The following is a 144,179-nucleotide window of genomic DNA, read 5'->3' on the forward strand; positions in this document are numbered from 1 at the left end:
TGAAGCGTACGTGTTCTCCCCCGTTTGACTGATGACGTAGGTAAATGAAGCGGACACTTTATCGTGCTCTCATCATACAATCACAATCACTTTGACAAGTTTGACATTAGCAACAATGAGTTATACTATCCTTACCATAACAATACTGCATAACAATATGCACGCTATTGTTCTCTTTCGGGAACAAAGCCCACGCAGTAATAATTGTTACAATGCGTTTGCTTTGTAATATTTCATCAAACTGAAACTATAGCATTTCAGGGAAATCAGAAACATGAGTTTGTGGACTAACACGGTTTATATGCTATTCGCAGATGAAATTTTAAGCTCAAATTATGTATTCATTTCTTAGTCCTAATATGTCTCATGATATTGATAAACATATGAATTGTAATATCACAATAATGTCTAATATATAAAAAAGAAGGGACTGATTTTATCCATATGTTTAAAAACCATGAAATTTGTAATACTTAATTTGGAATGTTTTTTTTCTGTGAACAGCAACAGTATACGTTCTGTCCATTGAGAGCGTTTATAGTCCCTTTTCTCACAGCGGGCACATCTCATTTCATGACGCGTCCTCATCGGTTTTTTTAGCCAAATCTGTCTCGTTCGAAGGAACTCACCGCTTAAGTTGGTTTTTGCGGAATATCAATTTTAAACGTCTTATTTTCTCAAAAAAGGAGTCATTTTCATTGTCCTCATAATATTAGCTTGCCAATGATATGATGTGGTTTTTGCTATAGACCTGCTCTTTAAAAGAAAGCAGGGATCAACTATGTAAGAAAGTAAGAAACATAATAAAACAAAAAGGCATAAATAACCAAGAAAAAATAAGTAATTGGAAGTATAGCAAAAGAAGTTCAATCCCACACTCACAAATTAATGACACGTAATAAAACCCACAGCCCATAAAATGCACCTGTAAAGCCCATTATCAGTTATCATTGAGGAATGTTTGATATTCATGCATGGTGCGTGTACTCCTTTTCAATCTCTGAAGCAGCCAAACTCCTCCTCGTGGATATTTCTTAAAAAGAGCATATCTTCAAAAGTTGTGAGGCGATTGAAATATTTGTTTCGGTATTAACCGTTAACGCTAACGATTAGTTAGGTCAAAAACCTCAATTCCGTGACCATTCTCTGGCTAGTAAGGTTTGACGATTGATTCGACTTTTATGGACCATTTAGAAAAAAATAGTCCCCATGTCCCTCGCGAAAATCCCGGCATTATTCGCTAGAGACCAAAATCCAAAATGGCCGCTGCCACCACTTTGAACTTTTTTGAACCAGAGCACCTATAATCATGTACAAATACACTTTTTCGGGTATGTCGAGCACAAGGATTCCAATTCTGGCATTAGTTTGACATTGCGGCATCATTTTCACCCAGAAATCCAAGATTTAGTTTTGAACCAGAGGACCTAAAATCGTGTATAAAGACACTTTTTTGGATAAGTCGACCACAAGGATTTCAAATCTGACATTACTTTGACATTACGACTTCATTTTTACCCATAAATCCAAGATGGCGGCCACCAACGCCATATTGAAAAAAAAAAGTTTTGAACCAGAGTACCTAAAATTGTATACAAAGACACTTCGACCCCAAGAAATCCGAATCTGACAATAATTTGACGTTATAACACAATTTTTGCCCAGCGATCCAAGATGGCCCCCATTTGGTAGAGCGTAAATGTAGTCTTTGAATGGGAGCACCTATGATCATGAATGAACTCCCTTTTTTTTGGTTAAATATAAAATAGTAATGGATATGGGGTTTATATTGCTCTATCTGCGGTTTACTATCTATGGATTATGCACCTTATCTGGGGGTTAGATGCCATATCTGGGGTTTACACTCCTTAGTCACTTGTAATGTAAACTTGTTATAATACGCCCCCACTATTTTTAGTGGTTGAGCACTCTCGACTACTTTTGGAGTAGAGACTGTTCTGGTTGGCTTGGTTCGTCATGATTTTGACACCACAGAATGTATATACTCGTATAAACATTTCTGTAAATTTGAAATCATGACAAACTATCCGTCTGATGATCGGTTTACCCAATGATCGTAAGTGAGGGTATTCCGTGAAACTTTAAGTAACGGTTGCCTTGCCAGAGGTCTATACTTTGAATTTGTTTCTATTGCTCACCTGGAATGGGTTTGAGCACTCTAAAATTCCAAAGTTAGTCACTTGTAATGTAAACTTGTTATAATACGCCCCCACTATTTTTAGTGGTTGAGCACTCTCGACTACTTTTGGAGTAGAGACTGTTCTGGTTGGCTTGGTTCGTCATGATTTTGACACCACAGAATGTATATACTCGTATAAACATTTCTGTAAATTTGAAATCATGACAAACTATCCGTCTGATGATCGGTTTACCCAATGATCGTAAGTGAGGGTATTCCGTGAAACTTTAAGTAACGGTTGCCTTGCCAGAGGTCTATACTTTGAATTTGTTTCTATTGCTCACCTGTAATGGGTTTGAGCACTCTAAAATTCCAAAGTTAGTCACTTGTAATGTGCTATCGGTATAATACGCCCCCACTATTTTTAGTGGTTGAGCACTCTCGACTACTTTTGGAGTAGAGACTGTTCTGGTTGGCTTGGTTCGTCATGATTTTGACACCACAGAATGTATATACTCGTATAAACATTTCTGTAAATTTGAAATCATGACAAACTATCCGTCTGATGATCGGTTTACCCAATGATCGTAAGTGAGGGTATTCCGTGAAACTTTAAGTAACGGTTGCCTTGCCAGAGGTCTATACTTTGAATTTGTTTATATATTTATTTATGTATTTATTTATTTATTGTGCGAATGAGTCTGAGAAGGTATAGGCCCATTGTAAAACTACACATTTATTTTCAATTTGTTATTTCGTTTTATTTGTTGAATACAAACTATGAGGAGGACATTTGTAAACAAAAGAACTTTTGTACAAGAAAATATTATTTAAAACAATCAGGTCACAAAAAACAATTCTTGTAAAGTCACTGTTACTGAAAATGTCAAGCGAATGCTGATATTCTTGGGAAGGAATGATGGTATTAATTAAACAAAACTCAATTAACATTGTAAACCAGTTGAAATAAGAACGAAATCCATAATTTTAATGCCATTGTTTAGGAAAAAAATAATGATCAAAATAATGTTATGCATAAAACGTAATCGCGCCATATAATTTCGTGTAACAAAAACCGGTGGACCATCATCACCTATAGAACCTATCCAATAACCGGAACGGTATAACAATTGAAATGGCAGGATAGATTGGTGGATAGATTGTTTTGCTAAATTGGATAGGGTCTATGCCCTAAGTTGAGAATGGACCGTCCCACTCGATTTGTAAAAAGGTCGCGAACCCTTTTGGTGGACCCAAGTTACTGCCTAAAATGAGGCAAAATTGAAAATAGTTATCTAAACCTAAGTACCTCTGTGGATTAGCTTATTCTCATTTCCCCTCTTTTTTCATGCACCTTTATTCCGTTTTTTAACCAGTTGGTTCGATAACCATTTAGTTAATTCCTAATAAGTCTAAAACCATTTGGTCTAATAACCTTTTGGTCTCTAACCATTGTCTGCACTGTTGCATCAGCATTTTCTTCTTTCCATGGCTTCTAGTTTGGTGTTGCTTGGTAAGTATATATTATAGTGTCACACTACGTCATATCAAGAACCTAATCATCTGAGTTACAATACTGTAATTTTTGCTGAGGAAGACGCCTTATTGCTTGACCTAAGATGTTTGCACAATTGTAATAACTGTCGACGTATGGAAAATAACTCCTAGCTGATACTTCATTAGCCAGATATTCTAGGCCCACGTACCAATTTTTCGTGTTGGAGAAGCATCATCGCCCATATGTAGGCAGCGTCTTTAACACTAATGAGCCATATTTTGTAACACGGACTACGAAGGGGAATGTGATCCCCCTAAGTTTCACTTATTCCGTTATATTTGGCTCTAATGTATAGCTATTGGTCTCTTCTATCCAGTGATACCAAAATCAGTACATACATTGGCTACATAATGTCGATATGACGTCATAATGTGAGGGCGCCCAAGCAAATTTGGGAAAATCTGGAAATGTACAAAGGAAAGGGCAGAATTGGTTCTTGGCTAAAATTTCTACAAAAATGTATGCATACAATATCTTAGGGGCTACCCCCCCCCTCGTTGTTCTAGTGTCAAACGTGTGTGTGTATAAATTAGCGCCAATGGTACCCCCACTGACGCCACTCTTGCTGGAGAGACAGTGATGTCGTTTCAGTCTTTAAACGCGTACGTATGTACGCTAGCGATTTGAAGCTGTGACCAATGGGGTGCTTTGGAATTGTGATATGCGTTGGGGTTAGATTTATTATTTAGTTAAAACACGTGTTACTATAATAGCTTTCTGTTTTATTTAATACAGTGTTGCAAGCATGGCTGCTAATCCCACTAAACCAAAGATACTTTGGGTTTTCTACAAAGTGATGGCAAATCTTCATGAAACCAACCACAAGCCTCTCTGGGAATCAACTTCAAGCACTGTACAAATTGATGTTTTTTGTGAAATGTGTTGTGCTTTGCCGACAACTTTCACTTGTTTTTAATTTTTTAGTTTCAAGCTTCTTTAAATATAGGCAGAAGGAATATGTTGAGACAGGTTCGTCGGGATTGGTATTTATCGACTATTTTAACAACCTTTAAAAACGTGTAATTTGACAAAACCAAGCCAACCACAGTTGGAGACTGCAACGAATACTAACATCACTCCCGGAAATGACATCACTTCCCGCTAGTCACCTGTTGAATCAAAACAAATACCAGCTTTGAGACAGTCGGTTTTTCAATAACGATACTGTCAGCAAAAACAGTAAGTTTTTTGCTTGGTTTTGTCAAATTATATTTGTATTTCATATTCATAGCAGAAGGGATATATTCACAGACTGCTAATTACACAGTGAATGCCTTTGGAAAAAAAAGTGTAAAAATAAACGTAGCTAAAAAATTCAGAAGATTCCTGAAATTAAATGTGCCGTTTCGATAAAAATAGCTTTTAAAGTTGAACAATTGACGCTTTAATACAAATTAATAAATACAGTTGATATTATAAAATATAAAAGTCTTATTATTTACTCAAATTTGGCTGATGCGGGTGAACACTTTTGAAATAACAATCGTTTTAGGAAGTTTTACATGTAACAAAAATAAACATAAACTTAACATTCTGATGGTAAAACGATCTATCGTTTTTCTTAAATACACGTAAGTGTCAAGATAGATGCCTTGCTTAAAAAGTGCGGTGGTGACTTTTACTAAATCAGGGCTAAGGGGCAGAATTTCTGTTCAAATCTGATAATTAGTTTCTCAAAACATTCTCACAAACGATATGGGTGAATCAGATTTAATTTTCTTAAATTATCAAGTTAAATATTTCCGAGAATCAAATGTTATATACTACCTGTGATGGAGATTCAGGCCATGTCTTCCATGAGGGGTGTGAATTTAAATTGAATAGCAAATTAAAACCCTAGCATAATCAATTCCACTAGGGGTGGTGCAATTATTTATAATAATAATAACAATATTGTGCATCTCCGGGTGAATTATAGGTGGGGGGCAAGTATTAATGGCAAGTCAATGGGGGGGTAAAGATTAAGTAACAAGACAAAACGCGTTCCAACAATTTTTGACATACATTTTGTGCTAACCTTTTCGATGTTACTCCCTGAAAAAGTTTAAAAAACAATAGACAAAACGTTTAAATATGCAAAATATCATACTCGTTGCACTTATACCATATTGTAAGACCGGTTTTTCCAAGATCTTGCATATGTAACGAGGAGAAATATACTTTTGATACCTTCAAGGGGGCAAGCGATTTTTAGACAGGGCGTTTTGAGAACCTCCTATGAATAGCCCCTAAGATCAAGATCTTAGTTTAGTATATACATTACACACTTTTCCCCAATTATTTATTTCAAATGTTAGCATATTTTATAAAATGGGGTATATTTGTGATTTTTTTACATTACCTACTAAATTGGTTATTCATTTAATATCTTTAAATGTATGTTCACCCCTGTATTATCCTAAACAAAGACATCAGCCAATAACTGCATCTTTTAGCTCGAATTTAAAACCTTTTTTGAAATAAAGACACGACAATCAAAATACCCACGGATATGCAAATTAAAAAGCTGCAGTTTGCTCCATTGCATGCCCTATTGATTTTGTACTCGAACAAGAGAACTAGTGCTTCCATCATAATTAGCACGTTAAAACTAGCGTCGCGCTTTCATTGATTAGAACACAGAAATACAACTTTTGATTTAGTTTCTTTAATTCTCAAACTATTGTCTGCTTGTTTTAATTTTGACATATCTGTCTTTGATATACAGGGGTGAAAATAACTACTGTCTGTTCAATTAGCTTAGATTCTTGAATTTTTAAGTTACTTGAAAAAATAAAAAATTGTGGTCAAAGTCATCAAAGAAAAGTGTTAGCACAGCCTTAGACCTAACGTGATTTATACTTTTCAAATTCTAAAGTTCAATTTAAAACCCGATTTCTTTTCAATTTTGGTCTTTTCCGCGATATTTTTATAAAAAGCCGTAGAACGTCGGGTACCATAAACTTTTTTGAATCAATCCATTTAGAGCAATGGGGACGAATGTCACAATGCGCTGAGATAGTATTTATTCGATCAACAGCATCAGGAAGTATATTGTCCATAATAGCTGTATCTGCCAGTAGGCCTATGCCTAATTTGTGTTGAAACCCTACTATTCAAACATTACGTTATTATTTATGAACTAAGGTTTTCTAAAATAGGCCCAGCTTATATAAATACATTTCTTGCGTAGTATTTAATTAATTATTATAATTTATTTATTTATATATTTATTTATGTATTTATTTATTTATTGTGCGAATGAGTCTGAGAAGGTATAGGCCCATTGTAAAACTACACATTTATTTTCAATTTGTTATTTCGTTTTATTTGTTGAATACAAACTATGAGGAGGACATTTGTAAACAAAAGAACTTTAATACAAGAAAATATTATTTAAAACAATCAGGTCACAAAAAACAATTCTTGTAAAGTCACTGTTACTGAAAATGTCAAGCGAATGCTGATATTCTTGGGAAGGAATGATGGTATTAATTAAACAAAACTCAATTAACATTGTAAACCAGTTGAAATAAGAACGAAATCCATAATTTTAATGCCATTGTTTAGGAAAAAAATAATGATCAAAATAATGTTATGCATAAAACGTAATCGCGCCATATAATTTCGTGTAACAAAAACCGGTGGACCATCATCACCTATAGAACCTACCCAAGTAACTGCCTAAAATGAGGCAAAATTGAAAAGAAATGGGGGTTTAAATTGAACTTTGGAATTTGAAAAGTATAAATCACGTTAGGTCCAAGGCTGTGCTAACACTTTTCTTTGATGACTTTGGCCACAATTTATTATTTTTTCAAATATCTTAAAAATTCAAGAATCTAAGCTAATTGAACAGACAGTAGTACCTTAATTCTTTGGTTTACTGTTTTGTCTTATGCTTGATTGCACAATCATCACACCTTCATTCTTGGATTTAATATGCGTTGTCTCGTAAAGGTAAGAATAAAATGGACTATTAAATTTGAAATCCATACACTCCATATTTCAAGGAGTCACCCTTCAGATAACCTCATTTGAAATACCTTGATTAAGACCGTGTCTTCCTTAGGTGGTATAGGGATTTCAACTGGAATAGACCAATACTGCTTTCAAATACTTGTGTCATTATTAAAAAAAACGTGAATTTTTTTGCAAAACTGTGTTGTTGTTTTTTGTGGGTCACTGGGAAAAACTTTGAGAAGCCCTGTATCAAAGTATGATGATGATCATGATGATGATAACTTGTATCTTAAGCATACAAAATAAGTTGGCGCGTTCATCTTCACGTCTTTAAGTCATGTTCACCATCTGCATCTGGCTGTATAGCTCAGTGACGAGTCAATTGGAGGCATGTGTGTCGTATTTGTTTCGATTGCGCACCACATTATTTCGATTGCGCACCACATTATGATGTACCTAAGACGCCGGCGAAACCCGCTAGGGACTTTGTTTACAAAATCAACAAAACAATTGTTTAAAACGCGAGTATTTCTTGTTTTTGTTTTATTTATTTGGTTAACAACTGTCAAATGTGAAGAGCTGTCGGTGGATGAAATCCCGACGTCCACTGGAACGGGCCCCACCGCGCAAACCGAATTTGACATTGTAACTAGTTTGGTTCCTGTCACACTCAATACAGATACTGTACAAATAACAAACAGTAAATATCAATCTCATTATCCTGAAAAAGAAAATGATAAAACTGAACCAGGTAGCATATCTCCACCATATGCTAACGAAAACGGTGATTATAGTTCTGCAAGCCCAAGAAATAACCACGAAATCACAGATAAAACGGCCACCAAGAGCATGAAGAGTCACGGGGGAGTTGGTATACTCGAATCCACTACGCATGCCCAAAGTGTACCTAACGCTTGCGATATTAATCAAACTTTAATATTATCCACCAATCAGATTAGTCTCGAAGCATTTACTGGCCCAAGCAAATGTAGTGTACTGGTCACCTCCGTCCATGGTACTGCTCTATCTGTCAAACTGTTGCGTTTCGGTCTTAACACTGTTTACTCTTATTTCTACATAGAAGTGTTTGAAAATCAAACCCAAAATTGCGCAGGTCGATATGTGTTGGTATCAGGGCATTCTGTTCCTTATACGACAGTAATCAGTGGAACCCATTTCAGATTTCACTTTGAAAATACTGATATATTACTTGAGATACACAGTGAAGATTATGAGACGTCAAATTGTTTTGAAAGCGTTTCTGACTTATCGGAAAAGATTGCTAGCTGTGGTGTGAAATTTTATAGAAATCGTGTCAAGCAAATAGAACAAATCAAGTCATATAGAGCTAATAGTTGGAAGTATGATTTTGAAATATCTTCCCCATCTTATATTTCAAATGATGAAGGGGAGCATTCCGTATCAGCATTATATGGTGATGATGATGATGATGATGATGATGATGATGATGATGATGATGATGATGATGATGATTGTGATGGTGATGATGCTGATGATGAAGATGATGATGATGATGATGATGGTGGTGGTGGCGGTGATGATGATGATGATGATGATGATGATGATGATGATGGTGATGGTGATGATGATGATGATGATGGTGATGGTGATGATGATGATGGCCACATCTTGTTCAGAGTAAACGCATACCTAATAAAGTGCGCATGTAAGTGTCCCGTGCCTTGCTCATGTACATTGGGTTTTAGAGAATGGCGGTATTCGTGCAATAATGCAGACAGCTCAGATGACAACACTATAGATTTAATTGTGTATGAACAAAATGTTGAAGGTTTATCATTTGCTAATGCCGGTTTGCGTAACATTCAGCCGAACGCGTTTGCTAATCTTAGCAGATTGAAGTACTTAATCTTAGACCACAATAACATTCAGGTATTACCTATATCTGTATTTCAGAGCCTTACTCAACTAGAAGTGCTTAACTTAAGATACAACTCTTTGACTAATTTGACCTCTGACATGTTTTATTCATTTGATCATTTGCGTTATATTGACTTGAACCACAATACGATTTCAAGACTACCCGTGGACCTGTTCGAAATATTCATCACACAAGATCAAATGTAAATTAATTCGGTTGATCTGAGTAATAATGACATGGCAACCTTGCCAGATGGAATATTTACCTCGATAGAAGAAATATGGGGAACCCTTGGCCTGAGTCATAATAACATGACTACATGGCCAGATGGAATATTTACTTCTCTGGTAGAAATTTGTAAATAACATTCAATCCAACATTGTCAGGTGGTATAGTTTGGATGAATAGCAACAAACTTATGTTAAACACCGACAAGACTGAGATCTTAACCGTTGGTACGTCCTCTCGCATCAAACAAGTTGACAGAACAGAAGATGATACCATCCAGATTTTGAATTCTGATATATCTTTCCAACAATCTGTTAAATACCTCGGTGTTCGGCTGGACCAAACCCTGTCCATGTCTGACCATATAAGTGATATATGTCGCTCTCTATTTTTATCCTTGAGACAAATTGGCACAATCCGTCCATATTTGTCTGAGAGAGCGACGTCGTGTCTTGTTAATTCTCTTATCACGTCTCGCCTTGATTTCTGTAATTCCGCTTTGGCTGGTATCACTTCTGATCAAATTATTCGCCTCCAGATGATCCAAAACTCTGCCGCCCGGCTCATTGTTAAAAAACGTAAATATGATCATATCACCCCCATACTTTATGAGCTTCATAGGCTACCCATAAAATTTCGGATTCAGTTTTAATTATGTGTGTTTCCTTACCCGCACTTTGAGGGTACCCTTCCATCTTACCTCTCCTCGGTTCACTGTACTTATGTTCCTCAACGCTCACTCCGTTCATCATCTGAAAAACTTCTCAGGGCCCCGCGTGTTAATTTATCATCTGCCGGTACGTGTTCCTTTCGTTATGCTGCCCCTGTAGCTTGGAATTCCCTTCCCAACACCATCCGCAATATCACTTCTCTCGCTCAATTCAAAAGTAGTCTTAAAACTCATTTTTTCCAACATGCTTTCCCTGTTTAACTGTGTGTCGCGGTAGAAATACGCTCCATTATTATTATTATTATTATTATTATCTATGAGAGAAAATGATCCGAACACAAGAACTTAATTCTTACTTCTGGATGGTACGCCAAGATAGAGAATTCCAATGTTATTTCTTTTTTTCAAATACACATGTTTTTTTCAATTCCAAATGTCTACAAGCTTTGTATCAGTTAACATTGATATTATTTATTCAATCATTTACACATTAAGAACACGGTAAGATTAAATATGTAACATTTCAATCAAATTTTAATTATTATTATTATTATTATTATTATTATTATCTATGAGAGAAAATGATCCGAACACATGAACTTAATTCTTAACTTAAAAGTCTTTAAAGAGAACAGTCAATCTGATACAATCCTTAAGATTTTGCCATGGTTAAAGACCCAAAACGTTACACCTCGTTACCCGCTAAAAAAATACGGGTTAAAATGGTCACTTCATGCCATTACGTTACTTTCAAAGACACCCCAGTTTAATTTAGTGAATGTCGGAAGTATCCATCAAAGTCCAAGTCTATTGCAAGAGTTCACACACAATAAATATTTCAACATCGTATGTAATCCATTCAAAATCGTGGATCGAAAAATCGGAGTGACCCGGACATTACATTACAGGGCTGATCTTGACCTCGAAGCGGAGAAGTCCCATATTAATAGACATCCTCTCGCTAATAGTGGCTATCCCATGTGTGCTATAGAAAGGCAACACAGCCTAATACACTCAAGCGCCCGTCAAACGCCCCTCAAAAGGTTATGTAGTGCTCAAGTCCTTATGTCCAAGTAATCTATGACGTTCCAGAGGAGGAATTTTACCACATACGGAGTTGTATTTGAAGTCAACCCGCACACTGTAACAAATTCTTTTCAATCCAAACGGGCAAGACAGACAAAAAGGACATTGCTAAACCCACTGCCAAGACCAAACTAAGGGAGCTCCTTAAAAAGCGGTTTTTGTAACATAAAAGACCGAGTTATTAATCAAAAAGGTCCTAAAATAAATTTACATTGAGACATTTTATGAACTTGGACCAACTCAAGCTATTGGACAGGACCACATGTGGTTTAAACGAGGGCAGTGCAAATCAACGTTATCCAGCCATCTCAGGCATGCAGGGCCGTTCATAGGGAATTTGCCAGTGTTACCAGTGGCGGATCTAGACCCGATTGAAGCCATTTGGTGGACCATTTTGTCACTATTATTGTGTAAAAGTTTAGTTTGAAAAAGCCTAAAATTTGCGAAAAGACGGCCCAATTGAAGCCATACGTGTACAAGTTTGGACTTTCATTGTATAAACTATTGCTTTATTAATATGTACCAAGAATAATACAGTTGGGCACGCAGGGGGTGTCTGAGGGGGATCTTCCCTCCTCAGAAGCAGTGGCATAACTCGGGCTGGTAGCGCCTGGGGCAAGAAACAAAATTGGCGCCCCTACACCCCCACCCGAGAATATCTTAGACGCGGGCAGTGGCGTAGCTATGGACTGTGGCGCCGAGGGCTACATAATGCCCCCCCCCCCTTCTTGAAACAAGTGTGCGATTAATTTTGGTTCTTACAAATTGAATATCGATCTTAAAATGTTCTTTCAATTGATTTTGTGCTGAAATGCGCGAACATTTTGACTTTCATCGCTTGGAGGGGCGCAGAATCGATGCTGAATTGGTCAATGTGGTGCCCCTAATGGTGGCGTCCAGGGCATGTTGCCCCCCCCTAGTTAAGCCACTGCTCAGAAGTGAGAAACTTTTGAAAAATGAAGACCTAATTGAAGCCATTTGGTGGACTATTTTTAGTTTGAAAAAGCCGAAAATTTGCGAAATGTCGGCCCAATTGAAGCCATTCGTAGACAAATTTAGACCACAAGTTTATTGTATAAATTACCCGGTATTTATTTACATAGAAACATAAAGCTGCGCCAATTGACAGGACAATTGAAGCGACTTTATTTTTTCACTGTGTGATGTACCCTGTATAATTGTATTTCATGAAATAGGGGAAGTTACCTTTATACTCATGCAATAGTTTGTTTATTATGACATCACGGGGAAAACCACATCATTAATATTTATGTCAAGGGGAAAATCCCCTGATATCAGTATGTTGTAATAGTGAACAATGATGGTAATGTCTATTAATAGAACATTTGGAAAATCCCAGATGGGTGATAAAACACATTGTTCGATTTAATTCTAGGCAGACCTGTATCGATATGATTGTAATGTGAATGGATGTAGCTTTAGCTCTCAAAAAGAGAGAATTTAATGTTAACCAGTTATTCTGGATACTCAGAGAGTATTTCACAGTGTGGCCATGGAGGATTCCTACAGTGCTACAAGTTCAGCCTTTGAGCGATGAAGATTATGTAGATGGATCTCGTCAAGTGCGGATACCGTTGTTTGCCCACACGGCAATTGTTTTGTCCTCAACGACATGCTGAAATTATGGTTATTATTTCGGAGCTACGAAAAAGGACCAAAGTAAAACATATAGTCTCACTGCGAATTGTGTCGGACTTTATGGAAAAGGTTACAATTATTATTATCTGGATACAGATCTGACAGGCTGCAATAGCCTTTATTATTGTCACAGTTGATAGTGTTGATCTGGGCTAGCTAGCTAATATGCTTACAGTCCAATTTATTCAAAGAAAGGAAATTGCGAACCAGAATGAATTTAAGTAGTCAATGAACTACTACCCGCCAGTGTTGTCGGAGAATATCTAGAATACGTCAAAGAACGTACTTCATCCAAGAAAGGAATATAAATTCTTCTGTCGACTCGATGAAGTCTGGTGCATGCATAGATTATCCAAGTATGATGATCTATGGTTTTTGATACAACACAGCTGTCAAAATAAGTGGGGACAACTACAATCGCAGTCCTGCTTCCTGAAGATATTGTGTGAAAGGTGGAAATAGCACCATTCTCTGGGAGAAAGCAGCGCAAGGAGTTAAGTTTGGAGATAGCAGCGCAAGGAGTTAAATTTGGAGTAAGCAGCGCAAGGAGGTAAGTTTGGAGAAAGCAGCGCAAGGAGAAAGCAACGCCATTTTTGTGTGAGGATTTCATACGCAAGGATATTTATAAACTCAAGTGTACACTGGACTGGACTGGGCTGATTTTCGCAGGACAAGTGAATAAGGATATATTACATCAGTCGTCCAGAACATTGCAAGAACTTTATGATCACCAAGAAGAAGAATGCTGAAGTACTAAATAGATAAAGAGTGATTATATTTGATTATTGTGTATGTGCATTTGTTGTCATATAGTATACCAATCATAACGTGCTTTCAATTAAAGACTTAGATTTTGTTAGCTTAACCAAACAGTGTATGTTTGTTGTGCATTCGTGTGAGTTCGGGTAAAAGGTGATTTTGGCTTTGAGTCAAGTACGATTCGTAACAACTGTTATTGTATGAATAATTGGTTTAAAATCTTTCTTGGGTCATCGTTGAACGCAAATAAGTCTTAATCAGCTTTAGCTTAGAAAAGCTATGTTTACCACTGGCAACAGATACGTCAAGGATCAGAAAAATGACCCGGTTCTCTTCCCTTTCTCAGGTCCCCCTTTTCCCTTTCCGCCCTGTTTTCTGTTTCTCTTTTCGCCCCTTATTTTCCTCCAATATTTTCTTTTTATCCGGGCTCATTTTTTCTTCCCTCTTCTTTCTTCTTTTTCTTTTTTTTTCGCCTTGTTTTGCGCCCTCTGCGTTTGCCGCCCTAGGCGACCGCCTTAACAGGCCTAATGGTCGGAACGGCCCTGATCTCAGGCTCTACAACGGCAGTGGCGTGTTAAAACATCCAGGAATCTACGAGACTGTGGTCAAGTCTAAGCTCAACACAATCTCACTCGTACTGATGGAAGACGGAAAATCCTCTGACTTTAGAATTGTGTTTGGAATAATAGTTCTAAACTTTAATCATTCAATATACCAATACAGGCATATTCTAAAGATCAGCTATGTTTTTGTGTTATTGTTACTTACCGGCAGTCACGGCATCCATGAGAAATGCAACAGTGAGATAATGATGATACTTATATAATATTTGCAAGATACATGTTTACCGAAGCATTAATCTATTGATTGACATGTGTTTAGTTCAATGTCAGGGATTCAATGCTATAATAATGTCATTACATTGGCATGTTGCATTTGCTACTACTGGAAAAAATAACAAAATATAATATTTAAAAGTAAGTTTGAAAACATATCATTATTTTTTTCCATTTCTACTTTATAGATATATTATATTTTAAGACTAATTGTCTCCAACATATAAAGATTTTCAACGTGAAAAGTTCCCCTTTGTTTGTTTATCTTTGTTCTTTTTCCACTTAGTGTACTTCAAAGCATTTTTTGCAGGATTTGTTGTCGCCGACCAAGTAGTAGTCGCTACGTGCACCAATATTCATCTTCCACACACTTCGTTGTTAACCACGCTTCGTTGATATGCTCTCGTGATAGATTTCCAAAGTTTTGTACATGCAGGTGCCTGTGAGCTGCTTCCTGACTCTGGAACAAAAACAAAAACAAATATAATACTTGTAATGTATGCAACATTATTACAGGGTGTCCAAAAATAAATCCTGATTGTGCCTCCTTTTCTCCTATTTTAGAAAATGTCGCCGGCAATTACAACATTATCCCTTTTGCCATGATTTTATTTAAAACAAAGTCATATTGACCATATTGTAAGGCATAATGTTGTGATGAAATGATATTTTATTACACTAGTGAACTCGTTCCGAAGCCTTATGTTATTATTTTTCATGTCATTAACCGTGTGTTTCATTTTTGTCTGATTTTGTCTGGGACGCCCTGTATAGGTTTAGTGTGTACTCTCCGGCTAACGACTTAGTGAGTGTAAAATGAAACAAGTGTATCGCCTACCATAGGTTTAGGGTGTACTCTCCGGCTAACGACTTAGCGAGTGTAGTATGAAACAAGTTTGTCGCCTACCATAGGTTTAGGGTGTAATCTCCCGCTAACGACTTAGCGAGTGTAGTATGAAACAAGTTTGTCGCCTACCATAGGTTTAGGGTGTACTCTCCTGCTAACGACTTAGCGAGTGTAGTATGAAACAAGTTTGTCGCCTACCATAGGTTTAGGGTGTACTCTCCCGCTAACGACTTAGCGAGTGTAGTATGAAACAAGTTTGTCGCCTACCATAGGTTTAGAGTGTACTCTCCCGCTAACGACTTAGCGAGTGTAGTATGAAACAAGTTTGTCGCCTACCATAGGTTTAGGGTGTACTCTCCCGCTAACGACTTAGCGAGTGTAGTATGAAACAAGTTTGTCGCCTACCATAGGTTTAGGGTGTAATCTCCCGCTAACGACTTAGCGAGTGTAGTATGAAACAAGTTTGTCGCCTACCATAGGTTTAGGATGTACTCTCCCGCTAACGACTTAGCGAGTGTAGTATGAAACAAGTTTGTCGCCTACCATAGGTTTAGGGTGTACTTTCCGGCTAACGACTTAGCGAGTGTAGTATGAAACAAGTTTGTCGCCTACCATATGTTTAGGGTGTACTCTCCCGCTAACGACTTAGCGAGTGTAGAATGAAACAAGTGTATCGCCTACCATAGGTTTAGGGTGTACTCTCCGCATACCAAGTCTGTGTATATGCTCCATGTATGATGTTTGTAACATTTGTTGCATCCGATCTGGTAAACATTTTGTACATAAGTGGCATTCCTATCAGTGAAAAAAAGCATACACAATTACAAACACCTAAACAGTATTTCGTCAATTAGTTTAAATCATCAATTTCGACTCTTATTCGAACAGTTGTTAATGAGCGAGAGGGTGGTGCCCTATCCTTTAATTAAGAAATAAAGGGTAATGCATGATCCTGTACACGAAAATAATGTGTCCGAGGCAGTAAAAACGTAAATAATGGGTGAGGCGCAGCCGAAAATAGTGCGATTTAAAGAGAAAATATCAAATTTTTGCCCAAATATTTCAAGTTGTTTATCTCAAGGTGGAGCGCACACGCGTAGCCAAAGCGTATGCACATTCCAATAACACAACCTAACATTCCATTCTCCCCTATAAGCAGGTATGCACATACAATAACACACCCCTGACATTCCATTCTCCCCTACATAAGCAGGTGTCCTGTGCGCTCTGCTGTGCGCTGTGATGATAGAAGAACATAAAGTCCGTTGCCCTTGACACTTTATCGCTAATTAATGGTCTGTCACGTGACGCGTTTCAACAAATCACAGTGCGCGATTTTGAATAATGGGTCGTGGGGGTAATAGAATCCCAAATAATGTCCGGCAGATAAAGCATTTTCAACATGGGGAGGGGGGGGGGGGGCTGAAAATTGAAAACATATTTTGGTTGGCCAATCTGAGGGTGCCCGAGGGGCGGGTTCCCCCTCCGAGTCAGAACATTTGGCAAAATATAGGTCAAAAACACCTATTTTCCTTCTATCTTGTCATAATTTTTTAACTTCACCTGGGATTTTTGGGGGTTGAAAATGTATTCCAGTCCCCGCACCAACATCATTGAGGGGGCTGAGCCCCCGCAAGCCCCCGGTTCCTAAGCTTATGTAAAGTGCTTAATTGTCGCCTTTGATACGTTGTTTGGGTGTATATAATACAGTAAATTGAGAAAAATTAATTCCTAAATTGAGGGCGATAGTTTCAATTTTGAAAGTCTTAAAATTAATATGTAAATCGTAGCGTTTTGAAGATAGCTTAGTCATTTACAAGTTTTTTTACTACTTTGATATGGTAGGAGAACGTATACCGTAAAAGTTCGCCTAATGGCTCACCTGGGCTCCCTTGCCTTAATGTAAATTTTATAGAGAGCTCCCTCGAAACTCTCAAAATCCCCACAAGAAATAAGGGTATATGCTGGTCGGATTTTTTATGGGAGGGCACTTTTAGTTTGTGTCTAAAATTACACTTATGTCAAGGGAGCCCATAGCGCCATTAGGCGAACGCTTACGGTATTAGAGTAAGATGGTGCTACAACGGCTTAGCACAATTGTTATGGCAAAAGACTGTATTTCACAAACAATACGACAGTAAATGACTTTTGCCATAAAAATGCTTTTGAAACAGCTAGTTACAGTGTTGGCAACGCAATACGTGAGCAATGGTAATCGAATTAACTGATTAAAATCAGCTGGGTTTTTATAAATGCTATTATTTGTTTTAATGAAAATGCAATATCAACATGATGCACACTTTTAATTTTATCACAATGGTTCGAGCTTTAAGGAAGACTATAAGGTAAAATTATAAATACATTTTTCTCAGAATGATAAAATAAAGTTACAAATTTCTGCCATAAAAGGGCCGTTTTTTCAGTAGTCTAAATATAACTCATTGAGGCATGTGACAAAGACAATGTAAGTCGACAGTACAAATAGGCCATTATTTGCTTCATGTTAATAACAGCTTTGTGTTTCGTTAATATAATATTTAAGTAAAATTACTTTTAGCATGCAGGATTCACAACTGTCTGTAAAGCACACTTTCAGATCAATGTTGATGTCTTTATCTCGTATACTTTGTATAAAAGAAAGAAAATAGATGGAATCATCTTCAAATTTACACCAAAGGTTGTATCAAATGGGCTATTCCAGTTGAAATCCATACACCACATGGAAGACATGACCTTTAATCTCCCGCATAGGGAGTGTAGATTTCAAATGCAGTCACCCATTCAGGTAACCCTTTTCACAATCCCTGTGTGGAAGATTAAGGGCATGTATTCCACAGGGAGTGGGGGTACATGAATTTCAAATTGAATAGCCCAATTATGTTGAAATGTACTCTCACCGGGGCTGACAAGCGGCTCTTTACATTCATGATTTTGAGTTGCCGTCTCAGTTCTAGATTAATAGGTTAACAAATGGCGTATCACATGTTGGGGGTGAAATTGTACGAAAGAATGCACGCGTATTCACGGTTGTTTGATGGGATCATTTATTAGTTTTTCAAACAAAACATCATGTATAACCAAATTTTAGGCTTAAATAGCTAAAAGTGATATCGTGCTAATGTATACAGATGCTTTTGAGTCGTTCTCAACTTTAATTTCCCCTCTTTTACAAAATTATTCACTTTTATAGTATTTTTTAAAGCTTTTTTGGATATAAAATGTATCTACTGGAAATTATCCTTTCAAGCTTTTAATACAAATAATTCCTTTTATTGTTTGATAAAATATGTTTATAAAATTCCCTTGTTGCTTTTTTCATCTATTCCAGCTGTTTTAATGGCGGTATTAATCACATAACCCTTGCAAATAAAGAAATATGATTTAGGATAAATAGCGCCATCTATAGTTTGCATTTAGTTAATAATGAAGCCAATTCTATATACATCAAACAGCCGTGTATTGAGATGTTGATACGTCTAAAATGCACGAGAAAAAATCCCACGATTTTTGTTAATGATATAACAAGAGTTTCACTAAAATGTTGGAACATCAAGCAAATATAGGTATCAACCATTGTCAACCTGCAAAAAATGTACTGCATGTGGCACGCAGATTGCATGCCAGTGCACTATACACAATGCATGGTTCACATTTTTTCGAAGGTTTGCTCTGATTAAATCTAGCTTTTTTTTTATAAGAGTGTATAAAAAAAGTTTAGACACTGGAACACAAAGCATGCTGCGAACGATATCTATGATAAAACAGTGAGGTACTGGGACACACGATGCGGACGATATTGATCATACACCAAGTATGAGCCGTAAATTTCGCCCTGTCAATTTTGTTTTATTTCGTGTTTATCATAAGCTTTAAAATGGTATATCATTTGACTTCAAAACGATATCCATAAGCGTGGTTATGGTTAGTTGACCTTTGCTCCTTCAACAAAATGGTATACCTTTTTGGGTTCTACAATTTTCCCTTACTTTGGCTGTAAGGTCAAGATTTATGAATACCTTATTCATTTTGCTGATCGTGTACTGTATATTGGGATTATCATAATATTCGACATCACGGTGTTATAGTTAGCGTAAGTATGGTTAGAGACAGACAAAATGTATATGAACGTGGATATACAATTATAATACTATATAATACAAACCCATTGGTATTCAAGCTACCGTGTCGGTAACCCATTGTAGTAATAGTGTTCATCAAGATATTATAACTCTTAGCTAGAAGCAACTTATGTGAACTCATAACGTTTGGTGACATATTTGCCTAAAAGATCAAAATAAACCGAGGTGCAATAAGTTGATGCTAGTTTAGTCATGATAATAATCGTACAGTAGTTGAAGCGGACTATGTAAATGGGTGTCTACTTCTGATCACAAGGTTGTTGGTACGAATCCCGTTTTAGTAAATATTTGCATCAATGAACGGTATTTCTATTTTCTTTATTATTGTGCTCCCTCCTTGGTTGAGCACTTTACTGTGGATGATTTACCTTACTTGGATTTATTTATTGTCTTTATTATATATATCCAAGTAATATGACATTAATTGGCACTGGTATAAGACGAGCTGTGAATGCAAAGAAGACCTTTGCTGAGCCGATGTGAAACAAATCCATACAATAGATTATACTGATATTGCTGTTGCCAAAATACACCATTTAAAAAATGCAGGCATTTAATTCCAGCTGAGAAACACGTACCCTAATTTGACCGATAACTTAACGTTTGTACCGTACCTCAATCAAGTAGACTTTCATGTTCTCATCTATAATGAAGTCCCACCTCATCACTTCGAAAAAGCTTGAACTATATCGGTTGAAAAAAAGAAAAGAATAATGTAAATAATTTTATCATTTTGTTTGCCCCTTTGTCCCAGGTGCATGTCATTTGGTACTTATTCGCCGTAGAAGTGATGATGTAACATGATTAACTGCCATAGGAATAGGTCAAACATTTTTCGAATGTATTGCACTGCACTAGTGCGTTCACGGGCTACCATTATGTCAAAGAACAGGGATAAAGACATTGATCGTAATTTTGTAGAATATTCATATCATGTTGATCACTCGCACATGTAAGATTAATAATTTTGAAAAGAGCGGTATTGTATTCAATCTATGATTGCAGACATATACAGCTGATTAATGTAATGTTGGGCGATATATTCAAAAATCGTTTCAACCTGTAAATTCTTGAAGATATTCATCAGGACTGTTCATAGTAGATTGTTATTTGTAAATTCATACAACTAGTCCAATAAAGTTCCACTTACATGCAGACGTTTCGTAAACTACCAGTTTACTTTTTCGATGCTATTGTTGCAATGACGATCTGTGTACAGCTGATGTTTTCTGCTGCTTTGCAACGGAGTTGCCAGTTGATTTTCCATTGGAAATCAGATCGTCAAATACGTGACTTAAGTTGTATTGCCCCTCGTCTCTGTTCATGGTGTTGCCCTGCTTCCTAATGGTAATTGCCTCCTTGATCCACCTCTTATACCTGTTACTCTCTTTGCCCACGATCCTAGCATCTTTCCAGTCAATGACATGATTATTTTCTACCACATGATCTGTAATGGCAGATTTATGGACGACTGATTGGGGCGCCTTTTTTGTTAGTTCTAGTTTTTATGTTATCACCAATTTTCTCTGCCCCGTTTTGTGTTCATCCAATCGCTTTCCGAACTTCCTACCCGTCTCCCCGATATAAGACAAATCACAATTTCTGCATGGGATTGAATAGATGACGTCAGTTGAGTAATATGTGACTCCCGTTTGTCCTTGGGATGGACCAAAAGGTTACGCAAAGTACAATGTGGTTTCATGGCTGTGGCGATATTATACGATTTAAACACCCTGGAGACACGCCCTCCACGTAAGGGATGACAACCAACCCTTTTGACTTTGTGGCATCACTTTTCTTGGTCCTTTTTTTTTCACCGGCGTAGGCTTGGCCATCTGATTCTTAACTTTCTCAACACTCCATGCTGGATAGCCACATTTTTGGAGGGCATCTTTGATGTGTTTCTCCTCTTCTACTTTGTCTTGATCTTCTGTGACAAGTTTGTTCTTTCTGTCTAAAAGCGTGCGGACAACACCAAGTTTCCGGTGGAGATGGTGATGCGATTTGAAGTTCAAGTATTGGTCAGTGTGAGTTGCCTTACGATAAACCAATAATTTCACTGACCCATCCTCTCGCCGAACAATCAAAGTGTCAAGAAATGGTATCTTGCCGTCTTCTTCCTTTTCAAAAGTAAATTTGATGGAATCGGTGTCATCTGTTTGATTCAAATGGTCGGTAAGATTGTTGACTTCGTCTTGGCAACAATTTCTAAGATGTCGTCCACGTATCTTTTCCACAGCTTTGGTTTGCATTCCAGTGAGGCAGTCGCGATAGCAGTACTTTCTGGATGTTCCATACAACTATTCGCTGCCAACGGTGACACAGGACTGCCCATGGCTGCTCCAAATCGCTGTCTATAGATCTTTCCGCGAAATGTGAAATAAGTGGTTGATAAGATAAATTCCAACAACTCCACTACATCTTCTGTTGCTAAGTTGAAACCAGATGATTTGTTGTATTCCTTCAACCAACTCTCCTTCTGAAGCCTTTCCTTTACTATGTCCAACACTCTACTAATGGGTGTACAGGTGAACAAAGACACCACATCATGGGAGTTTAATATATCTCCTTCTTCTATAACCACCTCCACTAATTCCTCCGCTAACGCTTTCGAGTTCAACACATGATGAAAAGAATTTCCTACCATGGGGGCCAGAATATCAGCCAGCCATTTGGACGATTCATAGCCTATCGTAGAGGTGTAATCGACGATTGGTCGAAGCGGTGCATTGGGCTTGTGAATTTTAGGCGTGCAATAGAGTCGAGGGACATTTTCCGCGGTTGGATACAGTTGTTTGTATTTAGACTTAGTAATATTCTCTTCATCTGAAAATCTGGACAAAATAGCCAACAATGTTCTCTTATACTTTTGAGTAGGGTCCGATGTTAGCTCCTCATACGTTTTGGTATCACAAAGCATGGAGTCTACCTTTTCATTATACTCCTGCTTGTCCAACACTACCGTCGCCTTCCCCTTCTCAGCCGGCAAAATAGCGATTGAATCCTCTTTTTTGAGGACATTAATAGCCTTTCTTTCTTGATTACTCACGTTTGACTTCGGAGGTTTAGAAGATCTAAGCGTACTTGCGACTTTGGATCTAAGTTGAACAGCTTCTGAATGCGCTAGGTTTTCACATGCCAATTCAGTAGCGAGCACAAATTCATCGGTACACACATCGGTAGGGGACACGGTGTAATTCAGACCTTTAGCAAGCACCTTGGTCTGTGGTTCAGTAAGCTTAAATTTAGACAAGATAATTACCCACTTTTTCAACTGCGTTCCGGTAAGATCTGGTTCCGATGCAGTAGTAAGACTTCTGTTTACTGGCAACTCCGTTGCCAAAAAAAAAAAACTGGTAGTTTACGAAACGTCTGCATGTAAGTGGAATTTTATTGGACTAGTTGTATGAATTTACAAATAACAATCGTTTCAACCTATTACTATGGTAGTTAATCCTGTTACATCATCACTTCTACAGCGAATATAGCCCGGGGGGCCACTCAAGTATGATAGTGTACGCATGCGTGACCAAATTTTCTTTAAATACCCCCTAAACGAGTTTTACCCTACCAGGCCCTTAATAAGGTAATTTAATATAAAATTTACCCCCAAATGAGTTTTTTGGCTAGTAAAAATGAAAATATTTACCCTTTTTGGACTCGTAATTTACCACAAATTTGAAAAGGTACCCTAAACAAGTTGTTCAGCTTCAGAGAACTACCCTTATTCTTGAAAATCAGTGTTTTTTAGACCCTAAATGTGTCACTCGCGTAACTTGCCTTGCCTTAAAAAACACCCCTTTTCCTTGTTTTTTTGGTCACGCATGCGGACAGACCATTTATGTGAGTGATCCCCCCGGGGAATATAGTGAACACCTAGGTGGATCTGAACAGTCGTAGTTTACTGCATGCGATTATCTGTGTTGAGCTATAGTAAATAAAGGTAATTCAGACTACACTGACGTGATTTGAATTATAGGGAAAGTCAGTGATTTGCGAAACCGAAACACTCATTGGTAGCAACAGTTTCGTTGTTCAACCATGGTGATTGATATTAGGCAATGCATGAGCACTAAGTTTGGTAAATGTCTCAAGACAGAAACGAACTCTAACCCCTAACCCTAAATCTAACGCTAAATCTTACCCTAACACCAACCCTAACCCGAACCCATAACTTCTAACCCCTGATCCTAATTAGCATATCTTGACTTTATGTCTTAAGGGGCTACTACACCCCTGGCCAATTGTGTGCCTATTTTTGCATTTTGCTCAAAAATTATAGCACATTGGTGATAAGATATGTATATTATAGGGGCAAGGACTACAACTACTCACTGAAAATTCAGCAACTCAAGGCAAGTAGTTATTGATTTATTGATCAAATATTGGTTTTCCCTCATTTTTGACTGTAACTCCACAATTACTGTAGTCTGTGCTGAAATAACATTTCCAGTGCAGTAGTTGTAGTCCTTGCCCCTATAATATACATATCTTACTTGTCACCAATGCGCTATTATTTTTCAGAAAAATATAGGCAAAAAAATTGGCCAGGTGTATTTCCTTAAATGAGACATCTACCATAGGTTTGCTATGGGACACTAACTCTTTTCCAATCCGTCCTCTTGCAAAGCTTTGAAGTATATCACGTTTGTTAAACACAACATCCTGTACAGCGTCGAACACTTGTTCTCTGATTGATTGAACTTTAGATTGTTCCACTCCTGAAACCAATGTACAATACCGTAAAACTCCGTCTACAAGCATATAGAGCGCTTCTGATGAAAACTAAATAAATCCAGACGCCATTGTGGAGTTTGAGCAAATAAATTACAGATCCAAGCATATACAAACAAGTATTATAGTAAGACCAATCTATTGTATTGACATGTTTACGCATGTATTGTATCAATTATTGAGCTTTCATCCAAAACACTGTATATTATGCTTATAAACGAGGTTTTACGCAATTTTAAAATATCGAATGAGAATAGAGATTAATTTCACGATAATTTTGTACTTTTCTTGGGATTCTACAATACGAGGCACCGCCACAGGTTGCTCTTATCCGTCCATTTCAGACAGGTTAACGAAGGATTTAGGTTGGTCGATAGAGAACAGGTATTAGCATACTTGTGAATCACTGTAAAACACCATTATATTGACTAGCTAAACACGGTGTGATATGGACTTATGCAATATGTGTATTACGTCAAATTTGTCCCATAATGCACTACGTATTTTGCCTTCACCCAAGAATTTGAATTCAACATTTACGCAATATACTATACTGTAACTTATATTATAAACGTCCAATTTTAAAATCTTAAATTCCTAAGAAAAGTAAATATAATTATGTACCTAACCAGAAACCGAGAGTGCTATAGGACCAAACACGATGTTGTGCATTACAGTTCATTGACATTCCCTTCAAAGAAAGGAAATTGCGAACCAGAAATATTTTATATAGTCAGGGTACTACTCGGGGCTTAGACGGCGTTATTCCAATTACAATACACGTCCCTGATCAAAATTTAACTAGTATAACCTAATACTCACCAAGGTCTGAAACCATATGAGCAAACAAAGCTTGCATTCTTGAATATCCTGTGTTATTAAAGAATCTGCGCATGGGTTCAAACTGTCAACAAAAACAGACCCATTATAAACTTAAGCACATAATATGTGACACTTTTGGGCAGGTTATCAATTTTGAGATTTTTAAATATCATAAATATAGAGATATTTTGCTCCACAACACTGTTTTTTCCAATGAAATCGGACATACTTAAGCGAAGATATTGAGTTCGTAAGTTATGGTATAATAAAATTGGAAATTGAGATATCGGCCTTTAAAGATATTATTGACAATGTTGAGAGTAGGAATTACCTTGAAAAATGTTTCAAAAAAATACAAGATGCCAGTTATATTCAAGTCTGAAACTATCATACAATATTTTTAACATTAATAACATCACAAATTCGCAACAAACCCACATTCTGAAAAAATCACCCCGGACAGATTTTTGGCTATATCTCCATTTACGATCCTGCTCAAAAGTGTCTCCTTTTGACATGACACGTCACATTATATCGTTATGAATTCAGCAGCGTGACGAAATGAGAATTTGAGCAAATTGCGTTATTGTATGCTTATTATTGTGTTTCAGGAGATCTATCACTTCCACCAAAAATTAATGAGAAGGCTTACTCCGCGACGTAGATATTGAAATTGTGATTTGGACAAATCACGCCTAAGTGCGATTAATGAATTTGACAAAGAGACGAATCGTACAGGGTGTTCCTGACATAACTGTATCGTCGGTTTCCCGGTTTTAATACTCAATTTGTAACCGGCAACAGGTAAGGTGCATGTGCGTGCAATAATTGTGATTTAATTACTAAATGGCTTGCCAATCATTACTTGCCCTTCCCCTTCTGCTTCCACAAAAAATAACCCCATCGCCTCATAATTGGACAGCCCAAAGTTGGGTTACGAAAATATTAAGTCATCGCACTTTCTGTGGACAAGAGTGAATTGGGTCGACTCAAAAACTTACTTCATAAAAATTAGTTGACTCTGCATTGGTTATGAACGTCTCAAAATTACTATAATTCACGGGGTGATATGGTTTGCCTGCAACCCTAACCAACCAACCATCGTCTAATATATACACCCTCAACGGCGAAACGGAAGTGATGATCACACGGATACCTAGGCTTATCACGTGACCATAAAGAAGAAATTGGTTGTGGATAAAAGTTTGAACGATTGATTCACTGTCAAGATCAATCTCTGGAGAAAAAAACATAATAATAATCTGTGTTATTTAATTACATCCAAATATCACTAGCCAACACCCTCGGACACACTAAGGCTTCTAGAAGATAGACGTGGCACAGCTCTGATGGAAACCATATTAATCAGAGCGATTACATCTTGGTCAAAAAGCGCCTTCGCTCTGGTGTTAAGTTGAAAGAACCCACAGCTGTCCAGCTTTCTGACGATAACCGCCAGAGTGAGACTGAAAAACCCAAGAAACCCAAACAACTCAGGGTTAATTTTGACCTCGAGAAACTGATGGATCCAGACGTGGCAAGATAATTCGTGGCCAACTTCGGAGGGAGATTTGCTCCACTGATCTACTTGAATGATACAGACTGGATTTGGACTCCTTAACTGAAACCTTTAATATAGCTCTCACTGCGACTGCATCTGAACACAGATATGATCTGAACTTCTGGGCAAACACCGCTATGTAAAGAAGCTATGAGCCATTGAAGCAGTGGAAATAAGTGAACAAATGTTAGGCACAGTAACCAGCTACAAATATCCTGTTGAGATTATATCAGATGAAGTGTCAAAACCTGAAGTGCTTTCCAGGATTGCACAAACAACCAGTGCCATGGCAAAATTAACGCCAATATGGATGGACAAGAACATTTCGCTGTGTTCAAAAATTAAGCAGTAAAAGGTAGCGTATAATAACGAACACAGTCGAGTAACAGGAGAATAGATACAGAGGATCAAGTGTTTTCTTCTTTTTTTACATAGTTTTATACTTACCGTGCGCGACCTTCACAGTTATGTTCCTGTGCGATGTCTTTTTCTCGACCCATACGTGTTCAGTTTCACCATATTTGGTTTTACTTACCTATCACAGATACATACAAAACATACAAGATATATTTTTAGTTATTGTGCAAGGAAGTGTGAGAGTAAGGGAAACATATTATTAAACTTCTTTATGGTTTCTCAAATTGACGCAATCAGATAATAGTGCACAGTTGACAGTTGACTTGATACGCCCAATATTGAGTCTTTTATCCTTGCGGGTACGTTATTTGTAATAATATCACTCTTGTCAAGATAATTGTCATTTGATTAGCCACTTTCTATTGATCATTTGTTTGTGCTATATAGTGTTAAAAGCAAAAATAACTAATATTGTAATCCGCCCGAGTTATTTTTTTCTAATTCTTGTCGTACGTCACTGTGAGACGCTAAAAATGCGGGGATATCTCTCGTGTTGACCAACTCGCCAATTTAGTATGGTTGCTTGTAACTCATACAGAAGTTTCAATTTATTCTGTGGCAATTTTGAAATTAAGTGGTAGACAGTATCTACATTATTTTAGATTTTGATTATATCTATTCTAGTTTACTCTGTATTTGTTAATTTTGGTACGCTGATCTCGGATCTGTTGTCTGCCAAGCAATATTTTGAGACATTAGACCTCAAAAAGACATCCGAATGACCTAAATATAATTTGTATAGGGCGCAAAATAATTATTTCATTTCAATAGTAAACATTTTTAAATATGTCAAAGTATTTGTACGTTTGTGACCTAATAGGTCGATTTACCAGTTGTGTATGGGTCAGAAGTCAAAGGCAAATTGTTCGTCTAGCCCAATAGGTTTCAGAAAAATAATAGTTTACACCATCTGCGATGTTTAAATAACATGTAACACAGCAACAATTTAAAAGATATGTAGGATTCCATAGGATTCGATGACCTTTGTATTTATTTATCATCTATCGTAGATAGTAAAAAATGTTACTTTCGTGAATCCCTTGAACTTGATTTTTACAAACATCGGAGCAAATTTTTCACCCCTGTACAACATGCAACGTGACATTGGACCTGTTGAGCCTTAAAGAACAAATTTTGAACGTTTCAATATTCGTACAATTGTAAGAATATCTTCACTATAAGTCGGAAAAGCCTTGTTGAATAGTACAGTCCGTCTTTCATCCATAAAAATATTATTACCATAGTACTCATGATGCAGTCATGTCTACAGTAGAATTCATCTCGACCTTTGCAGGACTTAAACCCCATTAAAAGCTATTAAACCAAGATAACACTCATTGAAGCAGCTCAACTGATTAAATCAGATCTTCTCTGGTTGTGCACAAGTGTCTGTTTTACATGTGCGACATCGCAAAAAAGCTGGTATTATAGCTTCAGTTGGGTAACCGATTATAAAGGAAACGAAAGGAAACAATGGTATGTGTACCTTTGTTTACGAAATGAGACAATGGCCTGCTTTTTGTTAACCAGCATTCTTCAAAATGAGCAACATAATGATTGTTGACTTAACACGGTTTGGAAATAATTTCTTCATATTTTTGGTGTTATCTGTCGTTTACATATCCTTCCTAAAACACAAAAGTGCGACCCTCTCCAAACATCTAAATTAGCTAAAAATTTAGGACATGTTACAAAACTATATTTTCTAGAACCTATTTAGAATAGTTTAAATGTAGCTTGTACCGTTTTTTGTGGCATCCTTCAGAACGGAGCGGTCCGTTACCAATATAGCTCAATATTTTCGGTCAAATCTCCATTCAATTAAGACGGGGAGTTGGCTAGCTATGAGCTAGCTATGCTTTGCCCTCACTCATATTCTACGAAAGTGCGATCCCTTCTGAACATCTAACCTAGCTGTAATTTTATGTCATGTTAGAGAAATATATTTGCTAGAAGTTTGGAGAATAGTTAAAATATTGGCCGGTTATTTTTCACACAGTGATGTTAACTAGGCAATGCCCATATACCTATAACAGGCACTGTTTGTAGAGGTCACGCGTCAATGGTGAGAGCACTGTGTATTGTGTATAGGAAAACGGACAGTAACTGCAGTATGTCATAAACGTGTAAATATTAGTAGTTAAAATAGTACACATGGTGTAAATATACCTTAAGGGATCTACAATGAGCGTTTATTGCGTTTCGACAGTATTTTTTGTGGGACATTCTGAATACGAAGCATGTCTTTCTGATATCAAATAATTTTCATTTTTGAAAATCACAATATAATACAAATTTTATGACAAATTATAAAAATTTGATATTTTTCAAATTTTGATATATAACAGTCCTCGAAGTAAATTATATAAATCTAATGATATATTCTTAAAGTGTATGTAGCAGGAGGAAAAGCCGACGGTCAATTGAAAATTTTGACCTTTCATATTGAAGATATGGATTTTTTCCCAAAAGACCTAATTTTTTTTGGTGTTTTGGGGAAAAAAATCCATATCTTCAATACGAAAGGTCAAAATTTTCAATTGATCGTCGGCTTTTCATCCCACCTACATACACTTTAAGTATAAATCATCAGATTTATAAAGTTAACTTCAAATACTGTTAAATATCAAAATATCAATTTTTAATGATTTGCCATAAAATGTGTATTAAATTGCGAATTTCAAAAATCAAAATTATTTGATATCAGAATGACATTCTTCGTATTCAGAATGCAATTCGATATGTCTGATGTGCTCTGATGTCCCAAAAATAAATACTGTCCAAACGTTCATACCCCAGCCCTTAAAAGCTCTTTTTAAAGGTATACGATGTATTGTTGGTTGAAGCAGCAGAAAAAAGTAGTTCAAAGTATCTTCTTGCGAATGGTAGTGAGCTTTAATAGCAAAAGTTGCATTGCTCAATTCATATAGCGAGCATGTATATAGAAGAATTCAAATATCATAGATAAACTTCTGTAGGTCCTGTGGTTCTTGCTTTATGTTGTAAAGAGGGCTGAAACAACAACACTTTTGTAAAACGTACATAACTCATTAACTATTGCTTACATCAAACAAATATTTAAAATGTTTTAATTTGTTCAATGGAAATACTTTTTTCATTTGGTGAACTATTCAATTTAAACCGTCGTTGAATGGAACACGTAAAAAATATTTTGTTTGTTTGTGTGTATTGCGTACAAGCTTTCCAGTAAACTAACCTTTGCAGCTGCTACACGGTATATTAATTGACCGGTGCGTACATGTAGCCATACAGATGAGTGTACCTCAACAATGTTTATCAACAAAGGCAAGGGACTGGTATATCGATATGCTTGAGTGAACCCCTCTACACTGTTCAATAGCCTTATTGTGATGTGGCGGGAGTTTTAAAAACACGAGTCCTGAGCAAAATATAATGTGCGCGTATACTGCGAGACAATAAAACAATAGAAATTGTGATGATGCATGCGTATACTGCCAGGTATTGACGTCAGAATTCAACTCATCTATACGCCGCTCACCATATTATATAAATCTTGCCGATGTTTACCCCTTCATAACCTAATGCAATCCTGCTTAATACGTTACCTTTATATCGTGTCTCGGATTCGTGAAGAGCTGCACCATTTTCTTATGAATAAAAGGGAAAGTATGAGACCATATAATGTCACAACGAAATGGCTCGGTCTGATCGTATGATCTATGTACACTAAACCCAAGCATTGAAAACGCGTCCATTGTGACCTGAATACCTCGGAATCTTTTCTGTAAAAGGAAAGATATATAGTTGTCATTAGATGATTTTGAATGGTATGGATGCTGTGAATGTTTTTTTTTTCATTGCAATTTTAAATATGTTATGAAAGCTAAAAATTACTACTTTTACGTTGTCAGAACGGGATTTTTTTCCTTGTTTCAATTTTGGACCTAATTACCTGGACTGATTTAGCCGCTTTAGTATTTTTGTCAGTCGAATATTATTTTCTTAGTCCAGTAATTTGTTTTGCTAGTAAATTCTGTTTTGACAGACGTTAAGATTCGTCTAATGACGCACGTGGGTTCTTTTGCAATACGGTAAATTTCACGTACAAATAGAAAACTTACAATTCCAACACCATTACGCGGAGGTGCCCTATTTCACGTTAGTTTTGGACATTTAATTAAATATCCAAAGCTAACGTTCAATAGGGCGCCTCCACCTAAATAATGGTTTCTTGATCTTATTTGCTGGTGGGATTTGTACGGGAGGCACCTTTACTTGTATCGGTGTTGATTGTTTTGCATCCTGTGTTGGCGACACATACCTCTTCATTCTGTGACATTCCTATGATGACTATTGGTCGATTAGGCACAGTACACGGGAGCGTTGGGTGAGAAAAAACGCAGTGACTCTCTTCGGATTTCAGGCGATACAGCAAGTACACTTGAATGGCAATTACTATTGCAAGTGTACAAATGATACCTTGTCGAGCCTTCTTATACTTCATGTTGATAATCTGGAAAAGGTAAAAAATTTATAAATAGATAAATGAACATCATAATCGGCCAGCGAGTTCATTCGATTTATTTAAACGAATCACATGGAAGCGGGTGGGTGGCATAGTTGTTTATTGACATATTTAAATTGGCAAATGATCGAAATTCAAACGTACTCAAATTGTGTTAAAATTCATACCAAACATTAAGACCTATGTAGGATATACCGTTCTTGAGCTATTTCTGGAAAGCTCAAATGTCGAATTTTGGGCTTTACGAGGTCGACAATAATTATAAAAAATGCTCCAATTTTGACATAAGAGGTGTCAACATTTTCATTTTTATATGACAATCTCAAGTAAAGATATGATTGCATAATCTATGCTGTATCGCTACCTATGACCGTCAATAATATGACTGTTTGATATTTATTAGCAACAATGTGGATAAATAGTCAAATGTACAATAAGGTACCATTTGTTGAAGGAGCAAAGTTCAACAAAACCATAACGTATGGTATATATTTTCTAAACATGAAATAAAACATAATTGACCGGAGGCCAACTTTACGAGCGTTTCGTGGTGGGCGTTCACATTTGCCCTACATTTGGCCCGTTAACCCAGGTTTTTCGCTATTGGAGGTCACAGAAGATCCGAAGAAGTCAAGAAGAAGAAGCATTTTGACTTGGCACTCCGGGGATTCGAACCTTTGACACCCCGCATGCCAACCACATGATCGCGGACCGGGAGCTACACGGCTAATTGCTGCCCGGCCCGCATTATGCCATATGTGTGATAATTGAAAACAGGCCAGTGGATCGCTGTTTGCAACAATTAATTAGAGTCACGCGGTAGCTTGACCAGCAAGTTTTAAAAAAACGACTGATAAAGAAGAATAAACAGATGCACCGCGAGACTATATTTACACGGAACAAAACGCTATTGTTCTATGATATTTTTCGCTGGGTACAAAATATATCTAAAACCATGCTAAATCGTATTTACTGTCCAAAGTGTCATATTTTAATAACTCTTTATTTCAAAAAGTTACACGAATCTTACAGTCAATCCGATTGTTTGATAATAAACAAACATTCTTGCTTTATTTCACGCGGTATTTCATAGCCAAAATTAGTGGCAAATCATAGCTAATCATTCTGATATCCACAATCTTTCGACACTGCTACAGCCATACATGGCTGTCACTGTCGCACTAATTTTTCAGATTCACTTTCAAATATACCCAGGCATTTTCCTGGATACCCTACATACAAATTCTGGACCCCATTCGCCAAAAAAATCAAGTTTTTCACAATTCTTTTATTCTTTCCGGACCACAGCATATATTCATATTAATAAATACTCCACTTTCACACATCGTAATAACAGGACGTCCCCGTGGCGAAGTGGTTAAGGCCATGGACTTCTAATCCATTTATGAATTTTTGCTCAAGTTCGAAACTTCCCACCACTTTTTTTTTAAATGTTTTATTAATCAATTTATTGTCGTAAATCAAGAATAACACCATTTCGAACATCCATTGCTATTGTGATATTATTATTTTTTTCATCAAACAAACATGTTTGATTTTTTATTCACATTTAGGCCTAGGCCTTGGGCCTACTTTCACCATCCAGATGCTATCACCATGCCTGACTATCATGGCATCTTCGTCATTTAAAACACCAACATTTATTTATTATTTATTATTTATTTATCAGTGGCTCTGTTCACAGCTCAGACTGAAATTATATTTGATATAAATATTATAAATGTAAATCACAAACCGCGAAAGATCGCCAACAACTGCCGCTGAATATTGATATCCAACTAGATTTCCCCACAGGGCTAAAGGGCAGGACTTAATTAGGGGAATTAAAATCACAAACCGCGAAAGATCGCCGACAACCGCCGCTTAATAGGGGCATCCAACTAGATTGCCCCGCAGGGCCTACAAAGAACTACAAACCGCGAAATTTGGATATCAACCAGATTGCCCGCAGGCATATCGATTATATGGATATCCAACAAATTAAGACCACAAACCGCGAAAGATCGCCAACAACTGCCGCTCAATATTGATATCCAAGTATATTGCCCCGCAGGGCTATAAAGAACCACAAACCGCGAAATTTGGATATGGAACTATTGCCCCACAGGGCTTCAAAGAACCACAAACCACGAACTATGGATATCCAACAAGCTTAAACTACAAATTAGCTCCCGATAGAGAGCAGGAATTAAAACCACAAAACACGAAAGATTACAAAGAACCACAAACCGCGAAAGACTAGATTGCCCGCAGGCCTATCGATTATAAAGAATCACAAACCACGAAATACGGATATCCAACAAGCTTAGACTATAAACTAGCTCCCGATAGAGGGCAGGGCTTGATGAGGGAAATTAAAACCACAAACCACGATATTCAACTATATTGCCCCGCTGGGCTACAAAGAGCCACAAACCCCGAAATTGGAATATCCAATTAGATTGCCCGCAGGCCTATCGATTATTCGATTATAAAGAACCACAAACCGCGAACGATCAACAACAACTGCCGCTTAATATTGATACCAACTAGATTGCCCCGCAGGGCTATAAAGAACCACAAACCGCGAAATTTGGATATGCAACTAGATTGCCCCACAGGGCTACAAAGATCTACAAACCACGAAATATGGATATTCAACAAGCTTAAACTATAAATTAGCTCCCGATAGAGTGCAGGGCTTGATGAAAACCACAAACCACGAAAGATCGCCGACAACCGCCGCTTAATAGGAATATTCAACTAGGTTGCCCCGAAGGGCTACAAAGAGCCACAAACCGCGAAATTCGGATAGCCAAGTAGATTGCCCCGCAGGGCTACAAAGAACCACCAACATTAAAACACGATTATCTGGGGCATTTAGACGCTTCCGTAGTATAGGCTTAAATATATGCGCATTTACCAGTTCCGACATGAAGTAGGCCTAAATCGGATTTACTCTATGTGTGTCTCTCTGGCATTGTCAACATTGGGTGTGTGTTGTTCATATTTACATTTTATTTACATATTTACGTAGCCTTGAATAATTAAAGTATATTAAAATGTTTATTGATCATTGTGTACGCCTCTGAACATTACAGTCACGCGTGACGAGCAAGTTTTAAAAATAAACGACTGATAAAGTTTTGTTTAATTATTTATTGTCATGAATCAAGAATGGCAACTTCAAACATCCATTTCTCGTTTTATTCGTTTAATGGTGCACTTCATAACCTGACTTTCCAAGCTTGGAGCTGCTTGGCTACATTCATAAAAAGAAAAGAAATCTACCAAAAAAACGTTGACAACGTAAAGAAATCAGCAAGTTTAAAAAACCCACCTCGGCTCACTTTTTGAAACTTGGTCCCATTTGAACACCAACAGCAAATCAGTGTTTTATTTTATTTCAACAGAATACAGCGTTTCCAACAAGATTACAAACAAGCCTACTTGTTATTCGTTTAATTCAATCATTAATCATGATATTATAAAACAAAACACAAAAGATATTGGCTTATCATGCAAGAACAAGATAATAACCGTTCAGGTCGTTCCAGAAAGCTTACAAATTAATATCGCATCTGCACATTAAAGATACATAACACTTCTGGAAATGTTTTAAATTGATGTAAATATGATAAAGTTTAAATCAGTACCTTTTACAAATGGGACCAAGTTTCAAAAAGTGAGCCGAGGTGGGTTTTTTAAACTTGCTGATTTCTTTACGTTGTCAACGTTTTTTGGTAGATTCATTATTACGTAGAATATGAAAGTGAGTGAGAAAATTATCGGTTAAGGGAGGTGTTATGAGCGAACCGTGGTTTGGATTCCAGAGGGAGGGTGTCTGTAAGAGGCACAGCCATCAGAAAATGAATAACTGATATCGCGCGCCAAATAAACTTACTGCAGTAATTTTCCAAATCTTTAAAAAAAATAGACATAGGTGGGAATCGAACCCGGCACCTTCCGGTTCTGAATCAACAGATAGTATGACTAAGCCAACTTCCTATCTGCACTAAAACCTGTGATATTAATTCTTGATAATGTTTAACGGAAAAATCAATATTAATGTAGGATGTCATTCAAAATCAAATCGAAGTCCCACAACTAAAGTAGCAATCAATAAATCTGTTCACTCAATCATCAAATAATCAATCGATAAATAAATAAATAAGTAAATAAATAAATAAATAAATAAATAAATATATAAATAAATAAATAACAAGTTTACTTTACAAGTGACTAACAGAGAGTTGATATTCTTGAGAGGGCACTCTATTCACGTGGTTTCTTTTCCAACGCTAAAAGATCACGAATTTTGGTGGTTTGCAAATGAAAAGTGTCCGCACTATCGATTGATTACGTAACTGTTATGAATAATGTATTAGGTTTTCAATGCAATCGCCTCGACCCATCAATACATATTATCTGTATTTATCAAAGTACTTGGAATAGCAATCTGGTGAGTTCACTGAACTACGCCCTAATACTGATGGAGTTTTAATGGCGTTTAATGGCGCTAATCCTCTCCATACACAGATGAACAAATACAATAGGAGAAGGTCAACACATATGACCTCCTATATGACATGTTATATGAGATGTACAACAACCTGAATATCATAAAGATCAGTGTTCGTTTGTGCATATGAACTGCATATTTACAATACTAAATATTAGTCGTTATATATTATGCCAAATATTGGTATTATGACAACACGGTATATGCATTGTATATAAAACAACTAATAGATCCTGCTATCATGGCGTCAGGTCATTGGTTCATCATATCCCGTATGTTTCTTAAAATTCATTCATATTTGAGACACATTTCTGTGCCCATTTTATAGGCGTACAGGTGGATCCGGTTTTTTTTGGTCATTTTCATTTCTTTTTGTTGAAAGAATTAAGGTTTTCCACTGCACGGAGGCCACTATGTGATACTAATTTAATGCTATTTGTAAATGAATGCGGATTCCCGGTTGTTGTTTTTCCACAGTGTGACAACTGTCCACCCATCCAGACAACATCATAACATAATAAAACGTCTGTATTTGTACGATGAGTAAATATTAAACTGAACTTTGCCTTGGAACATTGTGTAAGACGGTGTAAGATTTTGTGGGCGCCCTCAACATTATTATCCTCTTTGTATCCGTAAATGACATGGCATAGACTGTGTGAATTCTATGAAGACTACTTATACATAGACTGCTGCCCTCAGTCGTCAACCGTCTGGATTGACGACTGAGAAAACTACGTGGAAAAAAAGTGACGGATTTTGCAACAGGATTCCTGTGGCATAGAGCATGCGCAGTTGTGTCCAAATTGACCTTTTGACCGAGTTTGTTGTTTTAGAAGTTCAGAGCGCGATCTTGTCTATGTCTTGTCACAGCGGCGCGGTACAGCGACGCGGTACGCGGGCGCCGCTAGTCAGTCGCGCTACGGCGCACAACTGAAGTCGCATTGAATAGTTTTCAGAAGTCCGTCATGATATTGGCTGTAAGATAATCAGTCGTCACTACGAAGCATACACAGTACATGCGAAGTGTAGACGGCTGATTGGAATTAGTCTAACTTATACATAGGGTCATATCCATGGACACAAGTAACGATAATTGACAACACGATACGCGACTGTATTTAGGGGCTAACCACTAATAATTAATAATGCCGGGTAGGGCCTACTCCTGGGCGACTCGTGTGGGCAAGGACGCTTAGGACGGTGACCAAATGAGTCCCAAATTTCACCGGGGGTGGGGGGGCACTCAAGTATGATAGTGTAGGCCTAAACGCATGACTTTTTTAAACACCCCCTAAAACGAGTTTTACCCTACCAGCAAATTTAGGATCAAATTTAAGCTAACTTAATACACTAAAGGAAATTTTGGATGAGAAAACGGACATTTTGATGAGAAACGGCCAAAATGGTGAGAATTTAAATTTTCTCATTCTTTTGGATGAGAAACTTCCTGGTGTGTGTGTCAATCATTATTGTCTTATTTAAACTGGTGAAAATTGGTAATCCCCGCTGAGCTCAAAATAAACATTATTATTTTGTCATCCAAAAGAAGAATGAGAAAATTAAATTCTCATCAGTGGCCGTTTCTCACCGATCGCATCATGTGTCCGCATGTGATCAGATCGATGTCATGTTGACGGCAAAATCCGGGACTTTGGTTGACCTGTGCTAGACTCCAGCACATGTTCATGACGCAAAGACAGTTGTGGTAACACCATGGTCGCAGACATGCAAAAAAGCTCAAAAACAGATAGTAATGAAACCAGTTTTTATTTTCCTTGCTCTAGCGAATTCAAAGAGAAGGTGTTTCTAGTACAATACAGCGTCGGACTCTAGCTGAGAGCGTAGCCTAAGTCCAAACGGACTCCAAGAAGGGCTCTCCATACACAAATGAACAAACACAAAGGAAGGTAGTCTCCTCCGTGACCAGCTTGATTTCGATGGAGCGAAAACAAATTGGCTGCAGAGGAGACGGGTAATTTTGCCATGCAAATGAGGTGAGTGTCAGCCCCCTGGTGACTAACTTTGGAATTTAAAGTGCTCAAACCCATTACAGGTGAGCTATAGAAACAAATTCAAAGTATAGACCTCTGGCAAGGCAACCGTTACTTAAAGTTTCACGGAATACCCTCACTTACGATCATTGGGTAAACCGATCATCAGACGGATAGTTTGTCATGATTTCAAATTTACAGAAATGTTTATACGAGTATATACATTCTGTGGTGTCAAAATCAATAAATCAATAAATAAATAAATAAATAAATAAAGAAATAAATAAATAAATAAATAAATAAATAAATGTGTCCGTTCTCTCGAGTCCCAAAACGTCATTAAATAAAATAAATAAAATAAATAAAATAAATAAAATAAATAAAATAAATAAAATAAATAAAATAAATAAAATAAATAAAATAAATGAAATAAATAAAATAAATAAAATAAATAAAATAAATAAATAAATAAATAAATAAATAAATAAATAAATAAATAAATAAATAAATATAACAAGTATACATTACAAGTGACTAACTTTGGAATTGCTCAAACCCATTACAGGTGAGCTATAGAAACAAATTTAAAGTATAGACCTCTGGCAAGGCAACCGTTACTTAAAGTTTCACGGAATACCCTCACTTACGATCATTGGGTATACCGATCATCAGACGGATAATGTGTCATGATTTCAAATTTACAGAAACGTTTATACGAGTATATACATTCTGTGGTGTCAAAATCATGACAAACCATGCCAACCAGAACAGTCTCTACTCCAAAAGTAGTCGAGAGTGCTCAACCACTAAAAAAATAGTGGGGGCGTATTATAACAAGTATACTTTACAAGTGACTAACTTTGGAAATTAGAGTGCTCAAACCCATTACAGGTGAGCTATAGAAACAAATTCAAAGTATAGACCTCTGGCAAGGCAACCGTTACTTAAGTTTCACGGAATACGCTCACTTACGATCATTGGGTATACCGATCATCAGACGGATAATTTGTCATGATTTCAAAATTACAGAAATGTTTATACGAATATATACATTCTGTGGTGTCAAAATCATGACAAACCAAGCCAACCAGAACAGTCTCTACTCCAAAAGTAGTCGAGAGTGCTCAACCACTAAAAAATAGTGGGGGCGTATTATAACAAGTATACTTTCGACTACTTTTGCACACGGTCTTCTCAATGTCAAAAATATATATTAGCCTTTAACGTTACGCAATATTGGCACATGACACGGGCACATGTCTGCGGGTAAAGATACTGCATGATAGAAAGACGTACATGGTCTATCCCTGAAGTTAATGGTCATTGACATGTAACCAATTCTTTGTATACCAGCTACAGTCAACCTATACAAAGAAGTATATTATTAGGCGTTGGTGCAATCATGAATGCGGGAAGTATAAAACTCCCGGGGGCTGTTAAGACACCCTTTTTCAGCATTGCTGTCACCCAAAGACCCCATATTTTTTTACGAACACATGCCCTGTCACCCAAAGACCCTCTATTTTTCCATTTGATCTGTCACCCAAAGGCCCTTACTAGTTTTGAACAGCAACTTTCATTTATCACTGATTTTGTTACTTATTTTGAAAGAAACCCAAATTTTAAGCCATTTAGAGCTAGAAATTCGATTTTTGAGGTTTCTTTGGCGCTTTTTCGGCTCTCACCCAAATATTCCATTTAAAAAAAGGTCATGTTCTCACGCAATGACCCCACATTTTTTACATTTTGCTCTCACCGAATGCCAAAAATCAGGCTCTCACCCAATGACCCCATATTTTTTACATTTTGCTCTCACCGAATGCCCCTTAGTGCTACACTCTTGCCCTACACCTATATCCATTTCAAATTGAAGTCCCCCCCGATAAAACCATAGTCGCCACTCGTGCACTTGTTTGAGTCCACAGGTATTCCGAAAACAGCCTTCAACCCCGAATTCAGAGGTCGATTTTGGGTTGTTACATGCAAATACAAACTAATTATATCATGAAAAAAAAACACTAAGAGGACTATGATACTTATTCAGAGCCAATCTACATTCTGTTATTTACAAAGCCGACGATCAGACCAGATATCAACGCACGTTAAATCACGGTAAGCCTAAAATCGCATCGAAAACGGCAAAATGCAGTCACAAAATTTATAATATTACTAAATCATCATGCAGAAAAGAGTTGTATTAGCAATAACAAAGTATGTGCAAAAAGATTTGTCTTTGGCATGTCGCGTTTTTTGAAATATCGCCAAAAATATGAACTTTTGGAAAAACGCCCCAAAATTTAAAACAAACACGAACCTTCCAAAATAAATATATATTAGCACTCGGCGGTCCAGTCACTACATGTCGCTGTTATTTCGGGTAACTCGTTGCTCGTTGTACTTCAAGGTCGCTCATACCCCATGCCTTAAATATAAGCTTAGATTTATATGAAAGAAATATAGCTGTCTGTAACTGTTTCACGGTCAGTGGTTTTAGGAACAATAACATAACACTAACATAGAACTAGTGCGATATTACGCTGACGGTCAAGACCCATTCAGTGATCCCAGCGCAAGTGTAAAAAAAAATGAAATTGTTTATTATTGTTTCAAAGTGAAGGATAAGCCATTCAAATTGTCATTTGGTATTTTTGAAATGACAAATTTGGCAAGAAACCAAGAAAACAGCAGTACTGACGAAGTTGAAGCCCCATTCAAATACATGTAGCTAATTTAGATACTGTCAGTATCTAAATTACATAGTCGTGTAAAATATATTATTTTGTCTTAAATACATTGCTTTCAGCTGAACCACTCGCAGGCTATGTTAGCACATCTATGACGATGACAAAGGTACCAAAATCTGAATTTTGATGATTTTTACGATCGTTCGGATGAGCAAATCACTGAATGGGTCTTTCATTACACACATACCTTATGGCCTGCCCAATATTGCATAAGTTTGAATGATTTTTTTCAGTTATATTAATATGAATCGGCGTGTTTAAGAACACAGGCGATGTCGCCGATGGTTTGCTTTTTCATCTTTTATTAAGTTTTAAAAGTTTTCCACCAGAACGGTCATTGGTTTTTGGAACATTAAATTACCAGTGAGATATTACCCGGAAGTTTATTTACACAATACCTTAGCCTATTCAATGTTGTACAAATGAATATATGCATATACACAAAGTACACAATGTGGTCCAAGCATGTATTAGCTACGTAATCAGTAATCACGCTAATTATTTCTGATTGCTCCCTTTCATTTGTCTCATTATCATTTGTTCTTATGTAAAGATTGGCGAATAAATATGTTTGAATGCATGCCAAAACTATATTCTGTATTTTGTTCTCAAGTACAATAACATGATTTAGGCAATTAGCGTAGTACGTTGCCGATAATGACACCCAAAAACTAAAAACAATTACGACATTAAAACTTACATAATAATTATTATAAAGTTGCTGGTTGTCACCCCGGGTCACTATGACTTCCCGGCAGTTGTGAATTGCAATAGTCAGGCAAGTCTTAAAATAAATGTTTGCGCGTTATTTGTTCCAACTCCAGCTACACTCTAGTCCGAATAATCAGACCCAGAACAAAATATTAATTTCGGACATGATCGTGTTCTCAATGCATATGTTCCTTGGTAGTAGTATGCCTATGTTCACTGGAGAAGCGTAAACACTAGCACTACAGCCCTGTTATGTGGATTTTCATAGTAAAATTCGGATACCTATTTCAATGTATCCAAGCGTTCAGTGACATAAATGAAATTGACACTGGAGTTGGAATAAATAATACATGCTTATGCACTTATCAAATGCAACCCCGGCCCCTGGGGACCCGGGGATGGCCGGGTCGTGAGCCGTGGATTTTGGGTTTAAAAGTTCAAGTCCCGGGTATACACCTGGCCAGTTCCGGACCCACCCGGACAAAACTCTCAGCCACTCCTCGGCCCTCCCGGGGCGAATATCCGATGCAAACCGATACAAACCCCGGGTATTCCTCGGTCCAAGTTCCCGGCCCTGAGCATCGGATATAGGCCTGGAGCTTAATATGGTTTTAATATCGCGGCAATCTTGTCATGCTGGCTCAAAATTCGGCAGGTATGTCTTCAATGGACTGCCAAGCTCTGGACATGCTGGGTGGATTCAAACGCTTCACATAGGCCTACATGTGTGTTCCATTGTACGTCAGAGGGGATCCCTGTGTGCCATCACTATATTTAATATGCATGCTTGTTTTAAATATTACGAGGCATGAAAGGCGGGTCGGAAAATGCCGGGAATAAACCAGGAATGTTGTATTGATGTAGGGCCTATACGTGTAGGTCTATGATTAAAACATCAAAGATATGAAAGAAACAGATCACAGCATTTACATCTGTCCAGGATAAGAGAGTTTAACATTTTAAGCACATAATATTATAGGCCTATTTATGATTTTTTGATGTCAATACAAAAACTTCAATTATAATGCGGCTGTTCTGTAAAGGCCCATAACCCCATTCTTCCAACATGAAAGTTTTGAAAATCTGTATATTAACACAAGACATTGAATTCAATTGTTATATCATACACCTATAATTATTTCTTTAAAGAAGAAAAATACAGCTCTTTACTCTGGGCGGGTGGTTTAAAACTTGTCCATGATACACGAAATGGCGAATGTTCAATATTCGATCTTTGCATAAACATTTTAAGCACATAATATTATAATAAATAAAATACATTTGGCATAAATAAGTGTATAGCAGGCTCTCGTTTGGACGTGCATGTCATGAAGCCAGTGTGGTCTGGTTAAACATGTTAACTTTAGAGGCCCGCTAAATAGCAGATACGTGACCTGCTGCAAAATTTGGAAACAACATCCAAGATTTTGTTTTTGAAATGGATTTATATGAACAGTAACAGTAATGTGGCGACTCAGTTGATTATTAATATACACCCACGGCTCAAGTACGGCAAAAGTGATAGGATTATCCCGCCCATAAATGCGGGCATCCCTACTAGCAAACCACGGCCATATTCACGGCCCATTTTACTGGTTGGAAAACCCCGGGTAATGTACGACATAATCCCGGCCCTCGCCCTGGTAAAGTCCCGGCCCAATTTCCCGGGGTTTTGGCTGACGTCAATTCTTTTACCAGTCCCGGCCAACACCCGGCTCCCCAGGACAAATTTTGAGTCAATCCCGGGTCACATGATGTCAAGTCCCGGACCATCCCCGGGTCCCCAGGGGCCGGGGTTGCATTTGATATGTGCATTACGGAAGCATTGTATTATTAATTGTTCTGTGTCTGGTTAAAGGTTATATCGTGTGCAATCGCTCAGAACGTTACTCAGTCAGCAAGTTGCTAGTGCGATTTACTGCATCTTGTTAAGCAAAGTGAGTCTGATTTAAACAAAAAACACACAGACGCTTTGTGCACTCATGAAATTGAACACCAGAAATGCCATTTTTTCGGCCATGGAGATCGGAATATTTATGAGCTCTGTATATTTTTTTGAATTGTAAAATGGCATACTTCAAATTTTCATTCAGTAAAAAAATCAACGCAATCGGTGCAAATATGCCATAACTAGATACACGTAAAGCTTAACATCGTGTCGAAAATATGTCCCAAAATATATGTCCGGTAATGCATGTACGAGTACTTTCCAATTATATTAATTTCTAGAACTTGTCCCTTTTGGCATGTCTTGTCCCTTTTGGCATGTCTCATCATCTTAAGATGGCCGCCTGTGGTTGAGCTGTGGGTGGATGAGCTCTGACAATTTGAACTTATTATAGCATTCTATCAGCATTTTTCTTCAACAAGACTCTCAGCACAGCTGTTATAATGAGTACTCTCTTCATATCAGTACTTTTGGTAGCTTCATTTCAGCTTAGACTACATCAACTTGGTGAAGGTCATAATCTGGTAAGCTTACCTGACTGCGGAATTCTGCACCCTATCACAGCTCACCACAGGTCAGGCATAGACATTGCAAATTTTCATGGTACAAAATATTTGCATAGACGTGTAGCCTATTATGCTAACAGTTCGGCTACGTTCCAGTTGTTGCTCTTGGCGGGGGATGTCCACCAAAATCCTGGACCTCGTCAGGAGTGTGCACATTGTACCAAACCAATTTACAATAAGTACCGAGTCCAATGTACATCATGCAGTGATCATTTCCATCGTGCTTGTAGTGGACTGTCTATGCATCAGTTTCGCTCCCTCAGCTCCTGCTGGACTTGTATGCTGTGTATTTGCACACAAGGTCTCCCACCACTAACTGACTCCTTTTTTGATTCGACATCTACGCTTAACTTGTCCGTGTCTACATGTAGTGAACCAGGCTCTTCAGGATCCTTTCTGTCAGTTTCCAACAGCTCCATTAGTTCTGTTGCTGACAGTAGTAACAACAATATGACTTGCTTTTATTTGAATACTCGTAGTACCAAGAACAAAACTGTTGATCTTCAAGCCATTGTATACAGCCTTGATTACGATGTTATCTTAATTACTGAATCTTGGTTGAACTCAACTATTCCTGACAGCTTTATTCTCCCTTCTGGTTATGTTGTGTACCGAAATGATCGTACCGGTACTCGTGGTGGTGGGGTGTTGATTGCAGTGAGAATGGACTTAGCGTCTCATCGCCATGTTGAGTTAGAAACGTATCCTGAGTCGTGTGTTGTTGAAGTAAATCCACAGCCAGGAAAAGTGTTCTTCTCTCCGTTGTGTATCGTCCACCTGTGTACACCAATGCTGGCATGGAGGACATGGATATGCTGAGTTCTTTTATTGACTCTATTCAATCTCATCAAATTAAAAATAAAATTATAGTAGGTGACTTTAATTTGCCACGCATTAATTGGACACTAAACGAATATACTAATGACAGTAGAGTACTTGAAAGAGAATTTTGCGATGTTGCTAATGCTTGCTATTTGCACCAGATGGTGAATTTCCCAACTAGGTTTAATAAAGATGGCACCGGTAACATCCTTGATCTTGTTTTGCTGTGGGATCCTACTCTTGTTGATGATCTTAGAGAAGGGTGTGATAATATTGGCTCGGATCATACTGCCATTACCTTTTCAATTCCCATCTTGTGCAAACGTGTCAAGCAACCAAAGCGCACCGTTTACAATTTTAAACGAGCCGACTGGTCTGGCCTAAAAAATGCTCTCCTTTCTCACTCTTGGAACTTGGACGACAATGACATTGATGTTTTATGGGACAATTGGAACACTAGTTTGTGTGACATTGTTGATACGTTTATTCCTAAGGTGCACTGCAAAATCCAAAACTCTGCTCCTTGGATTGATTCAGAAATTATTAATATTGTGAAGAAAAAAGAACGTGCTTGGGTTAAGTTTAAAAAACTGGCAACAGCACTTATTGGGATAAATTTCGATCTTTGCGTAAGCAATCCAAATCCTCATCAAGAGAAAGCGTGCCGATTTTCTCTTTGAAGTTAGAGACTCACTTAGAGACAACCCAAAGAGGTTTTGGTCATTCCACAAGATTAAAACCCTGGTAAAATTCCCCATTCAATTACATACAATAATTCCACCACCAGCATTCCAGCTGAACAAGCCAGTCTCTTCAACAAATATTTCCACAGTGTGTTTAGAAACAAAGATTCCTTTGACATTGCTTGTATATCTGATAATAATAATGATACCAATAGTTTGTGTTCTATTTTATTTTCTGCTACAGACATCTTTGACGTTCTGAGAGCATTGGATCCAGGCAAGGCATGTGGTCCGGACGGTATTCCAGGCAAGTTGTTGCGCGAGTGTGCCTTTGAGCTGTCGCACTCCCTGACTGTCATCTTTAATGCTTCTCTACAGCAAGGCAAGGTTCCATCCGCCTGGAAGTTGGCAAATGTCACACCAGTGTTTAAGAAAGGGACAACACTTGCGTTGAAAACTACCGTCCAATATCACTGCTCAGCCTGGTTTCCAAAGTTCTGGAACGCTGCATCCACAAGAAAATATTGCCCTGTTTACAGCCAATTATTTCCGATGGGCAACATGGCTTTATGCCAAATCGGTCTTGTGTTACACAACTTGTTGATTTTACCCATAATCTTGGTTCTATCTATGACAGGGGTGTGACACTGATGTTGTGTACCTGGACTTCTCAAAGGCATTTGACTCAGTCAACCATTCCAAGCTTATTGAGAAGCTCAGGTATGCAGGCATCGGTGGCTCACTCCTTGCCTGGTTCAACAATTATTTGGAGGGCAGATTGCAGAGAGTGGTCATCAATGGTGCTCATTCTGACTTATTACCAGTCACATCCGGTGTCCCACAGGGCTCTATCCTAGGGCCCTTACTTTTTGTTATCTTCATCAATGACATGCCATCCTGTGTCTCACCTGAGACACGCATTGCTCTCTTTGCGGATGATGCAAAATTATATAGAACAATTTCTTCCATTGATGATCAAGTGGCTCTGCAAAATGACCTCAATGCTCTGAATAACTGGAGTAAAACATGGGATATTGATTTTAATGCCAAAAAATGTGTGGTGCTTCAGGTCAAAACTCGTAAACGTCACCATGTTGATCCTGTTGATTATAAACTTGGTAACCACAATTTACTTTCTGTTACTAGTCAAAACGATCTTGGTATCATGGTCACTAATAATTTGAATTGGAAAATGCATATTAATCATATGATTTGCAAAGCTAACCGTATTTTGGGCTTGATCCGTCACACTTGCAATGAGGTAAAAGACCCCCTTACTCGTAAAATTCTTTATTTGGCCCATGTCAGACCTATTTTGGAATACGGGTCAGAAATTTGGAATCCATCTACAAAGGGTCTCATTACTGCCATTGAAAGAGTTCAAAGGCGTGCTACCAGATTTATCCTTCAAAGTTCTGCCCCCTATGAAGAGCGTCTTACAGAACTCAACCTTTCTAGTCTTGAGGACCGTCGCAAGTTTAAAGATAACATCCTGCTCTTCAAGGGTTTACATGGCATGTCTTTTATCTCATTGCAAGATAGAGTGAATTTCCGTGGCACTGAATCCATTTCTTTAAGATCTTCTGACTCACCTACAATTATCCCAAATAAGTGCAATACCAATATTTTCAAGCAGACATTTTTTAACCGTGTGTACAACTCCTGGAACAACCTCCCTGCTGACGTTAGGAATGTTCAAATTTTCAAATATTTCAAATCCGAGATCCTAAATTACTACATCTCAAATTCACCTGTCAGTATCCATAAATAATGTCATCGGGTTTGTTCATAATTCACAATTTGCAAATGTTTCTTCTGTACATGTCCGGAAATGCTTCGGTATGGAGGTCTTAGGCATGCCTCGGTGGCGTTTCGTGCTGCACTGTGGTACTTTCTCAGATTGACGCCACCAACGTCAAGTTCCAGCAGGAATCAGACGAGGAGTGTGAGTGTGATCAGTCAATTTGATATGGTGCTATGTGTGGTGCGGAGCGTCATTGGGGTGTGTAGGGGATCTTTGTGCCGAGGTGTTCTTGGATTTGTGCGGGGGAACATTTGCAAATTGTGAACTTGTCAGTTTACCTACCTTGTGCAATTTCACTAATGTTTATTGAATTATGCGATGTCTTTACGCTATATTTGGCAACTCAATTTTAGTATTATATTGTATTTTAATGTATTTTATAGTGTTTTTTAAATATGCTTATAATTATGTACTGTGTAATTTTAGTTCTTTTATTTTGGTGTGTGTATAAGGGCCCCCATCCAGTGGGCCTGCGTGCCTGTTCGGGGTTGCCCTTTTGCACCACACACCGCATTTTGATATTTTGTGCAATAAAGATATTAAACTAAACTTAAACAGTTAAAGGGCACCAAGCAAAATCGGTCGGAACTCGCAAATATTGATTTTGAGATATAACCTAAGGGCCGGTTCATAGTGAATATTCGAAGGCGAATATTCGGCTTCGAATACTTTTTGGTCGTCAAAATATATGCGGCTTCGAATATAAAACTATGAACTGGAGAAAGATATATTTCTACAATTCACAAGTATTGTCCGTTGACCTAGGTAAGCAAAATTTAGAGAATTTCTTTAACGAAGTCAATACAATAATAGGTAAACTCAATATTGAACCAGTGGCGTAGCCAGGGTTGGGGTGGGGGGGGGGGGTGGGGAGGGGGCAGGGGTCGTACGTTGCTTATGCACGGTGATGAAAGAAAGAATGGAAAATCGTATAAAAATGTTACAAGTTACCGGCCCAACTCAAAACGCATGGCCCAATAAATAATAAATAAATATATAAATAAATAAAAAATAAATAACATAACATAACATAACATAACATGACATGACATGACATGACATGACATGACATGGCATGACATGACATAAGATAACATAACATAACTTAACATAAGATTGAGCGACGACAACTATGACAACCCTCACAAATGTTATATGAGACCACCAACCACATATATATTATTTTGTCGAGTTCAACAAACTAAACTCTCGCAAATATATTTCCGGTGAATCGTTATCATCAAAGTAGTCTTATGATTCATTAAACAACCAATTTTGACATTCGACCGGAACACGCGAATGCTGTTATTTTACCACCAAAAGATACGGAGTCTCGTTCCCAACTTGTTTACATTGCTACAAGTGTGTTTTAAATCACAATTTTTTTTCAAAATGAACTCGCAATTATGGTTAAATACCAATAATAGGCCTGGGCGATACATTGAAATACGACGAGTAACTATTTGTTTTCATGGCATTCGAAAAGACTGCATTAAAGTCGCTGAAATTGATCAAGTTATATAGCCAAGAAAGTACTTTTTAGAGTTTGATGCTTCAAAATGGTACATTTTCTCTCATTATATGACATTTTTGTTGCAATAGTACCAAGATTCATACGCACGGCTTCGGTTTTTAGTAAATATTCGCACTATCATAGTGTAACTTTCAGCTTCGAGGGCGCACTGTCATTTTAAGGTGTTTACGGTTCAGTGCGTTAAAACAAGAAAAGTCTCAGGTCAACCTATGTTGAATTTTTGATAATTTGGCATCAAAATCTTATAGTTTCACCTGATATTAGTGGCATTGAACTGTGAGAGTTCTGAATATGTGAAAATTCCACCCGAAATTAGGCATTTTCCCATTGAAACCCGTGTAATACATAATTAGTGGTATTTAACCTTATAGGGTACCAACGTTCGTGGTTTTGGATGTTCTGCATAATTCATGAAGGGATTCATTGCAAAACGCTATATATCCATCCCTACATATTGCTTATTTTGCATCCTTAATTATTAATTATAATTATGAATATGACTGATAACACCGCATTAGGCCTACATCTTTATTCCGCCCAAAATAACATCATTTAGGCCTATATAGGTGCCAAAAACGCTATTGCGGAAAAGATGACAAAAATGGGTGAACCTCCCTGGGCCAAACATTATTTATGTCCGACAAACCGGGGTGGAGGCATAAATCTGAATTTGGAGGGTTTTTTCTGCATCAGACGATTTAAATAGAGCTACGTTTAAGTGATCTGGAATGAGCGTTTTGAGCGTTTCGACAATATTTTTTGTGGGACATGAGAGCACATCAGACATATAGAATTGCATTCGGAATACGAAGAATGTCTTTCTGATATCAAATAATTTACATTTTTTGAAATGCACGATATAGTACAAATTTTATGACAAATTATTAAAATTTGATATATTTCACATTTTTGATATATAACTGTCCTCGAAGTAAGTTTTATAAATCTAATGATATATTTTTAAAGTGTATGTACCTGGGAGGAAAAGCCGATGATCAATTGAAAATTTTGACCTTTCATATTGAAGATTTTTCACCCAAAAGACCTAGTTTTTTCTGTGTGTGTTTTGGGAAAAAATCCATATCTTCAATACGAAAGGTCAAAATTTGTAATTGATCGTCGGCTTTTTATCCCACCTACATACACTTTAAGTACATATCATCAGATTTATCAAGTTTACTTCGAGTACTATTAAATGTCAAAAATATTAATTTTTAATCATTTGCCATATAATGTGTATTACATTGCGAATTTCAAAAAATCAAAATTATTTGATATCAGAAGGACATTCTTCGTATTCTGCAGAATGCAATTCGATATGTCTGATGTGCTCTAAACTCCCATAATAAATACTGTCCAAACGTCCATACCCCATCCCTTAATATGGAAACATTCACGTGTACATTTGTAGGATATGTTTGTAAGCCTAATCATAATACTTACCATCACTACAGCATTGGAATGCTATTGCCTGCAGGTTAATTTTCATTGGGAATTTTTGAAATAATCGTTCGTCGAACAATATTCAGGTGACCTAGAGCCTTTCACATAAATCAATAGAGGGTATCCGTGTTCTATAAGCTGCATATCCTATCAACGACTGCTATACCTTGTTTAGGACTTTCAAAAGAAGTACCTGCATGTGCAACCATGACTGTTTCAAACTAACCCGCCAAAGTCATGCAGGTAACTTCGAGGTCGTGCATTGAATTGGTTTGAATGAGGAATACCACGGGAACCAGCGCCTTTTGTTAGAAGTCATACATGAGTGAAGTGGATAACCTCTATAGTATTTCGCTATCAGGCGCGCGATATTTAATCCAATTGAACTGTCAATTGAATTGGCGTGTCATCATATTTTATTTGTTGCCGTGTATAATTTGACGTCACAAAAAGTATTTGAAGCCGAATATTCCCCTTCGAATATACACTATGAACCGCATCACATGGTCCTACATATACAATAAAGTTAAATGTATTGCTATTAAAAGCGTTTCGTATTTGACCAATGAGATTTCCCAACGCACCAAAAATCGCCCTTCCTCATGAGTAAAAACCAATCGCTGTCGCTCAGCTCACATGTAGTTTAAGTAAATCTTTAGATGTTATGATGTGTTTAGTTTGAAGTCAGGGATTCAAGGCTATAATACGAGGGTTGGTCAATAATATCCCGCAACCATTATTTATCTCCGCTCATGAATGACTTAGATGACTGTTACTTACGATCAATAAAGTTTGTACCTTTGTCTTTCAAAAGGCACAACAATTAGTATCAGAGTACCTTTAATTACGTAATCTCATTTGCATAAAGTCATTGCTATATGTACACTGACAATATTGTCAACATTGGCGAGAAATTTGAATTGGCTTTGAGGAACGTGTAATAAAAAGAAGCAGAAGTAAGGACCAAAGCAGTTTACAGGTCTTATTTTTGGTATGAGGTAATCTGAATATATTCAATTGATAATTGTGAAAGAAGAAATGTATCCATCAACAGATGAGGAAAGGGACCGTCTTTGAACTTCACCAAAAATAGGCCTATAACAACAAGCAAAAATGGTGTGAAAATCGCGAAAAAAAGCCCACACGGCAGAAGAAAGAATCCAAATTATCTCCAAAATAAAACAAAACCAAATATGGTTATTGGTATGGTATTAGAGATCATAGTCAGGACAATAGAGTTTGTTGCAACAAAAATAAAAATATGCCCATGCGTTGATGGTATGCATTATTGAAAGTACCAAAAATGTATGAAAAAAGTAAAAATTCATCAAAAACGCGCTAAAAATCTGACTAATACAAGGTTTGCGGAACAGTAGCTGTGTGAGTGAATTGCTATACCAAGTCTTATGCTAAAATTAGACACACCTTTCGAAATTCAAATTTCTTATTCAATCCAGAGCCTCTCTATGGTGTGCTACTTTAATTACAAAAACAAGACCTTTTGAAATTAAGGGTTCATTAAGAAAGAAATGTTAACGGTTTCACCACTGGGACCTCCCTTTTTTATAATCAGCAGATACCCAATCAAACCAGGTACCATTGGTTAAATTTTGTCATCGATTAATCTTTCTATCTCTTATTATGTAAAGAACAATGGGTGATAAAGCCTACTCAAAATTGGAGATATTCAACACGATTTCTTTTCTTTAATAAAAATGGTGTATGTCTAAAAAGAGTTCAGCATCATGCCTATGTTATCGGTTTATAAAGCTGCAAAAACCGTGCCAGATTCTATACTTTTATTCTCGAGATATTTGGAATTATGTAACAATACCTCAATTTGGCGCGAGATTTTCTTGACTACTTTTCACCATAAATCACGCAGTGCCCATACGCTATTGTGTTTATGCTAATGTCATTACGTAATCAAGCATTCAGCATTGCTAATACACATTCGTTTTGAAAGACAAAAGTACAAACTTGAATTTAGCGTAAGTAACAGCCATCCAAGTCATGCATGAGCGGAGATACACCATAGTTGCGGGAACTTATTGACCAGCCCTCGTATGATACCCAATGACCTGCTGGATGTGCTACTACTGGAATGAATAACAAAATATAATCTTTAAAATAAAGTTTTAGTTGTTGTTGTTGGGTTTTTTGTTGTTGTTTTTTTTTTGGTTTTTGGTGTGGTTTTTTTTGGGGGGTATTTCTACTACATAGATTTATATTATTTTAGACGAATTGTCTCCAATATATAAAGATGTTTAACGTAAACGTTTTCCCTTTGTTTATCTTTGTTTCTTGTCCACTTCCATTTCAAATCATTTTTTCATGATTTTTTTCGCCAACCAAGTACGCTACGTGCACCAATATTAATCTTCCACACACTTCACGGTTCTTCACGCTTGGTTGATAAGCTCTCGTGATAGATTTCCAAAGGTTTGTTCATGCAGGCGCCTGTGAGCTGCTTCCTAACTCTGGAACAAACTTCAATTATAATAGACCATTTCATATCAAGATCGGAAAAGTTCGGAAAACCGCGCCATTTATTCAGTAAGCTAGGGTGTCAAATTGTGTCCAAACTGGCGGACTAGAAATTTCATTAATTACGTCACGCTTTTGTGCGAAAATACAGCTCATTAAGCCAATGTGAACATGGGGTCATTGCAAGAAATATTTTCCTAGCATATTGAGCTAACACCTCAGCTACTTATTTTTAGTTCCACAGTCAGTATCTTACACAATACTACCACCAACGTGATTGCACGTTGAGTATATATCCTTGGCAAAAGTACCTCCCTCGTCCCTAAATTGATCGTGGAAAGTTTATCCATACTGCAGTTACTGTCCGTTTTCCTATACACAATACATAGTGCTCTCACCATTGACGCGTGACCTCTACAAACAGTGTATGTTATAGGTATATGGGCATTGCCTAGTTAACATCACTGTGTGAAAAATAACCAGCCAATATTTAAACTATTCTCCAAACTTCTAGCAAATATATTTCTCTAACATGACCTAAAATTACAGCTAGGTTAGATGTTCAGAAGGGGTCGCACTTTCGTAGAATATGAGTGAGGGCAAAGCATAGCTAGCTCATAGCTAGCCAACTCCCCGTGTTAATTGAATGGAGATTTGACCGAAAATATTGAGCTATATTGGTAACGGACCGCTCCGTTCTGAAGGATGCCACCAAAAAACGGTACAAGCTACATTTAAACTATTCTATGAAATTCTAGAAAATATAGTTTTGTAACATGTCCTAAATTTTTAGCTAATTTAGGTGTTTGGAGAGGGTCGCAATTTTGTGTTTTAGGAAGGATATGTAAACGACAGATAACATCAAAAATATGAAGAAATTATTTCCAAACCGTGTTAAGTCAACAATTATGTTGCTCATTTTCAAGAATGCTGGTTTACAAAAAGCAGGCCATTGTCTCATTTCGTGAACAAAGGTACACATACCATTGTTTCCTTTCGTTTCCTTTATAATCGGTTACCCAACTGAAGCTATAATACCAGCTTTATTGCGATATCGCACATGAAAACAGACACATGTGCACAACCAGAGAAGATCCGATTTAATCAGTTGAGCTGTTTCAATGAGTGTTATCTTGGTTTAATAGCTTTTAATGGGGTTTAAGTCCTGCAGAGGTCGAGATGAATTCTACTGTAGACATGACTGCATCATGCGTAGTAATGATGCCTGTTACACATTGGAACTTCGCACTGTATATGATGCTGAAGAGGTACTTTTATGCACGCGGATAGGGAACATTGTTTCATTCTTCTGGTTTAATCGGAATCACTCAGTATGAAAAGGTCTGTACTTCTCAAATCGTCGCTGGGTAGGGAAAGGCTTCTGTATTCATTTGATCTTTGAACTCATTACAAAGCATTGCATTTTAACACATAGTTAACCAACCATTAACAATGAAAGAACATTCCTGAACCTCGTTGACTTGGAAATGTGTGCTAAATTGCATTTATTACAGGGTGTCCCAAAATACAGGTCAGGTCGGGGGCATTCGGTGGCTGCGATGTGACCACTGGAACAGGTATGGGTGATATTGATAGTTGGTGGTGCCTTCGACATTTTGAAATAAATAACCACAAAATGACCCCATAGATTTATACAGGGTCAAAAATTGAAAGTGTTTAAATATCGTTTCAAAGTGTATCAAATTATTCGTCTATAACCAAGGTGGCTCCCGTCAGATTCTGACCCACTAGGTCACGAGCACCAGAAAACATCGTGCGGACGCTACTTTTGAGTCAAGTCAAATATTCCTATTTCAGCACCATCTATATAAATAAAAGGAAGTCGCTAAATCTTGTCCAGAAGCAGGCTCCGAGATGCTTTCACTTTCAGCTCTGATTTATTCATAGATCGATCGGGTACATATTGCCATTAAACCATCTGACGTTCATTTTTGCAAAACTATTCAATCACTATGGAAATAACAAAAAAATTGGTCGGTTGCTAGGCCGTTCAGGTCAAGCCTTTGAGGTCAATAACCTTATGGGTCGGGCATGACAGCAAACGCGTCAAATGCAAGCGATGTCCAACACGCGCAGTAAGTGGCGAGTCACGCACCAGCGCGTACACGGTACCATGGTTTCGCGCATGGCGGCGCATGGTATAGACGCACTTAATGTTGGCTTACCGCGCGTTGGGGTGGGTGTGTATGTGACTGACTGCTTCTCTGAGATGAGACAGTGGCGGATCCAGGAATTAGGAGGGATCATTGGGTGTAGGCATATTAAGCTGATGAAAAGGGGGGGGGGTCATTGGGTGACAGATTTGCCAAAAAAGTCCACTTTCCAGAGAGAATGTCAAAATGTAGCCAACAGAGTCGTTCAACTGTTCAGTATCAGGTATAGCCCGAAAAGGTTAAATGTTATAGGGGCGTGGGTGAGCCCACATTAGTGGAACTTGAAAGTCCACATTTTGGAAATTCTGCGGCCCCCGCAAATAAATCCTGGCTATAATGTAGGCCTAGCTATTAACAACACGGGCTCGCTTAAAATATTTTGCTGCAACTTTTAAACATGTTGCTATACAAGTTTAAACGTTTTCTAGCAACCTCTTCTAACATTAATGTTTTATGTGTTGGGATAAAGTTAAAATTCAACCATTTTGTCACGAGCTGTTTCAACTTGAAAGAAATCTGAGGGATTGAGTGAGTAACAACATTGACACAGGTCTGGATATTCACTTAAAGGTTAGGTTCTTTAATATGACAGGAACTAACTAACATTATGATTATGAAGCTAACATGATCATTACTATATGGATGAATAATCTACACCAAGACACCATGATTAACATCACCGTTTACCATGTTTACTAACCACTCCCGTTTACTAACCGCTCCCGTTTACTCAACTAGCGGGGACCCGCGCGAAGCGCGGGTCACCCGCTAGTACTATATAAAGATGTTTGATGTGACAGATTTCCCTTGTGTTGTTCTCTGTTTTTCGTCAACTCAGTGTTGCCTTCAAAGCATATTTTGAAACGATTTCTATAGCTGGCCGAGTAAATGTACCCAAGAAGTCGCTACGTGCACCAATATTCATCCTCCACACACTTCGCTGTTATCCAAGCTTGGTTGATAAGCTCTCGTGATAGATTTCCAAAGTTTTGTTCTCGAAGCTTGTTGGCTGCTTCTTGGCCCTGGATAAAAAGAGTGTTATTTTTAAGTAATCGTTGGCGAAGATATTCCAGATATAGATGGAAGTTTCTAGTCACATAATATATGCACTCATTTCTATCATTTTCCCCCGTCTGACCAGAAAAAATCAGTGATTTACAACATTTTATTTTTTCAGGAATCGAAACTACCACTACCAAAACAAAATTTGATCCCAAAGAGTGAGATTGCATCCAAACACCGCGGGAAGTACAGTGGAGCAGATCACTGGTGATCAAGCCATCAGCCTGGATGGCGAAAGCTCAAGTCGTGTGAGTAAATAATTTTTGGACTTGTCAAACAAATTAAATTAATCTTATCAACAATCATATTGATGCATAATATTATGTTTACGAAAGTTCATAATTTACTTTAGGTCTAGGGTGTACTCTCCGACCAGCGACTGTAGTATGAAACAAGTTTATCGCTTACCAACGGTTTCGGGTGTACTCTCCGCAGACCAAGTCTGTTAACATGCTCCATGTATGATGTTCGTAACATTTGTTTTATCTCATCCGGTAGACATTTTGAACATAAGTAGCATTCCTATACATGAACAAAGAATATAGTATCAATACTTGCAAACACCTGATCACTTTATAACATTTCTTATATCTGTCAGTTTTGGAATACACTGATAGCCAGAATGGAGTCAAGTGACTCTATAAGTGGAGTAAACTAGTACTGACTCTGCATTGGTGTCACCTGATTATCACAGGAGAGTCAGTTGACTCTAACTGTGGGGTCAATTGACTCTACATTCAGAATCGTCAGACTCTGTAATTGCTTGGCTCTTGACACCATGGAATGTATATTCTCCCATTCCAAGGGAATGGTAGTCAAGCCGCATTTTCTCCATCGTGTCGTCTGACAATCGCCAATGGCGTGAACTTAGAGTAAAGCTCCTCTTCTGGTAGGTACTATACTTTGAAATTTTATCTTGATGTACATCTATGTGTATCAGTATTTTGTCTTTTTTCGGACAGTCGGAGTGACCTTGTAATGGAGTCATAATGACTCTATTAATGGAGTCTGGGTTACTCTAGGAGCAGAGTCCAGCCAATACGCGACTCTATGTCTAAAATGACTCTATGTTAGGAGTCAAATGACTCTTGTGTAGAGTCATCAACAGCGACTCTTCAGCAGAGTCAAGAAATTTATGACTCTTCAAGGGAGTCAAATGACTCCCAATATGGAGTCATTCAAGTCGCAGAGTGGCTGGACTCTACTTTTAGAGTCACCTAGACTCCAGTTTGGCTTTCAGTGTAGTTTACTTTCTGCTACAATTATCCCAATGAGTGTTAAGTGTTCGACCAGCCAATACTGAGTGGAAAGAATTGTGATGTATTATTTTAGATTAGATGTTATAGGTTTTTAGCAGTCTGTATTAGGCACTCATTTTAGTTTGGTCCTCTATTGACATCGGTGCCCCGATATATACCGATAGCTCTTTCTATCATAACCGGCATAGTGCTATAACACTATATAAATGTTTATTATTATGGTCGATACGTTCCTTATCTCCAGGGTACGATAGAAAGATCTATTGTACATAACGGGCGAACCGATAGTGCTATAGGGCCAAACTATAATAAAAGACAGAATTAGAAAGACCAGTTTGCGTATGACGTCCTGCCTACCAGACCAAAATGCCGTACTGCGCATGTAAGGCACAACATCTTTTTAGTCCTATAGCGCTATCGGTGCGTAAATGCACTATACCTTAAATATAATCTAATTTACCTTTAGTTCACAGGCTTTACAAATTTCTGTAAAACACACTTTAATATCAACGTTGATGTCTTTATCTCGTATGCTTCGTATGAAATATAAAAAAAGATAAACAAATTAGCGTTAACCAGGGTTTCAAATGTGATCTTACCAGGGTTTACAGAGACTTTTTCCATTCAACTTCCAACGTGAGATAGCCTTTTTAGATTAACTTTGTCATACATTTTTAGAAAAAAGGGTTTTAAAATCTTTTCTTTATATGGAAATGTAACGAACCAAAAAAGTTTCTAAAAGGGTTCTTTCATTTTAAAGTGTTAGTTCATAGTGTTAGCATAGTGAAGTTAGAGATTACACTATAGAGAATTAACAACGTGGATACAAAAAATACTGACAAATTTGTATTCCAACTACCGTATTGGTAATCTGTGTATTGGAAACCTGTGTAGTATAGAGTTATTTAATAACGTGCACCAAAATGGGCACTATAATACTGACCCGTCCGTTGGTTTCCAGCTACCGTGTCGTCGATAGCCAATCATTTCAAATATTGATTTTTAGTTTTGGTTTTGGTTTTGGTTTCGTGGTTTCCTATTACCCCCCCCCCAAGCTCATGGCCGACATCATTATCGATATCTTTGTTACCCTTTGTAGAAAGCATTTTCGGTTTTCATTTCAGTTCGTTACATAATCGAAAAACCGCATAATATCAGGTGTGAAGATACCTTGATCAAAGTATACATACGAAGTTTTTTTTTTCAATTGTGCAGTGCAGTTGACACTTGGAAGAGGCAAGAGGAGCTTATATAGGTGGGGCAGGGGTAGCCTAGGTAAGATGCATGGGTTGTTCGTACCGGGAACAATACAATCATATCATCTCCATCATCTTTTCTCTACCCCCATACTCAATATACGCGCATGATTTCTAGGCCTCGGGGCCGTATAACTCGAGGTGTAATTATACGGTGATATGAAAGTAGGCCACCTACGACAGACTTCGTTAAAAGCGTCTCTGAAGTAAGACTAATTTAGATTTGATAGAGCATAAATATCCGATGATAATTATGCTTTATAACACAACAGGCCATTATATACTTATATTGCAGACCAGTTCTGCTCCACTTTTTTTTATTTTTCCCTGATTTTTAATTTCCCTGATTCTTTTTAATTTCCCTGATTTCTTTTAAATTATTTTTAATGTCACTTTTTAATTGTCGTGATTTTTGGTCTCTGAACAAAAGAGAAACCAAAACTTATAATTTGAAACGAGGGAACGTGTACTAACGTGGGGACTGTAATACTGACCCGTTGGTGTTCCAACTACCGTGTCGGTAACCTATTGTAGTAATAGTGTTAAAGATGGTGTTATAATTCTTGGCTCGAGCCAAGAAATGTGAAGTCATCAGGTTTGGTGACATATTTGCCTGAAAAAGATAAAATCAAAATGGACTGATGTACAGTAAGTTGAATATATCATAATCATAGTTATAGTCTGGTTGTTGACACTGACAGCGGAGGCCGCTCTTACCCGGGGCTGGAGAATAAATGAATTTTGCCGCCCCCTTTTCAGCCCGAAAAATAAAATGATGGTTTGAAAAGGTGAAAAGCAAAAAAAAAAAAAAAAAAAAGACACCATCAACCTGAAAACGAAACAAAAGTTTTTCCATTTCTCATTATTACTAGTTTATATAATACTTCACTGGGAAGGCAAATTCACTTTTGCCAAGTCAACGTGAGATGAATCCACACAACAAGTTACACTCTGTGTGGAACAAAGTCAATCCATACCCCATTTAACAATATAATCAAATTAGGGGCTAAGAAGCGCGTACCCAAAGTACACCGCAATAAACCTTCACAGCCCTCAGGAGTTACTCTTTGAGTGTTAATCTGCAATATCGAGACAGTCAGCAGAAATGTCTTTGTACAGATGTTGTACAATTTATTTTCACGATAAATTATAAAAATAATTACTCTACGCTTGGGGTCGAACTCGTGCCTTATTACACATAATCGTACAATAGCAATTGCGCTTATCCAGTGGAAATCCTACACACCCTATGGAAGACATATCCTTAATCCATGGAGTGTGAATGTCAAATGGGTATCCCTGAATGTGATAGTCCATTTGAAATTTACACTACATGTGTGGAAGGTTAACGTTATGCCTTCCAAAGGGGGTATGTATTTCAGTTAGAATAGCGTATTCCATAACAGCTGTTAACGTATGTACATCTGCCATAACATTAATACCGTAGTCACCGTACCTCAATCAAGTAGACTTTCATGTTCTCATCTATAATGAAGTCCCACCTCGTCACTTCGAAAAAGCTTGAACTATATTGGTATTGGTTGAAAAAGAAGAAAAAACTTCAATTAAATTTTACCATTGTACACACACCTTTGTTCTTGACGCAAATCATTCTGTATTTAGTGACTATCAATTTTCGACCATACGGATTTGAGGTATAATGCTCATCTTTTACATTTACTGCATGATTTCCATGATATAGCCATATCCGCTATTCCTAAGGGTCGCTAGTCCCATAATTGAAGACAGAGCTAAAAAAAAAAAAGACGTCATCTGACGTCATTTGTCAATCAAACTTGAGCACGGTGTTGTGATGATAATTTGCTAAACGCGGAGGTACAACCTGACGCCTTATTGTTAAGTTTGCAACTTCAAACATTCAAACCATCTCCAAAGCTAGGTCTTTATAGTATGAAGCATTCTTTCCCGAAGGCACCATGTCAACAATGCCTGTAAAAGTTGCTTTTTGCCTTGTAAAAGTACGTTTTCGCCATGTTGTGCTATTTTCCTTTCCTTCGATCGACACCAAATAAATCGACATTCCTTTTACGCGTTGTTAACCAATCACGGATCGTAGGGAATTTGATTGACAGTGACGTCAGATGAAAACTAGTCTTCAATAATACCCAAATCTTTTACTCTTACACAAATCCAAAACATTTCCCTAGCCCTAACCATAACCCCTACTCTAATGCTGGTTTCATACTTTCCTGCTGCTTGCCACTATGATAATGATTTTTCTTCACTGCACACTCGCACCAGAAACGCTAGCGGTGACCAGCGCGCTGCAGCGGCAAGCCGATATATCGATCATTCCACCGCTTTGCCCAAGCAGCAGCATCGCTAGGAGTTCAACCTAAGTCAACTTGAGAGTGATGCCGCTCTGAGGTATGAGAACATGATACGGTTTTTGACGATGCTGAGCAGCAACATTGGCTTTCATGGCTGGGGACTAGCGCCTGTACGTTAAAAGGCACTGACAGTATTTGATAGACAAATTACAATTGGAAATCAGAATATCTTTTGAGCTATTCCATTTGAAAAATATACACCCCATGTTGAAGACATGATCTTAATCTCCCATACAGGAAGTGCGGATTTCAATTGGACTGCCCCCTTCAGGTAGCTCATTTGAATTCACACCACCTGTGTGAAAGATTATGTCTTCCAAAAGGGATGTATGGGTTAAAACGGCAACCATGGTAACATTACCAAATACATCTGGTTGATTGAAGTAAATTTGATTGATTGAATATATAAAAAACATAAAACATAACTAAAATAAATAAATAGATTTGATTGATTAGAATAAATTTGATTGATTGAAAGAAAAAAATATGATTGATTGTTTTAAAGCAATTTGAAATCACTGAATATCCTATGAAAATAAATCAATCTATTATTTTCTTAAAATTGCAATATTTTTGTATCTAACCTATTCTAATTTGACAATTAACTATAATTTGAGGTAAAGTAACCATACACCCTAATTTTAATAATAATAATACATAAATAAATAAATAAATCCGCATTTTTTCATGTAGGTTTTCACGCCACCTACAGAAGCAAAATAAAATGTTTAGCCTTAAATAAAGTATGTTTTGGAACACTTACTAGTTTCCAAACCGCTTATTCCCATTTATAACGTTTCCAAGTATACCACGTCTGTTATACACTACATCATGTACAGCGTCAAACACTTGCTCTCTGATGGATTGAACCTTAGATTGCTCAACTCCTGAAACCAATGTACAAAATATAGTCGAAGACAGAAATTAATAGACTACGTGCGTTTGCCTGAGAAGTTTGGTCTTAGTAATCGGAAACTTTCCTTCCTGAGGACACCATTGACGGTCGATCCAAATATCGAACAAAATTGTTTCTGGTGCCTTGGTTAATGTTGAATCTTGATGAATTATTGAGCATTAGAACATACAATGAGCTAATAGACTGCCCAGGGCATTTTTTCCCTCGTGTAATTATATGAACCGATTTAAAGGGTTTTTTATTTTGAGTGCAAAGAAGCAATTTAAAATACCAACAAGAACATATAACCATGATAATCAGAGTCTAGAACATAGTGAAATTGTTGTGAACATAGCTTGCTGCAAAAATGTTAGCGCCTAGAGTGCATAATGTTATGTTAACACGACCTATCCACCTGTTAATGACATATGGTGTGAATACACCAGTAGCAATTCTAGCTGACAGCTTTCAAAATTTGCTTCAAAACTTTTACGGATATGAACGCTTCAAGAATATGAAGAAGACATTTGACCTGACCCCTGCAAAACCTTCCTAAATGTTTCCCTGGTCATGAAATTTGTTGTCACCGAGATTAAGCCCCGTACCCCTTACAGATGTCCAGAAAAAGCATTTCAAAGATTTGGGTCCTTTAATAACCTTTGACACCAAAGCTGTGAATACGTAAAGGCACACCGTAAAAACAATGCACGTGTGTAAGTGGCATCGTGATATCATGATATGTTGTTGATTGCAGAAGAAGCAGATTGACAGAAAGAAAGAAGAAAAGAGAGAAAGAAATTAGACAAATACAGTAGACAGCCTTACGACTGTCTTAAGATAATAATAATAATAATAATAATAATAATAATAATAATAATAATAATAATAGAGGGCACTGCTGAAAAATGTAAATGTCACCAAAGTTCATCATTACAAACATGAAACATCATGAATGTAACTTGGTAAAGTTGTAAAATTAACGTTTTTTGTGAAATTGTTATGTATTGTATTGAAAATTCACACACAAATGTCCAGTTTTCTCAAAATAACCAAAATGTGGGATAGGTCGTTTTTATATTGAGCCCCTCAATTATAATTATAATTATAATTATAATTATAATTATAATTATAAAGTATATATTTAATACTCACCTAGATCTGAGAGCAAATGAGCAATCAAAGCTTGCCTTCTTGAATAGCCTGTGTGATCAAAGAATCTTCTTACTCACCTAGATCTGAGAGCAAATGAGCAATCAAAGCTTGCCTTCTTGAATAGCCTGCGTGATCAAAGAATCTTCTTACTCACCTAGATCTGAGAGCAAATGAGCAATCAAAGATTGCCTTCTTGAATAGCCTGTGTGATCAAAGAATCTTCTTACTCACCTAGATCTGAGAGCAAATGAGCAATCAAAGCTTGCCTTCTTGAATAGCCTGCGTGATCAAAGAATCTTCTTACTCACCTAGATCTGAGAGCAAATGAGCAATCAAAGCTTGCCTTCTTGAATAGCCTGTGTGATCAAAGAATCTTGTTACTCACCTAGATCTGAGAGCAAATGAGCAATCAAAGCTTGTCTTCTTGAATAGCGTGTGTGATCAAAGAATCTTCGCATGGGTTCAAACTGTAAAATATGTTTATTCATAATATTTGCTCTTATTTGGCAAAAACGTGATATTCTTATTTATCAAATATTAATTTTTTCATAAATAGATTATAGTCAAAATGGTGGAAATCGAGATAGGCAAAATGCCTATAAATTGGGACAATTTTGCCCTAAATATTGAGTTTATATTCTGACCCGAATGACAAACAAGGGGATGGCAAATCCCAAGTTTGGGGGAAAATGTCCCTACCTCATTGGCGCCGTCACTGCATATTATAGCGTTCATTCTTCATGACAGTGGCGTATTTTCCCGATTTGTGAAGTTATATCTTTCTTGTTTTGTATTGTATATAACGGAATTATTAATAATTTTCCTATCATGAGTAACCTAACTTTAAGGGGGTACTACACTCCTATGGCAAATTTGTGACTATTTTTGCATTTGTCTCAAAAATAATAACACACTGGTAATAACAGTATATTATTGGGGCAATGAGTCCAATTACTACACTGAAATTTCAGTGACTCAAGACAAGCAGTTCAGTTTATATGATAGGAAATGAGGTACATCCCAGCGGTACCTTATTTATTATCATAAATAATGAACCGCTTATCTTGGATCATTAAACGTCCAGTGTAGTATTGGATTCCTTGCCCTGTAATATACATAACTTTTGTTACCAGTGTTTTATTAATTTTGGAGAAAATGCAAAAATCCGGGGGGGTCACTCGCATTGCGGCCTGTACACCATCCGCGATAATCAACTTTCGAAAAGCACCCTAAACAAGGATTTAACCCTTGGCTAAAACGATACCCTAAACAGGGATTTTATTCCTTGCATCCAATTTCATACCCTAAATTTCATTTCCGCGTATTAGCAATTGCAATTTTGCTACCCTATTCCCAATATTTCTTGTTTTTGACACCCTAAACGCGTTACGCGCGTGTCGTGCCTACCCACGAAAAACTACCCTTTTTACGCGTTATCATTATCGCGGATGGTGTACAGGCCACAATGGGAGTGACCCCCTGGGGCAAAAATAGACACCAATTTATCGAGGGGTGTAGTACCCTTAACAGTACAAAATATCAAAAACCTTAATTCATGGAGCATCTGCAAGCGCGGGTATCCCACGTGATGCGATTGCGTCATCGGGTAAACAGAAATATAAGGGCACGAAAAGCTTGGCCAGCCAAGAAAGACCCCCGTGGCAAGGTGTGGCCGTGTCTGACACCAGAGGGGTTTCTAGTTCAAAACCGCACCCAAGAAATTAAATGTTCCTTCTTCTTATTTTCTACCTTCTTTCCTTCCCCCTTGCCAAAAAACACCTAGTTAACACATTACGCGTTTTGTGGAGAAGAGCACACATTAACCCCTTTAAGTCTTATACTTACTTCAAACAAATTATTTGATCCTGAATTGGTAATGAACGTCTCAAAATCACTATAATTTACGGGATGATATGGTTTGTTTGCGATCCTGACCATCCATCCATTGTCTAATGTATACACCCTCAACGGCGAAACAGATGTGATAATCACCATGACGCCCAAGCTGATCACATGACCGTAAAGAAGAAACTGATTGTGAATAAATGTTTGGATAATTCCTTCACTGTCAAGGTCAATCTCTGGAAGAAATAATATAAATTATAATAACTATAATTAACTACTGATTATGTAAACGCTATTTGCAATAATTATGGTCCCTGGGAAAAGTTTTGGGGCAAGTTTTTTGTTTGTTTTAGCAAGACAAAAGGGGGAGGGCATGCAAATTTTGGTAGGTCGATTACATTTATTTATACATGTAGGCCCATATATCACATATATAATGCAAGGAGATTTACAATACGTAATGGAGTTGCGAAGTATTATAGCAGTCTATGGTTAAATATAGGAGCCAAAAATCTTTTCCTACTTTATGCCTATTTACCGTGTGTGGCCTTCACAGTAACGTTCCTGTGCGATGACTTTTTCTCGACCCATACCTGCTCCTTCTCACGATTTTTGATTTTGCTTACCTAATAACGATACATACAAAAACTCTGCATGGTTATCAATAACTAGTGTGCAAAATGTCACAGGTCATTGTGCTATTGTTGAAATGCGCGCGGCCTACGGGGAAAAAGGCTTTTATCATTAATGTACTGATATATCCGGCAAATCGTAAAATAAAGTAGAAAAGGTTCTTTTTCAGATCCAATTATTCTGGTACTTACTCAGAAATATTTCAATTCCTATCAGGAATCTTGATCACTCTGTTGTGGTGTTTCTAGATGTTTGATGAAACGGCAACACTGTTTGGTCTTGATGACGTTTCCAAACTTCCTGGTTGCCGTTTGTTGATGAGTTGATCGTAGATCTTGTCTAGTTTGTAAGCCCCCTCGTCTTTGTTCATGGTGTTATGCCCCTACTTCTTATCCAGATTGCCTCCTTCAGCCAGCGTGTTGTTTTGTCTGCTTCTTGGTCAATGATCTGTGCCTCCTCCCACCCAATTACGTGATTTTTTGCTGCTACATGTTCTGCTATTGCTGATTTATGAATTTCTGATCAATTGTAAGCCGACGCTCTGGAAGAGGTACGTAGATGACGTACTAGAGATCATCAAGCGTGGGGAAGTGGATAATTTAACAGAACATCTCAACCAAGTGGATCCAACAGGAAGTATCAAGTTCACGTACGAGGAGGAATCGGATGGCAGCATACCATTCCTAGATACTCTCATCATCAAGAAACCCGACGGCACGACCAAGCTCTGCATATACAGGAAACCGACTCACACAGACCAATACTTACAGTTCCAATCCCACCACCCACTTCATCAGAAGTTAGGCGTAGTGCGAACCCTGCTCGACAGGAAGGATAGTATAGTCACCGAGCCAGAAGACCGGCAAAAAGAGGAGTCGCACATCAAACAAGCACTCGCAACGTGCGGATACCCAGCATGGACCATCAACAAGGTGAAAGAAGGAAAAGAGAATCCAAAACCAAAGAGAAAGCCTTCCAATGACAGTAAAGAAAAGAACAAAGGTTTTGTGGTCATTCCCTATGTTGAGGGATTGTCAGAACGTGTTTCCAGGGTTTTCAAGAAACACGGGTTTTCCACTTGTTTCAAACCCCACCGCACACTACGAAACCTACTTGTACACCCTAAGGACAAACGCGACCCATTGCAGACAGCAGAGGCTATTTACGAAATACCGTGCCAAAACTGTCCCAAAACATATATTGGTGAAACAGGTCGTTTGTTCGGTACAAGACTTTCAGAACATAAAACAGAAACTGAGAAAGTGAGTGCAAAAAGCTTTACTAGGGCTCAAAGAAAAGTCTCAACATCAGAAATTCATAAATCAGCAATAGCAGAACATGTAGCAGCAAAAAATCACGTAATTGGGTGGGAGGAGGCACAGATCATTGACCAAGAAGCAGACAAAACAACACGCTGGCTGAAGGAGGCAATCTGGATAAGAAGTAGGGGGCATAACACCATGAACAAAGACGAGGGGGCTTACAAACTAGACAAGATCTACGATCAACTCATCAACAAACGGCAACCAGGAAGTTTGGAAACGTCATCAAGACCAAACAGTGTTGCCGTTTCATCAAACATCTAGAAACACCACAACAGAGTGATCAAGATTCCTGATAGGAATTGAAATATTTCTGAGTAAGTACCAGAATAATTGGATCTGAAAAAGAACCTTTTCTACTTTAATTGAACTATGAACGATCCTGATGAATCTGTTTCAAGAGAAAAAAAAAAAATCGTAAAATACTTTAGATATAGCGCTGTGTTCGTCGGGCAGAAAGAATCAGAATGGTCGACTGCAGATCCGTCGTATAACTTTTTTTTCAATGGGAAATGAACTTTGCTATGCTGCTTGGATGATGTCACGGTAAGGTTAGTTAGGGTTAGGGGTTGGTTAGGGTTGGGGTTAGGGTTAGTGTTAGGGAGCGTGTTCCGACGGATCTGCACTCGACCGGCCTCGAATTGTGTCCATGTAGAAAGTGACATAAAAGGCAACACTTACTTCATCTATAAAACTCTTCCTATCATCGGGCATCTTGTATGTCTTTGGTATGTATTTGCTGACAGGTGACGCGGTGTTGAGGACAGCTTTAACGCATATGCTAGCTATTCCTGGAAAATGATTGATCTGAAAAATACAATTCATGCATTTAGGAGTATATATATTATTTTTACAGTTGAATACCTGAATATAACTTGATTTAAATCAATATTTTGACTAAACTACATGTACATTACATTGTTGCTAGGTAATGATATGCTATATCTTGTGTATATACAAGGTGTCCCATAAATATGTTGCATGTAGAAAATAAACCGCATTTTGTGATGGTACAACAAAACAATGTCATTAACAGATACCTAACCATCAAAATATCGCACAACGAAAGTTGAACACAAGAACACCTTTGTTTTCTTTTTTTTTTTTCTTTATTACTTTTTATGTTTCTCTTTTTTCATTGTTGAACTTATTACACAAAAGAAACATATGAACAAATTAAATACTGCTTTATTATATTGCTTCTGATAGCCTACAGTGTTTAACTCTTCCTGTACATATGGGACCTACAGCTTTACGTTACTTCCGAACCACGACACGTCGAACATTCACTATCTATATCTGTACGTGCTAAGTAGTGTATGTGGGTTAGAAGAAATTCTAAAATTGTATTCTGTAAAGTAACTGAACACAATTGTGGGATTTTCGACCTTATTGAGAAAGGAAAAGATATCTCAGCTAAGGCAATCCCAAGGCCCAAACTCACGCCTATCGTGTTCTCTCGGCCGACAGCGCAACGCCTTAACCGCTCGTCACTATGAAAAGGTTTGACCAGGGGGATGAGACTGCATAGGGTTAAATGTCGGGATCTACGTCACAATTAGAGAAAAGATGAGGTCCGACCAACGGCCATTTGCGGAAGTAAAAAGTCACGTCTATGACATGTACGATAGAAAGATGATTAATGCCCTGCATATTTAATGCCTCATCAGTTACTTGGTATTACTGATTTACTATATATATAGAATAGTTCTTATACGATATTTTAATATTTTATCATGCATGTATTGATACATTGTGGAGCAAATATTTATTAAAAAATCTTCCAGGGTCTATGATAAGACCGATGTGCCTACTAAGCATGCCGGGAAATAAACTGACCTATGTCAATTCAGATCGTAGAGATGAGGTCCGACTTGTGTGAATCGTGACCTTTTTCAGTCGCTATTCCCGGAGAAGTTCCCTGGTTTGACTATAAAAACGATTCTCTTATAAATAAATCAACGCAATTTTCCACCTCGATACACCCGAGTACACAAACATTTCCAGCACAGCGAGAATGAGCGAGTCTAGACTCCACGCAGTCTGTGTAGCATAGCATTATAGAGAGCTGTGTGAGATCTAGCTGGAAAATATGCCCCTGTGATGGGTTTTTGTCAAAACCTCACTTAAGTCTTATACTTACTTCAAACCTACCTCAAAAGCTAACACTTCCCCTTAAAACACTTTTTGACAAAAATGCAGGTGTTAAATGTGATGCGATCAAGCAAAATCAGTCGGAACTCGGAAATATAAAATTTTCAGTTTCTTATAGGATAGGAAAAAGCATTTACAAAGCTGTATTTTGCAGAAAACTTCATCGAAATTGAACAACCAGTTTCAAAGATATGAGCAACTAAAGAGTTTCCAAAACAAGAGGAAACAAAAGGAAATGTTTCCTTTGTTTGGCTACATCTCAAAATCAATATTACCGAGTTCCGACTGATTTTGTTTGATCGCATCACAAATGTCAAAACCTCAAGTGTTCCTTACAATATTTTTCAAATTCTATGTTATTATAATGAAAGAGCACACATATATGTGACCATCCATCACAACTGAGCCCGGATGTCGCCAGTGCCACTATTGAGATATGCTCTATTGAACTTAACAATAAACAGCAGGAAACAAAGGATTTATTGACTGTTTTACTGATTTTTCAGTACTTAAATGTCAAGTACTATAGACATGATATACATAATTTTAAAGCTAATTTCAAGCAAAATATTTTGGTTGAATATCTCAAATGATGATTGGCGACTTAAGGGCTCAGTTGTGCTGGATGGTCATATATTGTCCATTATACTAGCGTCAATAGAATGCGCAATGGCCAATTCTCTTAATTAAATTACAAAGAAAGAGAAGGAGGGAAGAGACGGACAGACTACAAAGAGAAGAACTCGAGAGGAGAGAGTAGAGACCGGAGAAGAAACGGGGAGACGGTGTATCGATGTGGAAACTGTGCGCATGATGGTTTATAAGAGAATCGTTTTTGTATAGAAACATTTCTATGTGTACCTGGGTGGAGTGAAGCTATTGGAAATAGAGCTCAAGATCTCATATATCTTGCTCAAGGACGCAACACACTGGGCTCGAGCCTGAAACCTTTCGATTATGAAGCTCGCGCTCTAATCACTGGGCCACCGTGCTTCCCTTACTTTTTAGAAAGGCTGGGTATGATTAATTTGCCATAGGTGCCCCCAAACTATGGAATGATCTCCCCCACTGAGGGTAGAGTACCTGTGTCACATAAAGCGGCCTGACTTTCCGATTTTCGCTTTCATTTTCGTAAGTGGAGCACTCTTCTCTCTTCATTTTTTGTCAGGGGAACACTCCGCCTCACATGCATCACCCCCTTCCCCACCCGGCTAATTACGCTACTGCGGGTACCCCAAGACAGGTGATGTCTCTTTGTGTTTCCATTGACGACTATAAAAATACGCTCTGTTTAATACATACCTTTACATTGTGTTTCGGATTGGTGAAGAGTTCCACTATCTTGTCATGACGAAAGGGGTAAGTATGAGTCCACACAATATCACAATTGTCTGGTTTAGTATCTTCGTATGATCGGTGTGTACGAAACCCTAGTCTTGAAAACGTGTCCATTGCTAGCTGAATTCCGGTTTGGTATCGTTTCTGAGAAAAGTAAAATACAAAGTATCAGAGACAGCCATATGCAGTGATCAAAACCAATTAATGGTAGAGATATATTGAAACACCCAGGGCTAAGAAGAAAATGTTCTTGTATAAGAAAGAAGATGTTGAAGGTCTTTTGAAGGGGATCAGGGAGATGAGTGGTGATTTTGTGAAAAAAACATCTGTGAGATCATTTAAAACCATTGGGCTGAATTCAAGGAACGTGTCTTGCTTACTGTCAACAACAATGCCCTCAAAGAAACGGAAGCTGCCTTCAAGGAAATTAGAAGTAATATTAAGAAGGACACTAGAACGAGGAAAAGGAACTTCATACAAGACACCACTTTTAAAGTTACATCAAATTCATGAAATCTGATAACAGTGGAATCTAGTCTCTGAGAGATATGAACATCGACTTGTATTGGATAACAAAGGGAAGGCACAATGACTCAAAACCAAATTCCACTCTGTCTTCACTGAGGAACCTCCTGGTGTTGTACCGGGACCACCATCTTTGGACATCCCGAAGATTTGAAACTTTTAAATAAGTGCTGGTTAATGGTGTCACATCCATTGTATAGGCATGTACACGCCCATATAGAATAATGTTGACAATAAAGAATCGTGGTATTGCTGTCAATGCAGCATTTCCGACTATGCCTTTGTAATTTGGAAGATTATTTCAAGCTATGGGGCCAGCCACTGATAAGATCCTGTCTCCAGCACATTTATGTGTCTTACCCCACGCGAGTTTTTTTTTTCACCTCCTGACAGTCTTTAATGTACAGGGGACAGAGTCCATTTAGTGACTTATACACACACACATTTATAACTCCATACAGATCGCTTTCAGAGACATCATTGTGGTGATTCAGCATGGGTATGTAAGGACATTGGAAATATTGTCTAGTACATCATATACATCATTATTACAATAGTAGATCTGGACCTCTTGGGAGATAAATACTTATGTATTGAAAGAGCTTACCAGAATAAAGATAGATTGAATGAATGAATGAATGAATATTCTGTGCAAAAATTGTCAACCTCATTACGAATGGTTTCAACCTTATTTATAAAGATTTCACCAAACTGACTGTGAAGAATTGGGTGTTCTGCCTAAATATTAATCAAAATTACAAACGTGATTGTATTCAATCTATGAGTACTTTTAGAGCGACTATGCATAACAATAGAGATTGGTCACTGTCATACTGAGTGCCATGTATAATAGTCCACGCATACCTCTTCATTCCGTGATATTCCTAAGATGACTACCGGTCGACGAGGTAACGTGCATGGGAACGTTGAGTGAACAACTACGCAGTGACTCTCTTCAGATTGCAGGAGATACAAAAAGTAGAGCTGCATGGAAATTGCTATTGCAAGTGTGCAAGTGACACCTTGTCGAGCCATCTTATACTTCATTTTGTCATTCTGCGAAAAATTGCAATAAACATGATAAATGAACAGATGATAGTCGACCATCGAGTTCAAATGAACCTCATTTAACGCATTCCTACACCTCTCTGGCAGCCATAAATGGGTCCCCGCCGCCAACAATGCACCCAAAATGTGAAATGATTCGGCCTTGGCGGGAATTTAAAACTACATTCCATTTCCCGTTTTACACCTGCGGCGAAAACACACGTAGACAAAAGTATGATGAAAGTTTACAACACACTAGAATTCCCTTCGGCAAAACACACAGCTCCTACATGGTCTATTATATTGCCTTTACATGCAGTACAAAGAAAATAAAGTCATACACCATATCAAACGCTACTTCCATTGGATATCTGGTACTTGTGAACAAAACGGACAATGAATTGATGCGACGGGATTTACCTGCGGAATTATCTCTAGTGTCTATTAACCCTCCTCGTCCTTGCATATTCTCTAGGCGTTAGGCGGTTTTTATTTGCACAATTTGGCGGTCAAAACACCAGTTTGGTGCTGCGGGGATCCAGTAATGGCCGACCAAATCCTGACCATGACTTGACTCGTGAGATTCGTCTATAGCAATACATTAGTTTATAATCATGTCTTGTTGACCAGATTTTATTATTGTGTATTGCTTGGTACTTACCGATAGTCATATAGTCCGTTGATACAAAGTGCAATTATCTGACACTAAAACATTAACAATTTGACTATATATGCCTTTATCTGTAATCGTATACCGATGTGTTATGCATGGATCAGCTGTCAAGGTCATGTGATTTGGAATCGTACTACATGCATAATATGCCACGTCTGTTTGAAGACAATAGGGTCATGTTTCAATAAAAACAACCTTGACTCTTTCCCTTGGCTTCGGCATAAATTTACCACATGTATTTATAGGCCTGTATTACATGTACTAATAATAAAATGCAGATTTTTAAAGTTTGGTAACACTGTAACTATTAAAGGCTGTTCGGGAAAAATATGTTCTCTCAAATCATTCTGTTGCATTTATCTTTGGCCGATCTAGTCAAAATAATAGTGTTTAATATGTAGTTGGGAAACGAGTAATATCTGAATTCAGTGACTTTTGAGGGTGGTGCAATGATTATTGTGTACCGGGAGAGGGGGGTGAATTATAGGGGGCAAAGATTTTTGGCAGGCCAGAAGGGGGTCAAGCATTTTTGGCAGGTCAAAAGGGGGGAGGGTCAAGCGATTTTGGCAGGTCGAAAGGGGGCAAGCAACTTTTGGCACAGATATTTTGGGTACCGTTTCTATATTACGCCCTAAAAGGCGTAGGAAAACATTAGGAACACATTCAAATATGCTAAATTTCCTGATTATATGATAAGACAATTTAATGTTTTAAATTCGGGTTCCCAAAAATCGTGCATGTGTAAGGGGAGGGGGGCAAAGATTTTTTGGCACGTCACAAGGGGGGGGCAAAGTTTTTTGGCACGTCGAAAGGGGGGCAAAGATTTTTGGGCACGGCCAAAGGGGGGCAAGCGATTTTGGCAGACCATTTTGAGAATTCACCCCAGGGGTACACATAATTATTGCACCACCCCTGAGTGGTTTATGTACTGAGAAGTAATGTTCTGCCTAGTTGCTAAGGAACGCACCATTAGATATCAGGGGGGGGGAGCTCAGCTGAGTAGTTTTTTGGAAAAAAAAATGTCACGCCATCTGAGCAAAAACTAAAACAAAAAAAATTACTCCACCAAGGACAAGAAAAAAAAATTGATGTCAAGTGGGAAATTTGTCACAGTCAGTGAAAAAAATCATGAATTGCAAAATTGTTCGCGCGTCACGCGAATTTGCTCCATTTTTTTTACTTCGAACTGGTTCGTATTTTGTGCGCATTTGTTTGTGAAAAGTTAATTTGTGAGCGAAAACACTTGATTAACTCTACTTTTTTTTCTCAAAATGTGGAGGTTTGTGCCACATGCCGGGGCCACATGACTGATTGGGAGCATCAGCGTAGATCGTGAGGGATGGGGGGGGGGTATTTTGCTAGGGGTGGTCCATACAATCATCCCCCTAATGTTGACGCCTGTAAATTATGTAGGTTTCTGACGAAATTAACCTCATATTTGGACATTTTTACCTAACAAAACACGAAATTTTTGCGCGCTTCGCACGCATTTAATCCGCTTTTGTACCATAGTTCACCAGTTTATCTTCAATATGCCAAAATAGATATATGTGCCAGTAACTTCGTTTGTCGTCAAAAGGGACTGGATTCGCTATAATGAGTGTAAAATACCCAAATTTTGGTCCCAATAAAGCCCTTTTTGGAAGCTCAAGGATTGTACAGTTACGTGTACAGTAGAGACATTGCGATTTACAAACGTTGATCTATTCAAAACCACTCTCCTGTATCGAAGCGAGGTCACGTATTTAGCTATTTTTGAAGATATTCCACGTAGGCCAGTAAAATCGGCTGAAAAGGTAAAAAATTGAATTTTTTTGGCGGAAAACATTTCTATTAGGTGTCCTTATCAACATACTAAAAGTCTACCAAAATCAACCTCTGCGAAATATGGATACATTGATTTATTTCAAAATGGCCTCCAAAATGATTAAAATGATGGACAAAATATAGAAAACAGACTCAGTATGTCACTTATTAATAATAATAACACGATTCGTATGTCTCAAGCCATGCTTAGAGGGTCTGAAATAAGATTCATCATTTTTTCTTACTTGTAAGTTTTCAAAATGGCCGCCAAAATAGCTGGAACGGTCATTATTCCATCACTAAATATGGAATTAAATAATTATCACTTGTAAACATAAAATGATAGTTTGGGACCACAAGAAACCCCCTGTACCACATAAAAAGGTTTTCTTGTGACCCTCTACGTATGATCGTATGACAATCGTATGACAAAGGATAAAGACTACCCCAGTGGTGAAGCGTAGGTGGTGCTCGCCTATAGACAGAGCATGTACATAACTGAAAACGTCGACCGCAGGCCGCTGCCATTAAGAACACAGTCTTGAGTGTAAAGTCCTGCAGCGAGAGGTCCTCCGTGGGTTCGAAGGCCTTGGGTAGTTACTGCAACACCGACAGGAGGTCCCATTCCGGAGCCAGGGAGCGAACTGGGGGTCTTTTTGCCACCATGTTCTTAATGAGGTCGGCAAGTGCTGGACTCGATATTAAAGTCCGTCATAGACCCCCCCCCCCCCCACCCCCAAGTCATGATGAACCGCTAAAATGGCAGTCCTGTAGGCTTAAGAGGTACGAGGCATACGGTTCCCGTGGTAAGGAAATATGTGACTTGTAGAATCGGCGAAGTCTCGAATCGTAATCCTGACTAGTTGCCTGTTGCCTTGCCTTTCAGCAAGCGCAGCAACCGAATATTAATAGCCCGCTGTCTGGACGAACTGGACGGCCGGTGACGTGGTGCAACTGTGAGAAGATCTACGCGGCATAGACGACTGACTGGTTCTCCCACGAGAAGATCCAGGAGGTGGGAGAACCACCACTCCTTGGGTCAGAGGGGAGTGGCTAAAAGGAGTAATCAGTTCCGAGAATTGGCTACCCTCATCAGGGAAGGCATTTCCGAATATGCCCTCCCAACTCTCCTGCATGGCGTCCCGGCCTACCGCCCTTAATCCCGGGTGAAGTAAGTCGCAAGCTGATTGTTCTGATGGGACGATCTAACCTCTGAAAGATGGATCGATATATGCATACTGCTAAGTGAGGTGCCACTCTATTAGACAAGAGAGATGAGGTCTGCCAACCCCCCCATAAGCAATCGGCGAGTCAACCCCGGCCACAAGCACCGTACCACCTCCATTGACACCACAGAAGGGGAGACACTGTCTCCCTGCAAATGCTGATAGCTGCGACTTTTGGTGGCCCCTCCCTGTTGATATAAAATGCAACGGTCATGCTGTCATACTGAGATGATTTATCCACCACGAATTATGAGGATCTGAGGATGCCGCCATGCGTGGAACTGCCCGAGGAAGTATAGCTGTATCTCCCTTGTACGCAAGCGGCAGCTCCGAACGCTGGCCACCAGCCCTAATAGGCGAAGCCACACCTGAGCCTGAATCGATGCCGCCTGCCTGATAATCAGAGCGCATAATCAAACATCAGCGATCCTCAAGCCTATGGGATAGACCTGGACCCTGGCGAAGTATATCGTCGCCCCCAGTAAAAATAAGTTACAGTTATTGCAGTCATGCTGGCAATTAATTCACCTGTTCCAATCACCCCTGATTTATAAGTCTTTAGAATCGACCATTTTGTGGGAGAAATTTTTGACGACACTGTATTGAATGTTGTATCGAATGTTGTATTAGCCATCCAATTTCTATTCAAATATTTACTCTAAAGTATCCGTACACATAATATGTGGACTATTTTTACAACTGACTCAGCTTCTATGGTGAAAAGTTAATTGCCCTGTCAATATTTAACACTGTATTAAGGGATCTGGAATGAGCGTTTTGAGCGTTTTGAGCGTTTGCACAGTATTTTTTGTGGGGCATGGGAGCACATCAGACGTATCGAATTGCATTCTGAATACGAAGAATGTCTTTCCGATATCAAATAATTTTCATTTTTTGAAATTCACGACATAATACAAATGTTATGACAAATTATCAAAATTTGATATTTTTCACATTAAGTGATATATAACAGTAAATCTAATGATATATTCTTAAAGTATTGATATTTAACAGTACTCGAAATAAAATTTATAAATCTGATGATCTATACTTAAAGTGTATGTAGCTGGGAGGAAAAGCCGACGATCACTTGAAAATGTTGACCTTTCATATTGAAGATATGGATTTTTTCCCTAAGAAGACATTTTCTTTTCTTTTTTTTTTGTGTGTTTTGAGAAGAAAAAAAATCCATATCTTCAACACGAAAGGTCATAATTTTCAATTGATCGTCGGCTTTTCATCCCACCTACATACACTTTAAGTACTGTTAAATATCAAAAAATATCAATTTTTAATCATTTGTCATAAAATGTGTATTACATTGCTAATTATTTGATATCAGAAGGACATTCTTCGTATTCAGAATGCAATTCGATTATTCTGATGTGCTCTAATGTCACACAATAAATACTGTCCAAACGTTCATACCCCACCTCTTAACGTACGTAAAAAATAATGTTTTTTTTTGATACACAAAATTAAGGTGCTACAAAACGTTAAAATTGTTTAAAATATATGGGAAAAAATTCACAAATCGAATAACAGAATTGTTGAAAATATTGAACTTGAGGAGTAAAAAAAATAACTAGCCTTATTATTTTAGCTACACTATTACAATATAGAAAGACCAAGGCTAAAAACACCGTTCACCCAAATTCCCTTAAATATACGCAACAAAACACATTGTGTGTATAAATCAAGAAGAAATTATTCATGTGAAAAGTACAGATTGTACATTAAGCGACCCGTGTGAAGCTTTTAAAATAGGAGAAGATGTATGGTATATACGTTGAAGGTATTGTGCGGTCACAAATTGTCTGGAAACTGCTGACTAAAACACCAGTCCTGGCTGTCGGAAACGTTTAGGTTTAGGTTTTTTAGGTTTAATTTCAAACTCTAATGGTGACCCGTAGGTCAAATTTCTAGAATTGTACATTAAACACACCTAAACAGACACAATGCAATTTTGCAGGCAGCAGATTAATAAGCGCCAATTTTAAAACAAACAACTATACAAACATCCAATCCAACCCAACCTCATACCCCAGTAGGCAATGAGGATAAAGTGCCTTGCCCAAGGGCAATATTGAGCCCGGGTGAGGCTCGAACTCGCATGGATTATGAGTCGGGCACCTTATCCACTTGGCCACACGTGCTCCCACATACGTACCGTATATATTAACACGATGTGCTCAAAACTCGGCCTCTGCCCAAAATTAATGAGTGATAGGCCCTATATGTGCAAAATTTCATTAATTGAGGAGGGGCGCCATTATGCATCCTTATTCTTGGGCGCCACAACCCCTAACTACGCCACTGTTTGGTGAGACGTTGCTGTTAATAGGCAATTAACGTATTAATTTGGAATAAGTGTTATTATTTCTGATTACCGTTCTGCTGTTAACGATAACAGTGGTTGATAAACTTAAACAATATATGGTCAGCAGAAATTGAATTTGAAATCTATTTTTTGGATAGAGTCTTTCACATTTTACATGAATTTAAGTGGACTCGGACTAGACTCGTGGTCGAGTCCAATGCAAGTTCTTTTGTGTCCGAGTCCCAGATGAGCTGGTTCGAGTCCGACAAAAAATGACTCTAGTCCAAGTGCAGATGTGAACGATAATCACTGATATTTACAGGTGGTGGCCGCATTGCATTCTCTAAATTCAGTAAATTTTCATCGTCAACCGTGTAATTGAATGGGATTATTTTGAAATTTTAAAACGCTTGAAATATCACAAACAAATAGGCCTATGTTGATAAATAATACAAATACAAGCTAAAACCGTTGGGGTTCGATAATGAACCCCACAAAACTAACCGAGTATATGAAAAATGCCATACGGCCGGGCGGTTTCACAAGTTGCATGTCACCCGCCGCCTGGATATTGACATAATCATTGCCCTATGTTATCGGTACTCACCCAGGGTTCTTATCGGCAGCCACGGCCTCCGTTGCGAATTGTATTAGTCAGACAAGATAAATAAACGTGTGCATGGTACATGCTTACCGAAGCTTTAATTAATATATTGCTTGTTTTGTGTTCTCGGTTCATTTCATATGTGAAGGTTATTTCATTATGCGGCATTGCAAAATATGTGAAATCTGTTGCTATATTTCAAAGATATAGCGAAAAACGGAGCGGCATTGCAAAACATGAAATCTGTGGCTATATTTCAAAAAGGAGGCGAAAAACAGAGCAGAATATGAAATATGTGGTTATATTTCAAACACAGAGCGAAAAACAGCAGAATGTGAAATATGAAATTTGTGGCTATATTTAAAACAGAGTGGAATATGAAATATTGTGCTATATTTCAAAAACAGAGCGAAAAACAGAGCAGAATGTGAAATATGTGGCTATATTTAAAAAAAACAGCGAAAAATAGAGCATAATTTAAAATCTGTGCCTATATTTCAAAAACAGAGTGAAAAACCGAGCAGAATGTGAAATATGTGGCTATATTTCAAAAACAGCGTAAAATAGAGCAGAATGTGAAATATGTGGCTATATTTTAAAAAAAAAGAAGCGAAAAACAGAGCTGAATATGAAATCTGTGGCTATATTTCAAAAGCAGAGTGAAAAACTGAGCAGAATGTAAAACATGAAATCTGTGGCTATATTTCAAAAACAGACCGAAAAACAAAGCATAATATGAAATATGTGGCTATATTTCAAAAACAGAGCGAAAAACAGAGCGGCAGTGCAAAATATGAAATCTGTGGCTATATTTCAAAAACGAAGCGAAAAAACAGAGTAGAATATGAAATATGTGGTTATATTTCAAAAACAGAGCGAAAAACAGAGTGCAATGTGAAATCTGGTGCTATATTTCAAAAACAGAGCAGAAAGTGATATGTGGCTCAATTTCAAAAACAGAGCGAAAATCTGAGCGGAATTGCAGAATGTGAAATATGTTGCTATATTTCAAAAATAGAGCGACAAACAGAGCAGAATGTGAAATCTGTGGCTATATTTAAAAAACAGAGTGAAAAACTGAGCGGAATGTGAAACATGAAATCTGTGGCTATATTTCCAAAACAGAGCGAAAAACAGAGCGGCATTGCAAACTATGATATATGTGGCTATATTTCAAAAACGAAGCGAAAAAACAGAGCAGAAAGTGAAATATGTGGCTATATTTCAAAAACAGAGCGAAAAACAGAGCGGCAGTGCAAAATATGAAATCTGTGGCTATATTTCAAAAACGAAGCGAAAATAAAGAGTAGAATATGAAATAATGTGGTTATATTTCAAAAAACAGAGTGCAATATGAAATCTGGTGCTATATTTCAAAAACAGAGCGAAAAACGGTAGAAAGTGACATATATGGCTCAATTTCAAAAACAGAATGTGAAATATGTTTCAAAAATAGAGCGAAAAACAGAGCAGAATGTGAAATCTGTGGCTATATTTAAAAAACAAAGTGAAAAGCTCAGCGGAATGTGAAGCATGAAATCTGTGGCTATATGTCAAAAACAGACCGACAAACAAAGCAGAATATGAAATATGTGGCTATATTTTAAAAAAAAAGAGTGCGAAAAACAGAGCGGCATTGCAAAATATGAAATCTGTGGCTATATTTCAAAACCGAAGCGAAAAAACAGAGTAGAATATGAAATATGTGGTTATATTTCAAAAACAGAGCGAAAAACAGAGCAGAAAGTGAAATATGTAGTTCTATTTCAAAAACAGAGCGAAAATCTGAGTGGAATTGCAGAATGTGAAATATGTTGCTATATTTCAAAAATAGAGCGAAAAACAGAGCAGAACGTGAACTATGTAGCTCCACCGTTAGAGGGCAGCATCCTATCTGTTTACCGCTCTGTTGTTTTCAGATGTCTCTGTGGTTATATTTCAAAAACAGAGCGAAAAACTTAGCGGAATGTGAAATATGAAATCTGAGGCTATATTTCAAAAACAGAGCGAAAAACAGAGCAGAAAGTGAAATATGTGGCTATATTTCAAAAACAGAGCGAAAAACAGAGCAGAATGTGAAATATGTAGCTCCACTGTTAGAGGGTGGAAAATCTGAGTGGAATTGCAGAATGTGAAATATGTGGCTATATTTCAAAAAATAGAGCGAAAAACAGAGCAGAATGTGAAATATGTAGCTCCACTGTTAGAGGGCAGCATCCTCTCTGTTTACCGCAGATTTTTCTTATCCTAAATCGTGCCATAGATGGTCAAAAAGGTTCCACCATTAAGGGCGTACTACACCCATATATTGGTTTGATTGGTCTAAAAAAATATTAACAATTTTTTTATTTATTGCTAGGCGATATATGCAAGGATCATGTGAAATTAAAAAAAAATTATGAAAAAACATCGTGAAAGTGTCCTTTTTCACCCATTTGTCTTAAAGTTGACTGGTTGGTAAGGACGCTTATTTTTTATTTTTTTCCACGTAGTCTTCTTCACAGCCGGTTTCTGCCGTTTAACTAACACTCGTCGATAGTCACATGCAGTATTAGACTCGCTCCCAGTCCTATAATACGTCTATGTCAATCTCCATAGGGATGGGCGATACCAGCTTTTGGACCGATTGTTATCTAGAGCAGTCAGGGGGTGTGGAATAAAATGAAACAAAATGGCCGCGGAGCGCGCTGGCGCGACGCAGGGGGGTTGTCTGAGGGAGAATGTTCCTCCATCAGAAGTAAAAAACGTGTGCAAAATGAAGATCTAATTGAAGCTATTTGGTGGACAATTTTGGCATTATTAGGCCTAGGCCCTACTAGACTAAAAAAAAAATTTAGTTTGTCGGCCGAAAAGTTGTGAAATGTGCGGTTCATGAAGCCTTTCGTGCACAAGTTTCCGTATTATCGTAGGCCTATAAATTGTTTTAAACATAAATTGGCGAAAGCAGCAGCGAAAATGGCCACTTGTATATCGATTACGCCGGGGAGGGTAAAATGAAGACTAAATTGAAGTGATTTGTTGGACCATTTTGGTACTAGTGTGTAAAATTTTAGTTTTAAAAAGCCGCAAATTTGTAAAATGACGGTCTAGGAAACCTTCCGTGGACAAGTTTTTCCTATAAATTGTCAACATAGGAAATTTGCAAATGTCGAAAGAAGAGCGAGAATGGTCATATGGTTATCCACTACTCAAGGGGGTCTGTCTGAGGACGGATGTTCTGAGAAGTTTGAAAAAATTGAGGTCCAATTCAAGCCATTTTTACATTTCATTCTTACACCATTCAAATCAATCAATCAATCAATAAAATAAAAATGGCAATTTTCAAAATTAGAGATTCGTAAACATGGTAAAAACATGCATAAATCGATGAGACGGTATGGAGTCCGTCTTAATAATGACTTTGGTTCCCAAATGTGACGGACCCGGCATATCGGCGAGCCCGTAGTAATTTTCACATGCTTTTAGGATGCGGACCCGCCTTCAAGCAACACGGTGACGGCGGTGAGGCCATTATTATAGGACCTACTTCCGGCCGATCGACCCGACAGTGCGGGTTTTTATTAAGCATGGGCCTACTCAATTACGTAAAATGTAACCTTTTCTCTCCACCCTTTTTCCCTTTTCTCTTCTCCTTTTCCCCCCTTTCTCTTCTCTTCTCTCCTTTCCTTCTTTTTTTTTTTTTTTTTTTTTTTGGGGGGTAGTGGGCCAGTCGGTGCTCAGCCCTGGATCCGCGCCTGAAACCAGTAGGATGTGTTTGTTCAGGAGATGCGGGGTATGTGTGGCTGTAGGCTTACCGTACCACATTAACGAACTAAACTTACTCTTCGTGGGATTTCGAATCGTAAACACAAACAACACAGGTGATAATAAAACCAGTAGCAAACATCACTTTAATCAACTAGATGCAACAAGTTTACAACTTTCTTTTTAATTAAAGCCTTAGGCCTAATGTACGATCATTTTAAAGTTTTAGATGTTTGTTTTTTTCTTCCAAAATGATAAAATAGTTATAGAAGGCCCATTCAGTGAGCTGCTCCTCCGTACGATCGTAAAAATCATCAAAATTTAGATTTTGGTACCTTTGTCATTGTCATAGATGTGCTAAACATAGCCTGCGAGTGGTTCAGCCGAAAGACATTTTACACGAAACTGTAAGTTAGATACTGACAGTATCTAAATTAGCTACGTGTATTTGAATGGGGCTTCAACTTCGTCAGTACTGGTTTTTTTTCGTTTTTTGCCAAATTTGTCATTTCAAAAATACCAAATAACAATTTGAATGACTTATCCTTCAAACAATTTTTTTTTTTACACTTGCGCTTGGATCACTGAATGGGTCTTTAAGATGCAATCATTATGAAAGTTCCCAATACATTTAGATGCGAAAAAAAAACATCATAAACTTCACCTCTATCACTCGAAATATCTAGCACATATCACGCCAATGTATGCCACTGAGTGTATATAAGTTTATATATCCCATAGACAATCCTGGGGACAATCCATTGGAATTAAATCACTATACCATACAATTTAATCGCTACCTGAAGTCGAGAATGAAAGATTAGAATATTTGCTTATTATTCTATATTCTGTCAAAAGTAGCCTATCGTATATGGCCGATACCAATTAATGGTATCGACCATCCGAGTATGGAGTATCTAGTATCGCCCAACGCCGAAATACAATTAAAATGGCGACGACCATAATATGGATATATTTATACACTGACAGGAGTTGTTTCAAGTGAAATGGACCGGATTGCTTTCTATGATGTAAGTAAACAATGTGGCATATTAATTATGCTCCAACATACACTGTCAACGTTCTCACTTTAGTTGATTTTGTGCAACAAGTTGCGACAAATTAACATTTTTGTCCCACTGTCATAGCGTTTACATTATAATTCAGCGTTCGTGTTTTACTCACATGGAGATCCTAAAAATCGCAAATAGTACTAAAAACCAAGAATTATATTATCAATACGATTTTATTGTTTCAAACCTGAAACAGATGTGTTGGCTAGCGAACACAAATTTTGCATATCATTGTCAACTGGAAGGGGAAAAATAAGTCTATTTTCTTTAATCTGTATCTGTGATGCCAAGCATGTGTTTTCAAAGCTGTGCATAATTAATGCATTTCCAACAAATATATATTTTTGTACTTATAGGGTCTGACATAAATGCTTATTAATTATGTGCGTGTGACTGGCTTCACGGTAGCAATTCTGATATACTCCAATTTCTAAAAGTGCCCCTATGTACCGCTTTGGGGCATGTCCCTTTAAAAGCATATAAGCTACATCGATACCGATGCCACCAATAGAACGAGAAGATTTGCCCCTTCATTTTGCAGACCACATTGACCTTTTTTTTCTCATTTCTTCACAAAATGCAAAAAAAACCGCCAAAAAATGTGATGGGTGTAGTACCCCCTTAACTTGGGTAACTGACGTAACAACATATTAACGCTTTACCCAACAAGCGACTGTTAGTACGTGATTAAAAGAATGTCATGTGAAAGCGTTCACATCCCAATCTGCCCAATTTCTATTTTACGAAGGAGATGCATGCAAGCCATAAAGATACAGTTAAGTCAAGTAAACAAACAAACAAATATGGCGAATACAAAAATGAAAAAGAAGACTCCGCCTGCTAAAGCAGATCAATGATTTTGTGACGCGATTGAAGTACCACTAGGATCCACAACGTGCTCATTTATCAGGGCACAGGTCTTTTACCCATATACATTTGTATATTCACTGAATGACCTCTGAAAAATTGGGTACAAAATCTCATACTCTGCAACTTGAGGTCAACTTTTACACTATGATTGTTTAATAGAGGTTATTGAACTATACCATTGAGATGATGCCATTGTGGTCCATAGTGTACGTGAATTGATGAATATGACGTACAATTGATATTAATTTTAAATACACCTTTATTCATCGGATGCTACAGTTTTTACACAAAAACATTTATTTGAAAAACCTACCGGGAAGGCAATCAAGCTTCCCTACCATGTGCATTAAAAATTTGATTTATCTTAGCAACAGATTTAGATACTACACCCCTTGATAAATATGTGACTGTTTTTGCATTTTTTTCTCAAAAAATAATAACACACTGGTAACAAAAGTATATTATAGGGGCAAGAAATCCAGTTACTACACTGGAATTCAGTGACTCAAGACAAGCGGAATGTTATTTATGATAACAAAAGAGGTGCCGCTAAAATGTACCTCATATAACACATTATAATGAACCACTTGTTTTGAATCACTGAAATTTTAGTAAAGTAATTGGATTCCTTCCGTTTTAAACAAGTTATGTTTTGGCTTTTGGTTTACGTAAAAATGTTTTAATAACATAAAAATGTCGGGTTATATAAAGGTCATGACAACGCTTTAAAACGTTTTGTGCGAAAACACAATACAACAATATTTTTAAAATGTTTTCAAACTCTTATTGTAAACTATTTTTGCAAACAAATTTTGCCAAATATTTTGTCAACACTTAAAAAACATTATGACAAAATATTTGCATCCAGCAACCACAGAAATGTTCTTAAATAACATTTAAATGTCGGGTTATATAAAGGTCATGAAAATGTTTAAAAAACGTTATTGCAAATATTTTCGGCAATCATTTTTCACAAATATTTTTTCAACCCCAAAATAACATTCTGTTTAGAATGTTTTGTATCAAGTTTTCAAAAATGTTTTTTGAATGTTATTTTAATAAACGTTTTTATACCCTTTATATAACCCGATATTTAAACATTTTCTGTCAAACATTTTCTGTTTGCTGAGCAGTCGACTATCAAAAATGTTTTTGAATGTTATGAAAACGTTTTACACCCTTAATATACCCTTTATAAAACCCGACATTTAAACGTTTTCTGACAACCTTTTATTATCTTTTGCGAATGTTATCGAAAACGTTTTGTGTTTGCTGGAAATATACATAACCTTTGTGTGTAGTTATTTTCTGAGAAAAATACACAAATTTATCAGGGGGTGTAGTACCACCTTAAAGCAACATATTCACCAGCGGCGCTTTGAGCAACTATTATGTAAATATCAATATTAAATGACCCGTATCGACATAATAAATTGAAATGGCAAATAATTAATGGGTAATTTCACTCTAGTGTAATGCAGATTTTCTGCTAAATGAAGCATAAATAATCCAGAGAATTGTTAGTTGAACTTGTTTTCCCATTTGTTCACTATACTTTACTTGTACACCTGTATATCGATCGGAATTGTTTTGTTTATATCGCCAACGTTACATATTCTTTGTAATTCATTTATTATTAAAGTGTGAGTGAGAAAGGTAACTTGACCACGCGTATTTTACAAAATAGTCAATTCCAGTTTTGTTTTTATAGAGCTAATGTTCCTTTTGTAAAAGAGAAAACAATTGTGACACTGAAATTAAAAAATAAAAAAGATCCCAAATTCAACAAATCATTGATGATCAGTGTTTTATTTATTTATTTATTTATTTATTTATCTATTTTTTTATTTTTTTTTTATTTTATTTTTTTTTTTTGTTGGAGGTAATATAACAAAACGTTTAACATATAAAAAAAAGGTATCCATTGATATTTAGTTTCATCATTTTTTAATCTTTAGTTTATAGTTTAATATATCCATTTAAAGCAGGGGTGTAGCCTGCTTTCTTGTTCAGGGGGAAAATACATTTTTGGGGGAAAATAAGACAAAATTTTCCCGGTTGAATTATTTTGACCTGGTATTATAAACTCCTAAAAAAGTTTGGAAACTTTCAAAAACGGCTTTATATCAGAAATATTTGAATCTATTTCCAACCTGATCAGGTTGGTCTTTAGACGTTTGCAAGAAAACATCAGAGCTAACAAAACCGGCTGATGACGAGGAAGTTCCTCGAAAGCGCTCCCGGTAAGCGAATTCTTGTCAATGACCACTATGAAGAAGTGGCCAGCAAGGGAGATTGACTTGCGTTGATCCATTTGAATCCACCGGTAGAACTGTTAATCCCATCCTACATGTAGCACTTTTCAATCAACATGATACTGGAACAACTTTTCATTCATTTTCATTCTTTTATTCATGCATTAAACCACTCGTTCATTCATTCAGAGCAATGAGATGAGCACAAACAATGGTCAGTTTGGCAAACTTTCTTTGAGACCTCTCTGTCTTTCAAATAAAGTTACTTGTTGACAGGAAAGAACAATAGTTTCAATATGGACAATAATTTCAAAAAATTCTAATATACAGCCGTTTTTGAAAGATTCCAATCTTTTTTGAGGAGTTTAGGTGTGATATATATGATGATGTTTTTTTTTTATACTGGGACTCCAAAAAAAGGTAGCGCTCTCGTATTTTGCTAAACTAGACAAAGAGATTAACTGTAGATTGGCCAAAGCAAACAGCGCCGGCGTCAGACTGTACAAACGAGAGTGGAACAGTGAGCATCTGAAGAAAGCCACCAAAATGAGTGTGTGCAAAGCTGTGGTTCTGTCCACCCTCCTGTACGGTTCCGAGTCATGGGTAGCATACCGCAAGCATCTACGACTCCTTGAACGCTTCCATCAGCGCTGCCTCCGTCGTATCCTTCGTATCCACTGGAGCGACTTCATTACCAACGTCGAAGTTCTCGAGCAAGCGGATATCTAACAGCACTGAGACCATGTTACTGGAGACACAACTACGATGGGCTGGACATGTGCCCAGAATGGAAGACCACCGCCTGCCAAAGATCATTTTGCACGGTGAGCTGTCAGCTTGGCCCGGACGCCATCTTACACGGTTGAGAGATGGTTGCTCCGCTCTCACCCAGATAGCCTCTTTCACACCGCGCTCAAAGCAACGCTGCTCACGGTCTAAAATACGGACATCCCTTGGTGTCAAAATGGTGTCCGCTGGCTTTCAGATGTAGAAAAACCGTTGAGTCGTTTCCACCCAAGCTAGCATTGCACGGCTGAGCTAGCTGCCAAGCTGTCACACGGCTGGGACCGAATCATAAAGGACATTCCTCGTCGATTGTCATCAATACCGGAAGTGCCTGGTACTCAAGGTCATTTGCATCACAACCCAGCTGAAGACTGAAGGTTTCAGTCGCGAACGTCGATTCGTCCGTCAAAATAGGTATGTCTGGTTGACCAGATTTAAATTAAATCTCAACTTTATCTTCGTTAGCGAAGCCAAGCCGACAGAGAGAGACTTACAAAATACTAGAAATGTGCATATGACTTATTTGATTTTAACTTACCACCTAATTAATCCGGCTTGAACCAACAAGTTCTCACCTGATCGAAGTCAACAACCTATAGAAAAGGGTTAATATCCCAGCAAACACAAAACGTTTTCGACATCATTCGCAAAAGGTTATAAAAGGTTGTCAGAAAACGTTTAAATGTCGGGTTATATAAAGGGTATATTAAGAGTATAAAGGTTTTCATAACCTTAAAAAACATTTTTGATAATCTACTGCTCACCAAACAAAAACGTTTTACAGAAAACGTTTAAATGTCGGGTTATATAAAGGGTATAAAAACGTTTTAATAACATTCCAAAAACATTCTTGAAAAACTTGATACAAAACATTCTAAACAGAATGTTATTTTGAGTTGAAAAATATTTTGCGAAAAATGTTTGCCCAAAATATTTTCAATAACGTTTTAAAAACGTTTTCATGACCTTTATATAACCCGACATTTAAATGTTATTAAAAGGTTTTGAAAAAACATTTTGAGAACATTTCTGTGTTTGCCGGGTTCAAACATTTGAACATAATGTTATTTAAGTATTGACCCAATATTTGGCAAAAATGTTTGCAAAAATAGTTTACAATAACATTTTTTGAAAACATTTAAAAATATTGTTGTAGTGTGTTTTCATACAAAACGTTTTAAAACGTTATCATGACCTTTATATAACCCGACATTTTAATGTTATTAAAACGTTTTTACCTAAACCAAAAGCCAAAATATAACTTATTTAAAATGTTTTTAAAACGTTTTTGTGTTTGCTGGGATGAAGGCCATTTTGAACATGTATCCGTTGTGTTGTGTAAAATACAGGATACCCAGTAAAACTGAATTATATTCTCTAAAAAAAAAGTAAAACAATTTAATCAGAAATAAATTTGTAATGATTTCCACATAGATGTGGCCTACCTTTAATTAAAATTAGCATTTCTTATCAGACCGTTTCCCGCGTACCAAATCTGTATTTCCTTTAACCAGCACAATCTTATCAACCAAAAATGAAAATTTAATAATATAAATTTATTTCGTAGCCAAGATTTAAGAGTATAATCATAGCTAATTTCACAATTTCTGGCAGGTAGCTAACAGAGACGTGGCGATGGAGGTAGAACTTTTTGAATGACCCTCGTATGTATTTGTATTATTTTGTAATAACTACATGTGCATTATCTTGTGTCAGAAATTCAGGTAGTGCGTATGCTACATGCAACATTGTTACAAATTGTTTACCGTACATTGATTTTTAGAACACCCTATATGGGAATTTAAATGTGATGCTATACTGATTCATGAAACTATTTTGAATATATTTTTCAGTTTTAAAGTACATTTGTTTAAAAAAAGTTACAATTATGGTGGTATTTACACCCCTTGATAAATTGGTGACTATTGTTGCATTTTACTCAAAACATAATAACACACTGGTAACAAAAGTTATGTATATTACAGGGGCAAGTAATCCAATTACTACACTGGACTCAAGACAAGCGGTACGTTATTTATGATAAGAAAAGATGTACCACCAGAATGTACCCCATTTCCTAACATAAGGAGCCACTTGTCTTGAATCACTGAGATTTCAGTGAAATAATGGGATTCCTTGCTCCTATAATATACATAGCCTTTGTTACCAAGGCGAAGTTATCTTTTGAGAAAAAATGCAAAATTAGTCACGACATTTATCAGGGGGTATTGTACCACCTTAATGCAGCTTCTCAAGGTAAATTTTACATTAAATTAAACCATTTACAATAAAACTTTCTTCACACCATGTATAACTCAACGGCCATACAGATTATAATGCAAACTATATATTTAATGATAGGATTAATTCTGTCACATTTCAAATATGAAATTCATTTTACAATTTAAATATAATATGTAGATATAATAAAGTGGCAAAGAAATGTTATCTTGTGTGTATTTATCATTAGAACCATCCTAAATATTTTGACAAACCCTGGTTATCCATTCAAACTTTACACAATTGTGATCCTGACAACAAGTGCTTTCTAAAAATGTGTATTTATGCATAGTTTGGGTGACAACTTTTTGAAATAATAATCAGCAATACAAAAAAGGAGTTGATTTATGACAAATTGCATGACCATATACGCGGATGTATAATATTGCCGAGCTTCTAAAAAAATGCTTACCTAGGACACGTTTTGTATTTTACACATATTATTTTGGCCCCTGATCATGGTGTAAAGTGTTTTGATAGGACAAAGTGCGAGCGTAGCGCAGAAAAAAGTTGTATTTTACACTATTTTGGCCCATGATCAGGGTGAATTTTATTGGAAAACGGATTCCTTGTCTCCTTTCTTTTCCTTCCCGATTTTTCTTTCATTTTTTTTTTGTCAAAGGGGCATTTTTTCTCTTTCATTTGTGGTCAGGGGCATTTGTATGTATAGTTTGATATCAGAAGGACATTCCTCGTATTCAGAATGCAATTCGATATGTCTGATGTGCTCTCAGGTCCCACAAAATATATGTGAAAACGTCGCTATCCGAGCCCTTAAGGGATTTTGCCAAGATCCATGTTTTAGTCTAGTCCACAGTCTTGTAGAACAGTACAAACCCAGAATAGTATATGGAGAAATCAGAGGTGAACGTCACAGTCATTGTGTTGCTAGACGATATGTAGGTTCCAGAGGGTGTACTACCACCAAAACTGAAAAAATAAAGTACGAAAATAATGATTATCGACAAAGGTTGATTAATATGCATATGCATACACCCACCCCTTGTGGTTAAATTAGAGAATAAACGTAGTGGATACCGGTTGCGCTGGCATCCACTACTCAAAATATTGGACCTGCCTTGTCGTCTATCACGCGTAAGAGGATAGTCAAAACAAAACTTCCTATCGTTTATTCTCATTCTTAGTCAGTTAAATATTATTTAAATAACTGTAAACTTTTTGTAAGCAAAAACTAAGTTACCGTCATAAAAATTCCCCTTGTTATAAAATTAACGAAACATGTTTACAACTTCACGTATTCTGTTGCGCATATTACTAGCGTGTGCGTGTATTCCGCACTAGTCTACGAATACAACGCGATACATACGCGCACCTCTTAAAACGTGTTACACGTTATTAACACTCATGATGACGTGGGGTCGTCTACGGTCTGATAGACGGCACCAGAAATCATGTGAATGTCCAATCAGATTATGTGTCTACAAACTAGACCACTCCCACTGACTAAGAATGATGAATAATGTTCGCAGTGGTTTTTTTTCAATGAAATACCACAGTAAAGGAAAACATTCCCATGTCAATCAGTGCTTTTGAACATTCAAACAAGAAATGTCTTTAAAAAAGACAGCAAGGGTAGTACAAAGAATCAGTTTGTTTTCAATAAATCGTGAAGGGATTGGATATTATCCCGAATTCTGGCTGAACATAGGTGATTCACTCCAGGGAATATTACTTACATTAATAGAGGTCATTGACAGCTGGCCATAATGCAGTGCGCAAAGGAATTAAGGTACCAGTTATGTTCACCCCTGTATACACAAAGACATATATTTCATAATTGGAACCAGCAGTCGATAGCTGCATCTTTTATCTCGTATAATTTAAGACCTCATTTCGTTTAAATCGTTCAAGAAATAAAGACAAGATATCCCAAATACCCAAGGAAGATGCAAATTCAAAAGATACAATTTGCTCCATTACAAGCCCTATTTAATTGATTTGTACACAAAGCGTTTTTGAACAAGAGAACTAGCCGTGCTTTCCATTGATAAGCGCATTACAACTAGCGTCGTGCTTTCATTGATTAGAACAAAAGTTCAACTTTTGATTTCGTTCCTTCCTTCAACAGATGAAATAAATCTTAAATCAGTGCTAAATAGAACAGGTATTGTCTGCTTGTTTAACTTATCTTACTTATATTTACATATCAGTCTTTGTTTGGGATATACAGGGGTGAACATCACTGGTACCTTAATTCTTGTGCGGTCTGTATGTTACAAGAGTGTATCTTCTCTCCACGTTACTATAATTTAATTTTCTTTGCCATAGTTTTGGTCAGTGTTTCTCAATGAACCTCAAACTTGTAATGACATTAATGACATTACCAGAGGAAGATATTGAAGGTTTGCCAATTATGTGCCGACCTACACTCTTAGAAAAAAGATTGCAAGTTGCAATCTCTGAGGTTTTTGACCTTGTCCCGTATATGGAACCCTGAAAAGTTCTCCCAAGGAACATTTACATTGGGGTTCTTTGAAGAACCCTATCAAAAAGGTGCTTCATAAGGAACCTCTAAATGGTCTCCAAAGAACCTCTGTGATAGGGTTCTTTGAAGAACCCTATCACAAAGTTTCTTTATTGAACCTCTAAAGGTTCTCCAATTTTGTCCCATAAGTGGATTTCCTACGGTTCTTCAAATAGCCTTCATGATAAGGGTTCTTTGGAGAAGCCCATGAAAAACGTTCTTTGTTGAACCTCTAAAAAGTTCTTCAATTTTGTCCCGTATATGGAACACTGTGCGTTCTTCAAAGAGCCTTCATGATAAGGGTTATTTGATGCACTTTAAAGGTTCTTTGAGTTTGTCCCCATATTTGCAATAAGTTTCTTTAAAGCATGGTGACCCTAAAACTTATCCTGAAAAGTACGGTCTTTGGGATGAAAGCCCGTGGTGTTAAATAGCGCTTGTCACCAGGAACCCTTTCCAAGTAAAATTGGGGTTCCTTGTGGCACCCTAAAAGCTATGAAGAACCTTGCTTTCACTGCGATAACCCCATCGAGACTTCTAGCGCTCATGGTTAAATACCACTAATAGGCCTGGGCGATACATTGAAATACGATGAGTAACTATTTGTTTTCATGGCAAAGACTGCATTAAAATCGCTGAAATTGATCAAGTTATATAGCCAAAAAAGTACTTTTTAGAGTTTGATGTTTCAATATGGTACATTTTCTCTCATTATATGACATTTTTGTTGTAATAGTACCATAATTCATACGTACGGCTTCGGTTTTTAGTAAATAGTCGCCCTATCATATTGTAACTTTCAGCTTCGAGGGCGCACTGTCATTTTAAGGTGTTTACGGTTCAGTGCGTTAAAACAGGAAAAGTCTTAGGTTAACCTATGTTGAATTTTTTGATCATTTGGCATCTAAATCATATAGTTTCACCTGATATTGGTGGTATTGAACCGTGAGAGTTCTGAATATGAGAAAATTCCACCCGAAATTAGGCGGCATTTTCCCATTGAAACCCGTGTAATACATAATTAGTGGTATTTAACCTCATGGTTCGTGAATGAATCCTATATCATTTTGATGAACCCTTGAAGATCCCTCTTTTCTAAGAGTGTATGGTAAAAGAGAGCAACATTGTTTTAACTTTTTATCATGACTAGCGCTTCGCGAGGGTTCCCGCTAGATGAGTGAAAATGGGAGCGTTCACTAAAACAAAAGGAATAACTGAACAGGTTGAATCATTGAAGAGGTTAATTTTATTTATCTGAACATGACCTTCCTCAGGCCTACATTTCCATTTTAGCTTCGTCCTTTCTTTTTAGTTTCTTCTACACGGGGCCAATTTTGTTCAATTTTTTTTTCTAATTTTTGCCACTAAGCTTGCGATTTTCCGTTTCCATGTGGTTTTTTTTTTATTATTTATTTAATCCCGTTCCCGTTATTTTCTAAATCTGTCCTTTCTTACATTTCCCTTTTAGTGCCTTTTTTATTTGCTGCTTAGCTTGTGATTTCCCGTTTCCATGTTATTTATTTAATTATGTTCTCAGTTTAATAGCTTTTTTATTTATATTTCCTGATCTTATTTTAGGTTTTTGTTTTCTTACATTTCCTGATTAGTTTCTTCCTTTCCTTCTTTAGCCTATTTTATGCCCGTTTTCATTTTCTTACTGTGACTAACTATAACCCACATACCCGTACCTTTTTGTTGTTTGTACTTTTTAACAAACACCCATCTTTTCCACGTAGGCCTATTTATTACGCCCGCCTTTCATAGCGTGTCTACGGTCGTTCACCCGTAATATAATTACGTGGCTGTGCGTCGTTTACGCGCGCGATGGCGTTGTGCTGTGTTCCTGAATCCACATCGCAGCGCGATGCGATGTTGCGATGCTATAAAAACTGTAATCTGAGCCAGGTTTTTACGAGCTCAGCGGAGAAAATTCTCATCGCGCGGTGGAAATTTCGATCCGCGATGGAGTTGAACAATGTTCAACTTCTTCGCATCGCGCTGCGAAATCGCAGCCGTGCACGCTTCTGATTGGCTGCTGGAAAATGAAGGTCGGTAGAATGACATTAAAAGGAGATGCAGACCCACATGCTTTTAAAACATCGCAACATTGCGCGATGACATTAAAATGTACATTTTAATTTCATCGCACGATGCTGCGATGTTTGAAAAGCATCGCAGCATCGGATCGCGCTGCGAAGTGGAGTCAGGATCCCAGACAAACGAGAATGGTATGTCTATGGTCAGGATCGTGCTATACCCTCGCGGTATCGCTGCGCTACGCGCGGGCATCGGCGTTAGATACGCTCTTGTGACGCGCGTGACTAGTTTAGCAAGTGACTATTTTTCTTAAGTTCACCTAGGATTATAGTAATCGACCACATTTTTACTGATTTTGAGGCCAATTCTTAGCCGTTTTCAAACCAATTTTCGCATTACCGTCTCGGTATATTCCTCGATCTCCCGTATGAATTTGGCGACATTTAGAACTGACGGAGACTTTCTTTACATGCTCACATAGTCGGTCACATAGTCACAACATTCTCCTATTTATAGTAAGATTTCTAAGAATAAAAGGATGTTTAAAGCAAATTACAATACCTTGGAATGATGGAAGTAACATGAAATGTTAACTAATAATTAAAAAACGACTACATCTTTTTTTTTTTTTTGTAGCTGTTCAATTCAAGTAGTGAGGTAACAGGATAAATTACCATAGCGACGGGTCAATGCTATTTTGAATGTATTGCCCTGCACTAGACGTTACGCTGTTCGTTTGCATTGAACCATAGATTATCAAAGAACAGAGATATAAAAACCAGGATTGTGATTCTATATTATCATTATTTGTCATTATGCTAATCACTCGCACCTGGAAGATTAGTGTCTTCGAACAGAGCGGTATTCACTTCACACAACCACACAGGTGATTAGTGCTGCCTGCTTATACATGTATTATAGTACAGGGTAATACCAGGCGGCTGACACTGAAAAATTTGCATGGAAAAATGACCCGTCTCCTCCGCAGCCAATTTGGTTCCGCTCCATCGAAATCAAGCTGGTCACGGAGGAGACTACCCTCCTTTGTGTTTGTTCAGTTGTGTATGGAGAGCCCTTTTTGGAGTCCGGAATGACTTAGGCTACGCTCTCAGCTAGAGTCCGACGCTGCATTGCACTAGAAATACCTTTTCTGTGAAATCGCTATAGAGCCAACCGGGAGCAGGTATTCGTTTTGAAAATATAGCATTAAAATTAGTATCACCCTTGTGGCCCCCGTGCAGTGGAAAACCTTAATTCTTTCATTAAAGGAAATGAAAATTAAGAAAAACACGGACCTACTTGTGCACCAATAAAATTGGCACAGCAATTTGTCTCAAATATGAATGAATTTTAAGAAACATACGGGGTATGATGAACATTGACCTGACGCCATGATAGTAGGATATATTAGTCGTTTTATATACAATGTATATACCGTATTGTCATAATACCAATATTTGTCATTATATATAATGAGTAATATCTAGCAACGTAAATGTGCAGTTCATATGCACAAACGAATACTGATCTTTATGATATTCAGGTTTTTGTACATCACATATAACATGTCACATAGGAGGTCATACGTGTTGACCTTCATCTATTGTATTTGTTCATCTGTGTATGGAGAGGATTAGCGCCATTAAACGCCATTAAAACTCCATCAGTATTAGGGCGTAGTTCAGTGAACTCACCGGATTGCTATTCCAAGTACTTTGATAATACAGATAATATGTATTAATGGGTCGAGGCGATTGCATTGAAAAACCTAATAAATTATTCATAACAGTTACGTAATCAATCGATAGTGCGGACACTTTTCATTTGCAAACCACCAAAATTCGTGATCTTTTAGCGTTGGAAAATAAACCCCGTGAATAGAGTGCCCTCTCAAGAATATCAACTCTCTGGTAATACATTCAGAAAAAATGGACCCATCTATATGGCCATTTTTCCTGTTACGTCACTACTTCTACGGCGAATTGGAAACTAATTACCCGTCTCCATTACTTACATTATATAAATGAAATGTACAATAATAGGATAGTTCCACAACTTACGTTGGACTACTGTGTCCAAGATTTAGACGAACTCTGTCACAACAGCTCTCGGTGTTTAAATAATCAAAATCCAACTCGATCCGCTTGCCCGCTGCAACCTGACAATAATAAAATGATTATCAATATTAAGGGATCCAAAATGAGTGTTTATTGCGTTTTGACAGTATTGTTTGTGGGACATGAGAGCACCTCAGACCTATCGAATTGCATTCTGAATACGAAGCATGTCTTTCTGATATCAAATAATTTTCATTTTTTAAAAATCACAATATAATACAAATGTTATGACAAATTATAAAAATTTGATATTTTTCAAATTTTTGATATATAACAGTCCTCGAAGTAAATTATATAAATCTAATGATATATTTTAAAGTGTATGTAGAGAGGAAAAGCCGACGGTCAATTGAAAATTTTGACTTTTCATATTGAAGATATGGATTTTTTCCCAAAAAGACCTAATTTTTTTGGTGTTTTGGGAAAAAAAATCCATATCTTCAATACGAAAGGTCAAAATTTTCAATTGATCGTCGGCTTTTCATTCCACCTACATACACTTTAATTATAAATCATCAGATTTATAAAGTTTACTTCAAGTACTGTTAAATATCAAAAATATCAATTTTTAATGATTTGCCATAAAATGTAGATTAAATTGCGAATTTCAAAAATTATTTGATATCAGAATGACATTCTTCGTATTCAGAATGCAATTCGATATGTCTGATGTGCTCTAATGTCCCAAAATAAATACTGTTTAAACGTTCATACCCCACCCCTTAAGGGGACACAATATATTATTGAAAAAAAATCATGTACTTTTAAAACTTGCTTGAATTATTGCTGTTAATGAGTTATGTACATTCTCAGGCAAGACAACTTGTGTAATTTATGCGTCTCTGAAGTTCTACAAGGTCTGCAGGAGGACTTGTGAAGACATTTAATGCAAACTCTGCTTCATCGCCAATGATGAAATTATTAGACGTGCTGTGAACGCCATGTTGAGAAGAGCCGAAATCTGCATACAGAAGAATTGTGGGCATGTGGAAGATTAAGACCAAAACTGTCAATAGCTGTAAACAGTAGCTAACAGTAAAGAAAGTGGTGAGGCATTTTTGTGATTTGTATATTGTTTTGATTTAAATTGACTTCGCGCAACTGCTTTTGTACTCGTTTCACAAAAGTAGCCAACACATCCTTATTATTGGTCACACGCCAGTAATTTTTCAGCTACAGGAGGACAAGATGTTGATTAAGTTATCAACTAGGGAATTTTGATCACAGACCTCATACTTTTTAATCTACCGGCATTTTTCAAACTGTATACTTAAAATTTTGATACACCCTGTACTACTCAACAAGGATTATGTCGGGACCCAGCGCTAATCTCTTTATAATAATTTATTATTTTAAAACTAGCCATACATTTCAATTAATATTCTCATGATAGTTATATAGGCCTATCTTATTTAATAAAGGCTCAACTATTAAAGTTAACATTATGTCAATTTCATATTTCCATTTCATAACGCAGAGCTTAAGGAAAACCCGGGAATGAAGCACCAATTCTTTATTTCATCACCTACTTTTCAATCTCTCTGCCCTTCACCCCTGTTTCCCTCCATCCCTTCTCCGCATTCTTCCCACCCTGTCCCCTCCATCTATCTTCGCTCTCTCAAACTCCTCCTATACTACCCTACTCACACTACAGTTTCCCCTCCCCATTGTCATTGTCAGCACAGGTGGCATGGGGAGGCGACCCTCAAGGGGAAACGCTACGAACAAAAAAGACAAACGTAAAACATCACGGCGCATGATCAGCATCCAACAGAGAGAGGATTAAGATGGACAATGATGGAGGATCGTGTTCCATTGGGAAGTTGTCCCTCCCCCTTAATGCTACCTCCACTCCACCTCCCTGTCCACTTCCAGTGCCCACCCACCCCTCCCTCCCTCTCCTCCTCCCTACAGCCTCTCTTACCAGGTGACATATTACGGTACATTCAAAACTATTTATACGAGAATTTAATCCCCTTGCCGTTGAAGTTGTCAGCAGATCGCGATTTTCACGTCATGATTACACACATACGTATACCAAGCTTGACATTTGGAACAAAAAAGGATTTTAACCTAATCCAATCGCAAATTTTTAACATGTGGTGTGATTTTTACCCAAACTAAAATAAGACTTTTTTCCAATAATTGGCCTCTTTACTATTATACAGTAAGCCAAAAAATTAAGGTACCAGTTATGTTCACCCCTTGTATATCCTGAACAAATACAGATATGTCATAATTGGAACCAACTGCCAATAGCTGCATCTTTTAGCTCGAATTTAAGATCTCATTTGTTTAAATTGTTCAAGAAATAAAGATATGACGATCCAAAAACCCAAGAAAGTTGCCAGTTTAAAAGTTGCAGTTTACTCCATTGCGTACCTTGTTGATTTGCACACAATGCGTTCACGAACACGAGAACTAACGTCGCACTTCCATTAATTAGCCCATTAAAACTAGCGTCGTGTTTTCATTGATTAGAACACAAAAGTGCAACTTTTGACTTTGTTTCTTCATTAGGTTTTAGATCACCGTTTCTTTAATTCTCAACCATTTTCAACAAATAAGGTCTTAAATCAGAGCTAAAGAGTACAGGTATTAGCTGCTTGTTTTAACTTTTCCATATTTTTCTTAATTTAGGATATACAGGGGTGAACACAACTGGTACCTTATTTTTTTGGCTTACTGTAGCAGGTAATTTTGTAGTCAATGACGAATGTAAAAACTTTTGTTCTGATATTGACGTATTGGTTCGCGTTCACTTCGACTTCTAGAGGCTTTCATGGCAGAGTGGTATTGAATAGATAATCTTATATAATCCTCTAGACGTGGACGTTTGTGTTTCTGAACAAAAATGCACATTTCACAATCTCTCTATTAGAGAGCTTGCGGTTTCCGAAAGTACATTTCAAACGCCTGTGCATCTATTCAAAATCACTCTCATGTGACGGGATTTTGAATAGATGTACGGGCGTTTGAAACGTAAGTTTGGATTTCCTTTCGACTTTTGAAAAACCCGCCCACAAGCTTTTATACGTTTCTTTATCCTGTTATTGACTTAAAGCCATGTTATAACATTTCCATAAAAATAGATTAATATTTCTTTTCCATAAAATGCTAGCTTTTACTGTCAGATATGACCCCCTTTTATTTTTGAGCCGGACAACATGAGGTAAAGCAAAAAAAAACAAAAAAACAAAAACTGAAATTTGCTACCAGCACAGAAGTCGCCAATGCACATGATGCATGTAACTCCTACGGCTGTGTTACTGCGCTTGCCTTTGATGAGTGTGTACCATCCCGCACGCCGTGTACGTACTGTGATGTGAACATCGTGTACGCGCTCGACTAATATTTCCATCGGTTTCCTGCGTTTTATTCAAAATCGAGAATTTTGACAAAAAACGACAGGACCGAAAGTCTCGATTTTTTAAGACATGTTAGTTTAATAAAGTATATTACAATCCTGTAAAATAAGCAGAATTTTGAAAAATATGTTATAATATGGCTTTAATAAACAATTAACCTCTTAAATTACTTTCTTAAAAAAATTCTGAATTCTTAGTTTTATATTTTGATAAAAACTATTTGTAGTTAAACTTGATGCGCTGTGTTGGTTATGTATTTTATAATATGTATTTTATAATATGTAAAATATGGGTTAGTTTCCCCGTTTTAAGTTCATGATTGTGTTATATATTTATGTATTTTAATGTATATTTTTGTGACCCCTGGGCCTCATGGAAGAACAGAGGATACTTTAAAACATCCAGTGAATGAGTAACCCAGGCAAAAGAAGAAATAAAACAAACAAACAAACAAACCTCTTAGAAACAAAGAAAGGTGTAAAAAATAAAATAAATATTTGAACAAACAAAGGAAATGCTTACGCATCATACCTGGAACATATAAACTTTCAAACATTAGGCCTATAAACAAACGCACGAGATCAAATTAATGATTAATATATCGTCGGGTGCATCACATACTGGTCTATCTTGAATTTTTGACTTTTTTGAGAAAATTGGTATATAGTTCTTTTTTACGGACCTCTTCCCATACAACAAATTACAGACCTCAATTTTTCCTAGATAATTAGTTATAAAATGTTAAATTTGAACTATCTATGATTTTTTCAAAATACGTATTTCACATACTGATCTATCTCGAAAAAAACACGCATTTCTAGAAAATCGCAATTGAAAATCTTTGTATTAAGTTTACCTTTCTATAATTTAATAAGACTATGGATTTTCATGAATGTGGTTTTAAATTAAAGCATATACTTAACAAATTTATTTAAGTGGAATCTTTAATTATATTTACGTATGTAATATTGCTTAAAACTACACTTAAGTTGTAGTTCTGTATGTGAAATCGTTAATTTCCCGATATCGCATTGAAAGTGCATTACATACTGGTCTATCTCGATAAGCTTCGAGATAGACCAGTATGTGATGCGTCTAAAGTCACGTCACCGTTCGCGAAATCGAGATAGCCCCCAAGATAGACCAGTATGTGATGCACTTTAAATGCGATATCGGGAAATTAACTATTTCACATACAGAACTACAACTTTAGTGTAGTTTTAAGCAATATTGCATTCGTAAATATAAGTCAAGATTCCACTTAAATAAATCTGTTAAGTATATGATTTTATTTAAAACCACTTTAATTAAAACCCATAACCCATAGTCTAATTAAATTATAGAAAGGTTAACTTAATACGAAGATTTTCAATTGCGATTTTCTCGAAATGCGTGTTTTTCGAGATAGACCAGTATGTGATGCGTCCGACGATATCAATATACAGGGGACAGAAGAATTACGCATCGCACACTAGCACCATTAAAAATGAACTTACGATGGAAACATAACATGCGTAGGTGGATAAACCATGTGATTATTTGGACCCCCCCCCTCCCCGGTGGTCTCAGTACGACCCTGTCATCACCCCACCATCCCTCTGGCTAGGGCTCCGATATTCTAACGAAGAGTTACCTGTATGCTCCAAGTACAGGACCAGTTATTCGAATAGGAGCTCAGTCCAAACGTTGCCGCATAATCAGTTCTTGTGCCACCGCACCCACGATAGTCTGCAATAAAAAAAAATATAAAACAACAACAATATCAAATTATGGTCCTATTTAAACTGTAGACATGCCAATTGAAGGTCAAATAATAGAACTATTCGTGAAAATACTGTAAATCAAATTACAATAATAGGCATATTTGGAAGAGCCACTCAGTCATTTAAAGTCCGGCCCATGTCCCCTGTAATCTTCTCGTCCTTCCTTTATTTCTTCTTCTTTTCTATTTAGCTCCTCTTCTGTTTCTTCTTCCTCTGGGTTTTTTTACGATTATATATCTACATCCTTCAATGTGCTAACGTAAACAGCCAAAAGGGAAGAGTTATATCCAAGATTTGAAGTATTTGAACGACATTTTCTTTGTTTCTTCAACATATACAAAGAAAATTGTGTATTGTTAAACCCCCTCCCCCCCCCCCCCTTTAGCCAAAGCCCATCATCTACCGAAACACCCGCTACCCAGCGACACTTTTGCAAAGTATATTCTACAGGAAAGTCAGCTAGTATAATGTCAAACACGCACACTCCAGATCCCGGGATGCGGTCCGTAATATCCCATGACCGTGCAGCCACGATATCATACATGAACATTGTCAAGCATCAAACAATATTTCATACTACAGTCCACTGCGCATGCATACGCGCATGCGAAATGCTCCCTGCGCAGGCCTCGAGATAGCTTCACCAAGGATGTTAACAGCATGGGCGCAAGCCTGTCAGCAGTCTGTACAAGGCCTATTGGCTATTGGCCTACGTTCAAGCTTTGATGCCTCGGTGTGCCTTGTCAAAAACAATATATGAAAATTGTGGATTGTACTTACCACACGAGGCTGTGTTGCATGGTTTTGATTCGGCGTTATCTCCTGGACACGGGTCTCCTGTTGCATCAACATCCTCACATACTCTACTACGAGATTGTCCGCAATTTGAACAGCTACTCCATGTACTCCAGGATCCCCAAGATACGGCTAAAGTAATGATTCGAAAAAACCTTCAGATTATAAAGCACGGGATAAGCAATTTTAAGGGGGTAACATCGATATGAATTCGAATGGGCCATTCGAGTTAAATTTCATACACCGCTATGGAAGACAGTACCTTAATCCAATGGGGTTTATCTGAATGGTTGACTCCAATTGAAATTTGTGTGGGAGACTAAGGCAGTGGGTGACTCTGTTTGAAATCTACATCCTCTGTGGGAGATTAAGGTCATATGTCTTCCATATAGGGTGTATGGCTTTTAACTGGAATAGCACAATACAGGCGCAAGGTAGTGACTTTCGGATGGACCAAGCCTTTTGGACCTAGTTTATGGAGGGATCGGTTGAGAACATTTTAAAGCCACATATTGCTATTTCTTGTTTCCCAGAAAAATAGCAAGAGAGTCACTTGAGTAGGTGTAAGCTTCATCTTGAGCACATGGATAGTCTTACAATTAAAGTCCCGTTTCCCCTAGACCACCCAAATAAGAGTAAAATCGTGAAGGTAGTCTAAAAACATATGACCTATGGCGTACATGTACCATGGTCGACTCGGCGAGGTCAGTCACCGGCCTAATCGGGGTTATTGTCAGTAGCCTTAGTCAGATGTCCTTCGGCCCATTATGCGACTCAAAACTATTAAACAGGTCGATACAAAATGGCCATGCGTGACGGTGGATTCAACCTACCATGGCTATTTCTGCCATGAAGATATCGGGGCGATGACACTGTGTGCCCTTGTCTCAATGTAAGATTAGATAGTCCTTGTCATGTGCATGATGTGGGACAGGATTATAAAGGCATGCAAACCTGGGCATGAGATTATTTCCTAACCTCTTAACCACAATAGCTATTCAAGACACAGTGTATGTTAAGGACACATTTGGATGTGTGATATGGGTTCAAGTAGGGAAATGTGTTCACTCGGTGAACATAAAAAGCCCAGGCCCAGCAAACACAAAACGTTTTATTGTCGGTAAATAGAGCGTATACAAACTTTTAATAAAGTTCCATCCAAAAACATTTCTAATAAATTGATGCAAAACTTATAATATCTCCTTTGATTTCGATATCTTCTATAAATATCCATGCTCGTCATGCTCGTTAACAGCTCGATTTTCTGCAGAGAAAATCTGCCGAAGTCTACTTTTAGACAAGCTATCAGCTCGGACTATACCTCAGTCTTAGGTCTATCGTTTTAGTTCGGTAACAATCCCTAGGTATCATATGACCACAAAAAAATTACAACAGAAAGATTTTTTTTGTATTTTCTTGCAGTATAAGATCTAAAAAATAACATATCAAAAGTTTAGAAAAATTGAACTTGGGTGAGGGGTCTAACTGTGACGTAATCAAAATGGCCGCTAAAATCTGGAAAAATACCCATTAATCTACTGATTTCATCAATTTTTCACTCGTTATTGTGGGTTCCACTGGTGACAACCTTGTTCTGAAGTACATAATTGATGTAGTAATAAATCTTTATATTGTGGTATTCAGATGGATCGATTTGACAGCTATAATCTCAAAATGGCCGCCATTTTGGTATTTTGAAATATAAAACGAAATCATGCACGTAATTGTAAAGCGAAACTTAAAGCGTTGGATTTTCTTAAATAGCCAATATCCTTTGTACCCATATTCCATTACAATTTATATAGAGGTAGGCATACGATAGAACTTATACTACTAAAAATGCCAAAACTCATTCTGTTGCAATTGTTGGGGGGTCATGTGGTATCTTTACTCTATCACTAAGATAACCCCCAGAGATACACCCCACGCCCCACTCAAAACACATTATGTGATGCGATCAAGCAAAATCAGTCGGAACTCGGAAATATTGATTTTGAGATATAGCCAAATAAAGGAAATATTTCCTTTTGTTTCTTTTTGTTTTGGAAACTATTTAATTGCTCATATCTTTGGAACTGGTTGTTCAATTTCAATGGAGTTTACTGCAAAATCCAGCTTTGTAAATGTTTTTTACTATCCTGTAAGAAACTGAAAATTGATTATTGCCGAGTTCCGACTGATTTTGCTTGATCGCATCACATATGTGAATAAGCACTCCTTGAATGTCCGCTATAGGCCTAGATAAATAAAACTTACCCATACATCCACCACTTTACCACAACCATTAATAAACACCACACATATCCCACCCCACTCCTACATGTCAACACCTCATAACAAGCATTCAAATACATGTCGACCGTCCCGCATAAGATTTTGTGACCTTTTTTTACAGGACACTCCGCAATCCGGGTCCAGAATCAGCAAAATTAACTTTGCCAATAACAGTTTTAGACATACACCCTTTACATCTATCCACACGTTACGAAATGGTAATATAATAGAGTGTTCGCGAAATGATGTTTAAAATTAACTTCAACTTCCGGGGCAACTTCAAATTTATATCGATTGAATTTCATGCTCAGATTTACGTCAACGCGAACGTCAGATTGGTTTTCCAACAGCGTCTTGTCGCTTAAACTCGGTACAAGTGTATAAATGGGCGACCAAAAAGGGCATGTGTATAAGGCCTCGTATCCATAGGCTGTTCCCTTGTGGCGTGTGCCCTTGTTCCGTGTTTACTTTTTCCCATGTGACCTGCCACACAGACAACGAACCGTAGCAGCCACTAAGCAAAACAAAGGTTCGTTGTCTGTGTGGCAGGTCACATGGGAAAAAGTAAACACGGAACAAGGGCACACGCCACAAGGGAACAGCCTATAGATACGAGGCCTAAGCGACTACATCAACCTTTTCCCTTTTGTTTGGTCAAGTGGGCTATTGGTCACACTTTAAGATAAAAGACTCTAGCTTAGGCGCTTCGATTGAATAAACATGAATGAACTCGCCGTTATTACAAAACACACAAAGTATATACCAAGCTTGACGTTTGAAACCAACGCTCTGCAGGGTCTATTGTTCTATTGTTTCCGATTAGAGCGCTGACATATTGGAAAATGTTGCCAATCAATATTCATGAGAGTGTACATGCAACGTCCAGTTTGCAAAATTGGGTGAGTTGTGTTTGGTAGGTGTGAAATACATCTGACTGGGACGTAACGAATAAAGGCATTGACATCATCGAATTGCTGACACTTCTCACAGAGGTGAATCTGCCCCTCCCCAACCCCCTTTCCTCTTTGGGTACGCCACTATTTCTATACCAATCTCATTCTTAAAATCAAATTAAATGGAAATTTCTTAAAAACAACCTTTATAGGCCTATACTTATACTTCCATGTATACGTATAGCGATTACCATTATAGTGTAATATAGATATATGGACTAAACATGGCAGCCTTCATACATTCTAATGTGTAATCGATCAGCGAGAGCATTCAGTTTATTTAAATGAAACGCCTAACGTCAGGTGGGTGGTAAAGATGATTGCATCGACAGCTAAAGCCTCCATATATACTTCAGACCCACACAAGCACACATTTGGGATACGTGAGTACATTGCCTCATTTCAAATGTTTAGTTTTAGTTTTGGTTTTGGTCACGTGGTTTCCTATTGTCCTGCCTAACCACTTGAATCACAAGATATCGAACTCATTGTTTCTACCTTTTTAAAACTAAACATTTGTGACAGGTAGTTTCGGGTTTGGTTTCAGTTTCTTATAAGTGGTATGACGAATAAAATTGCAGGGTTTGAAGTTGAAGTATACAAAAGAAATGTTTAAATTTCTCAGTGCAATATTCACGAGCAGAGAAGTCGAACAAAGCAGTCTACATTTGAAAGCATTGATTTAGTTTGAAAGCATTGACTTGAGACTACGAAATAGCCTAAGCTGATTTCACTGTGAAAATATATAGACCATCGAAATATTTCCACAGACATTACAATAGACACTTGACAGATTATACACATGAGTGATATAAACACTATTATACACAACTTTATTTATGTGCATGTCGCATGACGGAAGATCAATATCATAGAAAGCTGGTTTAAACGGACTTTTATTCAATTTATTTATTGGAGAAGAGAGAGAGAGAGAGAGAAAGAAGAGATCGTCAGGGAAAGAGGGTGTGTGTGTGTGTGGGGGGGGGGGGGGAAGGGGAAGGGAGAAAGAGAAACAGAGGGAGAGGCAATTGGAAGTGGGAAGGAAGGAGGGGAGAGGGAGCTCAAGTGTGGAGTTGAATAATAGGGAAGAGTCGATATCGAGTGTGGGGAGGGGGGAGGAGGAGGTTATATATAGGTGGCGGAGGAACATAGGTAAGAGGTATGGGTTGTGCTTTCCGGGGAATAATCTAATTCATAATCAAATCATCTACATCATCATGCATTGTTTATATTTCAGACAAATAAACAAAACACCCCCCCACCCCCTCAATATATGCATATGATTTCTACATGTAGGCCTCGTATATAGAACTCGGGTGTAATTAAAAGGTGTCATGGAAGTGTGCCACCTACGGCAGAGAGCATCAACTGTCGCCCGCGTTGATAGATATCGATAATGAAAATGTTAGCACAATAGGCTATTATATATGTATGGTTTTAGGCCATTATACTTTTGATTATATATACCCTCTTGTGTCCTCCCAGCACAAAAGTGTTATGATTGCAGACCAGTTCATCTCCACTTTTTAATCCCTTGATTTTTGGTTTCTGAACAAAAGAGAAACCAAAACTAATGATTTGAAATGAGGGAATGGTACCACTTTACACATGACTGCCCTTACACATGACTCTAGTGTGGTCACTTATTGATACTCGCCTGTTGTGTAGAGCGTTAATATGATGCCGGATCAGTGACCAATTTAATGGCGGAACCCTTTATTCGAAACAATGGTACCACTTTTATGAATAGCCTGTCGCAACTCCTAATCGGCATCAAACGAACAAAAGATTATATAATCCATTGCGACTCTATTTCTATTTAAAAGCTCTTTGTTTGAAACAGAAAATTAACCTATTCAATCAGTAATTTCCAACAACATGTGGTGTGCTTTTAGCAAAACCAAATTAGATTTCCAATAATTGGTCCTTTAACTATATAGATAATACATACGAGGTAATTTTGTACGAGGAAATGTGGAAACTATCGTTCTTAAATTGATGTATTTTCGTTCATAATTTGCGGCCCACTATAGATTTTTGTTTTCACTTCGACTTCTCGACAGAGTGGGTTTAATGGAATACATAATCCTCTATAATGCTTTAGGCGTTGAAGTGTGCTTTTATACGCATTTCGCAAACTCTTTTTTTTTTTTTTTTCGAAAATATTCAATTTTGAAGTTAGACAACATGAATTCTTACGAGTACATGGACGGAGGTTACAATATCGAGATTCCGTGTTATCTCCAGCGCAAGCCGGATTTGACCCGGGGCCACAACAGTCTCTGCTCCGTACTTCTGTTCCATTACCGCATATCGTGCTGCAAGCACTCCAGGGACCCCATTGTAGCCACATAGCTGTAACAGAGATTGTTTTTATTTTGAATACTTAGCTGCTAGCCGAGTTCTAAAAGAGTATAAGTAAGAGTGTACTATTATAGTTATAAAATTAGTAACGTTTATGTTCGAATTAAGTTTTAGTGTTAGGCTATTAACCCGGAGGTACTTGGATTCTGGCCGGGTACCCATACTCCATCCGAAAAACGCGACACTAGCGCTAGCCTCGAGACTCCTACTTGGGGTATCTATTCTCTAGGGATATCATTATTCCAAAACTCACTTCTAGTCCCGCTAGTTCACCTCTTCTAACGGGTATCACATTTTCTGACTCCATGCCTACGTATCTTATTTTTCAAAATTGTTGATACAAAATAACACAAAATGTGACTTTTTGACTTTCAAATGTCATTTCTGGTATATACAATAATTGTCATATTTGTACACTTGGCTTTATTAGGGTGTACTTCTACCAAAACTCCTGTCGAAAACTAGTCCCGTTTAGGGTATATGTTGATAGAAGTCTTACCCCGCTAGGGTATGCTTTGATAGAAAGCTGGTCCCGCTAGTGGTATATTTTTACTTAAAACTAGTCCCGGTAAGGGTTATCCTAGTAAATATTTTAAAGTTTTTTTGTTTTTTTTGGGTTTTTTTACTATTGTTCGTTTGGTTGCTTTTTTCAATTCATTATAATATAGCTCGTTTTGTAAGGTTTCGTTTGTTTGTGTGTATGTTTGTTGGGGTGAGTGCATGTTGCTTGTTTATTTTTTAGAAAAAAACCACATACTTACGTATCACCTCCATGTACTGTATTGCATTTGTCAAAGCAAATTCATCAACTTGGGCCGATGCAATTGTTTGATCATTTAATTCACAATTTCCAGTTTTCAGATCATAATTCACTGATGAACACGTCGAGTGTCGTCCACATAACGCCACACAATCCGCCAAAGAGCGCGTATAACTGTACGCATCTGTCACGTGACCTCTAAGATAACCTTCTTGCTTGCCACCAAATTTGGAATGATCAAGACCGCAATTATAAGCTGAAACTTGATGTATGATGCCGTGTAAAGCAAACGCTAAATAGATGATGAGAGCAAATAGCCGCGTACCTGTACTACCATCCATAATTAGGCCAACCTGTTGTTTTCAAAGATGTTCAATAACTATAAACATTGCAGTAATATATATTATTCAATTTAACACACGCGTGCCGGAATTGTATTGCGGAGCTACCAAATACAATATGAGAAAATATCACTTTAATTAAGTCTAATGGGTCGTAGGATTTTCAACGCAATCTCACCTTCATCTGTTGGTAACAAATTTGCACACCAGATATGAACGAAATAATAAAATCGCCGATGTCCAATTCTAGAAATCACAATTCAAATGTGCGATGTTAACTCCATTAAACTCAAATACTAACAGTAACACTAAGATAGAACATCCACGCCGTATTGATGTCGGCACCAGCGAACACACTTTGTTATTCTGACTAACGGTGCTTCAATATGACGTGTGATAGTGTGCTTATGTTTCCCAACTGACGTAATGACAAAAAAATGGCTTTGTAATACTTCAATTTAACAACAAATCAACTATTGATTATGATTTGGACCGAAATATGGCCGATTGTTTTAACACATGAATAAATCAACACATAATTGATTCAAAAATTACGTCCAAGTGCAAATAACAAGTCCATCGACAATCGATCAGTAGCCATGGCAGCTATTAAAAAACACTATCGTCAATGTTGATAATAAATAATAAAACAAGTTTGACCGTATGGTAAAAGTAAAGGAGTGCCCATCTCTCACTTTTGAAAATAGTAACAGTTTTCTTAAATTTTATAATTGAAAAAAAAATTGATATTTTTTGACCATTATTTTTAAACATAGAACAAATTCTAAAATTTAAGAAAACGGTTACTAGTTCTGTGTCTTTTGAACATATGCATTTTTCGTCGATTTGGATATTTAGGTTAAATTTTTATTGTGTACCGAAACATTTGGCATGGGAAATTAATTTTGGCACTTTTCTCAAATATTGCTGATTTGTGCAGAAATCTACCCTGCTAGTTGGATTTCTTTCCTTTCTGAAAATGTATCCATTAATGAACCATCATGCAGTTATTGTTGCCTACATGTATGCACGCAACACAGAGGCACTCACAATAGGCAATTAACCCCTACTGGTAGCGCTGTGTTGTAGATAGGAGATGAACTAGTTAGCCTCATATATCAAAAATTATAACAGCTATGCTTTTAGTACTTGCTCTATGTTTCAATTACTTATTCTTTTCAAAATATCTTAATTTTCAACCCGGTACAAGCTTTAATAACGGGGGACCATACATTTGTATAAGAAAGAAATCTACCATCTATATTCAATGCACATTTTGCTTCACCGGGCCGCCCTGGCTTGGTCGCCTTTGGAAGAGGGGTGTCACGAAACCGTAATAGGTACAAATTTAGTACTGTTTGTCAATCAAGTATGGTTTATTCTCTACATGTTAATTTTTAAATTATTAGCATAGTCCTTACAATAACGGTGAACCGCCTGAATGATAGCAAACCAGTGAAAAATACCTCAAAACTCAGTCAGTGGAGCTCCGCTCGTACATGTCAATAGCGTCATTATCGATTGGATTAGTCGACCGTATCGGACAATTCGATCGCTCATTGGATTAATATTACCACGTGGTAATAAATTTGCATTGGACAATCGATTACTATAATGGTTTAGTACTGCAAATCTCGGTTTAATCTTCACTAAGAGAGTTTACGGCTGGAAAGGTCACGGTGAATTTGCCGTGGACATAACTGCACTATGCTTATCATCATTACTTTTAAAAATACAATACAAAACAATGTCTCAATTTTTCCCACTCCTGCGTCGCACGTTAACTCTTGAACTACTGAGACATTTTGTAACACGGACTACAGGGGGGGTTACAACCCCCTAATTTTCAATTCTAAACGATATATACCGTTATAGGCCTACACGTAGAACCCTAGTCCGTCGATGGCTAGTGTTAAACAAGACCCACTCACTCAGTCACTTAATTAGGCGCTTGAAACGATCGTATTCGGTGTTGAAATTAGAAAAATATTTAGTTACACCTTTACCAGTTTATAATTCATAATTCATAATTAACTTTTGCGGTCAAATAAAAAGCAATAATTTTCGTTTCTTCGGTATAAAATGTCAGAAGAAAACTATAATGTTTGGTACTGTATATTTTGTTCAAACCCTATTGTTAAAATTAGGTGTAACATTTAGGCTTTTAGTGTAAGATTTTCGAAATTCACAGGCTTCAACTCGCCCCGTGAGCTTTCTTTTGGGTCAACGTTTTTGCTTTTCAAAGTAAAATAATTCGCTAACGAAAGATATTTCTCAACTTCCTAAAGAACATCATAGAGGGCTATATGTCTTAGTTTTGTCGGGATTTCTTTTTGATTGCACCATTTTCAATTCTAACTACTAATTTTGTCAAAATCAACTCACGAATGTACCCAGGGATGAATGATTTAAGGTACAAAACCACCTTAAAGGACTTTGCAGCAAATCCTGCAGCATGCGGGGAACCAGCATTACCATATTTACCAACAGCAGAGAAGAATGATGATTGGAAGCCATCTCACATGAAGGAAGGCCTATTCATTGAAAGACATTGATTTTTTTTAATGTGTGACCCTAAATCAGGAAAAAGCTTAAATTTAATTAAATTAAAAATGCTCCTTTTTGATTAAATTACTCACTAAAATCGGAACAATTGTCAAACACAAATTGAAGCATAAAAGGCCTATGTAGAAAAATGCAACTTTTTTTGGCCGAAAATTTCATAAATGGCTGTATTTTGCAATGAAGATGATAAAAAGTAGCAACAAAAACCCGCTCACTTGATGCAGAACTAATTAGTCTATGTTCCAAACTTTAAAACAAAAGAATTGATCAATCCGTTTTTGGACTGTACCAAAATGTCTTGGGGGGGGGGGGACTTATTTGGAACTGTTCATACAGGGTGTCCCAGAATGATTTATACCGAGAAAATGGAATTATTTAGGTATGAACGGCATTTCTATTGGTCACATTGTTTAGCATTTTAAGATTTACATATATTAAGCTTTCTCCGATTTTTTAGATTTTAAAAATTGGACGTTTCTAGTAGACGTTAGAGAAGATTGCGTAAAAATGGTGAATTCCAAGTTTTGACAAAGCAATACTATGCAGTATTTTGCTGTGTCCTGTTCTTACTTCTACTAAATAGTCGATATCTATCGTTTATTTATGATATTACGAAGCAATCATTGTATGGAATAAAGGATTTGCTACGCTTGAGTGACCTTAAACTTCTTTGGCGGCAGTTTTGAAGACAATTATTGAGGTGTGTGAGTTTCATCACTTGAAATGCCGGCAGAGATGGGTTTTCATAAAAGTATAGAGAAGGTTCGTCCTTAGTGTCACAGCATGCATTTTATGTCCACAGTATATGGGCAAACCCACAGCTACATAATGAAGAAGATTAAAATTTACTTTGGAGGATCCTCTGTAATAATGACATTTTTGGGTAAAAAGTGTGGTAAAAATCACATAAAAAGTATGTTTTTCAACCTAAATATCTGATGTCATATTGAAATGTTTCACTTAATCCCATATCAAGAATTATTTAACATTTTAAGCTCTACATCTGTGCCAAATTTGGTGTATTTCCTATCAAAGAATGTAGGATTTCTCCAATATATTGCACAGTGCAGCTGGACGATGGTGATAAATGATCCATGTGTTATGATGCCTTTGCACTGTAAATTACGCACATGCAGTTTTCGTCCATTTTCAGTAATAGCAATGTCACGCCAAAATGAATCAAGCTATTTTCATGAAAGTCACAGAATAAGTGGGAGACATGTGTGGCATTGTATTGCACTTATTAAAATTAGATACACTGTTGACTATATATTTTTGATATTTTGTTCAAAGACGGTATAAATCATTCTGGGACACCCTGTATTATGTAACTCATTTTCTGAGGTCATTTCAAGACTTAACTGCCAGACTTCGTTATATTATTTTGGTCGAAGATCACACTAATAATCTCGAGTTCAGACTAAATGTGGTTCAATCGCTAACATACGGTCTTGGAACTTGAAAGACCTAGTCCCCATTCCAGAAAAATACAGCAGTAATTATTAACAAGTTCTGTCAAATGAAATATAGCTAAATCCTAATCATTCATTTAGAACTAACTGGAGATAAAAGAAATAGTTCACTATTTTACTTCTTTGCTGAAAAAGGAGAAAAGGGAACATGTCGTTTGACAATCGAGTCATAAAAATGAAAGACTTGGAACAAGTTTTTAAAGCATTCAAAACAAAATGTTGAGTATATGCCGAAATTGTGCTCTCATTTTTACTTTTCTTGCATTAGTTTAATTTAAAATGATTGGTTATAGGGAAAAATGCTTTTTCAAAAATTGGGAATGCATAAATTGACTTGATTGTCACAACAATTCTAAAAATACTGGTTCTTGTTTTGCCAAATAGTGAAATTTAACTTTTATTGCCAGCAAAATGAATTATTAGGATTGAGCTGTGTTTCATGTGGTAGATGTAAGACGATGATAATATCGTTTTAATCTCATAAAAATAGTGCTGTATTTTCTGGAGTGGGAATACTTGATTGTGATTGATACAGTGAAAACTAAATATTTTTGGAAACAACTCGTAAGAATCATTTGCTTCAATAGGATATGGCTTTTATCGACATGAGGGGCTTGATTGATTGAGTAATTGATTTTATTTGATTCCATACAAAGCAGAGCATTATAAAAATAGGAAATACATAAATATATTATACTATTACAAGTTTAAGATACATTACATATGACATAGACAAATAAAAGAAAAAGATAGGCCTATATATAAAGTGAAGATAAAAATACAATGAAAAGCCAATATTGCAGGCTTATTTCTAGTTATTTCTAATGGGGTCCTTAATAAAAAAGATTTTGACAGAAAATTCAGAGATTAAACAACAAAAGTAGAAAATAAGCACACATTAGACAGCAGATCGACTCTCCCATTGGAAATTAGCCATTACTGAGATGAATCCTTATTCCACCTTTGAAATGATTAAAATTGGGAATGTTTTGATTTCATTTGGAAGCATGTTCCAATCCCGTATTGCACTGTAATAGAAAGTAGTGTCAAGTCACATAGTATATAATATAATTGTGCATTTCAGAATCGACGTTTTAGTAAAAAAAAGAATGACACAAGTAGGGGCAAATTTTGTGCACATGGCATAATAATTTTAAATATTTTACTCTACACTCTACATTTACAGTCCCAGAACAACGCCAAATATGGATTAAAAAAGACCTTTGACCTTGGATGTACAACAGCATGTTATGATCTAATGGGAAACTGTGCACATCAACAAACACCATTTCTATGAAAAAGGCAACGTCTGATATAATTTGAAACCACATAAATTACTAGAGTTGGTTCTTCTCTTGGATTTGGACCAAGCTTTAGAATATCGAATGTTGCATTTTGAAATAAAACAAACCAGAAATGTATCACCCATTGTAAAAGATATGGCACATATACCGAATACATGTACATACATTGGCTGACTTTGTGGATTTCCTGGCCCAGTCATGCTAACCACATAAGGAGATTATACGATTAACCTAGTGCAGCTATTGTCATAGCAGGGTATTATTATGTAATACTCCTGATCCATATTTGGCGTTCTCTTGGACTGATTTAAAAAAAAATGCAGACTGTCAAGTTCGGCTTAACCATGTGTCTAGGATTTTATTCTGAGTGATTTGAAGTTTGCCTTTGAGCCACTTAAGACCGAATACCATGAAGGTGAAGAATAATCAAATTGGCATTGAATTAAAGCCAAACACAGCATTTTGCGATTTTTTTTGTTGATACAGCTGCCATTGTCCTTTTGAAAATGTCGTTTGCAATTGCCTCCCCAAACATAAATACCAAGATATAAGAGCATTCAACAGAAAATAATTCAGCATTTTTATTCAGTAGTGTTTTCCCCTTTTCCATTCTCTCTTGCTCGTGGTTTGTATACAGAACATTACTGGTTGGCTTCAATTTTATTTGTTCTTCTTTGCCATTCAATAATAGATACGTCGTATGTTGTGTTATTTTTTGAAGAATGCAGATGGCTATACCTGACAGCCGGAAAAAATATTATTTTCCTTTTGGAGCCAAAGATAATACATTCAGTTTACCAAGATGTGAAGACAGTTTGTTGTCTACTATGCTGCAAGATTCAAGAACTTTTGTGATATGACACTAGGATCTTTATGAGGAAATGGGATTTTACTGTCGCTTACGTGGGCTGCGTGATAATAATGAGTCCACCTCACCGCAAACGGTGCTAAATAATTATTCAAATACCAAATTTCGGTGCCCGTAAACGTGTGCCAAAATTGCTTTTAATCTTTAGCTTGCCAAAATAATACCTCCCCTCCCCCCATTTTACCTTCCCTCGTGACTCAGGCACAGCCAATAATGCGAAGAATACTGATATAAAATTGGACGGATTGAGCGTGATACCTGAATTTATCGGTCGAGCTAGAGTTTTCAAATATCATGCGAGACGAAGTCGAGCGTGATATTTGAAAACTCTAGCGAGATCGATAAATTCAGGTATCATGCGAAAATATCCGTCCAATTTTATCATTATTATGTCTTCAGAATCTTTACTTGTAAAAAAAAAAATTTTTTTTTTTTTTTTAATTAAACATTTTTTTTTGTGTCAAAATCACGAAGCCGCGACACGCATTGTTTTACCCCTTGTGTGCGTCCACTTTCCTTGGAAATACCTGACGCACATCAAAAAACACCGCCGAGTGTTCTCCTGTGTTTGTATGCATCCAATTATCGCAGAAATGCCCCAGGTGCGACAAAAACATTGTTTTACCTGCAGGCACAAGTGCGTCCAATTATTACCTCAAAAAAGTCCAACATTTGCGTCTGGCGTGCATCAGTGCTTTTTTGACCAACGCTCGCCAGTTCTACGTTTTTGCCGCACGTCAGGCATTATTTTATTATAATTTAATAATTATGTCTTCACTCTTCAGAATATTTTATTTTATATCAAAATTTTAGGCCTATATTGTACCCACCTATACAGTCATGACATTAATAGTATAAACCAGGCAAGTGCCCTGGTTTAACACTGCAGTCCCATTCCAGACTGAAGATCATATGGAATTCCACATCAAACCATTTATAAAACATAATTCTGCAGTAGTTCTGTTGTATTTTCATCAAATACGTCAGACCGGTAAAGCTTTTCCCACGACATTTTTGGTATTGCATGTTTTACTTTAGGTAAGCTTAAAATCTCAAACTGTGAAGGACAGATTGGCCTCTGAAAATTTTGCTTCTAGAGTGCAGCTGATCCCGGCGTTTTTCAGTTGGCGACTAGTACAGCTCGCAAATGTATCAAATATTTTTGTAGAGAGTTCCATCCTCACGATTTATTGTGGTGCCGGAAATTTGTAGGCATATTATTTTTTTTTTTGGTTGTCTGCGCGATCAAGATTTTGCGTGCCACATGATTTTAAAAAAAAAAAAATTCAATCACACAAAAGTCGCCAAAAGAGACTAATTTTATGGGTGCTAAAGATCAGTCAGAGAGACAGTCACTGTTGTATAGTGACTTGTGCAATTCGTACACGTAAAGTATACGAACTAAAATGCAATAGGCCTACTGTAGGCCTACAAATGTATACCAGAGTTTATACAGATACGAATAATTATTATCTGTAGGTCCTGACCACTGATTATCGACCGATACACAATTTTATCACTTTTTAAAGTATGTACAAAAGTATAGAGCCAAGATTCTGAAGACATAATAATGATGATAACTGACGTTTTATTGAATATACAGGGTGTCTCAGAAAAAAATAGCTTAAGTCGAGAATCTGTCAGAATCAAAAATCTAAAATATAGGCAATTTTATTGTGCCTCACATACGAAAATTGTATTTGATTCGATTGACTGGTTGCGAAGAAATTAATGATTGCATTAATTACGCACATCAATACAGTTCATTCCAAGTTTGATCAACAGGCCCTTTTTCATACTCGCACATAACCGCTTCCTAAAGTTTGTGTATCTCATTAAATTTAGTCCACATTATATATTTTATAATTCAACGGTGTTATGTTATTCATGCTTTCACTGAAAATGAATAACAGTTTGTCCAAAAAAACTTTGATTTCTGCAATTTGAGGCTTTCCAACTGTAATTCTTTAGGTTGTGCAAATATGTTATGTCTTAACTTTCCATAGAACATTTAAGCCAAGAATGACAATGATCAAATGCTTACATCTTTACGTGTGATGTTTGATATCATGCAACATTAATGTTGAAGTTGTAAAAGATTTACACTTTGTATTTCTTGGAAATATTTCAAAAACATTAATGTGTATGAGAAATGGTTTTAAGCCAGCTGGAATTCTTTATGCAATTATTCTTTATGAAACATTTATATCAACATTAACGAAAAATGATATTTACAAGTACCGAGCGTTATCTTGCATGCAAGCTTTCATTTTCAATATCGTGCAGGTTTTCTAATTTGAACAAAACCTATAATCAAATGTTTTGCAAAATATGAAGCCCATTGATAGTTAACCACTAGTGTTGAATAATCTGTCTTTCAAACTTGGAATGAAGTGAATTGACGCATGCGTTATGTAACCACTCATTTCTTTGCAATCAGTCAACCGACTCCAGTACAATTGGCATACAAGGTGCAGAATAATATGGGCTACACGCTGATTTGTAAAATTTTGGACTCTGATGACTACTTCTCGACTTACGTTCAAATTTATTTGCCCGGTATTTTTTTTATGGGACACCCTGTATATACATGCTTGTAAACGTTAGCTTATGATAATTGTCCATATAAGTTGGTAAATTCACGGGTCCTTGGGTCTTTAAAATGTATTGACGTATTGAGTCAACCTACTGCCTGACATTAACACAGTGATTCTCTTCTTTCATACTGCACGAGCCGATCAATGTTATGGATTTGATTATTGATATAAATTGATGTAGTTCATCAATATTCCACAGGCACATAAAACATTCATAATCGATTTGACCTTGGCATCTAAAAGCTTCTGAAGAAACAGTTGCATCAGGTGATGCCAATGTCGGGCCTTAGGCGCACAATTGGGCTACTTGGCGATCACTTGCTGCTACTCAAAATATGCATGCCGCTAGTTGCCTAAAATCGGGCTACTTTGTTACCATTTATTGATCGGTCAGTAACTTTTCATTAACTACCGGAAGTTTTGAAGTCAATTGCTTTTCCGCCACAAGTGGGCTACTTGGCGATCACTTGCTGCTACTCAAAATATGCATGCCGTTAGTTGCCTAAAATCGGGCTACTTTTGTCAATTGTCTGGCCGGCTGAGGCCGTGGCAGTAATTTGACGTATAGTTTTCTTTCAATTTGGCTAATGAATGTAGGTTTCTCTAAGCTCCACATTGCAATTACAATAGGTTTTGTTACTATTTATTGATCGATCAGTAACTTTTCATTAACTACCGGAAGTTTTTAAGTCAATTGCTTTTTCGCCCAATTGAGTGATTTGCTTTCTAAATTCGGGCAAATCCGCCCAAATAGCCGGTATAAGGCGCTTTTGGGGAAAGCTTTAAAAATTAGGCTACTTGAGAATCATTAACCGCGGCCTGGTGAGCCAAGTTTTGGTAACACTGATTACATATTGTGTTGGTGGTGTGGCTGAATTGGTTCGTTTCGGGTCTTTACCTTTTTTGGGAAAAGTGAGGAGGGAGGGAGGTGTTTTTTACGCTAAATTCACAAAATACAGTATTTTCATGTAAAATTGACAGCACTTTTTAGCATTTACCAGGAAAACGATTAAACCCTTTTTTTAATTTTTTTTTATTTAAGATTATGAGGGGTTATAGGTCCATAAAACACTTGTAAGTGATTCATGCTGATTAATACACTAGTTTATCAGAACATGGACATACTAAATAAGATATTTAGTACGTCCATGATCAGAATTAACATTTTATTGAAATATTTTCAACTTAAAATTTAGTATGAAAATTGAACAATAAAACAAACAGGGACTGTTAGTGGGTGTTGATTATTTTGGCCTGAGACATATACAATATACATTATTTTAAGTTATCAACCGGGGCACTCAACTTCCATTAAGGTTATACCAAAAAAAGTAAAAATTAAAATGGTTAACTGTAAACGTAAATTAGTAAATAGAGTACAAACTTCAAATTTGCTATGGAGAATACACATCACAACATCCGTATTATTATTCTCAACATTAATTTCAAGGTTCTGTAGTTATAATGAGCCATGGTCGTCGATTGATTTTTTTTCTTGAACTGTTGGACGTAATTGGAATCAATCGTGTCATGATTTACTAGGTTTATTCATGTGTAATATGGTCAATATTTGGGTCATTATAATCATATAAGTCGATTTGTGAATTTCCTGAAAAACGAACGATTATTACATCTAGTGCGGTTATGGAGTTTCTTAATCTTACGGTGCGAATTATTCTATCTTCGTGTTATTTGAATTAAACTCGGTCATTTGAAACTAACATCGCACATTTTAATTGTCTTCTAGCATTGAACATGGACGACTTTATCAATTCGTAAATGTAGTTATTGCGCGCAAATTTGTCAGTATCCGGCGGAGGCGAAGATGTTCATCTAAACCAGCGCTTCATGATTCTATAGGTGGTCTAAAGCTATAATACATACACGTTTACGTACCACAAGACGAATATGTTGTATACAACGGAAAAATACACATTGCTGTAATTTCAGATTTATTGAACTTATTTGAGAAAACGGTTAGTCTAAATATGGATGGTATTACATTGAAACGGCAATTTGATCTAATTATCATTTATTTAGTGTTTCCATCACACAACATCATACGGCAAGTTTCAGCTTATAATTGCAGTCCAAAATTTGGAAGCAAGCAAGAAGGTCATCTTGTAGGTCATGTGGCAAACGCGTATAAGGATACGCGCTCATTGGTGGATTGTGCGGCGTTATGTGGACGACACTCTACTTGTTTATCGGTGAATTATGAACTGAAAACGGGCGATTGTGAACTAAATGACCAAACAATTGCATTAGCCGAAGTTGAAGAATTTACTTATTCGACTAACAACATGTTGTACATGGAGGTGTTAAGTAAGTAATGCAAACAATAAACATTCGAGCCACTCAACAAATTTAATTTATTTAAACTAACGAAAAACTATTTAGACTTAAAATACTTTTCGAAACGCTTAATTTCATTACGTTTATAAACATGTACAATGCCTAAACACCAATTTCAAATTCCAATATTCCGTGTGTTGAATTCCTATGCAAAGGCCATCAAATTCCTAAACAGGCGGTTTAGCGTTTTCATATGATTGCTTAGAAACGTGGTGCAAATATTTAGAAAAGTGTTTTAAATAGTGTTAAGACCTTTAAACTCTGTTTACAGTGGTGTGGTTATATTCAATGTAATTCAGAAACGCACCAAAACATGTCAAGGCCAATGGGTTTCTATGGTCATTGACCTAATTTGATGCAAAATCTATGTAATGAAACACCCTACATATTGCTAACTAGCATTATTTAAGATCATTTATTAAAACGAAAATGTTGACACCATGTTCATCAAAATCGGAACAAGTTTAAAATTTTGACCCTTTAGAGGTCAATGTTTGACCTTTGACCTTTTTGGTAATAAATCAAGAACAATACACCCTAGATAGGTAAAACTATATATTTGCTGAATCTTTATGACCAGAGGAATACCCCAGCAAACACAAAACGTTTTCGACATCATTCGCAAAAGGTTATAAAAGGTTGTCAGAAAACGTTTAAATGTCGGGTTATATAAAGGGTATATTAAGAGTATAAAACGTTTTCATAACCTTAAAAAACATGTTTTGATAATCTACTGCTCAGCAAACAAAAATGTTTTACAGAAAACATTTAAATGTCGGGTTATATAAAGGGTATAAAAACGTTTTAATAACATTCCAAAAACATTCTTGAAAACTTGATACAAAACATTCTATACAGAATGTTATTTTGGGGTTGAAAAAATATTTTGCGAAAAATGTTTGACCAAAATATTTTCAATAACGTTTTAAAAACGTTTTCATGACCTTTATATAACCCGACATTTAAATGTTATTAAAAGGTTTTGAAAAAACATTTTAAGAACATTTCTGTGATTGCTGGGTTCAAATATTTTAACATAATGTTATTTCAGTATTGACACAATATTTGGCAAAAATGTTTGCAAAAATAGTTTACAATAACATTTTTTTGAAACTATTTGAAAATATTGTTGTAGTTTGTTTCCATACAAAACTTTTTAAAACGTTTTCATGACCTTTATATAAACGTTTTTACCTAAACCAAAAGCCAAAATATAACTTATTTAAAACGTTTTTAAAACGTTTTTGTGTTTGCTGGGACATTAGTAATGTTTTCGACACAATTTGATGAAGTTTGAAATTTGACCCCATGTAAAGTGCAATGACCTTTCCCCACCCATGGGACAAGATTTGTTTTGGGAACAACAAAATGTGTGTAATAGGGATTGCGAAGAAATAAGGATTGCGAATAAATAGGATAGAAAAATAAGTCATTCAGGTGCATGGCAAAGCCACATGGTGACTAGACTAAGTAATAAACGCGTTTTAGTTTTGGTTAAAACGTTTAAATAACATTTAAATATCGGGTTATATAAAGGTCATGAAACATTCCAAAACCGTTTTGAAAAAACACTGCGACAAACTGTTAAAAATTTTGGCAAAATATTATTGCAAAATATTTGTTTTTAGCATTTAATAACATTTTGTTCTTGTTTCGCATCCAAGTTTTCACAAATGATATCCTTTAATAACCCGAAATGTAAACGTTTTCTGTCAAACATTTTGTGTTTGCTGGGTTACCCCTAATCTTATTTGTATATAATCTTTTTTTTTAATTTCAATCCACAGATCATGCAGACTATCGTGGTTGCGGTGGCACAATGACGGATTATGCCGCCACGTTTGGACTGGACTCCTATGGCAATAACTGGTCCTGTACATGGAACATTCAGGTAACATCCATTTCGTCATATTACAGTTTGTCCACTCTGAAGTACAAAGTGACAACGCGCGCGCAAACAGTGCGCAGTTATGCGTCTCTGCTTCATGTATGCGTGCCTTCAGAGTCTGCACAATGTGTGCGTCCGCGTCGCTACTTTGTACTTCAGAGTAGACTGACTGTATGTAGGCATAATTATTATTAGGCGCCCAGTTCATGTAATATCAGTTCGGGGGCACTGCTAATTCAAAGACGTCTCTGATATCAAATACTCTTGAAGCGTCATGTCACATATCAGTATCATATTTCAGAGACGTCTCATAAATCACATACTCCCTAGTTTCAAAACCCAGTCGCAAACGATATAAGTAATTTTGATGAACGTGCCAGCGCAGTGGGAATAAATTTGTGTATAGGCCTTATCAGGGTTGTAGCTAGCCCAAGTTGAGCATGTTGAGTGCCTGCTAGTTTTACTATCCAATTCATGAATTGGATAGTAAAATTGGGATTTTTTTTACTTCAAAACATTTGATTTTAGCCATTGCAATCTAAGTGTGTTCTGAGACCATTTGTCAGAATTTGCACAGATAGATATAATTTTTGCACAGGTAGATATTTGCTAAACATAGGAAAGCTTATTGTAATACACTCAGCTTCGTTCCGATGTGCTGCATCGAGCGCCGAGCTGTCAACAAAGCTCGACGTATGTGATATCACAGACCCCCGTATGTGAAATCACTGACCCGTCTTTGAAATCAGAGACGTCCGGTTATTACGAGTGCCCCCGAACTGATATGGGCGCATTTACCTCTGCTGAAACCCATACAACGGTTAAATATGTGTGGTGGGTGTGTCTCTGTGGGCTTTATCAAAATCCCTGAAGATCTCACATCACCAACGGAAGTCCCATAGAGATGTGTACTAAATTTGCCTTTGTAATCATGTAAATTATTCTTCACAGGAGCTACTCAGTTATTAGCAAGAATTATATATGACTAGCGGTCACCCATTTTTCGCGGTTCGTAAAATGAATGCAATTCGTAAAATGAATGCAATTCGCAAGTGCATCTCTACACTCCGAGTTTTATTGGAAACAATTTTACCAACTTTCAAATTTATGAAAGTCGTTTCATTAAATTCATTTGTCACAAGGCCTTAAAACTGGATCATTCATTGAGACTGTTAAAACTTTGGGTAGAATATAACATTGACAATATTTCAATATTATAGCTAACGTTTATTCAATTCTGGAAACCTTTTTTTTTTCAATCTTATTAGGTTTGTAAAGGCAAGCGGATACAGTTCCAGTTTATGTTCTTGGACACTGAGACCTGTTGCGATGGAGTTACCCTGAATCTTAGACACAATAGACAGTAAGTTGATTGTTTAGCTGTTAATTTCTTAGTTCCTGAGATTGGTTTTAACCCATGTACCCCTCTCATGTACCCCTCTTGAGTTATAAGCAAACGTGCGTATCGTTTAATGATTAAGGCAGCTACGAATCGATAATTTTGTTCTAATTGTGTAAAGGGGGTACTACACCCTTGTGGTAAATTTGTGACTATTTTTGCATTTTTCTCAAAAAATAATAACACACTGGTAACAAAAGTTATGTTTATTATTGGGGCAAGGAATCCAATTACTACACTGAAATTTCAGTGACTCAAGACAAGCGGTTCAGTATATATGATAGGAAATAAGGTACATCCTAGCGGTACCTTATTTCTTATCATAAATAACGAACCGCTTGTCTTGGGTCACTGAAATTCCAAAGTAGTAATTGGATTCCTTGCCCCTATAATATACATACCTTTTGTTACCACTGTGTTATTAGTTTTTGAGAAAAATGCAAAAATAGACACACATTTATCGAGGGGTGTAGTACCCCCTTAATGTATGCTTGATTTCATAGAGCTAGGAACCCCACATTTTCTATATTGAATATCATATAATGTTATTTTGATACCAATCAACAGCTGTAGGCATCTTTTATGCAGTGATACAAACATAAGTACAATAATGTGAGTGCGCCCTCGCAAAATCCCAGAAATTTATGCACAATATCTAGGTAATATTGCTGCTTTAAAATCCTCGATTTCAACCGGAGTTTTTAAATTTGTTAGGGATGACTTATTTATAACTTTAGTACCAACTTTGAAATCTATATTCAGGAACACCCGTAAAATCTAAAGAAAAAAAAAGCCGCGCATAAAATTCTTTGCACCGCGATTGAGACTTTTTGGATTTAGCATAAAGCCGAATTGGACCCGGAATATGTATTCAAGTGAAAAGCGCCGGAACAACTGGCCCCATGAGTTAACCGGGTCATACCCCCACATCACAAAAATGAAATGCTCCCGGGTCAGGGCCGGGGGTTTCCTGCCCAAATCCGCCGAATCATGGACGCCATTGCTAAAAATCCTATATTCGTCCATATTTGGATAACTGTAAGCAGTAGAATCACAAATCAGGTATGTAGGCCTACACCTATGTTTTCATGGTCAATCATCGCAAAAATGTATAGTTTTCTAGTCATGGTAGTGTCTTTCCCGGCCAAAATAAGGCAGCCATTACAGAAAATCACAAAACTATACGTGGCAATACTACCAATATGGAGTATACACCCATCTTGCACTTTCATTGACTTTGGTGCTTCCAAATATATAGTTCACCCTAACCTGTACCTATCGGAATCAACCAAGCCACTGTTTTATGTTGTTTTCAACAAATAATAGTCTTAGCAATTCACGCACTATTCCAGGAGGTATGACATACACTGCAAAAACTGTCAAAAGTAACACCAATCCACAGGTGGATCATTGTTAAGTCCACCGATGTTACAAATATGTAATTATTGAATGCACAAGTAATGCGATTATAGCGCGATTTAGGACATCTGTGTAAGAGATGTATTTTGACAAAATTATGGATTTTTTTAATCGTATGCCGAGAGTGAACTACTATAATGCGTGCCCCGTCGTTAGTTTTCACCTTCAAGACTATAAAACGTATACGTTTGAGTAACGACCTATTATGCCAATGATAACTAGAAAGGTTTTGTTTTTTGCCTGCTATGTAGTAGATAAAGGGTGAGAAACAGACCATTATTGGTAATGGTCTGTTTTGAACCGTTTATCTTACATATACGGCGAGCAAAATTAAATTGTTTGCATCAAAATATGTATATATATAATTGTTTAAGTTTAATGCCAAACTGTACTTTCTTGAATTAAAAACACTAACACCTCAGACGCCAGCATTATCAAATCAATAATAGTTATTGATCTCAATTTACATTTGTATTTGAAGTGGTTTGGTAGGTTATTAATCCGCTGGAGTGTATTCACCCCGTGACCATTGTTATTCAAATGATTAATGAATAATGCAAAGAGTTGTCAACGTTTGTTCTAGGGTTTCAACACCATGAAATTTATATTTTAGAAAAATGTGAGTAACCAGATATTTGAAACACCTAGCAGGGCTATGACACTCACCTCATTTGCATGGCAAAATTACCCGTCTCCTCTGCAGCCAATTTGGTTTCGCTCTATCGAAATCAAGCTGGTCACGGAGGAGACTACCCTCCTTTGTGTTTGTTCATTTGTGTATGTAGAGCCCTTTTTGGAGTCTATAATGACTTAGGCTACGCTCTCAGCTAGAGTCCGACGCTGCATTGTACTAGAAATACCTTTTTTGTGAAATCGCTATAGAGCCAATCGGGAACACGTATTCGTTTTGAAAATATAGCATTAAAATTAGTATCACCCTTGTGGCCCCCGTGCAGTGGAAAACCTTAATTCTTTCATTAAAAGGAAGTGAAAATTAAAAAAACACGGATCTACCTGTGCTCCTATAAAATGGGCACAGCAATTTGTCTCAAATATGAATGAATTTTAAGAAACATACGGGATATGATGAACATTGACCTGACGCCATGATAGTAGGATCTATTAGTCGTTTTATATACAATGTATATACCGTATTGTCATAATACCAATATTTGTCATTATATATAATGAGTAATATTTAGCAACGTAAATGTGCAGTTCATATGCACAAACGAATACTGATCTTTATGATATTCAGGTTTTTGTACATCACATATAACATGTCACATAGGAGGTCATACGTGTTAACCTTCATCTATTGTATTTGTTCATCTGTGTATGGAGAGGATTAACGCCATTAAAACTCCATCAGTATTAGGGCGTAGTTCAGTGAACTCACCGGATTGCTGTTCCAAGTACTTTGATAATACAGATAATATGTATTAATGGGTCGAGGCGATTGCATTGAAAACCCTAATAAATTATTCATAACAGTTACGTAATCAATCGATAGTGCGGACACTTTTCATTTGCAAACCACCAAAATTCGTGATCTTTTAGCGTTGGAAAAGGAACCACGTGAATAGAGTGCCCTCTCAAGAATATCAACTCTCTGCACCTAGTAACCACGGAATAGGCCTGGAAGCGGCGCTAGAAATTAGCATGAGGCCACATTGATATGTAAATAGCGTATTGTTATTTAAATTTGCGCCCAGACGTATTGAGGGCGACAGTCATGTTATCCAGACGGAGAATGGCTGCATATATGCCGGGCATGTGAATTTGCTGAGTGAAGGCTGATAATCACCTTTCTGTATAGGTGATAAGCTAGTATATTTCGTGTACCAGTTGGTTATAACAAAAAATTAGTATCTTATTAAATATATTAAATGTATAAACTTTGAAAGTTACATGAATTTGAAGAGCAGAGCTTCGAAATCTAGCTAAGTCAGGTGATGTGAAATTCTGCTGCGTGACCCCCTCTGCGTGGTAGAATTATATTCATAAAACATTGAATTTAACAGATATCATGGGCAGCCAACCACGATTTATCAGCATTTAAAATATATGTTAATTAACAAAGATAAATAATAAAGAGTACAAATGGCAATTAACTAGTAAACAAGCCTGAAATCTTAAAATGTTGCCACGTGTTTTCCCAAACACATGATATGTCACCATGTGACCACTATTCAGATTTACCGTAAATATTTGGAGTATGCTTGCACATCATGCACATACACTGTGCATTTCTTTACCTTCGTATAAAATCAATAATTCATGCTGGGAACCAAGTAACATTGTCTGCTCAGCGCAGATTGGTATTTTATTTTACTAGAGAGCATAATAGAAATACATAAAACGAATCATGGCGCCATGATAGAAGGTCAGGTCGGGTATCAAAGGTTATTATAACTTAAATACTACTTGTATTTCCCACCTTGCCTCTGTCACATATTTCCTTCATATTATTGACAGCAAGTCCTAATTTTGACTTTGCTACTGCAAAATGTCATTTCATATCGAATTCGTAGACTTTCTTTGAAAAAACATATCACTGGTGCCTGATGGGAATACCCGTCCGCCATTTCATTAAACTGGATCGTTTTCGCCTGGTTTGTGCCCAGATGTATTGGGGGCGTGCTATACTCTCATTGAACAGGCAAAGTTCGCAAAACTAACAACGTTGTTATTTGCCAAACTCAATTAACATGATCCAAGGGTCGAACATGAATTATTCATAACGAGCTATAACGGATCGATAACTGGCCTCACTTTCTAGCTAGTAAACCAGCTGAATTTTTCATAGATTTTGCGTTGCTAATAGAACAACCGTGAATTTAGTGTCACCCCCTTGCTAGTAACGTGTGTCCAATGGTGCTCCCCATTATGGGTAGGTCACAGTAAGGCTTTGCACTCCCAGCCTCTTGACTTGTAATGAGTACCGCAGGTTAGTTGCGAAGCTCCCCTGGTCGGGTAGTATCCCGGGGGTTCTTGCCTAGTAGCTAATTAGCATGGACCGTTGAGCGTTTTTGGGTTGGGCAAGGATAAAGACAGATTCCCTTTTAGAAACTAATGGCAAGTTTATATACATGTACTGAGTATACATTCAACGAAACGGTTACTTTTCATTTATGAGTAGGCCTATTACCTCGTTATGCTAATTAAATTTTAATTTGCATAAATTTAACTATCATTATTAATTGAGCACCAGTGGTGTTCTATAAAATAGTATTGTTAATGTTATACGGACTGCAGTAGCCCTCTATAATTTTCTCTTGCCATGTAACATTTGCATTTAAATTGAGCTGTAAATGCATTTGTTTTCTAAGTCTACCTGACACTAGTAACGAACTCAGATTCTACATGTATGTTGTGATCCTTTCCATAGTGTTTCTATAATGTCCATGGTATTCCTTTTGTTTAGCTCGCAGCCCGAGACCGTTATCTTGAGCTATTGTGTTGATAATGGTCTCAAGCAGTTAGCCACCTCCATTACTCTAGGTAATGGTTGGGGCAGCGAACCTTAAACAAAAGAAATACAATGGATAATCTGTGAATAGAAAAGGGCTAGACGGATATTATAGCATAATCATCCTTTTTAAATAACCGTTATTTTTCATTTTCTTTATTTTGTCAGATTTCGTGGTAGTACTACACCTTCTGGCACCTACGTATCTAATAGAAACACAGTGAGTGTGACTTTCACCTCGGATTACTCTGTCATACGCACTGGGTTTGTTCTCATCTACAAGACTGTCGACTAGCTAACATTGGGCGACTCTATACCATTTTCCACCCTGGTGTGGCAGTGATATCAGTGCGCATTTCATTAAGCACAGCTTCAAATAGCTAATGTTCGCTCAAAGCGCTGGCGTAACACTCGCACGCACTTTTAAAAGATGCCTCATAGATGCGTGCTTCAACGCGTTGACGTCACTGACACATCAAGGTGACAAATGGTATTAACGGAAAGGGAGATTCGCATCAATTCGCAATCCTGGGATGTGGGTCAATGTGATCGCTTCTTATGCACATCAGTGCATTACATCATGAGCGATATCTTGACATGCGTACACGCACATACGCTACAAAGCACTTAAAAGAAATGCGATCACTACGCAATCATTTCCCAGACGCCATGTAGGCACTTGCTATTATCACGATTTTTGATTAATCGCGTTAATGTGCATCCCCCTCTCGTGTGGCCAAGAACCGAAAAGTGGCGTCCGCACAATGGTTTTTGGTGATTTACGAGACCTACATTTATTGTTTTGTCACTGCGCGCGTCAATAAAGTCTTACGCTTGCGTAAATTCACAAAAGCGTGCGTTAGTTAAGTAATACGCAAAGCGCGGTTCACCACGCTGTTTATACGCTATTATATATCAACCCACGATGTTATGAGTCCCGCCGATTACGAGCTGATCAAAGTATAAATTAAATAAAATGTAACCATAGTAGGCCTATAACCATGCGATGCAGTATTAAAGCACCGGGCAATAAATCGACGTACTATATTATTGTATGAACCTGGACATTTGTTTCATTATTGAAGTCATACTCGTTAATATCGCGGGTATAAGGATGAAATTGTATTTATGTATGTGTGCCGTAAAACTGAGTCAATTAATGGTGTTACCTCTCCAGAAACAAACCATAGAATACAACTTGAATAAAAATTCAGATTTAAATGTTTCTTCGTTTATTCCATTATATATAGAACTTTATTTGTTTACACTTCCCGCATGTCCAGTCAGATTCAACGATATCATATTATGATTATAATATACAGCACGAGAAAAGAAGAGCACGAAATTTTTTTTGATTTACTCAAGCTTTGCTCTTTTTTATCGTCAGTTTCAAAAATATACATTTACATTAAGATAAGTGTACATGATTGTCATGATACAAATCCCATATCAGTTCAGGGCCACTCATAATTCAGTACGTCTCTGCTATCAAATACTCTTGAAGCGTCACATAACAGTATCATATTTCAGTGACGTCTCATAAATCACATACTCTCTAGTTTCTTGATGTATCTGATCATATTCTTCAAAATATGAATAACGTGAAAGCAACTGCCGCTATTTTTCTGGACCTGAAAAAGGCATTTGATACTGTAAATCATGAAAGTCTTATTAGTAAATTGTATAACTATGGTATCAAAGATTATGCCTTAAATTGGTTAGTTTCATACTTAAAGACTTTAAACAAATTAATATTGGAATTCCACAACGATCCATACTGGGACCATTATTATTTATTATTTATGTAAACTCTATGCCTGGTAGCCAGCGCTCGAAATAAGGCGCGTCATTGCGTCAAATACCCGTGAAAGTAGGCGCGGACCCGCTAATTTCCTACGGTACGGGTCCGCGTGACCCGTAAAAATTACACCAAGCAAAGAGCAGAAAATCCTAGTTTTGTTGTTCTACTGGAAAAGCTGGTTCACATAATAGGTCTAGCTCCCTGAGTACACTTCCATTTTAGCTTCCAATCAAGTTTTCAACCCGTGTTTTCAATTTTATACAATCTACATACCGTAATCGCCGTAGTTAATTCTCTCCCTTGAAATTTCAAAGGCACGGATCCGGCATCGGACCCTTGAAAATTGGTGAGGACCCTTGAAATTTCAAAGGCAAGGAGCCAGAGGACTTCTTCTAAATGTATTATGAATGCAGATGACACTACCCTGCTATGTAGCTCATCTGACCCTAGTATACTACAGACTGAAATTGACAGGTATATGGACAGTATCATGGTATTGCTAGATGATTTCGTGAAAATAAGCTCACACTTAATATCAAAAAAATTAAGCTTATGGTATTTGGTACTAGGCATTTACTTGGTAACTTTGATAACATTTCACTTTCATATGCAAATAATGTTGTGGATAGAGTAGATTCGTTTAAGTATTTAGGTGTAGTGTTTGATCCACAACTAAGTTGGGACAGTCATGTTAATCGTATATCATCCAATATTTCCAAACGCATTGGTATTATTCGCAGGGTTAAATATTATCTTCCTCCAAGAACACTTAACCTGCTCGCCAATGCACTTGTAATACCACACTTTGATTATTGCAGTACTGTTTGGTCAAAATGTAGTGCTCACTTATCCAATTCTCTTCAGATACTGCATATAATAGATTAGCTATGATTTTGATGTCTGCTGACATATAAGAACTCCAATAAATGACTTAATGAAATCATTAAATTGGACAAAACTGGATGAAAGGTGGAAAAATCAACTTCTTGTTGTAGTGTTTAAGTGCCTTCAAGGTTCAGCACCATCTTATTTGAGTTCTCAATTTATTTTTGCTGAATGTATGCATACAAAAGGTACCCGTAGTCAATCTTCAAAAACTTTAATTGTTCCACTCTGGAAGAACACTCTGGGTAAACGTACCTTTTACTATAGAGGAACTCAGTTGTGGAATAACCTTCCATTTGGCGTGCGTTTAGATTATGTCTCTTTAAGTCTACATGTGTTTAAAAATGCTATTGTTAAGATTCATAATCCATAATCGCATGATTGTTTTTCAATAATATTGAAAAACAATCACATATTATGTTATATGTATTATTTGTAATTTTGTATACTTATTTTGTTAACATTATGTATGTAACAGTTATCTGAACCTCTTGGGAGACCAGTACATATGTATTGAAAGAGCTATCCAGAATAAAAAAAAGATTAAATAAATAAATAAAACCCAGTCGCAAACGATATTAGTAATTTTGTGAACGTGAAGGCGCAGTGGGAATAATTTTGTGAGTAGGCCTTATCAGAGTTGTTACTAGCCCAAGTTGAGTGCCTACTAATTTTACTATCCAATTCATGAATTAAAGCGCAGGCTTGGGTACTCTTGGGATTTGTTTACTTCAAAACATTTGATTTGATTTGTCAGAATTTGCACAGATAGATATATTTTTTTGCACAGGTAGATATTTGCTAAACATAGAAAAGCTAATTCTAATACACTCAACTTCGACGTATGAGATATCACAGACTCCCCGTATGTGAAATCACTGACCCGTCTTTGAAATCAGAGACGTCCGTGAATTACGAGTGCCCCCGAACTGTTATAGGGTTTCCCAAAGTGATGAGTGCCCAGCTATTTGTGTCCATGTTACCAATGTTTTTGAACTCTCCTTTGTTTTTGATCAACATGGTCACGATATCAATATCTTTTTCTTCACTTGCATTGGGTTATCCCAGTTGAAATCCATGCACCCCAATGGAAGACATGACCTTAATCTCTCACACATGGGTTGTAGATCTCAAATAGAGATTAAAGTCATTATTTCATGTATGAATTTCAATTAGAATAGTATAAATTGCACACGGCCCACCTTTGCCAAAAATCATTAAAATTACAAAATAATGTCGACATCGACGTTAATACCGGGAATATTCTTGAAAAAGCTGTGGCATTATGCAACGATTCTAATCATTTTGTTACACCCTGTACATGTCAAATAAAAAAAAGATTTGTCTCAGGATTAGTGGAAAAGGCACACCGGTTTGCGCTTTTTACTAAAAGTGGTAGGCCCTACTCGAGTCAAATGTCATTTCTATTGTGTGTTTTTTTCTGAATGTAAAAAAGACCATTAAATCATAATGTGGTGTGATCAAGCAAATTCAGTCTTAAGTCGGTCATATTCAATTTTCAGTTTATTTTGGAATGTAACATTTCGCAGAAAACCCCATTGACATTGGACCACCATAAAGAGTTTCCAAAACAATAGGAAACAAAAGGAAATATTTGCTTTGTTTGGTTGTATCTTAAAATAAATATTTCCGACTTCGGACTGATTTTGCTTTATCACACCTCATATAAACATATTAAAAGTTCCACTCACGATATCCTAAGACAAACCTTTTTGTTCCATATAAAATCCGTTGAAATGATATTCGTGTTGCAATCAAACAAAGAAGAACCAGCTTCACCCATTTTGACCATCACATGCAAGCATCCGAATCCAATATACATTTTTATGCATTTTTACATTTGGCATCTTTATTCCACCATTCTCATAATATTGTACACATTGGACTCTTAAAATCTATCTGACTTACAGTTCCAAATATATTTATATATCATCATTAACACGTTCTAATGAAGTCTTTACTTGGGTTCGGTAGTATTTGAGCAATATAACTTTTGGCAAAACCTACGATTTCACAACTACATCCCGTCCCAGTGTCATTAAATTTTTTTTTCAACAGTTTTCTTAGCAGGGAGTGCATAATTATCATAATTACACTTTATCATTTGAGCAAGGTTTGTATTAAAACAAATGCCCATAAAATCAAAGCCTCCATCAAAATTCCACGTTATTCTTTTAATAATTAAAATTATTTTACTAATCATGCTAATAATAGTATTTATAAATCTATTAGACTCTGCATACTGTACAATTTTATTATTTACATCATGGAAATTATTTTATATCCGTATATTCTCTAAGCTAATACTTCAGCACATAAAACAAATACATATGGCGACAGATGATCACCTTGTCTACAACTGCACTGAATTTAGAAAGGTCTAGATATTATTTCCATTTATGTCTTGGTGTAGATTAGTCATCCAGTAGATAACATTAGGTAAAGTTAAATGGAATTCTGGAAATAAAATTTGCAACTTACATGCGACCTAGACCTAGCACAAGACAAGCCCAGACCTCTGCAGTTTTTAATCAGTGCAAAACATCGGAACACGTCCTTAAGCCAGAAGAGGTTGTGATCGACAAAAATAAGTGGTTCGTACGGGGTGTCAGGGAAGTCATTTGGGAGAGAGTGTAGCTGCCAGCCATCAACAAAATAGGGGGCCCGCTTTCAACTACCACACGCTTGGGACGAAGCTTTGTAAAATATTTCCCGTCGTTTGTCACGTGTCCAATCAGATGCCTGATGAAGTTCAGAATTACCGGAGGCAACTGTGCCGGAGGCAACTGTCGCATGTTTCAAATTTTATTTCAAAAATTCAATTTACCTATAAATTTCCATTTGAAAAACGAAGATATGTTCTTATACAAAGCCCTAAAGCGTCTGCAAATGTCTGTTCTCAAATTAAATACCCTTAAAGTATAAAACCATGCGAGACCCCCACCCACACATCCCTATTCAACCTCCACAGCGTCATCATCCCTATAATCGTGTCGTGAATTGTCGTGATAGTACGGCGAATCCACTGTACGATAAAAAAAAGGTTATTTTTTACGTATCTTCAACATTGCCAAGTTCAGAAAATTCTTTTTTTTTTCAGTTTTTGTTGTTATATGTTTTAACAAATACCAAAAATGGCGAAAAATTATATTCAAGGATTTGAGATTTAATCATACTCATTGACTATATCGTAAATACACCACCATAGCTTACATGTATTTTTTTTTTATTATTATGATAACTAGGGATAAAACCAATTCATCTCAATGCAACAATGTGCTCTTATTGACAATGAGGTTTGTATTCTATACAGACAGTGAGACACTCGACGTTCAACAATAGTATTAGTCTAAGAAAATTGACGTTTAACCTAGAACTAATTGCAACCAAAGGTTTTTTAGCACAATGCATTTTGTTAATGTGCCTAAAATGACATACTAAAAGTCCAAAAATATCCGAGCTGCGGAAATATGTTTAATTTGCATAAATCCAATATGGCCGCCATTCTGATTGATTTTGACCATATCTCGAGATCTACGGCTCGTAGAAAATAAATTGTGGTCCCGACACCCATGTTTTCAAGGGCTACAAGTCCAAATATGACAGTTAGAGTAACAAGGGATGTATGGTTTAAACCTAATTTGCATAAATTCAAAATGGCTGCCGTTGTGATTGATTTTGACCATATCACGAGATCTAAGGCTCGTAGAAGAAACATTGTGGTCTCGACACCCATGTTTTCCAGGGCTATAAGTCCAAATATGACAGTTAGAGTAACAAGGGATGTATGGTTTAGACCTAATTTGCATAAATTCAAAATGGCCGCCATTTTGAGGGATTTTTGCTACATCTTGTGATCTGGAGCTCGTTAAAGAAAAATTATCTGTCTAGTATCAATGTTTGTTAGGGCTGTGAATGCAAATATGACAGTATCAATCATTTGGGACATTAAGATAATGTCTTACTGGCAAAATCCAAAATGGCCGCCGCATGGAAAGAGTTGTTGCAGCTGCATTGACGTGTTGAATAGTCTGTCTTGCATCCACATTTGATCAGTGAGTTTTGGGACATATTTCCCATTCTGTACATTCTAACCACAGTCTTCTGGCGAAAGAGCTGTGGACTGCTCCTTCCACTCGAGAGGCTGGTAGTACACACGAAGACAGTGGTATTTTGCTTTTGACGATGTTGGTGGCAATGATTTAGCCTCTACTGGGATGGGGCTAGATGCAACATTAGCACAAAATTGTCTGTATCTAAGTTCATCCAAAAGATCTATCAGAAGATCAGCATCCCCTCTTGCATGGATTATCAAGCAACCAGCTTTCTCCAGTTTCTCACTGAGAATGTTTATAAATCGCTACTTGTTAATTGCATTTGAAAGGAACTCTTCTTTCCAAGACTTCAACACAATGTCTTCATTAAAATGTACAGTCAATCCTTGAGGCCTTCCGTACCGTTGGAGATGTGTGACATCTTTAATGGTAGGTTGGTCAGAGTATCCATCAAAACAATTGTGGAGCTAGCATATCTTTTTGAGACATAGTCGACATACATCTGACATGCCTTGCTGTAAGTAATTCCACGTGACCATGGTATCCAGTGTGTAAGTGCCCCACCATCAAGTATGTAGTGCACATTATTACTCCTAGAAAGAGGCTCTTCGTGCTTGACCTATTTCCAAAGCGTGTCTGCTAAGTATGCTTTCTTGGCTTCTAATGGAAGGCCTGAAGATTCAAACAGGGCAAGAGGGAAGCTGCATAGCTCATATTTGAAGATTTCATGTTGTTCATCATCTGAGCGTCCCCTGCCAATAGCTACCAGTCTCTGAAACATCAAATGTGGGCCAACTTGGAATACATCATCCTGTACCTTGTGCTTTCATACCCAGGGTGACAGACTGGTTAGATTTCCTGACAGTGAAGTCTTCTATATCTTTGCCAACCATAGAGTCCGATGGGTTTTGATCGATGACTCTTCATTAACATTTGAGTCTGCTGTAAGACCACTTGCTATGCTCCGAAGAGAAGGTTCTTGACTGAATGGACTATATGATTCCTGAGATAGGTAAGTAATTCCAGTGTATCACTTGTATCTTTGGTCTGTCTAGCATAGCTGCTGTCTTTGTTTTGCTCACTTGTCTCAAATTTGATGCCGGTAAAAGACTGCATTGCATCAGTAACGAGTTGGCATTGACATTAACAAAACATTGCGTTGCGTTTTGGACATACCAGTCCCCCTTGTCAAACCTCTGCTGATCTTCACACTCCGCATAAAAACCTGCTCTATTATCAAGTCAGTAGACAATCCTGCCCAAAAGCTCGGACTCCTCCTAACTACATGGTAACCTTTCATGAATATTGCGTGAACTTCTGGATGGGTCGTGTGCAAGTCTCTCATCATCTACAGGTAAATGTTGGCACTCTATGTCCAGATGCCGCAAAATATGGCAGCATGTCATGAGTAGCTTGTAGATGCATATTCCAGTTGCCGGTCCTCTCTGCTTTCAGAAACATACAAAGAACATCTATCATGTCCATACTGTATCCATAGCAGTGCTGTTCTCGATTACATGCTTTTTTTCTTGGCCTGGATCTGTCCCCAAATGCGACTGATAACGTCTGATGAGCAAACACTGTCTATTGAAACTGTTACTGCCATCAGTTTATCAGTAGTTTTGCATCAGGAAGATATGTTTACCCTGACAGTGTCTGACTGGTTCCTCATATGTCTGCAGCTACTTCAGCTTGGGAGTGGCTTTTTTAATTAATGATACTTCAGGCTTCGGCTTCAGCTGACAACTGACTCTGTTCGTCAGTAAAATGTGGAACTTGTAGCTCTGGGTCAGTTGAAGATTTGTGCTCCTCACCTGACAAATGTGTTGGATCTGGTTCTGCTGGATGTTGATTTGGACATCATACATAATATTCAATAAGCATTGTGTTCAAAGCAGCACCAACAAGCAAATGTCCCCTCACAGCAGGTGATATTGCCTTTCCTCGTAACATGTGGCCCACAGCATTAGCGGCATACACCAGTTCCAGAAGCTCACGAAGACCTGAACTATTCATCAGATGCCCTATATATCCCATATAACCCATCTCTGTGTGAAAGCCACCAAGTCTGAGAACTATGTTTTGCAAACCGCTGTCACATGGCTCTCTTCTAATGATTGAAAGAGCTTTCTACCATAATGGCTGGTCAAAGGTTACGACAGGGGTGATATTATAACGTTTGGCATGTCACACACAAACCCAAGCGTTGATAACACACGTGATGGGTCACTAGGATTTTTAAAGTCAATCATTGGTAAGAACATCACAGAAGATTCTCCAGGGTGGTATTCTTTATTTACCATCTGCATCATTCCAGACCAGGAATGACGTGGGGATCGAAGGAGTAATGACGCCTTCCAAAGCACATCAAGATTAGGTGTTGGGTCCAATACCCCTAGATTCTGAATAGGCTGATAGGTAAGTGACTTTAATGGAAGAGATGGCTTCCAATACTTGATGTTGATTCTTCCAGCATTTGCAATATCATCACAGAAGTTACTGTTATCCTTGGCACTGCCCTATAAATCCTGGAACCTGGAGTTTTTGCAGCTATTATATACCCATGCCATGATAGGAGCCCGATCCATCAATGGTGCAGATGTTGTGGTCCACATCTGTAGCATACTGAATAAACTGTCCAGGTTTGAAATCTAATATATCGATATCCTGTGACACAGATGCACTCCTCGTCACCTTAGCATATGAGCAGGAATAGCCATTGTGCATGAAGACTATCAATCAAAAACTGTGATGCAAAATGAATGTGAAGCTGGATTCCAAGCCCAAGTTGAAGAGGCGCTATCATGACCCTGGTCGTACTGCCTGTATTATGGCTTGTCCAATAGGAGCTACTTTCAGGTCTATGTGCTTGTCAACAAACCCCAGATCTCGAGATGTGATGAAAAATGCATTAAAATGGCGGCCATTTTAAATGTATGCAAATTAAGGTTGAACCCAAAACTCTATGTTAATTATAATGTTATATGTGTATTCATTGCCCTTGAAAACATAGGTGTAGCCACCAAAATTTTTCTTTTATGAGCTTCAGATCTCGAGATATGGTCAAAAATTCATCAATTGTCGGCCATTTTGAATTTATGCAAATTAGGCATATTTCCGCAACTTGGATTTTTTTGGACTTTTAGTATGTCATAAAGGGTACTTCAAAGAAATGTATCGTGAAGAAAAACCTTTGGTTGCAATTAGTTCTAGGTTAAGCCAAAAAATCCATTATCTTTCTTAGACTATATGTAGCCTGGATATTTTGAAAGACAAACAAATAGCTGAATTAGTTACATCGCTGAGCTATATATTAGCGATTGGTTTTAAGCCAATGATTAGTTTTTAACCAATCGTTTACCGAGCGCGAGTATAAGTTCAGCATATTTTGTAATAGCAGCTACTCTCAGCAGCCGGTGGGCAGTTTATAGAGACACGTGGTTTGATGCAAGTCGAATTTCTATTGGTTCGTAATACCGCCTATGCAAAATAATCCTTTACCTAGTGTAGACGATATGACCCACTGCCACCCCCACACACACACACCCACACCTCCTACACCCACACCCACACCCCACACACCCACAATTACACATAGCAATCAATATATTATACTAATTGATTTTTTACTGCATCTTTGTCAACTATACATGTATTACTGTACAGTATTTTTCATAAATTAGACTTTTACTAGAAAATAATCTTACATTTTGCATAACTATTACAGGGAAGAAAATTTAACCATATTTGCCTTAAAGGAAGTGTCCGGCACACGGTATCTCGATTGCAGAAAAAAGATCGCCGGCGCTCATCGCTATCTGGGAGTTTCCACCGTTGGTGGCGCTATACACACAGTGTCATAATGTAAACAAAACGTAATAAATCCTCTCGCGTAAATGTTGACAAGGTCCATTTAGTGAACTGTAAAATCAAATCTATGAGTTGTATACTGTTTGTGATGGTTTGAAATAAAATTGTATTGTTATTTGAGTTTATTTGGAAGGTTTTTGCTGCATTTTGACTCGTTTTTTTTTTTTTTTAAACTTTTAGAAAATGTGGCCGGTTCGATGTATGTGACTCATATTCCGCGGTGTCATATATACTTGAAGGCTTTAAAACATGCTGTTATCAGTTGTTATATTTTTTAAAGTCCAGATAATCATTTATTTATTAATATTTCACTTGATAAATATACTTTTTCTTTCGAAAACGTGAAAAACAGTGTATTGCCATGAAGTTCAAATAAAATATGCCTCACGTGAGGTACCGTCCTCTTTAACTACGTCATCTTGTTGCCACACTCCACTTTGTATTGATTAGCGCCCAAAGGTGACGTATTGCTATACTTTTGGGTGTTTTTTTTCATAGATCGGTTAGATTCATTCTGTGTTTACGAGAATTGGGCGTAGAAACGTAATTTGTGTACCAGTAAACCACCTAATCATGCTAATTGGGCGACAATACAACCCGGAATACAATCAATGAATGACGCTTTATTTATAAATTATAGCAGCCAAGAGTTGACGTTTAATTTGATGTTTAGCAATAAAAAATTAATAAAACACTAAAGGCGATGTAATAATATTTCGCCAAGTATGGTCGTTTTAAATAAAATAAACGCTTCTTTTAATAGTAGAATAAAGCCGACTTATTGTTTAGGAAGTCTTTATTTGATTACTTCACCTGGTAGCATTAAGTAAAAAGGGATTCCCCATGTGGTTGTTTATACCCGGGCTCGGTCATGTCTGGCCTTGAAAACAACAGGTGCGCGTACATTGTATACATGACGGTGAACGCAAACCACCTGTGACATGCATCGTGTACGAGTAGACATACTGTACACGTGAAGCATGCTCTTGTCGTCTGACCAGTTTGAACATCAAACGAACGAATGCATTCGATTTTACGGTCCAATTTTGCTGTACAATTAAAGGATAAAATGCTAGAATACATCAGTGACACCCGGCAGTGCCAGTGACATCAATGGTCATGGCAGTGATGCCGGCAAACTGTACCGCCGACGAGTGGAAATAATTCGATCCACAATAGTCTCACAACCATGAAACATGCACAAATTCTCTGATCACCAGATTTTGCACACGTAATATTATGAGAATATCAAGAAATGAAGGAGACGTGACACAGACAGTATAAAAAGTAAGTTCCACTTCCATGTATATCTTAGTTTTAAACTTTAGTTTCAGCTCTCTCAACATGCTCAAGTCAAGTTTTAACATGTCAAAATAACGTTTACAATGTAGTAAGGCTAGCTTACAATTACATGTACATGCTCAAGCAATTGAATGAGGGGTGGTGCAATAATTATTTAGGGGCTGGCATTTTCTCGGAAGGGGGGGTCACAAATATGTCGGTGACCGAGTCAATTTTTTATGACCCCCTATCGCGGGCAAAAATTTTTACGACCCCCTATCGCTGGTCGAAAAATTTTATGACCCCCCCTTCCAACTACACAGACTCAAGAAAAATTATTCATTGGCTGGAATTAAGGCGCGAGCGTCAAAACTTAAAAGTGAAGAAAGTGTGTGGAGCGGTAAAATTTTTATTGTAAGTGTAAAGAAGCGCATGGAGCGTGTAAAAATTTTGCATATATATTGTACGCACATTTCGACTCATGAAGTTATATTTTAAGTCACCAGTCCTTGATAATTCTATAACCCCCCTATTTTGGGTGTTAAAAATTTTTTTGGTCTGAAAATTCTATGACCCCCCCCAGTATTTTTGGGACCCCCCCTTCCGAAGAAAATGCCAGCCCCCTTATGTGTACCCGGGGGTGGTGAATTCCATTGGTCTGCCAAAAATTGCCCCCCCCCTTTTCGCCGTGCCAAAAATCTTTACCCCCCCTGGCCCTTTTGACGTGCCAAAAAACATTTGCCTCCCTTTGATGTGACAACAAAATGAGCCACCCCGGAGTAAAATTTCCAAACAGCTTGCCAAAAATCGCTTGCCCCTCTCTCGCCCGCCAAAAATTGCTTGCCCCCCCCCTTGAACATGCCAAATTTTTGGGATCCCAATTTGCAAACCTTGAATGGTCTAGATGTATGTTGCGAGTGCAGTGAGCAGGAAAATTTGCATATTTAGCCTAAGCCTTTTTTAGTAATTAAGAGCATTTTATTAAAAAGGTGTCCCATGAATGCGTGCCAAGAATTGCTTGCCCCCCCTCTCGGCTTGCCAAAATTGCTCCCCCCTTTCGCCCCTCCCCCAATTTCATTCTCCCCAGGGCGAGCAGGAAAATTTGCATATTTTAACGTATTCATAAAAATAATATAGGAACGGTGCCCAAAATATTTGTGCTAAAAATCACTTGCCCACCCCCACCCCTTTAGACCTGCCAAAAATCGCTTGACCCCCCCCTTTTGACCTGCCAAATAATGCTTTCCCCGCATTTCTGCCTCTTTTGGCCCGCCTTAAAAAATCTTTGTCCCCCTATAATTCACCACCGGGTGTACACATTATTATTGAACCACCCCTAAATAGCTACAAAATCTACCATACGGGTGCACCATTTGATATGCTGGGGCATTGAGAGTGTTTTGAAAGAAAAAAATTCGCTTGGGCAAAAAAAAGAAAAGCCTGTTCTACGGATGATCGACCCAGATTTTCCAAAATTTGCAAATTTTCCTTACAAATGAATGCAGACCCAAATTTCGAAAATATCAGGAACATTTTTTTTTTGTAATTCCCCAAATTGCAAAATATTACAGATTTTGTTGATTTTTGGTGCCGGTCAAAAAAAAAAAAAAAGCCAGACCGAACGACCTTACTTGAAAGGTCCATCCGCCCATAGAACAAGATTTTTTTTCTGTAGCCTTACTACCGGTATATCATTTTCCATGCAGCCATATCACGGTTAAAAATGGTATAGTGAGACAAACTTATACAAATTTGACCACTGCTGAGTAAAAAAAGAAAAAAAATCCCCCACTCAACTCTGTATTTATAAAGATTATACGGTATTTAAATTGAAAAAAAAAAAAAAAAAATGCCACCCAAGGCGGCAAAAAAAAAAAAATGTAGCCGCCATACCAAGCTCCCATGCACCCCCAAAATAATTTAGCTCAATAATCCTTTTGGCTATTTGCACTTGTTGCCTTGTTTTTTTAAAAAATTTTTATAGGGCAACATTTTGTTTTCTCTGCCACAACACTTCCTGGTAATTCTAATAAAAAAAAAAAAAAAAAAATAAATGTAGATATTTATATAGCGCTTTATGCCGTAAACAGCCTCAAAGCACTTTACATTTAGCCGTTATTAGAATATGTCGGAACCACGCTTTTGCCTACAAATGGCGAGGGTTCATCAGTACAACGACTGTGACTACCCCTAACAGCTTCCCATTGCACCTGGGTGGGGTGAAGCAAGCGAGACAAAGCGCCTTGCCCAAGGGCGCAACACGGTAGCGTGATCGGGACTCGAACCCACGCACGTAAAGCAAGCTCTCAGATTATGAGTCCAAGGTCAGTAACCACTGAGCTACCGTGCCCTCTAAATACTGTAAGACCATTTAATTTCGCTACAGGCCTTAATTCGTGAAATTAAATACCCATAAATTTGGCATATTTACATTGAATTGTAACATGAATTCCTGGATTACCCTTGTAGCAAAATTAGATTCCCATGAAAATGGTGATCATTACTAATTAGCTAAATTAAGTACTAGCAAATTACCCATAAACCCAGTAAAGGGGCACTCTTATGATTTACAGCATGCACTCAGTGATTTCAACTAGATTTTTGAATGCAATGGTCTCTATCCTTTAAGTTAGCAAATTCGTGGCTAGACTAACTTTTTGAGCAATCATGTCCTGTATTTACAGAGATGGAAACTAGTTGCCAGGGTACCAGAGAGCCAGTCATACAATTGAAAGTCGCATTGATGTTGATGAGGTACCGTGACGCAGTAACAACAATAAAGAGTGTACATTTTTTGCACTTTTATTTACCGTATATGGTCCATTTGCCTTATTGTTATTTTCAGGTGTCATCCAATAATGGAAAGTTATAGTCGCCATACCAGAAGAGGCCTACTGCAAATTGATGGAGTATGATTAATACGTTTATGATACCGGTATGTAAATGCAAGTTAAAATTAGCAATGTGTTGCAATCTTTTTGAAACAATAATTTTAGACAACAAAAAAAACCTGTTCTACTGGCCCAACGGTCCCATCAGATTTTTAGGGTGAGAAATTATATAAAATCCTGACAGACCAACCCTTAGACCACGACCAAGGCCTAATTACGCAGTAGAGCAGGGTTTTTTTGGTCGCCTTACATTTTTCGGGAGGGTAATCGGGTACCTGAAATTGAATAAGTGTGTCCCTATCTAGAGCTAAATGCCAGGATCATTCATGGCTGATGACTTACCCCCCCTCCCAGAAAAAATGTACTTCAAAAAAAAAAAAAAAAGTTCAATGCATTTTGCATGTTAAAAGAGTACGATGAACACAAATTATCACTTTGCATATTATAAAACACTAACATTTTTTTGGTAAGTCAACCACGAATGAGCGTAGCATTTTAGCAACTACATGTAAGTCACTTGGGAAACTCACTGCGGGCCGGGATTTAGTCTAGGACTTGCCATTCGATGATGTCCTGCTCTGCGTAGAAGTTGACAGGTGGATTTGTAAATTTTCAAAATTGACCCTGTCCAGGTCCCTGTAGCCCAGGGAACAATGCAGTGTTACAATAAATTGAGAAGGTGCATTATACAATGTACATGGGACAATTTTCAGTCGGTACCCATAGCTAGGGGAATAGAGATTCATTAATGAAACTTATATTGCATTGGTTAGATATGTTTGGGTTCTTACAGTATTGGTTTACATGTACAAGAAATTTACTAATTTCCATTTTTATCCTTTTCATTTACACATGATGCAGGTGTCCAGAAGTTGATATTGATTCAGCATGAGTGTGGCTCGACATCTCTGTATTCCTGACACCATTGGGCGCTGGTCTGGTCTGTTACCAATATGAGACTTGTTTGGTCTTAACTTGCAATACACATGATACAAGCAGCAAGCACAGTCAATTACAGTCATGGATGTACCATCGATAGCTGCAAATATGAACTACAGATACATGT

At 37.2% G+C, this 144,179-nt stretch overlaps 3 protein-coding genes and 2 long non-coding RNA genes across 8 annotated transcripts in view; 2 read left to right on the forward strand and 3 right to left on the reverse strand.

The window, feature by feature from the left end:
• Nucleotides 1-13,929: 13,929 nt before the first annotated feature.
• LOC140168481 (probable tubulin polyglutamylase ttll-15) lies at nt 13,930-78,785 on the reverse strand. Of its 4 annotated transcripts, none has more exons than XM_072191883.1 (13): nt 72,738-72,937; nt 71,894-72,085; nt 70,469-70,648; nt 67,694-67,819; nt 27,329-27,416; nt 26,322-26,557; nt 25,321-25,402; nt 24,368-24,485; nt 20,379-20,448; nt 19,788-19,906; nt 18,177-18,249; nt 16,307-16,420; nt 13,930-15,238 (listed from the first exon to the last, which is right to left on the reverse strand). In XM_072191883.1, the coding sequence occupies exons 2-13, from the start codon at nt 72,074-72,076 to the stop codon at nt 15,119-15,121; spliced, it is 1,509 nt and encodes a 502-aa protein (XP_072047984.1). In that variant the 5' UTR covers nt 72,077-72,085; nt 72,738-72,937; the 3' UTR covers nt 13,930-15,118. The 4 variants fall into 4 exon arrangements, with proteins under 4 accessions (XP_072047984.1, XP_072047982.1, XP_072047981.1 ...); XM_072191881.1 differs by lacking the exons at nt 24,368-24,485; nt 25,321-25,402; nt 26,322-26,557; nt 27,329-27,416; nt 72,738-72,937 and adding exons at nt 61,929-62,052; nt 63,598-63,679; nt 65,058-65,293; nt 65,596-65,683; nt 78,709-78,785 and having other exon boundaries at nt 13,938-15,238; XM_072191880.1 differs by lacking the exons at nt 24,368-24,485; nt 25,321-25,402; nt 26,322-26,557; nt 27,329-27,416 and adding exons at nt 61,929-62,052; nt 63,598-63,679; nt 65,058-65,293; nt 65,596-65,683 and having other exon boundaries at nt 13,939-15,238; nt 72,738-72,930.
• LOC140167316 (uncharacterized) lies at nt 30,892-42,127 on the reverse strand. The gene is made up of 3 exons (XR_011861030.1): nt 41,766-42,127; nt 31,602-31,793; nt 30,892-31,062 (listed from the first exon to the last, which is right to left on the reverse strand). It is a non-coding gene; the product is annotated as an uncharacterized lncRNA (long non-coding RNA).
• Nucleotides 78,786-89,830: 11,045 nt separating the features above from the next.
• LOC140167317 (uncharacterized) lies at nt 89,831-109,302 on the reverse strand. The gene is made up of 7 exons (XM_072190644.1): nt 109,149-109,302; nt 108,631-108,982; nt 107,705-107,860; nt 102,264-102,410; nt 101,354-101,448; nt 96,296-96,393; nt 89,831-90,643 (listed from the first exon to the last, which is right to left on the reverse strand). Exons 1-7 carry the CDS (start codon nt 109,152-109,154, stop codon nt 90,520-90,522), a joined length of 978 nt encoding a protein of 325 aa, XP_072046745.1. The 5' UTR covers nt 109,155-109,302; the 3' UTR covers nt 89,831-90,519.
• A 10,146-nt stretch (nt 109,303-119,448) lies between these two features.
• LOC140167318 (uncharacterized) lies at nt 119,449-131,555 on the forward strand. Its single transcript, XM_072190645.1, has 4 exons — nt 119,449-120,101; nt 121,919-122,022; nt 123,288-123,382; nt 128,478-131,555. Exons 1-4 carry the CDS (start codon nt 119,765-119,767, stop codon nt 128,602-128,604), a joined length of 663 nt encoding a protein of 220 aa, XP_072046746.1. The 5' UTR covers nt 119,449-119,764; the 3' UTR covers nt 128,605-131,555.
• An 8,244-nt stretch (nt 131,556-139,799) lies between these two features.
• Nucleotides 139,800-144,179, forward strand: part of LOC140167319 (uncharacterized) — a 4,464-nt gene continuing 84 nt past the window's right edge. The window contains exons 1-3 of the long non-coding RNA XR_011861031.1: nt 139,800-140,228; nt 143,068-143,157; nt 143,975-144,179. The exon at nt 143,975-144,179 is cut by the window's right edge and continues 84 nt beyond it. This is a non-coding gene — a long non-coding RNA (uncharacterized lncRNA). The remainder of the gene's footprint in view (nt 140,229-143,067; nt 143,158-143,974) is intronic.

The sequence above is a fragment of the Amphiura filiformis genome, chromosome 13 (assembly GCF_039555335.1).
Source record: "Amphiura filiformis chromosome 13, Afil_fr2py, whole genome shotgun sequence".
NCBI lineage: Eukaryota > Metazoa > Echinodermata > Ophiuroidea > Amphilepidida > Amphiuridae > Amphiura > Amphiura filiformis.

Bases quoted from the DNA above. Each gene is read 5' to 3' on its own strand.
- LOC140168481 (XM_072191881.1), bottom strand. From the start codon at position 72,076: ATGAAGTATAAGATGGCTCGACAAGGTGTCACTTGCACACTTGCAATA. The intron at 67,820-70,468 runs GTATGTATTAAA...TGTATTTTTCAG, and splicing joins ATCCGAAACACAATGTAAAG to ATCAATCATTTTCCAGGAAT. The intron at 18,250-19,787 runs GTTTGTATTATA...TTTTATACAAAG, and splicing joins GGTAGCTTGAATACCAATGG to TATACGAGATAAAGACATCA.
- LOC140167317 (XM_072190644.1), bottom strand. The intron at 107,861-108,630 runs GTAAGTATGTGG...TCTCTGTTACAG, and splicing joins ACAGTACATGGAGGTGATAC to CTATGTGGCTACAATGGGGT. The intron at 90,644-96,295 runs GTAAGTTGTGGA...TTATTTTTTCAG, and splicing joins CTTGGACACAGTAGTCCAAC to TTTTGGTGGTAGTACACCCT.
- LOC140167318 (XM_072190645.1), top strand. From the start codon at position 119,765: ATGGATGGTATTACATTGAAACGGCAATTTGATCTAATTATCATTTAT. The intron at 120,102-121,918 runs GTAAGTAATGCA...TTCAATCCACAG, and splicing joins GTTGTACATGGAGGTGTTAA to ATCATGCAGACTATCGTGGT. The intron at 122,023-123,287 runs GTAACATCCATT...CAATCTTATTAG, and splicing joins CCTGTACATGGAACATTCAG to GTTTGTAAAGGCAAGCGGAT.